The sequence below is a fragment of the Phasianus colchicus genome, chromosome 14 (assembly GCF_987193195.1).
Source record: "Phasianus colchicus chromosome 14, bPhaCol1.hap1.1, whole genome shotgun sequence".
Lineage (NCBI taxonomy): Eukaryota > Metazoa > Chordata > Aves > Galliformes > Phasianidae > Phasianus > Phasianus colchicus.
Window position 1 is genome coordinate 17,808,279 of NC_143449.1, and position 121,164 is coordinate 17,929,442.

Here is a 121,164-nt window from a genome sequence, read left to right on the forward strand (position 1 = left end):
TGCTGAAAGGTGAATGATCCCTTCTTGTGTTGGCTGCTGCCACGAAGAGCCCCAGCTGTGCTCCGGGTGGTCACTCACAGGCTTTCAGATTGGTAGGAATGGGGCAGCAGCTGAAAGCCTTCCTCTTTCCTCCTTCCTTCCCTGCGTGCGTGGTGGTGGCCTTGGGTGGGAGCTCTGACCTCCAGCACTGGGAGCAGGGGGGAAGTGAGTGCTCACCTCCTGGTTCTGCCCTCTCTCTGACATTGGGCTCTATGCCATCTCTCAGATTTACCTTCGGGAACTGCTTTGGGTGCCTCCTGCTTGTGGCTTTGGGGGGATGGAGTCGTTCACTGCAGCATCCCGTGGTGTCCCAAATCAGGCAGCTGGGAGCTGGCCTTGTGCAGAGGAATGTCCCTTCTGGAAGAAGCTTTGGCACTGGAGCAGGGCTCCATCATGGGGATGGGGCTGTGTGAAGCTGTGGGGCAGCTCAGGCTTCGGGCTGCATTTTCAGGTGCTGACAGCCAAGCTGGGAGAGCCTTCTCCTTACAGACTGCAAACAAACAGTGCTCTCAGCCAGAGGCAGGCGCCAGCAGGTAAGTCTGGGCTGTCTTCCCTCCCCTTTCTGTATGGGGGTAACTGAGTGCAGCAGTGCCAGTGCCCTTCCCTGGAGGTAATGGCTGTAGGTGCACAGGGCGCAGTGAACATGAGCTGCTGCACAGATGCTCTGCTGAGACACAGCACTCATCCTGCACCATGCAGAGCCTGCAGGGACCGAGCAGCCTGCAGGGACTGAGCAGCCTGCTGGGCCAGAAAGCAGTGCTGCAAGCAGATATTGCTGTGAATGCAGTGGAGGGGAGGAAGGATTCTGCAGCCGACAGGACCTGCCCTAAAAGAGTGAACTGCTGTGGGTCCCTGGAGCAGCACAGTGAGTGACACACAGGTCCTTACAATGCTCGTCACACAGTTCTTGTCTCAGCTGTTTTTCTAATAGCCTGTCCTCTCCTCAAGCCCCATGGAGAAAAAGCTGATGTACTCCATGGCATAGCTGACAGAAACAAATCGATCACAACGCTCGTTGGTTACTGGTGTTTCTTCCAAGGAGACGTATATTTTTAATAAACAGAGAGTTGCAAAGAACTCTGCCTTTGAGCCCTTCTTGTGGAGCCTTTCCTTGTGTGCCAGCTCTGCTTTCTGAGCTCACCTCAGCAATTACTGACAGCAAGCAGAAGAGCTGTAATGCGGTCACTGAGAGCAGCCTGCCAGAGAAAAGAAAGGAAGCAGCCTTCCTCAGGTGCAGCCCTGATGAGGTCACAGGAAAGCTCTCGTGTTGTTGCCACACCGCTTGATGTGGGTTGGATGACACCATCAATGTCTTCTGGGTCACGGGTTGAGTTGTATGGGGCTGGTTCTACAAATAGGGTTTATGTGCTGCTGTGTAATGGCTTCTGTGCTGGATGTAAAGGCAGCAAAGTGTGCATGTCTATATATATACACATGTGCGTGTGTATATATATAGTCCCCCCCTTTTTCAGCCTAAGGTGTTATTTATACATCAGATGACAAAAAGTTGTAAAGACAACTTTCCTTCTGATGGTATTTTTAAATACAGGGAGCAAGAGCGTTTGTTGGCAGACAAGTGTGATTAATGGGCATGTTGTTAGCATTCCTGGCTGAATCTGCTGTGTCACCGAGCTCAGCTATCTCAAAGGTGAGAGGGCTTTTGTTTTTTAGAATCGTGAAGGGTCTTCTTTCTGTTCAAAGTGCACACTTCTATCTCTGCAGCTGTGGTTCATTAACCCTGCAGTCCTCGCTAAGCACAGGAGTGCTTAAGTGTGATGCGATGGGAGATAATTTAATCATACCTTTCTCCAAAGGTTTTTTTCCCCCAGTGATGCCTGATGTGCAGGCAGCTGAATGGCTGCATGCCTTACAGACACCTCTTCCTGCTCCCAGTGCCTGGCAGGATCAAGGATTACTCCTCTCTGCCTTCCTCAGCAGAACTCAGGCACCTTCTGCAAAGGAGGTGAAAGTTGTCACATTGAAGCAGTCTCACTCCATGAAGCACCCTTAGGGACTCCCTGTTCTTCAATGTCTCCTTCTATCCCTTCCCTCCCAAATGAAGGGCACAGTGTTTGACTTGGATTTTTAACACTAATTAGAACCATGGAGCTGTTTGGGTCGGTCTGTGCAGCAGCTGCTAATGGTGGAAGCACGCAGAGGATGATGATGATGGAGTGACTCACAGTATGGGGTCGAGACCACACTGGGCTGACCATGGTATTTCCTCCCTATTCTTAGTTCCAGTGCTGCTACTTGACAAAAGCTTCTGCCCAATCCTCTAATGAGCTCCAGTCCTCTTCCAATTAACTTGATTTCTGTTTACTGTAATCACTTCAACTCTCCTAGGCTTGACCCGAGTGCTGGTGGCCAACCCAGCCTCTCTTCTCCCTCTCCAGAACACTGCAGCCTTTGCACTGACAAATGCTCAATCCCTATGGTGGGAGGTATCCCAGCACATCCCCTGTAGGATGTTTCAAGACTGCATTTTCCATGCTAGTCCAGACTGCTGCTGCTCTCCAAACAGTTAAGAAGTTGTCAGATAAGTAAGAAAAAAAAGGGCATAAGTACTGGCTTGAGGCAGAGGGATTTGTGAAGTGCTGCCCTGGAGGACACATCTGTGTTCTCAAAGGCTGGGAGGAACACTGCACTTGCAGAGCACACCCTGTAGCTTCCACAGTGATGTGCAAAGCAGAACCCATCGCTGCAATGCCACCTTCTGGAGCAATCTGCTCACACCTCAGGACAAGCACCCACATCCTCCAAGCAGAAACCAAGCTGTGGCACAAAGTTGATCGATAAAAGGAGAAGATGTGAGGAGCAAACAGCACTGAGTTTATTTTTCTTTCTATCCCCCAGTCATTCTAGAAGGACTAATGGGACTACAGTGCAACACTCAGCCTAGTAAAACACTCACTGCACAGACAAGCCTGCGTCTACACCAGCAAACTCAGCCTGCAAAGAAGGGTGTCTGCACACAAACTACCTATTGGGAATGGTCATGGAGAATCCAGCTCATCAAGGTCTGATTCAACCTAGAGAGGAACTCTTGCTCTATTTAAAAGCTATGCTAAATATGAAGCCTGTAATAAAATGCACAATGCAAAACACGAGCAGCAAAGAGGTAAGAAGTACTGTTACTAGCAAGTCCATTCTGCTAAAGTCTGTAGCATGAGAGAAAACAAACTGAGCTGTTAAAAAAAAAAATAATCAAACAATTCTGGCTGTAGGTATAACACATTAAATGCTTGCTATCTTCCAATGGCTGTATGTAATTACCTACCCTACTTACTGGGCAGACATGACCTCCTCACCTGTCTGTGCAAGTCAGAACTGAGGGCCATCATTAGAGGCGGGCTGGCAGGCACTGCAAAGATGCACCAGCAGCAAGGAGTACCTGAACTGTATGGCATCCATGGTGCCCACGTTAACGGGATGCAGCATACGTCTCCAACACCGTGACTCCAGCAGAATTCAGTGTGACTGTCGAGGCCTGGCTTTTTTAGGGGTTCAGAGGTCTTTCTCTGACCTCTGGTAGCACATTGTGCATTAAAGAGCTGAAAACAGCTGCTTGCAGAAATCTCAAGCAGCAAAACACTTCTAGCTCTCTAGTAAGCAAACATGAGGACCCAGAAAGACAGTAGGTGCAGTGTCCCTCAGATCTTCAATTTCCTCTTACAGAAACAGCAGAAGAATCCACGTATACCACACATGCCCAGTTACAGATCACATAAATGTATGCATAGCTTATCACATGAAAGACAGAATCTTCCATATTTACTTAGTTGGGCCTTATGGCTTCTTACTTCCCAAACTGAAAAACAATCAGTGTACATGTGCTAGCTATGACAGCTACCCACCTCACCTTCTAAATAGGCACTGATACCCTGAACCTGTGGTTTTTGTTCAAGCACCCTATCAGCTTTTTTAGTGGCTTTGTGTTTGTTTGTTTGTTTGTTAACTCCTATAATAAATACATTTAGCTGCTGCTACAACCCACAGAACTTAGCGCTCCAAAGCCTTTATTTCTCCCATCCCAGTCAGTGTTATTTTCTTCCAAAGGACTGGGCACATCAGAAGATGCACACACTCTGACCTTGTGCTCATATGCACTCACAGTGCAGCCAAGATTTATGCCCTGGAGGGGGACACCAAGATATATCATGGAGTGCACTACTGAAAATAACACTCAGACCATTTATGTTCTGATTTCTGAAGCTGCCGATTAAACAGCAGTGGTTGCACAGAACTAAGATCTCTTAACCTCACTCCATCATCCCTTATCCAGGCTGAATTTCAGATGGGATATATCACCTTCAGGTGATCCAGCTGTAGTTGGATCCATCCATTTACCAGCCTATGTTTTTATGTGGATTTGGGGGCACTTCATGTTGAGCTCTGACTGTTGCAGCTAGCAGTCTATAAAAAAAGCAGTGCATAGTAAAAGCTGTGGCTTTTTTCTGTGAGCTGGATAGCACCTGCTCTTTCCTATTCTAAACTGTGATCCTGGCAAACAGCTCTGAATTCTTGTCCCTAGTGAGATGGACTGAGAACGAAACCATCTGATAAATATTTATGCAGCATGGCAGCTATGGCATCCCAAGGAGATGCCTGGTATTGGAATACTTTTATCTTTCACAGTGCCACTTACTACTAAAATTAGGCATTTCAATTAGCCTGTGACACAACAGCAGAACCATCTCAAGAGAAACTTACGTATTTATTTCTGCTACATTGCTCCACAGAATGAAACTCTCCTAGAGGGAAACAATAACATGAATTCAATAAACACATAACTTAATAGCCAACAAGAGGGGGATTCTGGTTTCCTTTCCACTGCTCCTGTGCCCCTGCAGAGCTAACAGCCTCTTTCCTTCAGCAGGATGTTTCCAACTGCTGTCCTCCTTTTCTGCAGTTGTGGCTATCATTCTTCATTTGGAAGACACTCTTTCACTCTGTCCAATTTGTCCAGAACCTCACTGTAAAGACCGATCATCTGGAGAATATAAGCACGATGGTTTCAGTCAACAAGGATGTATAAAGGAGTATCATTCAATAGGTAATACAAAGTAGTGGCAGAGAACAGGAGTAGGGAAGTAGGTGGGAGACTAAAGCCAGCTTTTAAATGTAGAATCTTGGATTGAAGCAAATATTTTGGCACAGATTGAAACACTGGGCTTTAGCTTAAATCAGTGGCACCTCACAAAGGTCGATTTATTTATACTGACATAAAGCACAGCTTATAGCTGAGTCTTATATCAATTAATAAACCTGTTCTTATTTTATTAACTGATGTGCTTAAAATAACACAAAGGTTGCAACCAGCTCCTGATTGACTGTCTCATACATGAGAGAATAAACCATGACTACACACAGCAGCCAGGCTGTACTGTGCTGCAATCAACATAGGAGCACCAGCCAAAACACTGCAGAGAGCAGCTTACATATGACAAATCAAGAAGAAGCATTGCTGCTTTCTGCAGAGGCACTAGCTGTGAAATTTCACCCTCACAGACTAAAGAACAAGCTTGAAAATATTTATGCAACAGGTGATTTAAGTAAACTGGTACAGCATCCTTCCCTTAGTGAAATCAGGCAAAGTACAAAGAATTTTCCATGGTCACAAATAGTCTCACATCTAGCTGTGCTGTCCTGTCAGTAAAAAGACTCTGCATTACTCCTCCTAGTGTGCATCAAATCTATTCTGACCTCACTTGGAAAAAATCAATTTTGGTTCCCCCAAAATATGCAAGGCCAGATTGGATGGAGATGGTTTAGTATTAGATATGGAGGTTGGTGGCCCTGCATGCAGGAGGGGGGGTTGGAGCTTCATGATCCTTGAGGTCCCTTCCAACCAAAGCCATTCTGTGATTCTATGCAGGTGCCACGCTGCTGCTGAAAGCCTTTAAACCATGGGTAGTGGTTTCTTCATTCAGATCCATACCTTCAGAACAAAATTTCATTACTTCCCCTCCACAACTGACTTCTACCACATTCAGCCCAGACATCCACTTCCATTCCTATTTCCATTTGCTCACACTTACATGGCCCTCATAGCTTTTCTTCAGTGATCCTAAATGACTGAGGAAACGCATTCCTAATCCACACCACTGCTCTGCTTCCTGATATTTACCAACGGTATACTGAAACATTCCTGTGTTCCAGGCTCTTGTCATCAACCAAAGGATCTCCATCTCTGGATAACTATCCTGGAGTAGCAAATAGAACAGGAGAATGGTGGTGCTTTTTTTTTCCCCCTACACAAGGGACAATTCTTTCAGGGTTATCACATGCTTCACTAAAACCTGGCCTTAAATATCTCTAAAGAAACCTTACAAAAATCAAGAAAAATTCATAGTACAGTCATAAATATCCAAAAGCCATTTCTACTGAGGTAACTTCAGTGCATCTTTTACTGAAGAAGTTTAAGCTGCTTCATATATAACACTGTATAATGTTTTACCTACTAATTATTCTCAACTTGATGAAAAAATAAATGTTTTAAATGTGCTCAGAATCATTTCCCAATCTCGTTTTCCTGTTCAACTTACTGTGCTGTTGACTACACTCAGAGCATCTTCAAAGTAGCCCCACACCTCCTGCAGCACACGGGCATCCAAGTCTGTCACTCCGGTTGGCAAAGAAACATTAATCAAACTATGTAAGCAGTTGCTGGGAATCAAAACAGAATGAAAGAGGAAATATTAAATACCACAGGCACAGAGCAAACTGCTACATTTTAGCACCTGCAGCATATTAACTTGTGCCTCTGATTGCAATCCTGATACGTCCACCTCTGTGCTTACTGCATTCCTATCTGTACAGCAGGGCACACACGTTTCTAGCATCAGAGCTCACTCATACAAGCTGTGCAAAAAGAGACCCAAGAGCAGCTGTTCTGTATTTTAGCTGCTGGGCTTGTAGCATTTTCATGGGATGCTATGCATGAGAAGACCCTTTTCTCATTTCACCACCAAGAGCTAAGTGCTCAGCATCCTCAGAAAATCTGTAACAAATACACAGCTTCTGAAAACAGGTTTCTTTCTTTCTTAGTGTGAAAAGAAAAAGAGAGTAGCAATGGCTGCCCCTGCCCACTGGTTGCAGCACAGAACTTAGTAAGAAGGAAAAAAAAATCCATTATGAGATAGAGCTGAGAGAGAAGGACATGCCAGGCTGTTTTTCAGATTCCACAAGCTACACAGCTGTTACAGAGCTGGTTACCCAGCAGAATAAATTGTGCATGTGCTACAGCATCTTATTGCTAACTTACACCTCATGGCTTTCTTCTCAGCCTTTAATTTGTCTTAATTTTCTAGTTCACTACTTCACTGCTGCAGAGAAGCATTTGGAACAAACACTTCTATAACAAGAAACAGCCAGAAACACTTTCTAGATCATTTTCCTTCCTCAATAGATTCATTTATTGTAAATATGACTTTCAGAAAACATGCCTAGCAAATAGGTTGCAGTTAACACACCTGTTAGACAGTCACACTTCAATGGTAGATTGGTTGGCCAGCAATTTAGAGGAAGCTTAAACATAAGCTAAAACTCACTTTTTCCAGTTGAAGGCTTTATTCCCTACCACATTTCAAACCACAGGCTCACGGCAAACGTATGTGATAACACTAACCTAAATTTCACAGCATCAGTGATAGTTTGCTTTTTGTAAAGGTTTACTGCACTCTTCAGAGCTTTCTTACACAGTACAGGATACCGAGCTGGAGGTTCCATTGCTAATGCTACAAAATAAAATAAATGTTAAAAATTAAAGAAATGGAGAAGAAAGAAATGATTGGAACTAGACTTTTATTTCATGGTCAGCATTTGCTTATCGCCTGGGCTGGTCACAAGGCAGTGCTTCTCTACTATCTTCCTAGTTATAGACTCATCACTGAGGACTACAAGCAGAAGCACAGATTATCCACTGCTGCTTGCATTCAGTGCAGTAACCCCAAAATAGCAATGGGCTCTTCAGAAACAAGTATTATTTTGATTGTCTCTTAGGACATGAAAATCTAGATTGAAAAATTAGGCAGCAGTGGGATTTGAGTACAGTTTTTCCCTCATCTCCTTAAGACAACAGAGAAAAGCAGGTGCTTACACAACTGTATAGAATCCCTTCCAAAGTTTTGCCATGGCGGATCTACATTTTACACATCTTTTTTTGTTCTTACACTATATTCTCAAGAAAGCATGACTAGAACTTTGTGACGAAGAGGAGGTATAGCATACAGAAGGATTATTTACAAATTAACTACACTAAACTGAAAAAGCAAATCTAGCCAAAGTCCACATCCTAAAACATCTGTGTTGGAACATGGAGCACCCAGCGCTGTTCTCTTGCCTTTGCCAGTTTTGGAGCCTGTAAAAGTTTATCTGAACAGCATTTTCCAAACTCAAGACTTATACAAATGTCTCAGATTCTAGAAATTAAAGGACATCACAAATTACTGGTTCATCATCCATGTAACACAACAACATCTCAAAGTATAGATCTCCTAATACTGCTGAAATCCGAAGCATCTTTGTTTCAGGACACAATATTAAGCTCATTTTTTGCATGATGTTCCATACTCGATAATCCTGGTCACCTCAAATGTACAGGAAATTGTGGCATAAGCTGATTCTCATGACTTGAACTATGCAAGAATAAATGCAGTCCTTACATGCAATGATTTCTAGTGTCTTGATCTCTACGTGTGGTTGCTCCCATAGTGACTCAATGAAGTTATTAAGTGTTGGATCATTAAGCTTGGATCTTGCTTCAAATTCATAGAGCAGCAACAAAGTGTCTGTTGGGTCTTTAGAAAAATCTCCTATAGGAAAGATAGATTTGCCTGTATGTAATGATTCGTTTTCTTAAAGCTAAATTGTGTATAAGGTCAATATTTCACTTCCAACAGGCAGGAAAACCATTAACATCCTCAGATTTAACAGCACAGAAAGTAGAACTGAGAAGTAGTTGTGGATGGAATCCTCAGATGCCAAATGCACAACCCCACCAACCCCACGCTTCAAACCCCATCCCCAAAATCTGGGTTGTCTGTAATTGGCTAAATGCATGCAATCTGGACAAAAGTAATAGCTACCAGGAAAGCCAATGCCACAGACAGGTAAAACAGATACCACAATATCACTGCCTCAAAAGCTTATGAAAGACATTACCACCAGCTTTCAATTCTTTTAGAAGACTTGTCCCCTTTCTGGTAGGAAAACCCTCAGGAAAGAGAGTGGGAGAACAGCAGAACCACTAAGGTATAAACCCAGTATAAATGCCAAACCAGCCTTTACTATCACAAAGACCTTGACTTTTACATCTAAAAGACATTCTCAGCTTCATCCAGACCAACAGGCTTGTCCACACACTGGCAAAAGTCTAGAGAATAGAGAAGGAAGAGCCAGGCTACCATTCCACAAACCTCCACAATAAAAACTCCCATCTAGCGAAATGTCCACGTCCAGAGTTAATCAACCCAGTGGGATTTTAAGGATGGAGATAAAGAGAACTCCAAATCCAGTCTATAGTTCAGAAACAATAAAGTCTGGGGAGAAGGGGGAGCAGCAAGTAAATTTTTTGACAAAACTTAAATACTAATGCATCTTACAATGGAAACTCAGCAATTTCTGAAGCCTATCACTGAAAAGAAACCACAGGTCAGACAAGGAATGGCTAATAGAGTTTTTCTACTGATGTATTACCAAAAAGAGGAAGCATGTAGCCTCTGAGCTAACAGTCACACAGCATCACCAGTTATCACCAGCTGAAAGCCCTCCAGTCTCATGTGATCAGTCTGAGCTATACTGACATGGAATTGTCAAGTAACAAAGATGGATTCTGAATCTTGAGAACATGGCAGTAGGTCTTTCTGTATTCTCTAATGCCTTTCAAGGGAAGAGTCAGTAAAACTATTAAAGCCATATCTTAGTCCAGACTCCAGTGCAAGAGTGGAGCCAAGAAAATCATGCAAATCTCCTACCAGTCTAATCTAGAGCAAAAAGCTTCAAGTTTCCTAACAGTGAAGACAGAAAAATCAACTCAGTTCACTCTAAAAGATCATTCCCCCTTCACAGCACATGTACAACAAAAAGCCAGCAATGACATAAAAAAAGCCATAGTTGGCACTGTAAATTCTCATGCTATATTGTCACACCTCTGCAATGGCAGTAACTCCACATGCCTTGTATTTTCAATGAATACAGTGACTAAGTGTGCTGAACAGCTCACCCGTTAATTTCAGAACTTTCCATATCTCTTTGCATGCCTGAAGGTGTTGGAGAGCCTGATTCCAAAACTCCACCTAATTTACAAAATGTTAAGAAGATATTTTTGTTATAGTTTTACAGGAAAAAGGAATATACAATTCACAACTGACAAAAGGAGAGACTTCTCCATGTCTAATTATTTAATAAATGCAGAACCTGCCTAAACAGCACATCATCCCCACCAGCTCCTGGGGGTTGTGTTCTGTTTTCTCTCTCTTTTGTAATTACCTTCACTACTCAGGCAAAGCCTCTTCAAACTGAAGGTTCTGTTACTTCAAAAAGGACAATATGTGTCCCTAAGGGACATCATCTATTTTCTCTCTTGAACATGCAATAATCTTACTGAGACTAATAAACCACTGAATCCCACAAAATAAATTCCTCCATGTACCCTCAGAAAGGATGTATGGGGAAAAAAAATTAAAAAGGTGAATTTTCTCATATCCATGTAAGCATATTGGTAACTACTTTCAGCAGTGGCATAATCCTAAAGATGCAGTAACCATTAGGCAGCAGACTCCTCACATAACAAACAAGGTAGACTGGAGTTCCTTTAAGAATAGGCACCTTTGCTGATACAAACCTGTACAAATCTATTTAAGTCAAATTGAATTACTTTACAGAAATCCAGTATTTTGAATTCACTGGGTGTACTGATTCTACTTAATTATGGAAGGTTCCCATGCTTACACTTTCAATATCTCGTTCTGAGTAAAACAACTAAGGCTTCAAAATCAAAAGTAAAAAAAATAGTGAATGTTCATTTCACAGATATAGATCAAATGAGGCAGCAGAACAACACCCTACCTGCTCAGAAAGTGTTACTTCTTGTCTCCCCAGCTCCAGATCAATTGCAGCTGCCATTAACAAGCATGTCTTCTGAGCAATTAGAACAGCTTTGTCAGAGGGACAGAACTGGGACAACTGAAACAAAAATAGGAGCAGGTAATGGGAATTGTGCCTATATAAAGCAATTTCCATGCTGAACAGAGGATTGTCAAGTGTCTTCTATGACTTTTTCAGTATAAAGGGTACAGCAGTGTTGGAGTTAAAAAACAAAACTTACAAAAAAAGCACAATGTTGTTAGAAGTTCTGCACGGAGATTTGGACTCCAGTACTTCTGTGTGTAAAATGTTTCTATTCATGATCCCGTTCCCATAGCTGAGAACAAAGGTACTTCAGGAAGATCCCACTGAAGTCCACGTTTCTTACCATACTTTCAAAGATCAGATCGTAAAGGATAACAGCGGTTACATTTTATATTACATTTTTTTCTGACAGAAGTGCTCCATTCTCAGAGCACACATGGGCTCCTCCAAGGAGATAGCTGATACTTGGATATAACTTCTAACAGAACCAGACTGATGACAGTATCACTACATACCTTGAAAGATAGTACAAAAAAATCCCTCATCTTTTCAGGGCAGTCCTTGAGCTGTACAGCTAAGTTCCAAGCTAACAAAGATATAAAAACTGAAGATTAGAATAAAGACCTTAGACATGTTACAGGTTATGACCATCTAATCTCCAGTAATAGGCAGAACATATTGTGCAATTCAATTTCTTAATCAAAATATCATCAACAGGTCATTTAATGGCAAGGGACACCTATGCTAGTGATTTGTTAACATATCTTACTCCTGCTTTCAAATCTTGTTTTGTAATTTTATCACAATCAAGCATCCATTCTAACACATATTCTCCCACAAGAGTATGAATTGCAAGAAGCATTTTCTTGTTAGTAAACAAGATCAGAATCTGAATAAAAATATTGACCAGTACTCCCAAGACAAGTAATTAAATAGAACCACAATCACACCATTCACCACCGATGGCAGCACGTTCACCTGAGCTTTCTAATGCTGATTTATTCTGCATAAGAACATGCATACTCAGTATTTGTTGTTATTTTTTATTGCCATTAGCAGTAATTTTTTTCAGACACTAAAGAAAATCATTCCTATTCCTATTAGTGTGATCTTGCATTTGACTTCAGTAACATAATCTTGGTAGCAAAGGGCTAAGCAGGAGAAAAAATATGAGCCCTGCATACTGTATCATGGGCACAAAGAGCTCCTGTGGTAAAGAGCAGTGCTAAATACCCCATCAGTCACACAGACCTCACGCAAGTATTTGTCTGAGTTAAAATATGAGCCATACCAGGCAGTTTCAGAAGACAAAAAAATGAACAAACCAGTTAAAGCAGAGACTGACAAAGGTGACACCTTTCATAATACTGCATCTTCAAACACTTTCTCCTTCCTTAAGATCAGGCTAAGTGGAGGTAGAGGTGATTCATTTTTGGTCTTAAGAGTACAGCTTACCAACTTTTCTAAACCAGTGGGCTTCCGAAGTCCTTACTTCTCTTGTCAAATTCTCCTCTGTGAAAGGCTCAGCAAGTCTCTGGTGAGCTGCAGAAAATGTGTTCGTTAGGAGACAGGTTGCATTTTCTAAGCAGAATACAAACAATTCCAAGTCTAGTAACTACATTACAAATACCATTTTTTCAAAATTCCCATGTAATCCCTGATGAAGGGTTATTCTCACAGCTTAAATCTAATATGATTGACCACAAAAGCTTAGAAAACAAACATCAGAAGGGGTCTCAAACAGCATTTAGGATAAGATATAAGGCTCCCAGTAGGTACTGCCTCTTCAAAGTTATTGGCACTGAAGCCTAATGCAGAGGAGTTTAACTGAATTTGCTCAAAAAGTTGGGTGGGGATTAAATTTAATAAGTGTTGTTTAAGGGTTTTCTTCAAGGAACATTTATTTCTTTTACTTCTCTGTTCATTCCCTTCTGAAAGTCACAGTCAAGAATGGCTAGTATAGGAAAAGTTCAGTATTTCATTAACTTTCTTTTCCAAGACAGGGGGAAAGCAGTAGAAAAGATTAATGAAATTCAGAATTTATATTGATGGGAAAGTCTTCTGTAAAACTCTTGTATGCATTCCAAAGCAAACAAGACATTTCTTTTTCAATGAATGGCACAGCTTAAAAGTAGCATCCAATTTTGACAAGTCTCTCCTCATCTCTCAGCAATTTGCTAATACTGCTTGAAGTTTTCTAAGCCTTCCAAGACAAAAGAAAAACCAAATCTTAAATACCTCCCAGAACAGCTAAAACAGCAAACACCATCACTGGCATTTAATTGACACCAACAGAAAGCTGTGCTGCTAACTGATGGTACAAAGCCAAACTTCTTCCTTTCTGAAGACACCAACTTTGTTTCTGCCAGTGCAGTCAGAGCAGGGACAGACACCTGAGACCACTCAGGCTGTGTGACTTTTACCCAAATATATGTTGGTTGCATGTGTGGCCTTATGAAGAACTGATCTCTCTTTCCTTAGCACGACTGCCTAGAAGAGCCTCTGGTTTGAGAGAGGCTGCCAAGCACAGGCTTTGCCAGGAAAAGCACTCTACAAGCTTTCCATAGCAAAAACCTTTAGGATTGAGATCCAGCTGCCCAGCACTGCTGAATCACCAGTTTTAACTTGGGAAGCTGAGAATATGAAATAAGGAGTCAGTATGGACCTGATCACATCATAAAACATTCACGAATGGAGGAACTACAGAAAATGTAAACACAATAAAGACATACCCAAGGTCAAATAAGTCAGCATCGACTTGATGTCTTTATCTCTAAAATGGAGGAAAAAATCAGGTTTTAGATAACATTTGATTAATTTTCTTACAATAGAATACATTATTGATGCGGGAAGACAACAGCCCCTTAATAACAGATATGATCATTCTTCTGACAAATACATCAGGCGTTAGAAACTCCTGGCATTTGAAGGCACAAAAGGAGTGCAGAGGGCCTGCAAAAGATTTTAGTGACCTACAGTAGTGAAGGTCATTGTAGAAGTATAGATTTTCTCAGTTAGTATCATGCAGTTAGGAGCTACAGATGAATCTTCTAATCTCACTGCCAAAATCCAGCAGTACAGTTCTACTCCTTCCATGCCATCACATTATCTGTAAAGTGACCAGCCTTCAGCAAGGGAGGTCTCACTCTCAAGTTCTAACTCAGAACTTCTGTAAGATATTTCAACCTTGTGTCAGCGTTAAAAAGAATGCTTAGCTCATATTCCCATTAAACAATAAAACTGGAATGCAAAAAGCATGTATTTAAAGGAAAGGTTATACAAGCAGATGCCTCTGTGCGACATCATTAGTTCACAGTGGGAAGTCATTGGGTGGACTTTTAACTAGCAAAAAACTAATCTCTTGATTACTCCATAAGAAAAAAAGTCTATGTTACTTTTTGTTTGTATAGTTTATCTGCCATAAGAACACATTTTACAGATGTACTCACCTTTTCTCTTCTTTTTCTACATTTGACAACATAAGACGAACCAAACATCTGAATATGAGAAAAAACAAAAGTGAAGAAACAAGATAATTTTTTCCAACAGTGTACTTTGCCCTCAGGTTTCAGAAAGGATCCCACTTTCTTCTTTATGCCATCAGTCCTCATAGCTCACAAAAGAATCTGGTGTCAAGCTGAGAAGAATATTGTTATAGTTTCCATCCCATTGCCTTATTTTATACACCCTTTTGTTAAATCAGGTAATAGAAAGTAAATAAATGTACTTTCAAAAAAGTTTCAAACAAAAAATGGAAAGAATAGGTTTTTCTTGCAGTATTTGTCTTTATAAAAGTGATAGAATATTTCAACAAGACATCACTTCATCACAGGATACAGATGATCTGGTATTTTCACCATACACATTGCTGCAATCTCAGCAGAGTTGCTGTTGGTCATTTGTTCAAATCACAGTGAAGTCAAACTCAGAGCTTGAAAAGGAAAAGGCATGAAATGTATACAGACTCTAGGAGTCTGGGCCTGAGGTACATCCCCAGCACCGAAAGCACTGCTACCTTATCTTTCATCTACTCTGCTTTCCACCTTCCTCAACAAAATCATTTATGTTGGAAAGAAACCAGAGTTTTCTTTCCATGTAAATATCTCAAATCCTCACTTTAATGCTGCAAATACTTGTTGGCAGTCTTGTGAATGTTCAGACAGGTGCTCCAAAGCTCTGATAGCCACAACTTGTTGATCATTCTGAAATAAAAAACAACATTAAAGCACAATTTGTACAAAGCCTTCTTGCTCAGTTTCCACAAAACAAAACAATGGAGAAAAAGAAAAAAAAGAGCAAAAGATCCAGCACAGAGTTTCTCTCAGAGCTGAAAGAAAACCATAAGGAGAGATACAATTCCACGTGCAAAGAGCCTAAAGCAATAATAGGATCAGTACAATTTGGCAAGCACTTCATGCCTTGGAATGCTATGCAGCCCTACAAAGCATCCAAAAGCCTCCTCTGCTAATGCCACTGTCAGTCAGTCAGTTCAGGCATCATGGTCACTGATCAGTGTTTGAGGCAAACAGAGGGATAAATGATTTTTCAGTCCTTCATCATTGCCTTATGTCATTTTGTACAAAGCTGCTTCTAGCACTGCAAAGATAAAATCCCAGGGGTAGGAAGAAATGTAACATTTTGCTGAAGAGAATTTTACAGAAATACACCATGACATTTCTAGATACTAACATTTACAATTCAGAATCACTTGTTTTCCAGAAAAATAAGTATATGTTAAAATAAGTTTATTCATATATGGTGTCAATTTGCACTTTGCTTTACACAGTGCATCTCAGAACAGATAGTGAGACTTTGGTCACACACATTTATTAAATACTTCAAAATGCATGAAGTAGAAATACTAAAAGTAGGCCAGGTTACAGAGGTTACAGCTGTCCTACTTATAGAATGAGGCAAAATAAAGACAGTGTTATCTGTTCTACCTCTAAAGCAATTTGGGCAGCCAAAGTCAAGAGGTTAGTGCTCATACTTTCACCCACTATCAGCTTGTCTTCATGTTCAGATGGCTTTTCAGCTAGCTTCCCCATTTCAATAATTGCTTCCACAGCTGAAATATACATAGAGAAAAATCAGTTGTTGGGGTCTTTTTTGTTTGGTTGTTTTTCTTTTAGTGGAAGCAATGGGAAGGTATAAAGTTCCACTGTTTTAATAAGGCTTTCGATACAATTTATAAAAAAATAAAATTATAACCTTTCATAAGACAAATCAAGACAAGAAAACCTGACCATACCAACAGCTCTCCACAACTATGCATTTCTTCCTAGAGGGGCCAAAAAGGCATTCTAAGCTCCTAGTCTAAGGAAACAAGGATGCCACACAAATGAAACTGCATCTCACATATTCTAAATTTTGCTCTGCTAAGTATCTTTTTGTCACAGAAGACTTTCTTTAATCTATTGTCTGGGCATGCTTCCAAGCTCCCACATCTTGGTTCATGTTAGGGCTGCTGCTGCTTTTATGCTCCTACTGTGCTGTGTTTCCCACTCCATATTATATGAGCAAATTAGGCTGTCATTTAAAAGACATATAGAGAATAATTAATCTGCACAGAACTCATTGAAGAATAAGATCTGCTTGTTACTCTGTATTCTAATTAAGTCTATAGACTATATTTCTCAATTTTAATTATTTGAGCTAAGATTCTCATTAAAATATGAAGTGGCAGAAGAAAAAGTCTACAGACATATGTCATTCTGTAAGTCATCTCAGTCAGCTCATGTATTTTCTGGTAACTTCAGGCTCTGCTTGACCAGAGAAATCAAGAGCAGTGATAATGGTTCATCTAGCCCTGTAGCATTTTTCCAGCTGTACATACTTACAAAAGAACATTAGAAATAGCAAGTCTACAATGATTCTCACCCTGGGACGCTGCTTTAGCTTTTGCCCACAAGATTAGAGAATTCCTAGCCAAAGACTCCACCTAGACAATATTCCAGGCGTGACAACAGATTCCACACATATTACACGCTGTGTGTAAAACAACATCCCCCTCTGACAGCTCAAAATCTACAGCCTGACAGTTTCAGTGATTTTATAGACACTTCTCCTATCTTCTATCTATCTATCTATTATGTCTTTCCCAGAATTAACAGTCCATGTCTGCTGAATATTATCTACACTCAACACTTCTGATCGTTGTAGCGAACCCTTTTGCCTTTCAAGTTCTACCTTTATCGGTATTATTCTCCATCACTGCAACCTTATAGACACTGAATTGAGTAAAGATGCTGTATGGATCACACCTCTCTGCTTCTTTAACCGCCTCTTTAGCCTATACACAGAAAAGAAAGGAATTCAGTGCAGTGTTGCAATAGGAGAGAGCTAAAAATTGTAATGGTTTCATTATAGATGTTTATACAATTACTGTACAAGTTTGGTTTGGCAACAACCCCCCCCAAAAGAAAAGCGATCAGAGAAGAAGATAACACCAAGGACAGACAATGACTGTAATGAAGAAGAAAGCAATTCCTCAATTGGAGCCACAGAATTAGAAAGCAGAAGAAGCCCTGAGAATGCTGAAAGATTAAACTCCCTTCTGCCACTTTGAACTGTGAAGTTCAACATCCCCAAATGAGAACTTAGACAGGTAATTCACAAGCACTGCTCTGCAGGGCTGAGGGCTAACACTGCATGGAAGTTCTAGTGTGACAAGTCAAATGTTTTTTCTGCTAAGGCTCATCTGTCTTGAAGGGAGAATGGCCCCTAATTTGAGAAGAAACCTGATACTGTGAGGCATGCTAAGGCAACCTGTGGTTTCCCCTGTTACAATGATGGGTGATAGAAGAGGCCCCCAAAGCAGTGAAGATAACCAGTGTATCTCTCAGATCCCCTCAATGCAAAATAGGTACAGGAACAAATACGTAAATTAAGTCCAAATGATATAGCTACAAACACAAAAGCAATGTTATTAAATAAATATACCTTGTCAATTTGTTTCAGATGAAGATAGCAAGAAGCCATATTTCTCTGCAACTTAGCCAGATTCTGATCTATCTGCCCAGGTGTATAGAAGCTGCCAGAATAGTTGTACCAGTTAAGAGCTTCAGAATAGCTTTTTGCCTAGGAAATTAAAAAAATAAAAGGAGGAGGCATGATTAATTGGCCTGTTCTCCTAAATTAAACAAAACCATCATAGGAAATGAAAGATTCAGATAGTAAAGTAGTCTTTTTCCCAGAAGAGCAGTCACTGAACCCACAGCACAGGCACATAAGTTAGGAGAACAAATATTTTACCTATTCCTGCTATTCTACTACAGATGTCTTAGTGTAAGAAATATTTTAAGGTTTTTTGCACTCTTCCCAGGACACAACCAGAATGGTGGGCTGCACAGGTTCTGTGGCTGATCTATTCTGGTATTAACTGTTCCCATTTACAAACCTGGAGAGGCACCTACCTGAAGCCTGATGTTTTAATGGAAAAGAGCACCTATCAGGATGAAAGTAAAACTAGTTCCAAATGGAACAGGGATTTTACTAACAACTTACCCTCTATACAAAGCCAGACATATCAAAGAAGTCAGAAAAAGATCTTCATTTTCACAAACAACAACACTACATGGTTCCAAACCTCATAATGTTTGGCAGCTCTGTCCCACAAGATGATGTGCAGTCGGTTCAAGGTTTCAGGCAACAGTTGTTTCCCAGTGTAGTGACCTGAAAAGATACTGCAAGTCATCACTTTACAAGAACTTCAAGAACCACACTGAGAGAACTATCTATGTTTAAAGCAACTGTCCCGCTGCCTAAAACAAGAAACAAAAACACAGCAATAGCTTCATCCAGGACCCACTGCTCCATATCCTGCTTCTGGAAAGAAAAAGTAGCAAGCAAGAGAATAACTACTGTCATGCTTTAATGATGACAGCATGGCTTCTGCACCTAGCTAAATGCTACATAAAGCACAGTCTGATTTCAAGCAGATATCACACTCAAGAAACACTCCTGTGCTACAGGTGCAAAGGACCTGAAAAAGAACCTGTAATTCAGCTGTTCAAACAAGGACATGCAATCTGTTTTAATACTGACATACAAAAATACATTGAGCTGGATGGGCAAAGCATTAACATCACACGGAATTTCAAGCAAATGTTTATGTTCCCACATGCATCAATCTCACACAGCCCACACTAAGAAGGAGGAACTGTTTTAGCAAGAGAATTTAGCCTTGAGCTTTATCATAACTGTCATTCATTATGGAAGTTGAGGGTTGCCATGCAAAAGAAACAGAAGGGAAGGTAGACGCAAACAAAAAGAAATATGAGAGTATATTAAAAAAATAAAATCAGAATTCAAGGCTAGCCAACTAAATGTAGCTTTCAGCAAGTGGCAGCAAAACAGGGATACAGACCTATAATAATTTCTTCAACCTTTTGCTTAGCAAGCAGCTCCCTCTTATTCTGCAACAAGAACTCGATGTAGAGCAGGGTGACTTTTCCAAAGTCAGGTGAAGCTTCAAATCGTTCAGCAACAGATTTCAGAAAATCAAAGCCAACTGATTCCCTGTTCACATTGACAGAATTTTAAGAGGCTGCACATAAAAAGCTGTTAATTTTCCATTCTAAAGAGTAACGTTCACACCATTCAGTATGTTTCTCATTAGTATTACTGGCACACAACCACACAGACAGAGTCAATCAAGGTATGAATGCACCACAGTTCATCTATTCTGTAGTTACTTCCTATTAGCACATGCTTATTCTACAGTATTCACAAGACAACTTACATTTCACAATGACAGAGTTAGAAATTACTACAAGATAAAAGTGCACATGTAAGTAATCACAATGGAGCAGTCCACACTGTGAATTTCATGCCTTTGTCTTCCAGTCTGTTCATCTTCATACTGCTTTTCACTGGGATTCCAAAATCTTTAATTCTCAGTGTTGGTTAGTTAACAGGGAAGAAAAATACAATTCCAGACCTACGGCAAATACTAAAACCGCATGGAGATGATCCTGATTATTCCAAAGGATACAATATTGCAAATCACCACTAGACATTGTTTCTCACTCTGTTCTGCCGTTGTGCTAATATGTATCACCTTCCCACTGCATAGATAGGCTACCTCTAAAAACAGCTTCCCTGCCTCTGCCAGTTCCTACTTAAAGTGTCACTATATAATAGATGATCTTTGCTTATGGAAGAACAGCTACAAAGCCCAAATATTGTGTTCACTGCACTTAGTGGTGCTTTCATACCTTCCATGCTCCAGCAGCAGTTTGGCAGTATTCAAACAAAAGTCTAAAGACATCTCATGGTGCTGGAATTCTTCAACAGCTAAAAAGAACAAAATGCTGTTGAGATTATTCAATCAGCTTAAGACACATGACAGCTCAATGTATGGTCTTATAAATTCTTTGGGAGAAAAAAAAAAAAAGAACACAGTAGTTCTAAAACTAAGGAAGAATAAGACACGTCAATTGTGTTTTGACTTTCCTTTCTCTGTCTCACAATTAATGTAACACTACAGAAATGTGACAGACTGACAGCCCTGGTATTCTAGCCCTGGAGTTCCTCTGCTAACACTGGCTGTTATGGCCAAAATGCCAAATCAGAATTGGGACATTTAGCATATGAAAATTCCTCTAGAACACATAAGAAGGAGATGTTTTTTTTCTTTTCAATTCATTTACTCAGGCTGTCCAGTTGGACATGGAATAGCATGGCAGCTATAGAGAACTGTGCTACCTGAGCTGATGTCTTCATCTGATGCTCCACTTTTAAGAAGAATTTTTACTTTCAGAAAAAACCCTGCTGGATGCAAATTCTCCTGCATAGGGAAAAATAATCCATCACTTGGATATTCTACCGTTTGTAGAAATTTAGGGCAGAACAACAATGGGAGCAAATAGAAATAATGAAGGCTTTCTACTACAGCTTTTATTAAAACGGTGTATATATCAAACTTCAGAATAAAAATTTTCTTCTAGTTTTCCATATATTACCAAAAATATACTATCAAAACATTCTTCCATTTCAGAAAGTTTTCTGAAGGTAAATACAGAACACAAACTGCTTACATGTAGCAGTAATGTATTACAGGTGTGGTTTGAATGCACTGCCACTTACCCTGACCTCACCAGCATCCTCATCACCCGTCTGAAAGCTTTAATACTATGTTGAAAACTGGATTTGAGCTTTCACTTCCAACAGGATTTTATACTTACAATTTATTTTGTGTGAATCAAATAACAGAAGTTTAAGAATAGTCAACCAACAACAAACTGAAAGGTTTTGAATTTAAGTTTTTTCAGTAAACTGAAGACACAGAAGAATAAAGTTAATCCAGCTCCCTACATGGCAAATGAAATTTCTATAAGAGCACAAGATCTCAATGCAGTAGCTGCTTAGAGATGTATGAACTTTCTACAGCTACAGTTCTTTTTTCAGGTTCCTGAAGAAAAACAGTCAAGCTAGTAAGGCAAAATAGTTAAATTAATTGCTAAAAATAAGGCTGCTGTTTGCATGAAACTCTCTTTGCTATTTGCTCAAACATTTGTAAAGGTAATGAAACAGGGACTCAAAATGTAGTATGGGGAGATCCACTGTAAACCAAAGTCAGACAGTTTTCATGCCATTTAGTCACACCACTTTCAGAGGGTCTCACTGTTAATAGAACCACAGGGCAGCAACACTGCTCTGCATCTACATACTGAGCTGTGTTTCTCTAGAAAGGTACAAATATCAAAATATATTTAGGAGCACGAAAAGCAAAGCAAAAACACCTCAGTCCATAAGTCAGCTGATTTCAAGGAAAACACCAGTGGTCTATATCGTGTTAATAGATGTTAATAATGCTTGAGTTTCAGTTATTGCACACTATAAATATAAGAGCACATCACTACCTCGTTTGCCAAGTTGACAGCCTTCAGTGCCTTGTCAAGATACAGACTGCAATCCCACTCAAAATAGGCTGTAGCTAACAACCGCAGCACTTTTGCCTGGAAAAGAAAAGGAAAAGTTCAAATCCAATCTACACAGCAGGAAGAACACAGGAACACAGACACAAAAGGCTTAAATTTTAAGGCCATGAGAAATAAAGCTCTCTCAGTCGAAAGAATATTTGTCTGACAGCAAACATATGAAGTGACTGCTCAGCTCCAAAGCCCAAGCAGCAGTGCTCTGTGTGGAGTCCTGACAGGACACGAATCAACCAGAGAGCTCAGAGAGCAGAAGAGTAATGAGGAAATTCAGAGATGTGTTAAAAAAGAATGAAAGAAGAAATTAAATGAACAAGAGTTACAAACTTTAAAAAAAAAAAAAGAAAGACATACAAGAGAATGGCCGTCAAACACACCTCAGAAATGACAGAGATGTATGTAATGATGATTTGAAAGAATGGGGAGGAAGGAAGAAATGATGGCCTCTCAGAGCCTGAGTCTTATTTTCTACAGTTAAATCTCTGTGAAATAATAGATTCAAATGTGATTAAGGGCACTTAATAGTGATTCAGCTCTCAGACCAATGCTCATAGAAGGGGATCTGCAGCTTTGCCAAACTTCATGGCAGAGAGGACTATAAAAGAGGCCATAGAATGACTGATCAGATTTGCACAGCAGAAATAGCTGTACTGGAGTTATGTTAACAAAAGCCTCCTATTTGCAAACAGCAGTTTCTCTATTTCTTACCTGCATCTCTTTCCCAATAGAATTATTCATATCCATCTTCCCAATGTCATAACTCTGGCTACCAACAACAAGGAAAAGTTAAAATTACATGTGATGACAGGGATAAATTCAGCCAGTCTTCTGATACATGCAACATTCCTATCCTTTCCCACCTCTGAAGCACTCAGAAACCTCATAAATCACACAAACCAGTCTCAGTACTCTACCTTACGAGAGAACTGATTCTTTTTTTTCTGAATCCTCATTTTAAAAACTGTACTCAATCACTGCCTTCAACCTATTGCGCCACATTCTCTAATATCTTCCATTTTGGTGGGCTCTATCACTTCTAGCTAAAGGTGTTTGGAGGAGGTAACTGCTCTCACTCTCACCTTACAGATATTACAGTCATACACAGATGGTATTTATGACCCAGTCTCAAGGTCACAGCAAATCAGGAGCACAAAAACAAGACCTGGAGGTCACAATTTCTCACTCATTTTCTGAAAGTTGAATGAGAGCACAAAGGACCACCCAGGGAAAACACACTGGTAATTCCACGAGAGATTCGATGTTATATGGTGCAAATTAAGCACTGTTAAAAACAGAACAGACAATTGTTTCCTGATCTCATACAGCATCTTATGCCACTAGATGGAGCTAAATCTCTATATCCAGACAAATATCTGCTCTTCGTAAAGCCTTATTTCCTCCCCAGATTTTGTCATTAGACTCAGTATTTAATTTTCCACTAGAATAAAATATAAAATAATCTCCAAAGCACCAGCTGTAATCAACTCCAAGCGTTTCTAAAACTACTCTTTGATTGCATATGTGACCATAAATATCTTGATTTAGATGTGTTGGCACTTGTTTCCTTCCTGTGTATATAAAACAAAAAGAACAAGAAGAAATAAAAACAATTCTCCTGACCTTGGTATGAGGATACTTCTCCTGACAGCCTAAAGGTTTCTTCCTTAGCAATAACACAATACTTAATGGATGCTGCCCATATCATCTCTAACTACTCATCTTTCACCTTGATGTTTGTGTCTTTCATCAATCAAGGCTTTGCTGTCAGTGAAGCCATTTTCCTTTCCGAGAAATTCAAACATTCCTTAAAAATAAATCTATTTGAAACAGAAAAATTCTTTTACATTTTCCTAAAGTACACAATAGTGATGGAATTTGAAAACAAGTGGCCTCTTCAAAAAGGCAATCTATTTGGAAGGAGCTTTAAGGAGAACAACTTCCACATGGAAAGAAGGTTTTCATTTTAATTACATGAAAATCAATGTGGAAAACAGACATAAATGTTAGGCAAGAGATTACAACAGGCACTAAGCATTGGCTCAGCCAGTATGGTTCAGTGAAAATCTCGTGTTCCCTTATTTCCAATCAACCTTCTGCTTTCCCTCGCTCCCTCCTCTCCTTCACATAGATTTTTACATGACAAAAGCAACTTTGGTTGCCTTTTCACATTACCTGAGCCAAAAGGAGCTCTGCTCATACTTCTTACAGTCATAGGTTTCCACTCCGAAGTTATAACAGAGGATTGCCAGGTAACGGCTCTGCAACAAAAGGCTGCTGCTTCTACAATGTTCTCATAGAAACATCACCAGATCTATGGCACTCAAGTCTCACTTTCTTTAAAATACTTCTTACTTTACAGATACCTACTGTGATCACTTCTGACATTATTTGATAGGGTAGTACTGAACATGACTAAAATCACATTGTTCTGTGGGAAAGTGAAGTGATGTGAGCCAGTTTAGGACATGGAAATCAGAATTCTTCAATGCATGAAACTGAATGGTTCTACAAGAAGCCAAGCTGAAAGCTCTAGAACTGTGCAAAGCATACAAAATAAAACCTGAGAGGAAAAAATGGAATATTACTACTTCCTTTACAAAAATGACAAACGAGCTTTAATTTTGCATCGTTAAATGAATAGAACTCCACCTCCTGCATGATAGCCTTTTTTCCAGCATGCACCACTGCATTATAAAAGGATGATCCACACCACCAGTTAGAGAAAAATGTGTTTGAATGCTTGGCTATTCAGAGCACTATTGCTTTTTGCTTTATCAGTCAGGCCTGACAGTATCTGTTCATAACAACTTGTCTTTCAGATGAAATGATTTGCAACTGTCATGTTTGCAGCTGTCCAAAGAGGAGACAGAAAAGCATTTTCAATGCTAACAGACTGCTAATATTTGCATCCATTTCGCCTCCGTGGTAACTGTCTTTTCAAAGTACAAAACGTGCTCCTTGCGAGGGAATTCAAACCCTCAGCCAAGAACGAGAGCTGCAGAACAGCATCTTGCTTTAAACTGATTTATTTCTGATCTCATTGCAATCCAGAGACAAAAGCACAGATTCAGTGCGGGTGAACAAAAAACGATCGCTCTCATAACTGAAATACAGCGAATGACTGCATTTCAGGCACCCTGCATAACACAAAGCACTCCCATAAACCTGACAGCTCTCTGAGCAGTGAGCGTTCCCATAGCTTTGCAGCTTCATTAACATGAAGATTAGTGCTGAGGATAGACTTGCATATCAAAATCCCAGCAGCTCAGCTCCTCTCTGGGCCCACCTGTTTCCAGACAAAAGTTCACCGATAAGAGCAAAGAAGCAACACACTGTTGCTGTATCTAAGCAAGATAAAGAGGCACAGCTGTTTCTGCAGAAAAGCAGTGCCATATTCTATCCAGAAATTCTTTTGCCTGTCTTGATTATTTGTCTTCACACATTCTTTAGGAAGGGTTTATCATTTTCACCCAGAGGGTGGTGAGGCATTGGAACAGGTTGCCCAAGGAGGCTGTGGATGCCCCACCCCTGGAGGCATTCAAGGCCAGGCTGGATGTGGCTCTGGGCAGCCTGGTCTGCTGGTTGGCGACCTGCACATAGCAGGGGGCTGGAGCTAGATGATCACTGTGTTCCTTTTCAACCCAGGCCATTCGGTGATTCTATGATCATTCTATCTCAAAGGATAAACTCTGAGCAAATGGAAAAACTTCGGAGGAAAAAAAATCTGTCACTCTTATACAAAACCTGCAGTAAGAAAACCTCAAAGAAGCAAAAAAAAAAAATACAGAAGACAGTGAGAGTTCTCAAAAATATTTCTCAAATTTTAATATAGCATGTGTCATTCTTTAATACATGGGGAGAAAAACATTTGCAAACTTTGGCATGATAAAGAAGGTATGATTTCACTAACCTCTCTTGGCAACCTCACCAACATGTCCTTGCAGCGCTGCACGCATTGCGTTGCTTTCTGAAAATCCCCCTGAGCAACTGCCTAGGAAAGCAGAACGTGCCAACAATCTGTAAGTTAACTACTTGCCTCTAAAATCTGTTACAAGACTGGTTCTCTAAAAAAAGACTTGGATTGCAGGCCTTTTTTGCATTCAGGATAGCCAAGTTTGAGATTAGTTATCTGTCCTTACAATGCTACAATAATTCTCTATATCTTTATACACTGAAAGACATCCAAGAGTGCCCACAGGTAGTGTGAAAGGCTCAGATCCACGGCACTGATTCATTCACATGTCAGATAACAGCAAATCTTGGACAGCTTAACAAATCTTGAAACACCTCTCCAGTAATTTAAGGTCCTCTCATCTCAACTAGAAGTTAAATGAAAAATTTTGGACTGTTCAGGGAAACTCTTCATAATTTTGAAGACAGTAACCCCTTCTGGATTCTGAGATCAGTGCTGTTATCAGCAAATGGGAGCAGCTGATTCATCTCTCATTTATACCCATATGTCTGTAATACTCTGTAGTATTGACAAAGTACTCAGAAACTTCAGTCAGGCAGCAAAAGTCAGGACAATGCCTCTCAAAACACAGAATTTCTGAATGATGTACTTTGAATTCATTTAATCTGCCCTGCTGATCCCCTACAAAACACTCAGCATATTTTCAAACTTCTCTCACGTTCAGCCAGACTTCTTTCTTTAAATCATCAATCATAATTCCTACCTCATTGTACAACGACAGAGCTTGAGACTTTAAGGAAAATTTCAAATGTCATGGAACTCATTATTGCCAAACATTGCCATTTTATACCCATTCTCCTATTGTTGCAAAGCCTTTATATGTAAAAAGCAGCATGTATTGGGTCATGGAAGAAAGGGTATCCATGTATAGGAAGATTTCTATCCAAAGACATTGAACAGTAATATCTTTGATTACATTGCTCATACAAGTCAAGAAACTTGTAAGTTAGAGAAGTTTGTGGACATGTGGCTTGCAACATCTGCTTGTCAGACATGAACCTTGGCTACCAACAGCACCTTCATATGCTATTCAGCCAATTTAGTTGCAAACCCCAGCACTGTCTGATGACTGCTTTGAATGACCAACTGTGCTGTATACATGCTACACAAACACAGCTTTGGGGACCCAGGCTCTAAGGCAGTTCTACCCCCTTCCTTGGGCAAGCACAGGTCACCTTTGGAACTGACACATGATTCAGAAAGGCAGCTGTTGTATAAACACTCAAATTACAGAGCAACAAATCTGAATGAGAAGATATAAACAAGGCAGCAGAAATGACTGCGATAAATTAGACAAATTAAAAACCATTAAATTATTGCAACATCAAACTCAAACATCACATCTGATATCTTACATCTAAGCAAAGAAAATGCATCCTTCAGCAAGGCTCCAGTGCCAGGCATTCATACACCTAATTAACAAGTCAGAGTTTCCCTCCGTACCCCCTAGGAACTTATAAAGTAAGCTGGGAGGAACACGTACTGATTCAGCCTGATAAGAGAGCACTTTGAAGAGGTCCTTCTCCACATCAGCTTTGCACACATTAATATCTGCCTCACCATCGCCCTCCTTGTGTAATTTTGCATACAGCTTTTCTATGCTCTGGAAAACAAAGCTTAAGCATGACCCATGGGAGTCACAAATAGGTGTGTTTATAAAGAACTAGAGCCAGAAAAGGACTTACATTCATGGCAATCTCTAAGAATTCATCAGCAAGATCAGCTTTGCCAATATCTATCCAAACTTTACCAGTTTTCATTGACATCTGCAGGAGAAAATGATCAGTGCTTTGTGAAAATCTGGTCACTTCCAGGACAGGCAGTGTTAGATCCCTTCTTATTAATATATATATTATGTAGGAGAGGTATTCCAGCTCTTCAGTTTGTCACAAGTGTCTCACATACGAAGGAACTCTACTTGCAGCACAAGGCTTATGGTGCCAGACTATACAACACTGTAGATACTGAAATAAATGAATGTGCTGCTCTTATAATATTTTAACGTATGACAAAGATGTGATGCTAACTGCGCTGACTCAGCAAGGCACCCCTGTGATAACATGGGCCCACCCTCAGCATGCATCTTCTCTAGAATTACAGGCATATCTCACTCACTTTCCAAAGTAATTGTAATAGGTTTTTTAGTTTTCCCACACCGCTCACCTGCCCTGAGCCTTACCAAAATCTGCCTCCGAATGGTTACCTCCGGAGGATTGCTGCCTTCACAAAGACGCACCAGCCTACAAGCAACAAATCTCACTGCAAGAAAGTAAGGCATATATTTTTAAGTTCCTTTTTGTTGTTGTTGTTGAGAAAGTCAGGCCCTGCCATATCCCAAAGATGGTTTAAAGTTATGAGAGAGAAACTTTTGGAAGCTTCAGAATTAAAATTTTAGTCAAGCTGCTTAAAATTGCTTTTCAGGCATCAAAAAGAAAAAAAAACCACCCCAAGATACCAAGATATTCTCCTCAAAACGTCTATTAAACACTTTAGAGAGAGTTTAAGTCAAAGACACAGTATTCAAAGACTTAATTACATTGCAGGTGCTCACACTAGCATGTCTTGAGCACCTCAAACAGCCTTCAGCAAAATAGGGAAATCAAGTTTAATAATCTTTATGATTTCAAAGTAAAAAGCACAAGTATTTTCTGGCCTTTTTTATACACTGAGGGTAGAAAACATACCACTTAATGTATTTAAAATAGCCTCTCCCTGGCCCTTCAGCTGTGATAGAAGATCTGAGAACATTATGTTCTACAACAATTATCACTTATTTTGTGTAAACTTACCCTTTTCCCTTCACTTGACATCACTTACATGATGCAGATTATACTTAATTTTAACTGTTATCCCTTAAGAGAAAAATGTAGGCCAGATACTGCAGTCCTGTAGCACCACATAAAGAACTGGTTGACAGCATAGACTAAAAGCTCACTTTGCTTTTCCCTAGCTCTAAACAAACCTCCCAGCTGTACATAGATGGCTGTGTATAGAAGGCTATAGATGCTAAGGCAGGGCAGTGAAAAAAAGGATTTAGATTTTTTTCTGTACATAAATACAGGTAAGATAATCACATTAAAAACAGCCTCACGTTTTAGAAATTGACAGTCAAAGATTTATGTCAGTGTTATGTCCACACACTCACAGATCTTAAAAAATAGCATATTAAAATAGCATAAATAAAAGGCAATGCAGAGTTTCTTTTGGAAACATCACCTCTTTATTGATGCTCTGGCACAGAAAGAGGGAGTGATGTAAATACTTACACCAATTCTGTGCCACAAAGAAGATCACTGTTACACCACGGTGATTCTTCCCAAACTTGTTGTGTAAGTCTGTTCAGTTTTCTCTGTCTATACCCTATCTGCAAATATCCAAACCAACCCACAGCACTAGGTATGTACCTGTCAGCAGGGAGCTTTTCCTTTTCACACTGCAGCACAAAAACACATTTAGAAAGGAAAAGAATGCATACATACATTTAGCTCTTTGCTCATCACTGATGACAGAACCCGCATGTTTGGTTACAGCCCAGTTCCACAGGCTTATGGCACCCTCTTCAATCTGAGAAAGAGAATTCCATTCCATTCAATTTTGTCCTAGGTTTGGATTAAATTGAAATTTACTCCTGACAAAGCTACTATCTTTCATGTTAACCACAACTACAAGTTTGGACTATTCTTTTTTACAGACTGGGTACTCCAAGAGACTGGAAAGCAGTTGGCAGGAATCACACATGCTTTTCACAAGCACATTTTATAACATATTCTCAGTCTTCTAAAGACTATTTCCCATCTTCTGAAAATTTGAGAGTATCTCTGAGATGACAAAGGTAGGAAAGAACATGACCTGAAACTAAAAAGAGCTAATCAATCATAAGATCAATAGCAGCAAGCACATATCTGCCATGTCATCCATCAGTGCCTTCAGCTCCCATTTAAAGTTACACAAAACAACAAATTCTTTTTGAGAAGTGGTGGACTTCAGAAACATTCAAATATGTTCCTAAACAAATCCCATTAATCTGTTGTATTGCTGAAATAGCCTAGCATATGTTTCTGTCAAGTCCTTTTCCAAGCCTAGCAAAACATGACCTGATTTACCCTACCCATCTGGGATGAAGTTTTCTCACAAGCATTCATACATACAAAATTTGTGCAACAGCACATCACCACATCCAAAACACAAATGATTCACTGGCAGCTTTCAGAGTTCATCATGTACCTTTTAAACAGATGTTGCAGAAGGGACTGGAAAAGAGCTGTGAGAATTGTATCGGATTTGAAAACGCATCTGTAGGACTTTAACTCTTTGGCCTGTATTCATAGAATAGTTGGAGGTGGAAGGGACCCTGAAAGGCCATCTGGTCCAACTGCCTGCACTGAGCAAGGACACTCACAGCTCTATCAGTGCTCAGAGCCTCATCCAGCCTGACCTTGAGTGCTGCAGGGATGGGACACCACCACCTCTCTGGGCACCCTGTGTCACTGCCTTACCACCCCTATTGTAAAAAACATCTCCCCTATATCCAACCTAAATCTCCCTTCTTTTAGTTTGAAACCATTTCCCCTCATCCTATCACAACAGACCCTGCTATGCAGTCTGTCCCCTCCTTCCTTACAGCCCCTGTAGATACCAGGCTGCTCTCAGCCTTCCCTGCAGCCTTCCCTTCTCCATGCTGCACAGCTTGTCCTCACAGGGAGGCGTTCCATTCCCGGCATCACTTTTGTGGCTCTCCTCTGGACACGCTCCAACAAGCCAACGATATTAAGTAGCTTAATTATTTTAAGTACCCACACAGAGAAACTTCTGATCTTATCAGATAAAAGAACAAAAGCTACTGACTAGAAACTCTTGTTAAAAGATGATGCAGCCTTGCATAAAGGCAATAAGATCTGTTAAGAACGCATTCCAGAGGGCTGTGGATTTTCCATCAGTCATAGCTTATAGAAGACATGCCTACAAGCAGGCGGCTGGAAACACCCCAGAATGTGACACACAGCACCCCATCCTGGACAGATCACAGCCTCACAGAGAGGGCATGGCTCGGAATCAACGCGCTGAGTTCTCTCATTAAACACAACGCTTCGTATTGCATTCAGGCCACTGGGTTAAAAGATGAGAACACCGAACTGAGCGCCCCAGGCACAGGGAAGGAGAGGCGGCGCTCAGCGCTGTACCTCCGCCGCGCCGCCGTCCGCCTCGCTGAGGGCCCCCGCCGCCCGGAACAGCTCCTCAATGAGGGCCGCCATGCGGGGCGGGGTCTCCTCAACCAGCAGCTCGCGGAGCAGCTCTGGAAGACAAACCGGGAAGGGAGTAGTCAGAGGGTGTGTCAGGGAACGGCTACGCAGCCGCACCTCCCGGGCGGGAATGGAGAACGGACGCTACCTCCCGCCGCGCCCGCCATGGCTGACACCGCCCCTCAGCCCTGAGGAGAGCGGCGGAACCGCAAAGCGCATGCGCGTCTCCAGCCGCGCCACGCCGCGCTGCATGCCGGGAGAGGAGCAGATCGCGGTGATTGGCTGCTCGGCTCGATCGCCCCGCCTTTTCGCCCCGCCTGGCCAATCAGACGGCGCGGCGGTTGGCCTGTCCGTTAGTCCGCTGTCCTGTGGGCGCCGCGCCGGTTCTGGAAGGATCCCGGGAGCACGGCCCTGCCGGGCGCGGGAGAGATGTCGGGGCTGCTTCACACCACGCTGAGCGGGCTCAACAGCGACTCCTACTGCGAGATCAGCCGTTACCGAGACCAGCACTTCCGGGTGCGCGCGGGGCGGGGGCGGCGGGGCTTGAGGCGGCGGGGCCTGGCCGGGCCGGGGGCTGCGGACGGGGCGGGGCCGTGAGGGTGTGAGCCCGGTGGGGGTGTGAGCCCGCCCTGTGCTCGGCTTTGCCCTCAGGGGAGCAAAAAGCTGCAGGAGAAGTTCCTGAAGATCTCCTCTACGCTGTATGTGGGCAACCTGTCCTTCTACACCACCGAGGAGCAGATCCAGGAGCTCTTCTCCAAGTGCGGCGATGTGAAGAGGATCGTCATGGGGCTGGACAAGATCAAGAAAACACCCTGCGGCTTCTGCTTTGTGGAGTATCCTTTCTGATCCCTATTTGCAGTAAGCTCAGCTGTCACAAGCCCTGAAAGGTGTGAAACTCACAGGGCTTCCTTCCAGGCACATTGCTGCCTGCATTCCCACCACCACCCAAACCGTACTGTGTTGCCATGGTTGTGAAAGTCGTGCGTGGATGCTGAGCCTTTGCATGGCCCAAGCTAAGGGCACGTGTTCACGTTCTCACCTTGGCTTCACACCTGCAGAACCAGCAGAGCGATCCATGGCACTGCTCCCATGCACAGGGAATGCGTTTGTGCACGTTGTGCTGTGAGCTGTCCCCGCAGAGCTCTCCTGTGAGGCCAGTGCCTCCTGCTCAAATTCAGTTGAGTTTAATATCACATAAAAAAGCATCAGATTTCTTGCCTTTAGCAAGGTTTTAACAATTTGTTTTATCTGCTTGTGAAATAAGTGATCCAAAGCTATTTCTTGTCTGTGCAGGTACTAACATTACAGTCAGAACCTGAGGAAGGAGTGGGAGCTATTTTCAGCTTGGATTTATACGAGTGCAGCTTTTTGATCCCATAGAAAAGAGCAGGAAAATTAGCAAAGGCTGGAAGGCGGGGAAGGCTCTTCTTCTTAAGTACAATGGTTTATTATTGTTTTTTTTTTTTCCCTGCAGCCAACAAAATAGCACGTTTAGTTCTCCTTATAGTGTGTTTCAGATATTACACGAGAGCAGATGCTGAACACGCAATGCGATTTATCAATGGCACGCGGCTCGACGACCGCATCGTTCGGACAGACTGGGATGCAGGATTCAAGGAGGGACGGCAGTATGGAAGAGGAAAGACTGGTGGGCAGGTAAAGGCAATACTAGTTCAGACCTTGAATGCAATCCCCCTAGAGCAGTGCTGTTTTGCTTGTTTTGTTTCATGCAGAACAAAGTGCAGATGGTAAGGACCCAGCAATGAATTTTAGGTGATTTTGGTAGCCAGTGCTACCTTGGTATTAAGAGCTGGAAGTGTAACTATGGTTACAGCTGGACAGAATTTCACAATTCCTGACGCTACAAGCAGAATTTTCCTTGTTCCAGGCTAGCACTCTTTAAATGATGCAGAATTTGAATGGAGAGGGAGCGCAACTTCTAGATCAATCTAATGATCCATCAGTTTGCCCTGTGAGAAGCTAGATTTCCCTTGCAGATTTCTGGTGGGATGGGGAAGGGAGAAATGCTTTGGAAGCCAAGCCTAGCAATTCAGAAAGTTGGAAGCTGGATGACAAAGCTGAATCAGAATATTTTGGGATCTTTGCTTCCCCTCTAAAAAATCATCATCCAGCAGATAGATCTTCATTTGTCACTTGCACCATCTGTCTGGTGGATTGTTCGAAGGGATTTCAAATTGAGTCAAACTACTTCTCACCTGAACTTCATTTCTCAACCTACTGAGCAAGGAAATGGTGACAACTGTGAAGCCTAGCATGATGCTAATGCCTGTGTTACTGCCTTGCTCCAGGTGCGAGACGAATACCGGACAGACTACGATGTGGGAAGAGGTGGTTTTGGCAAGATTATACAGATGCAGAAGGCAAATCAACAGCCTGCAGTCTATTAATTGCCTCATGGGTTTTAGCTCATAGAGGGCTCTGTTCTTGAGCTAGCCATGTTCTCGCGTTTTGGATTGGGGTAGGGAGTGAGATCCAAGTTCCAGCAAAAGGTGACCCTCCTTAGACTGTGGATATACATGTGTTCATTCCCCCTTTCTTCTGGGTTAGAGAGGATGTTCTGTGCTGATACAGGGCAACAAGGGAAACAAATGGACAACTCTGCAGGATTCTGGTTAGAAGAAATGCAGCATGTCACACGCACCTCATGCTAGGATGTACTCTTTGCATTACAGCTAAGTGGTTGGCTTCTTCCAAGCCATGATTGCAGCTGTGGTTGCTCTCAGATAAAACTTTGTGAACTGTGCCACTGTTGGAGCCCTCTGGGTGCCCGGGCACCTTGTTGGGATGCACAGAAGTTTCAGAGTTCTAACTTACAAGCTCATCTGCTTACAAAGCAGTTTCACTATTTGGATGAGAGAAGCTGAGCAAGGTCTCGCTGTCCACTTGGAGGTGCTTGCCTGTACATCTCGCCCTTGGGTTGGTCATGGCCTGCAGAGCCTTTCTCTTATGATGCCCCAGTGCTGCCTGCTTTTTCAGATCCTCACTGTTCGGCATGATTTTGTTAAAAGTTTCTTTCAATTTTTTAAATAAACAGTGAGTCCTGTGCCTGTTGCAATCTGTTCATCAAAATCTCTGGCTCTATGACAAGAGCTGAAGGGAACATTTCCTGATGGTATTTTAAAGTTGCTGTCACTTGCAAACAAAATGGAGGGCATACTAAAGGAGGGCACAAATCTTGCTGTATTTCTGTTGGCTTCCCTCTTACTACTGGCTTTTCCTCTTCTGCTTTGCAATAGCTGATGGCTGATATCAGAGGGAAACTGCTTATAAAGTGTACAACTGCTCTGAATAAGAAATCCTTACCAACAGATTCCGGGAAAACTTTTGATCTTGTTAATTGTTCCACAGTGTGAGACATATATGAAGCAACACAAAAGTGTAATGTGCATTTCAGAGAAGAAGGAACAAGAAACTCCCTCCCCTGTGTTCATGATAGACTTTCTTCCCCATTTAAGAGAAGCATGGCTGATACTCTTAAATTTTTCCTACATCCATACAAGGGACCCGAGAAGATTAAAACCCCCACTGATCTGTCCCCCCATATCCCCCAGCCAGGGTTAGTGATTTCATTGGACAAATTAAATTCTGACTAATTTGGTTTAGTATGATGTAAATAATAGTAGCTGCTCCTTGTCCAGTAGTATGTAATCATGATTTTTCATGCGCTGTCTCATCCAAGATAATACATACTGTTCTGTTGCACACCCATGTGTAGACCAGGCATTATAATTTAAATTATTTTAACTCTCACAGCTGAGGAAGATGGGATGGTAGCATTAATGTCTTGAAATGTTTCCTACTTGCTTGTTTTGCAAGTCAGGTTGCTACATTCTGACAGCTGTCACAAGTCTTGAAGGAGCTGCATGTTTAGGCCTCACCTGACTGAAGAAATGACAGAGTTGACAAGCCTGTGATACGAGCTGCCCCCTGAGATGCAGTGAAAAGGAGCTGGATGTTGAATTTAAAGGGAAAAATCTAAGCAGTTGTCTGCCCAGCCTGGCAAAGCAGCATCACATGAGGTCCTTTGGGGAGGTATGGATTACACAGAAAAATTACTTGGGCAAACAGCTAGCAGAAGGGGAGATGTGAGGAAAAACAGGGAAATCTGCTGTGAAACTCTACTAGTAGCAACAGAATCTCATTTATATGAGGTAGGGAAACAAGGCAAGCTCTCAGTTTGCCCCTGATATGGCCTGTTGGTCATGTAATTCCTATGTGTGTGATAGAACATGTAGAAATCTGTTTAGTCGAGCACCTGCGTGGGCTGTTTCATGACTGTGGCAGGCATGTCTGTCCCTGCTTCTCAAGATACTGCAATTTCTTCTCTGCACAGGTCTGCATGTCCTGCTCATCTCTGCCTGGAGGGAGAGTACCTCCCTCCTTCAGCAGGTCCCAGACCAGTGTTGGCAAGCTGTGCACCATTCCCTTTTCAGCATAACATTTGCAAAGAGATTTGTGCTGACATTTATTCAAATACATGTATTTGTTTAAAAGAATCCATCTCAAATACTACAGCTGCAGTAAATGCCTTTCTTCTAAAGCCACCCATCCCACAGAGAATTAAAGAGAGATGAGAAGGTTTACAAGTAAGTAGGCAATCCTAGCTCTTAGCCTGTGCTGCAGCATGTAGGTACCTACATGGCACCACACTGCATCAGTCAGAAGAACATCCCTTGCCAGGGGTGTGATCAAAGACCAGCGCTGCCAGCATGCTGGAGGAGCCCCCCCTGCCCTGGCTGCGCTCCTTGCTGGAGCACTGTGCCCAAAAACCTCAGGCTCCAGGGTTGCTTTTCAGGCATCTTTCATCAGTCACACAAAGGCGCCGTTAGAAGAAAAAGTCCTTTGTCCTCACAGAACTGGGGCAGTGCCGAGCAGGGCAGCACAGCCAGCAAACCGAGACACCTGAAGTGACCCGAGGGAAACAGTGCAGCTGGGAAACAGGCATGCAGTGACTGACTCTAAGAGCTGCTAGCAGTTAACCTGCTGCTGGTAGCAGCCCAGACCTGACTCTCTAGCAAAGAAGTCCGATGCTGAGTTCACCAAAAGAGCTTACACACTCTTCAGGCTTAGCTGGGTCTCTCCACTGGATCCTATGTGTGTAGCAGAGACCCTGTCACTCCAGGATAGAATTAAGTTTAGCAGCGGAGCAGTTCTGGCAGGCAATGCTCCTCCTCACACTCATTCTCACTCATAAACACCACACTCAGAGCTGTCTGCACTGGGGAGAAGAGGAGGAAGGCTCCAGTTCTCATTCATTTTGGCAGCTTTTATAGTCCCCTCTGATCCAATAACAAATCTGAGCAAACTTGGGAGCAGTCAGGCGAACAGCAACGTTATAGTCGTGCTGCTCCCCCCCCACTTCCAGCCACTGATGCCCAGAGAAGATGCCGATCACCTTCCTCTCCCACTTGTGCCGCACGGGATCCCACACCTTGCCATATACCCCAGAGCCGGATGCGCCAGGCCTGGCATCACAGTGCTGGTAGATGAGGTGTGCCGTCTCATCCTCCACCCCACAGAAGCGGTACACCAGCTCTCCTGGCCGGTCACTGTCAAACCCTGAGAAATGAATCCTCTTCCCAGCCATTTCCTCCGCTGCCGGAGCCACCGTCAGCTCCATGTGCGGGCGCCGGTGTGGTTTGCGCAGCTCCAAAAGGGCGTAATCATAGTCCATGCTGAGCGAGTTGAGGCTCTGGATCCAACCCTTGGGCACCTGCGTGCGCCGCACACGAGCCCAGCGCATCACCGGCCTCCCCGTGCCATTGGCTGGCGTCAGGAAGCCCACCTTGATCTTCTTGGCACCCTTCACATAGTCTCGGCCATCGTGGACGCAGTGGGCAGCCGTGAGGACGTGCTGCTCGGACACCAGCACCCCCGTGCACCCCGTGGAGATCTTAACCGTGGTGGAGAAGGGATAGTCCATCAGGAAGTGGTTCCCACTGATGGAAAACCGCCCATCCGTGCCGTAAATCTGTCGCTTGCGCCGCGTGCGCCTCCTCGGCCACCTCCTCTCTGTGCTGCCCTCACTGGGGCTCAGCTCCACCGTGGTGAGAGTGCGGGTGCCGTTGGCGTACAGTGTCTCATAAAAGAGGTACTCCTGGAAGTCCTGGGGGAGCAGGACGGCCTCCCTCCGGACACACGCCTGGTCACAGCGTGTAGCCAACTCCAGCATGGGCCGTGCCGAGAACCGCGCTCTGCCCAGCTGCACCGTGGACCGAGGAACGAGGGTGGGAAGCGAACTCCCAGCTGCGGTCCTGGGAAGGAAGGAAAGCAGGAGGATGGCAACCACCTGGCAGCGAGTCATCTTTCCAGACCTGCAAAGGCAAAGCAAGGAGACCATTAAGCCTGCCCGATTAGAGCCAGCCACCTGCTGCGGCTCACGGCTCCAGGATTATCACATGCACGTGGCCCCTCACCAGCTGCTGGGTCGTGCATGCTTAAGCTGCTGCCTGGAGCTGTGTGACTAACTAGAGATGATAGAAATCTACCCCAGCCTTTGATCTCCTGCAGCTCTTTTGGATGGCAATGCCCGGCGGTGCTGCAGGAGTACTGCAGGAATACCACGAGTGGATGAGTTTCCTCCGTCACACCACAAGTCCTGCTGTTCTGACGTGGATCCCCTGGATTCCAGGGCTCAGCCCCACCAACACCGCACGTCCCACCCAGCAGCTGCAGCACCCGGTGACCCGCGAGGAGGATGAGGAGGTGTGACAGTACCTGCTGCCTGCAGAGGGAGACGACAGCTCTGTCCCACTGTTCCTACATAGGAGAGGAAGGTGCATGAGCTCGAGGGCTACACCTCAGTTGAAGTATTTGGTGTCACAGTGCAGCGAGGACAAGGCAGCCTGTGTTAACTCCAAGGTGGATTGCTGCACCCCATCTAAAACTCAATCTGCCATCGCTTTTCCATGTGCCAGGGCCACCCCTTGTCCATGGGGCAGGTTCTACAGCTCCCTGCACTGCTTAGCCCTCTTTTCCCATCCTGCCCTCAGCGTACTGACTTGGACATATCAGCTGGAGCACAGGATGAGCCCCGTGTCCCCCAAGGCAGCCGGGGTCTGTGCAGACACGTGGCAGCACGCTGGGTTATGAAAGTCGCAGGAGAGTGGGGGTGGAGCCTTGCAGGGAGGCTGAGAGCCACGAGTTCTGCTCTCCACACCCTGACCCCTCGTGCTGCAGCTGGGCCTCATCCCTGATTTCCCCATCCACTGCCCCTGCAGGGCTCATCCAGCAGTGCCGTGCTCCAGGGAAGCCCCACGGCTGTCCCTAGCATTAATGAGCCAAGGTTCATCCCTTCACCCAAAAAGGAGCATCTCCGCAGCTCCCCTCCATGTGATGGAGCACCACGTCCCTATAGAAGGATCTCAGTCCCTATAGAAGGATCTCATCCGGCGAGGCAGCAGTTAAAGCAGTGGGAGCAGCACAGGCATTTCCCTGGGGCCTTCAGCTTGCACAGGCTCCCGGGCCTCACCGCCGCCTCCCCAGCGATCTGCTGGCTGGATAAGGAGGTGGAAGTCTGTTTCATGATGCCCTGGGGCTGGAACAGCATTGCCCATGTGAGCGAGCGTGGGCACTGCCGTGCTCATGGACACGCATGTGGATGTGGGGTGCAGTGGGGTGACAGCCCCTCTCCTCCCCGCAGAGCCCTGGGGCTGAGCCATGGGGCCCTCCCTGCTGGCCGAGCGCTGACCCTGCTCTGCTGCCAGGAAACGCCAAACCCACGTAAGATCCATCTGCCCTAAATTAGTTTATTTATTTCACAAAATAATCTGTCAGGGCTGATTGAGACCAGACCGGAATCTGGGAAATCGTCTTCGGCCCAGTTCCTGGCTGTGCCTCCCCCACAGGCTCAGTGGGAGCCCCAGGGGCTATTTCTGAGGTCTTTACAGCAGCACTGGGACATGATGACACACTGCCATGTGGCACAGGGCCCAGCCCACTGCTATCCCACACCCCAGTACCAGGAGCAGGGGACTGGGTGCCCCACTGCACTGCTTCCCATCAGCATGTGACCATAGACACACAAGGACAGGCCCAGCCCCCAGCCCAGGCTGCAGGACACAGGCACTGAAGTGAGATGCAGCTGGACCAACAGAGCCAAGCAGTTAAAAAAAAAAAAAAACACAAACCATTTAGACTTCAATAAGTATAAAAATCGACACCAAAATCCCAATTGTACGAAGGCATACAAGGTTGGACACTCATGTCTACACTGCAGACATCATCACAAGGAGCTGAGTGTGATGTTCACACCAAGCGAATGGGTCCAGCAGCACAGGGCTCAGCACGGGCATGGGATTGTATTGGGGCTGAGGGTGCTGAGCCCTGTGCTGCTGCAGGGCACTGGGCAGTACCAGGACCGGTCAACTTCAGTAACACTTGCATTGACACAAATACAACAGTACCACCACATGGAGTGTCCCGTGGGCAGGAGAAGCAGGATGTGACAGCAGCTTTCACACTGGGAGGGCCGTATCGGTGTCATTGCCCCTCGGCGGGGTGGAGCAGCCCCCAGGCCACCAGCATCCCCCCAGCCCGGGGTCTCCTCTCCACGACCCCTGCTCAGCGAGGGGAAAAGGCAGCGCACGGCAGTCTCTGGGCTCAGGCCCCACAGGATGGCTGTGCTGAGCAGTCTGTGGTCTCATTCCAGCACTGCAGTACTGACAGCTCTCCGAGTAGTGATGTTGATCACAACCACCGCCTCTCTCAGATTGCAGCAGCTCCAGGGCTGAGCTCCATCCCGGGGTGGTGTAGAGGGTTTTCTGTTGTTGAACCTCGAAGCTCTTTTGCATTTTTCCCTTCCACGCTGTTCCGAATGCCATAGCCAAAGTATATCATAAAACCTGCAAAAGTTCATGCGATGAGACACGTGGCAGGGAACGACCTCCACGGGCCACCAACAGACAGAAGCTGGAGAAGTGAGATAGCCACAAGGCTCAGGGCACCACGCTGCCCTCTGGAATGCTTACCCACAGCCATCCAGATGGCAAAGCGCACCCAGGTGCCGGTACTCAGCTGCACCATCAGCAGGATGTTAACAAAGATGCTGCAGAGCGGAAGGAGTGGGAGGAAAGGTACCTGCGAGAGACGAGACGTGCCATCTTAGCCATGCCCAAGGGACCTGGCTAGGCTAAGGAATGCTCTGCCACCTGGGTGTTTCCATTCCAGGGGCAGTGCCTTAGAGCCATGTCTCTGGGCTCTGGACATTACTGGAAGCTCAGCAGCCAGCCCAGCAGATCCTGCACCAGCCTTGGGTGCAGAGAGGTGCAGAGCTCTTGGAGGCTGCACTCACCTTAAAGTTCAGCCGCGCATTGCTCTGTGGCTGCCTCCAAATGATGATGGTGGGGATGAGCAGAGCCACGAGGAGCAGCACCAGGACCAAGATCCAGGCAACGTTGGCCTCCTTCAACGCCTTCACCTTGAGGGTCAGCACCACGCAGATGACCGTTACCAGCACAGCTGCAAGAAGTTACCATCACCATGCTGCACAGCATGTGGCTGTATCGACCTCCCTGCCACCCTGTGGGCTGCTGGGCTGAGCCACCCCCTCCTCCTGGTCACGTACAGGTCCTCCAACGCCCACCTCAAGGCCTTGGAGAAGCACTTCGCCAGGAGGAACTTGTCAGCCTAGCAAGCAGAGTGAAGCCTGTGCTCAAATAGGCTCAAACCCAGTTCTGATGCTTCCCCAGACCTCACTGGGCTGCCCTGCTCTGCCCGCACAATGAAACCATTGATCAAAGCTGCCCAGGTCTGCAGGGACCAACACGCCCCAGCCCCTGGCACAGCAACGAGCCAGCGATGTGGCAGGACATGCAGGAGCCGCTGCCTCCCACTCACTCACCCATGATTGAGACGCAGACGTAGACGATGCGCCCTGAGAGCGCTGTGGGAGTGTCTGCAGATGGATTGAAGAGTGCTGTAAGGGACAGCGTCTCCTTCTGTTTGGTGCCCGTGGCAGCGATGTTTGGGTTCATGACAACTCTCTCCTCCTCATTCCCGTTCAGCTCCAGCATCTCCATGGCCTTTGGGGAGTTCAGTTGCCCAGACTGGTACCTGCACACAGCAGACCTGCTCAGTGCTGCACAAACTACAGCAAAGTATGAGGAAGTTCCAACCCCAGGGATACAATTAGCACCCATCGTTCCCCTCCTGCTCCCTCAGCCCCCTGCTGGGAAGCAGCAGTCCCATGGATGGCACAGCTGCACAGGGAGTGGTGGGGTCACCATCCCTGGAGGTGTTCCAGAACCATGGAAATGTGGCACTGAGGGACACGGTGATGGGCATGGCGGGGTGGGTTGGGATTGGACTTGGGAATCTTAGCTTTCTTTTTCAACCTCAATGATTTTGTGCCTGGATGCCCCAAGCAGCCTTTATTTCATGGCTTGAGCTGTGGCCACAAGCCCCACGCTGTCTACAAGGTGCATCCACCCAAGGGACTGTGGTGAAGGGACATCTGGCATAAGGGGTGGCACCCACCTGAGGATGAGCACACACACAGCGACCAGGGAGTAAGCCAGCAGTGTGCCGATCGACATGAGGTCCACCAGGTCTTTCAGGTCAAGCAGGAAGGCCAACACCGCTGCAATGAGGATGGTAAGTATGAGCACAGCGTAGGGCTGCAGGGAGACTGAGAGCAAGATGGCCACAAGGAGTGTTACCTGCGAGCAGCCCTGAGGTGATGGTGGCCGAGAGAGGAGTCTTGGTGCGGCTGTTGATTTTGGAGAGGAACTTGAAGAGCAGCCCATCCTCCGCCATGGCGTAGATCACACGTGGCATGGGAAACATGGAGCCCAGCAAGCTGCCGTGGGGAGAAGTGGCTGAGGGCTGGCCAGAGGGCCAGCAGTCACGGGGGGAAGGAACTGGCTTGTGCCGGGGGAAGGACGGCAGTCACACAGGGCAAAGCCTGGGACAGGTATCCCCAGCCCTGTGTCAGGCCGGGTGATACCACAAAGACAAGTTGGAACCTACCTGGTGGAGAGAGCGCAGAGCGAGCCAATGGCAACGGCATAGCGGGCGGGCTCCCAGCCCACCGCCTTGAAAGCCTCGGGCAGCGGGCTCTTCTTGTTCAGCAGGAAGTAGGGAACCATCAGCGTGAGGGCCGCGGAGACCCCGAAATAGGCCACGAAGCAGATGAGGAGGGACACAATGATGCCAATGGGGATGGAGCGCTGCGGGTTCCTGGCTTCCTCCCCTGTGTGGAGGAAAGAGGCAGAGTCCGTCCCCATCCATACTTGCGGCCGTGCCCAGCCCCACACCCCAGCCTGCAGCTCCTGGTAAATCCAGCTCTCTGCATAAGCACTGGTGTAGCGATGCAGCAATGCACCCACGGTGCCCTCTGCCCTGAGCTTTTGCTCCTTGCAGCACTGCACTCCCTACCAGAGGCTTTGCAGCCAGCGGAGGAAGCTGCAGGGAGGCACAGAGGCCGTGCAGAACAGCCTGTACCAGCAACCTGCTGAGCAGAGTCCTGGGGGAAGGAGAGGAAATGAAGAAGGCTCCCCGCACACCAGAACAACTAAGTTCACGCAGAACCGACATTTTAAGAAAAAATCTAATATTGCTCGAGGCCAGGAAATAAGCAGAAGCAGCAGCAATTCCCAGCACTCGGCTCTGCAGCTGGAAGGCTCCCTGCAGCCCTGTTCTCACCACACCTCGCAGGGAGCCTTTGATATGGGCAGCAGAGGGGCTTTGTGCAGTGCAGCTGGGGACGGGCCGTTCCCACAGCAGCAGGAGCACCGTGCTCCTCCCAGAGCAGCTCCAGCAGCTGCCCCGCTCCAGGCATTCTCTACCTGTGGTGGCGATGCAGTCAAAACCCACGAAGGCGTAGAAACACGTGGCAGCACCCATCAGGACCCCTTCCAGCTTAAAGGGGACAAACCCACCGGAACCGAAGGTGTTTATTCTGGAAGAAGAGAGGACAGGAGTTGGGGCATCGACACACAACACGGTACCAGCCCTGTGCCACACTGTGCTGGCCAGACTCCATCGTGGCACACTCATCATCCTCACCTGACCTCTTCTGGCTCATCTGAGTGCGTGAGGTTGATGTAATCCTCCACCGTGAGCTGCCAGTTCTTGATGTCTCCCTTGATGCAGCCGGCGATGAAGACGAAGGCCAACACCAGCAGGTTCACCGCCGTGAAGATTTTGTTCACCAGGGCGGATTCGCTGACGCCGAAGGTCAGCAGTGCTGGGGATCGAGGGGTGAACAGGCTGCACCCGCACTGCATCACCGCGGTGCCGCCGAGCCGCTCCGACACTCACCAGTGAGCAACGCGATCAGGATCAACGCGAAGAAGTCCGGGCGCTCGGCCAGCACCCCTGGCAGGTGCAGCGTGGTCTTGTTCATGAAGAAGGTGGAGATTTGGTTGCCGATGATGTTGTCGAATGCCGCGCTCCAGGCTCGGGCCACGCTGGCTGTGCCTGGCCAACAGCAAAGCTGCTTATCGGTCCGAGCCCTGCACACAAGTGCCAAGGCAGAGCAGCACCAACCCCATCACGCAGCCATGCGGATCCCCAAAGCACCCAGCTTGCACCCCGCTCCCATGCCCCGCTATGGTGCTGCTCACCGGGGCGCGTGCCAGCCCCGCACTTCCCAGCCCCATCCAGCAGAGCCATGTACCTATCACGTAGGACAGGATGAGGTTCCAGCCGGTGGTGAAAGCCCAGATCTCACCAACCGTGACGTAGCTGTAGAGGTAGGCAGAGCCGGTCTTGGGGACGCGGGCTCCAAACTCTGCATAGCAGAGCCCGGCCAGTATCGATGACAGCGCGGCCACCAGGAAGCAGAGGACGATGGACGGACCAGCTGTATCCTTGGCCACTTCCCCCGTCAGCACGTACACACCAGCACCCAGCGTGCTGCCCACCCCCAGGGCGATGAGGTCCAGCGTGGAGAGGCAGCGAGCAAAGCGCGTCTCCTCGGAGCTCAGATCCACCACGCGCCGGCGGATCAGCTTCTTCCCCAGGCTGCTCATTTTTCCCCCGAACATTTTGTCCTTTCACTGCTCAGAAGCCCTGCAAGAGAAGTTGTTGTAGCAGCGTGAAACTCAGCGTCCCTCATGGAGCTGAATCCACGCAGCAATGCCACTGCCACCCCATGGGAGCAGCAGTCCCTTGGCTGACCCGTCGGCATAGAGCCCCAGGCACATCACTGGGATGGAGACCAGCAGTGCAGGGCTGCACACCCACCTGCACAACCCCTGCACCAGGAAAACGAGCCGGAGACAAACCCAGCACAAGTCCACAGCACAAAATGGGCTCCTTAAACAAACACTGTGTGGTCCCAGCCCCGAGGGCCTGGCACATCCCAGAGCTTGCCCCGCTGTCTTTGAGCAACTCTCCACGTTTGGCACACAGAGATCCCTCGGCCCAAACTTGACTGCTTGGCACAACCCTCCCAATGAGGTGCGTGTGGGTGTGCGCAGAAGCAAAGGTAGGGAGACCAAACGTGCTGGGCTGAGTCACACAAACGCATTCGTTCCTCCCAACATCAGCACTGCACCCTCGCTGGGGATGCATGGCCAGACACGCAGTGAGCACAGTGCAAGGCTCCCAGCACGCATCCCCTGCATGCACACAGCCCCAGGGCCGTGCATGGTGTCAGTGTGCCACCCCCAGCCCCACACTCAGCTATCCCCAAAAACACTCTGGATCCTGAGCATCCCGTGGAGCTGCCCGTGGGGAATGGGCACAGAGTGAGAGATACGGCTCTGAGCAAACTGATCTGATGTTGGCAACCCTGCACGTAGCAGGGGGGGGTTAAAACCAGACGATCATCGTGGTCCTTTTCAACCCAGGCCGTTCTGTAGTTCTATAATTCTATTCTATGCCCACGTCGACAGAATCACGGGGTTTGGGGAGGACGTGTGGGGGTCACGGAGTCCCGGCCCTAACGCAGGTTCCTACAGCACGCTGTACAGGCGGGTCCCGAACATCCCCAGCTCAGGAGCTGCCCGCACGCTACCGGAGCTCCTCGCCTGTCGGTACGGAACTTCCTCGTCCCATCTCCCCGCGCGGAGCGGCACAGAAAGCGCGGGAAGGCGCGGGGCAGGAAGCGCGGAGCGCGCCTCAACCGCGCCGTTCGGACGGGCGCGCAGCAACCCGCACCGGCACCGACGGCAGCTCGTCCTCCTCCGCACCGCGTGGCTGATGGAAGCGGCACCGGCTGTGCTCGGAAAACGCCCGGCCCGCAGCGACTCACCGGCACGGTTCGGTTCGGGTCTCGCCGCGTTCCGCCCCGGCTCCGCCGTCTGCACGGTCGGGGAGCAGAGCGGTTCCTCCCGCTGTGAGCGCCGAGCCGAGCCGAGCCGAGATCCGAGCCGAGGTCCAGCCCGAGATCCAGCCCTCCTCCCCTCCTGAGCCGGCTTCCCGCCGCGCCCCGCCCCGGCACCGCCCTCGGGCTGGGAGGTGAAGCCCGCCCCGTCCATTCATCTCGGCCCGCACGGAGCCGGCCGGCGCCAACATCACGGCCAGTCCGTCCTGCCTGCAGCGATCCCTCCAAAATCGCAGGTTTGGAGAAGGAAGAAAAAAAAAAAAAAAAGACGGGACCGGTATCCCAGCGATGCTCCGGAGCGCCCCGAACCCGAAGCAAAGGGGAAACGCAGAGCGGCAGCAGTGCGGTGCTACCCCACGAACGGCCACGTCGGGGGTGGCTGAGGTCTCTCAGAGCCCCACGTGCCCTGGGGCCGCTCGGGGCCGTGGGGCACAGTTCGGCCCGGCGGCCACGTGCTGTGCGGGCAATGGGTGCCGGGCTGCGCGCACCGCTCCTCTGCCGGCACACAGCGGAGAAACGGCCAGCAACAGGCGGTGCGGGGACGGGGAAGAACCACCGCCGGAGAACTGCTGGGAGCTACGCCGCTTTTTCCTTACGGCAGCAGCGAGGCACCCAGCAGCCCTCCCTCCCCCCCTCCCCGCACCCCGGAAAGCTCTCCTGATGCAATAGGGCACTGCTGTGTCGTTCGCTCAGCAGCACAGCTAGAAGGCGGCCAGCCCCCCCATGCAGGGCGCTGAGCTCCCGGGGGGGCTCACAGCAGGGCAGGGTGCTGCGGGTCCCGGCAGGTGCCCATCAGCCCCGTCTCGTCCCGAAGGTTGGGGAAACAAAAGGCTGCGTTCGGAAAAAAAAAAAAACCGTGAGCTCAACGCAATGGAACGGCGAGGCGGCATTTTGGATGTGACGCAGGCGCTGATCTCGCTCTTCCCGCTCAGATGAATGAATGAACTGTGCCCTCCACCCCCCCCCCCCCCCCCGCGCCGCTCCCGTAAGAAAGGAAACGGACTCACTTGTCGGTACGGTCGCCCCGTGCTCGTCCCCTCACTACCGGCACCCGCCGTGCTTCCTGCCCCCCCCTCCGCTCCCCCGGGCTGCCACCGCCACGTGGCACGGCCGCGCTTAAGCCGCGCTCCCTGCGGTGCGTGGGATGGCAGGGGCGGCGGCGGGGCAGCCCCGGCACGGCGCTATGGGGAAATGCCCGGCCCCTGAAATACCCAGACAGTCAGAACCGGGCTGACGCCACTGGGACTCGCCTGTTCCAAGAAATCACTCTACGACAGCAGCTTTCCGGATGATGCTTTCGGGCACGGAGCAGGAGGGGCCCGCCCGCTTGTTTCCGCACCTCCCGTACGGCTCCCGTTCATCCTCACGGTGCCTCATCTTCATCTCGTCCAACACAAGGCCCTGTTCCAGCCCCGGGGGTGCAGAGCGAGCCAAGCACACGTCCCAACAGGAGCTGCAGGAAGGCAGGCAGCAGCAGCGCTTGCTTAGCCAGCATGATGTGGGAGCGCAGGCAGCTCCAGTCCAGAAAGGGAAACAAAAGCCCTACAGAAACAGCCCTAAATCAGCCCTTGGAGCCCCATCACCTCCCATGAGCAGAGCAGAGGTGGGAGGCAGAGGACAGCATCCCCAGCAGCTGTCCCGTGAGCAAAGGGACACACAGCCACCCCAGGAAGGGACAGGGGCTGCCTGTGACACTCAGGGGTGGCCAAAAACAGCAGCCAGAGACAAGAGGGAAGCAGGAGCACACCAACCTGCCCGGCCCAGTCCCGGGGTGCTGCCAGCACAATGCTGCAGGGCTCTGCAGGGCCTCACCCAGATGCCATGCAGTCAGATGAGGCACCCACGCCAACCTACCACAGGCAGAAAGCAGCATGGCAGGGCTTGCAGGCAGTGCTTCCCGCACCCACAGGCAGGAACAGGGAAGAGCTGAGCCCCATGGTCTACTTCCATGCCCTACACACAAACCACCAGCTAAACTGGTAAGAAGCAGCTAAGAAGCAGCTAACAGCCACAGAAGCCAAATGTGCCATCGGAAAGAACTGACTCTTCTCGCTTCCAGAAAGAACAAGGTTAAGGCAGAAACCTCCCCACACAGCTGCCTCTCACTGCCATGGTGTCACAGCACGTGTCCAAGCATCCTTCTCAGACGTACCTGGACTTGTCCAGAAAGGCCTGCATGCAGCCAGGCTGTGTTTCAGTCCACCATCACCAACCACCTCCTCCTTACATCAGCAGACCCAGATCTGGCCTGGCAGAAGCCTGAGAAAGAGCTGTTCTTTCTGCCCAGCCCCTTGAAGAAGAGCAGGTAGCACAGAGCACTGGCCCTCCAAGAGCAGACAGCAAGCACACTGCAAGAAAACACATTTATTTTGAATACAAGGAGTTAAGAACCAAAGATCCATTTGTGCAAGTGCTCTGTAAATATCACTGGCCCAGCAGCTCAGGTGCCTGGACAAGTCTCTGCCATCTGTCCCATGTGTTGGGGGAAGCTGTCAGTTTCTCTCCGAGATGCTTGGCTTATCCTCTGCAGCATCTTCTGGACAGATTCCTGGGGAACAAGAGCAGCATTCCCAGCACTCAGGCCACAAGCTTTGTCCCTTCCACGCAGCAGCCCTTGGTGACTTGGATACCCAGCAAGGGATCACCAGAGCATCTCTGCAACCTGCGCAGAAGCAAGGGCTCACCCCAGCAAGGGGACATACCTGCTGCTCTGAGCTGAGCCTGCAAGGAGGAGATTGTCTGACAATAGGCTTCACACTTGGCAGCCTTATCAGCTGAGTGAAGGAGGCAAGTCAGTGCATTAAGCCCGAACACATTGCCCTCAGACCTCTTGGGGCAGTAGCAGAGCTCCTGCTCCACCCCCAAACCAACCAGCCCCACATACCTAGCTCCCCTTTCACTCGTTCCAGCTCTTTCTTCACATGCTCCTGGGACAGCTGGCAAGGGCAGGGTGTCAGGGGATGCAGTGACCCATGCAGCAGTCCAGCACAGGTTCTCCAGACCGCACACTGGGACACATCCAAAATGTCAGGATGTATAAAAGTGACCGTGATACAAACCATATGGGAGTGAATGTCTCAAAAGTCCCTTAGAAATTAACTGAGCAGAAGCCTGCAGTGCCCTGAGCACCAACGAGGATGTAAAGCATGCAGCAAAATGCCCTGTGTAAACAGCAGGGAAAGGCTCAGGTGCCAGCTCAGAAACTGGCAGCCCCAGGCACTCCACTGCCTGCCACTTCTGCAGCCCAAGCCCCAGGGTGCAGTGAGTTCATGGGGCAGCACACAGCTGGCTCTTACCTGCGCAGCACAGGCTGCATTCCCACAGCCTGGAGCAGGGCAAGGGTGCAGTGCACTGACATAAGGGGACCCCACACACACCCGCATCTGGTCAGCTTTATCTGTAAAAAGAATTTTCACTAGAAATGTAACTGTCACAGCCACCAGCCTCTCTTCAGTCAGGACATAGAGCTGCTTCAGACAAGCTGCACAGGAGAACAAAAGGCCTTTGAGCCCCTCCAGCTCCACAGCTACTGCTGGCCTGGCCTGGCCTGTTCAGGTGCTGCCCACAGTGGGGAGAAGTGGCTCCCACAAGGGTGCAAGGGGTCAGCCAGCACAGGGGGACACAGAGCTACAGCAAGAGTGACACTCCCCAACAGGAGGGCTGCCAGCTGCCCTGAATGGCTGCCCCTCTCTGTATGCCCCAGGCAAAAGGCATAAAATCCAACAGAACCCAATACATAAATGCAGATTCTTCCCATTATAGTATGATCACAGACAGCTGGTTTTCAGCTGGCCTTTAGCAGCTAGGAAAAATAGTCACAGAACAGCTTGGGTTGGAAGGGACCTTAGACATCACCCAGTTCCACCCTCCTTCATGGACAGGTTTGTCACCCACCAGATCAGGCTGCCCAGGACCCCATCAAACCTGGCCAGGAAAGCTTCAGAGACAGAGACAGGCTGAGCCCAGCAGGCTGCAGGCAAAGGGCTGCATTCCTGCGTGGAACCAAGCCTCTGTTCTGCTCATCCACTCCATGGCAATCCATGCTGAAAACAGCCATTCTTTGTTCCCACCATTTTCCATCAGCTCTCGGGTCCTATTGCACACCGGTTCCTGAGAAGTCGATTCTGAAGTACAACCTGGGAAACAAAAATGAAGAGCATCAGGCACTGCTCAGAGAACGCCCAGACAGCAGGCAGAAACCCTGTCCTGAGAGTGACCTAGAGCAGCAGATTTATTCAGGCTCTTTCTTGGTGCCTCTCCAGGGAAAGGAACTCCATGCAGCCTCGCTGCTCTGTGTTTCAGTGCCCTTCATCCGAGCCCACGCACACACTGCCCCCTCCTGTCCTCAGTCAGGATCAGCCTTAGACTCTGAAGCCGAGACCTGAATAACGTCCCCAAAAGGAGCTCCTCTCCTCCCTGCCACAACGCTGGAACCTCGAAGGCTTCTGCCCAGCCCACTCCCCCTTACCTAGGTAAGTGTGCTTGGAGGAAGGTGCCACTTTTCCCGCTGGCTGCAATCGGGAGCGAGAAACCACGGTAGGAATCCCGGTGCGAAGCCTCTGAGGGGGCTGTCTGCGGCCCCCAGCCTTGCCAGCAGCTACAGAAGAACGACATCAGGTCCAGGGACTGCAAGGACTGCAAGGACAGCCGTAAGCCAGCCACACCGCGCCCCTCCTCGGGCAGCTCAGGGCTCTGCCAGGCCCAGCAGCACCAGCATCCGTGGACCCATAAGAGATACTGAGCCAACAGACCCCCGGTCCGTGCTGGCAGGAGGCCGAGCGGTGCCAGCACAGCGCTCACAGCGCAGCCACGTCCCCTGGGCTCCTACTCGCACTGCTGCCACGGACTCCCCACTCCCCACGCTGCAGCCCAGGCCTTCCCCCTTCTCCCTTCTCGATGCAGCACCGACCCTCCGAGATCCCCATCACTGCACAATTACTTTCCATCGCTTTGTCCCGGTGCGGAGGAGCCCTGGTCCCGGCGGACGGCAGAGCCAGCTGCGAGGCTCTGCTGGTGGGATGCTGCAGCCTGGACTTGGCAGCCGGCATCGTCTTCAGCTTGGCACCTGCGGGGGAAGGGAGGAGAGAGGCTGTGCTGCTGCAACCTGACGGCAAAGCGGGCACCGACCTCAGGGCACGGCTCACCTAGGGGCACGGGCAGCTTGGAAGCGGGGACACCGGGCCCCGTGCCAGCCCCTCTGCCAGCCCCCACGGATGCCCGCCGGGCCAGGGACGGCCTTCCAGCAGCGCGGCCCGGGGAGCGGGCAGGGAGGAACTGCCCGACCCTGCGGGGCTGCGGGCGGAAGCGTCCCAAGGCACGGGGCAAAACGAGGCGCCGCGAAGCCCCGCGGGAGCGACCGAGGAAAGCGGATCCGGACGGGCTGCCCGCGGCGGGGGGCGGCGAGGATTTGAGGGGCGTGGAGGTGACTGGACCGGAGCCCGTGAGCAGGCGGGCGGCGATGGTGCGGCACTCATCCTCGAAGAAGCTGCGGTAGAGCGGGGAGAGCGGCGAGCCGCCTCCGTCCCGCTGCGGGTCGGGGCGCTTCGGGGAGCCGCGCCTCAACTCCTGCCGCGACATCGCGCTCTTTCCGCCGCGCGAGCGCCTGGCGGCGGGGAGGCCGCCCGTGCTTCTCCGCGCTGCTCAGCGCCCCCTGCCGCGCGGGAGGCCCTCCCGCTGCCCCACCCCGCACCCCCCCACCCGCCCCGCTGCCCGCAGGACGAGGCGGAGACTTGGCTTCACAGTGGTTTAATGCGAACGGAACCGGGAGGATACACTGGACAGAGTGGGACAGCCGGCTGGGGGCTGCCCCGCAGCGGGACGCGCAGGACGAGGGGACCCTCCCTCCAAGCGGGGGCTGATGGGGACAAAGGACTTCCCGCAGCCACGCGGTCCCCGAGCAGCTCCATCCTGGCTTCGGCCCCTTCTCATCTCTCAGCCCCACCCCTCACCCTCAGCACCAGGCCGTCAGAACACCCAGGGGACACTACGGAGGCCGTAGGGGTGAGCGTGGCAGGGAGCCTGGCAGGGACGGGGGGGAGCAGCCACCACGGGTCTGGGCTCTGAGAGAGGCTCTACACCCGCCACAACCTGAAGGAGTGCCCACAAAGCTGCCAGCATTGACCTGTGGAGTCCCTGAGCCTCACGAGATACAGCCATGACAGCCAGAGGGGTCTCCAAAGGACAGTTCTGGTGCAGCAAGTTGCTCACAAGCCCTGGACGGTTCCCTGATCAGCCTTGTACCTTCCACACTGTCACTGTCTAGTTCATTGCAAAACGGAGAAAAGACAAAAAATCCATCTGTCCTTATCCTGTTCCGTGCCAACTGATTAACCCAGAACTGACCCAGCAGCTCCTGCTGTCCCTTATTGGAGAGGTGGTGCCACCCTCACGCTGGGCTCCTCTTGCAGCAGCCAGCTGCTGTCACCTGTCACCACCACTGCACCACAACAGCCACGGCTGCCTCCTGCTCCTCAGCCAGACCCATCTCCCCCTTCTGCAGCTGGGGCACAGGAGGAGGTCACCACAGCCCAGCTGAACTAAAAACGTCAATGCATTTTTAAAGCTCGAGCCCACACTGCGATAGGCCAGGCTCGCCCAGCTTCCACACAGCAACCTGCTCACACACAGCATCAGGAGAGCACACGTCGTGGGAACCCCCCGGAGCTGCCTGCAGCAAGCGAGAAAGGAGAGGGGCTGACACTAACACACCACACGGGTCTGTAATGCAGGAGGCTGAGCGCAGGGTTAGAATAAGTCTTGGGCCTCTGCACTTCCAGACAGTGAAGAATGGGGGTTTCATGCAGGGTGAATGGGGTGGACGAGGGACCAAAACACCCAGGCACCTACTCACTGTTTTGGATAAGCCTTACTAAAACGCTAATACCTGATGCAATCACTGACCAACGTGACAACTGCTATTCTTCAGAGTCTCCTGCAGAGAAGCTTGGGGCTGCATGGACAGGGGAGTGAAGGTCATCTCATACCTTTCTGTACAGGGAGAGAGGCAGCTCCTACACCATAATGCCACAAGCAAGTTCCTGCTCCACACCTATTCACACCTGCCGCTAGGTGTGGGACAACACATTCACTTGCATAAATCTTCATACCTTTAGGCCAAGACCACAGCCCAGAAGAACAAGCTGCTGCCAGTTACAAAAGAGGAAAATACTGAACAAACTGGGAGGTTCAAGAGAGGAAAAGCTGGTTCAGAGAAGACAGATTTAGTGTAAAAATAAATGTCATTTTTGCAGGAGGGAGGGTGGAATGGAGGAAGACAGTGCCAGGTGCTCCTACTGGCGCACTTTCCCTGGGACGTAATTCCTATCGATAGTCTCCTCTTGCAGAAACATGTGTAAGCAGCGCTCGTTCTGTGCCAGCGGGTGCCCAGCAATTCTAGAAGAAAACCAGAGGTAGAGGTTAGCAGAGGCACCATCAGACCCCCGTGCACACATTTTCTGTAGGCGATGAGTGAGGCAGAACTCTCCTCTCATGGGCAGCCAGCAGCTCCCAGCACACCCACACTGGCCTCAGTCCAAGGCCACTGAGTCAGTGTGCAACAGGGTTAGAAAGATGCTCGAGCAGAAAGTTCCCCATCACAGCAGGAGGTCAGGAGCATCCTGAGCCAACACTGCCCAGGCAGTAGATCTCTGTAACAGAACTGTTCTGCTAAGATTTGCTTCGCTCTCAAAACACAACCTACTCGGGGGCTTACGTTTGCTTCAGACCTATGGTTTCATTACCTGGAAGCAGACAACATCCTTTAGCATAACATTAGCATATCTAGATTCCTTTCTGGTCAACTCACAACCCTCTCTCTTCTACCAGCAGCAGCTGGGAGAACAAGCAGGCAGCAAGCCCAGGGCATCAAGCTTACTTGTTAATAAACTGTTCTAATCCCTGTCTTCGCTCCTCAATGAAGGACTCCTCAAAGATGCCCTCGTCTCCTCGGAACGGAAGCTGTCGTTTCAAAGCTTTTCCAGGCAGCGGTGGCACTACAATCTGAAAGCAAAGAATCACTCCTGTCAGCAGAACTGCCATCTGAGAGAGGGCATCCTTCATCATTTGACACTCATCACACGGCCAGAAATTGAGTCCCGGTGGCTGCCCACCACAGCCTCTCCTCTGGACAAAATTATTGCTACAGCTGTTCTCATACAGCTCACTTGCAGGAATAGGCATGTCTGAGCAAGACCTCACCTTACTGTCTCGTTCCAGCTCATTCTTCAGCCATTCAAAGTCACTGTATCGTCTCCTCACACATGACTCCTTCAATTTGAAGATTGGGAGATTTGTCTGTAATAAAGAGAAACAGTTTGCAGGGCGCTTCAGAAGCTGGAGGGTATTTCAACATGCAGTTGAAACCCAAAGCTGCATTCAGAAAACCAGGCCCCTCCAAGAGGGACGAGTCACAAGAACACCCAGCTTCGTTATTCAGGACAGCACCAAAGCCCTTCAGAATCAAGCAAGCACTTGCTAGGCTACTTGGAGCCAGCCATTCCCTCCCCCTCAAGTTACTATTTCAGGAACACCCTCCACACCCAGGGGCACACAGTGCTTACAGTACAGACAGGCTAATTGTTTTTTTCCTCCCGAGTTCACTCCATTTTGAGGTGATATACAAAACAGCTTTGCAGCCTCCTGCAGAGCAAAAGATGCTACCAACAGCAGTGTTTCCATGGAAGAAAAAAGGGAGGAAATCTTGTCCCTGCAACTGCCCAAGGCCAAACCTTGTGCTACCATCTCCTCTGAAAAGACTGCCAGTCCCAGCAGATGAGCAGCTTTCTCCTATCTGCCCTGTGCTACTGGAAGAACCAGCAGCAGCTTCCCTTCCTTCTCCCTGAATCCAAGAGCCTTAAGACTGACGGCTCCTCAAACTTCACCTTTGCACTATCAATACATTCTGAATCATCGTGGGAGCTGAGGCAGCACAACCTCCTGACACGCAGCACCCAGACACACACAGGTACTGCTGCAAACACAGCTAACTACATACAGACCAGGCCCTGAGCAACCTCATCAAGCTGTAGATTTTCCTGCCCACTGCAGAGGAGTTGGACCAGATGACCCTTAAGGGTCCCTTCCAACTCAAACGATTCTATGATATCCCGATCAGTTCTGCAGAATAAAACTGCTTTCAAAGCACCTCCGCAGGAACTGCTTTCAGCCAGACAAGGATCCGCTCGCTGCCATCCCTCTAGCAGGAAAATCCGGAATTAAGGCGAAATAAACAAACACCCAATCCTTCTGAAAGGCGCTCAGCAGTTAAACCACGCTGTGACAGAAGGCAACGCCGGCACCACGGCAGCCCAGAGGGAGCACGCTTCGGGGCGAGCTCAATCCTACGAGCTCCAGCTCCCAGCGCGCGGCTGTGAGGCGACAGGCCTCCGTAGGGCCGCAACCCCCGGCCCAGGCCGCGCTCACGCCCTGCCAGGCCGCCCCCCGCCCGCCCGGCCCCGCGAGGGCCGCACCCTCATGCGGAGCTCGTAGCTGGTGTATCTGGCGCGGCCCATGCCCACGGTCTGCGGGTTGAAGATGTCGATCTCCAGGAAGTTGCTAGGCGGCCCGTACGCGTCCGTCAGGTCCTGCGGCTTGGCGTTCAGACGCCGGGTGTCCGCCACCGCCGCCTCCGACATGGTGGTGGTGCCGCCGCCGCCGCCCCGCCCGGCTCGGCCCGGCCGCTGCCGCAGCCCGCGTTGCCCCGCCCGCGCATAACGCCTCGCCGCCCGCCCGCTGCCTGCATAACGCAGGGTTTATCCAGAGTTCCGGGCGGCCGAGGCCACCCCACTCGTGCATCCTGCGCCGCCACTCGCACGGCGCTTGCATAACGAGAGTAAGTATTCATATCGCAGGGCTCAGACGGTCACAACCCCAGAATCTGGATGCTCGCCGGGGCCCCGGAATCTGATTAATACAACGAACGGGTTCGGGCCCATCGCGCTTTGCGCGCTGCTCCCGTCCGGACGCCGCGCTCCCATCCCCGGCGGGGCGGCGTCCGAACGAACCGACTTCCTCACGAGACACACAAGGCCCACAAAAGGGGCACAAGATGTGTGAGGACTCGGTTATGTAAGCGCAGCCGCCGCGGCGCCCGCTGGGAGCTGTAGGCACGCGGCCGCACCGCCTGCCACGCTCTCCCGTCGGAGTCACGCCTCCATCTCTCCGCCCCTCCGGCGCGGTGCTCGCCGGGAGCTGTAGTCCGCCGCCCGCCCTCGGCCACGCGCCGCGGCCCCGCCAGGACTACATTTCCCAGCGTGCCCCTCGCGCGCACGCGCACCGCGCGGTGCTGCTCCCTGGTAAACACAGCGGCGCGGCGGTGGCGGCGACGACGGAGGGTTCGGGGTTGACAAAGGGGCCGCGGGCCGAGCCCATGCGCCGCCGCGGAGCGCGTCAGGCCCGGCGGGGCGCGGTGCGGCGGCGCTGAGCGGGGCTCATGGCGGAGGCGGGCGGAGCGGCGGCGGCACCGCCGGACATCGACCCGGACTTCGAGCCGCAGAGCCGGCCGCGCTCCTGCACCTGGCCCTTACCGCGGCCCGAGCTGCCCGCGGGCGCGGCCGAAGCGGGCGGAGCGGGCGCGGCGGCGGAGGAGGGCGCGGGCGGAGCGGCGGCGGCGGCGGCGGGGCCCGGGCGGACCGAGGGGGCGCGGGCCGGAGGCGGCGGCGGCGGAGCGGCGGCGGCGGCGCGGAAGGGCGGCTCCCGGCGGAACGCGTGGGGCAACCAGTCGTACGCCGAGCTGATCAGCCAGGCCATCGAGAGCGCGCCCGAGAAGCGGCTGACGCTGGCGCAGATCTACGAGTGGATGGTCCGATCCGTGCCCTACTTCAAGGACAAGGGGGACAGCAACAGCTCCGCAGGATGGAAGGTGCGCGGGGCTGCGGGTCGGTTCGAGGCGCTCCTTCTTTCCGCTCCTCCTTTCCGCTCTCCCCGCGGGGCCGTTCGCGGCCGCGCTCACCTGTTGCTCCTCGTCCCGCTCCGTGCCGGGATCGCTGCTCGGCGCTGTGCCTCGTTGTGCTCGCTCCTCGTGTCCTCTGGGCTGTGCTGGAAGGAGCGAAGCTGCCGCGGAGGCCGTCGAGGAGCTGCTGAGGGGTTTTTTAACTCGAGGCCGCAGTTCTCTGTCGCCCCGGTGCGCGGGGCTCCGTGTGAATAACAGTTTCATAGCAGGCATTCTTGGCGTTAAGGGCCTCCTTTAAAAGCGTGCTCTGCCCGAGAGCCGCTTTGCAGGGACTGAGGACCTCTGCTGGAGTTTGGCAAAGGGAGAACGCACATCAGAGCTGCAAACCTCTTCCCGTCTGCCCTCTCCTGCTGCTCTGTGTATGGGCAGGTGCTGCGCTCAGTTAAAGACCCGGCTGTGCTTCCATCCTCTGCAGGTGGCGGCTGCAGTGCGTGTGCTGTTCGGTCAGGTGGGCTCCAGCAAAGAGAAGGGGTGATGTGAGAGCTGGGCTGTGAAACAGCCCCATGGGCTGCATGCGTACGTACCTCACAGCAGATGCCCCAGGAGTGGGGGCTGAAGGGCAGCACCGCAGTGATGCTGTGCTCCTGTTTGCAGCCTGTGCTGCAGTGTGAGCTGGTGGGTTTGGGGCTTCCGCAGCTCCGGCTCTGCATTCCTCTCCTGCATGACTGAGCAGCCAGTCAGCACTGAGAGTTAGCTTTGCTTCTAGCGGTGTGTTGGTGGGGCTGCCTGCAGCTGGTCCAGCTCTGAAGGGGCTCACTGGGCAGCTGTGGGAGTCCTGTTGGCTGGAGAGAGGGCAGGAGTGGTGGGAGAGGTGCAGCTGTCTCAGCCCAGGTTGGCATGGGTTGACACAGAACTTTTTCCCACTGTATTTCTCACACTTTCTGACAGCTAAGCATAGCTTAAATTTGAGAATCCGTGTATATTTCTTTGTGTTAAATCTCTTCTTTGTGCGGGTTGAACCATCATTAAGCTTCAGTTTGAGGCAGGACACGGTTATTCTTTTCAGTAGGTTTGGGGGGCTCGTGGCAGAGGGCTCTCCCACCTCGGGCTGCACACGCTGTGCTGCTCCTACTGTTGAACAGACTCATGTTCTTCTGACAAACAGTTCCTGGAACAGTGTCTGTTCTCTTCAGGAATGTGTCTGCATCTGTTTGGCAACAGAGCCTGAAGTTGTGTCTTATTAAATGTATCCCAGGATGTTGTGGGGAAGCTGAAGCATCGTGCCCAGCTGGAAGCTGCAGTAGGTGGGTATGGAGCTTCGTAAAGCATGGCTGTCCTCTTGTATGAATGTGCAGAGGGACTGTTGGCCTTGGTTGTACTCTGAGTTTTCATTGTGTATCATGTTTAGGAAATGTAGTCAGATTTAACATTCAGAAAGATGGAAATGGGAATCTGTGCACAGGGGGAAGCAATCTGTGCTCTGCTGTTCTGCAGTGACTTTTTCCTCGCGATGAAGTTCCTTTGTAGCCCTGCAGCCTGAGGGCTGCTTCATCCCATCCAAACTGACACAGCCACAGAGATGTGGGGGGGCTCCGGTTCCTTTTGCTCAAGTTAAGGACTCTTCTGGGTGCAGCTTTTTCAATGTTGAACTGAATGAGTTTGGATAGGGGAACCAAAGGTGGAGCTGCTGCCCAGTGCTGGTGGGATGCTCAGGTGCCTTCAGCCCCTGAGCTGTGATGTTCCTGTTGTTTTGGCAGACACACTGGTAATGTGTCACATTGTGCAGTTCTAATAGAGAATTTGAGATGGGAAGTTAAAGAAGTGAACATGTTTAGAACATTATACACATCTGCTCTAGTTAATATAAAGCCTGTGAACTCGTTGTTGCTTCAGAATGGCTTTGCAGCTGCTTTACCCCAGCACACAATGGAGGGAAATACAGCTGTTACGGTCTGTGAGGGTGTGACCTCTGAGTTCAGGAAAGCTCAGTTCTCGAGGAAGGTGCCGTTTGCTGTTCCTGAACTGTGCCAGGGGACAGAGCTGCTGGGTGTGCAGTCTGGCTGCTCCCTAATGTAATTCAGCTGGGGTTAAGAATTAACCAGGCTGGGGGGAGAAGTGTCGGCGCAGGGGTGTGCCTGCAGCCGCTGTAATCCCCTCGTGGGCTCTGCAAGCTGCTCCAGGATAAGAGGATCATTCCTTCCGGCTCTCTGCCTGCAGGATGGGGGGCGTGGGGGCTTTGGGCAGAGCTGTGCCTTGCTCAGCAGGAGGACACAAACCCGTCTGCAGCAGTCCCTGTGTGCTCCTGCTGCACTTTGTGTGTCTGTGAGTATAAGCAGGTTCAGCACGGTGATGGGCACACAAAAAACGTGATCCCATCCAGAGCAGGGCCACGTTCCAAAGCCAGGCTTGTGATGTTCTCCCAAACCCACTGTCTTCTCTTCTGTAGGAGCAGAAGGAACTTGAAGCTGGCCTCTTCCACATCAATTCAGCATAGGGAAGATCAGCCTTTTCCTATGCGTGCAGTGGAAAGGAAAGGACAAATGGTTCTGCAGCATAGCACTGGTTGCAGGAGGCTGAAGTGCCACGCTGTGTTCTGGCACTTTGTGTTTGCTTCCATTCAGATGTGTGTGTGTGCACGGTGCAACAATTCCAGTGGCTGCACTGCAGATTACAATGAGAAGGGACTTCTTTGGCTGCTGCAGTGACAGCAGCTCTTATGGTCCTCTGTAGAAGAGCAGCAGCCAGAAAGCAAAAGCAGCCCTGGCTGGGAGGTTCTGCAGGTTATCCTCACACCTTGCAAATGAGTTCCAATTCAGTTCCAATTAAGCGTGTGCTTGTTTTGCTGGAGGTGAGCTGTTCATCATTCATTGGCTCACCGACTGCTGCCCGGCCAGTTTCACTTTTTCTGTAGGCAGATGTACAGAAAGCAGTCGTAGAATCATTGACAGGTCGTGAAGCCCTTTGTAGTATTCTCCTGTTGTTGCCTGCTGAGGCATTATTGGCTGCGTGCCCAAAAGCCGTAAAGCAGAAGGAGATGTAAAACTTGAGCTCAGCGTTTCAGCTCTGAGCAAGGTGCTGTTCTGCATGAGCTTCAGTCCGGTGCACATCTGTAGGTGGGGAGGACTCAGCCTGGAGCTGCTGGCTGTGCAGGGAGGGAGGCTGAGGTGGTGTTAATCTCCCTCAGACGTTCTGGCAGTGAAAATGAAGAGGTATGTATTCTACATAGCTTTGATTGCTGACGTTGTTGCTGTCATTGTTGGCACCTAACTAAATTTAACAGAAACCAGAACAGCAGTAATCAACAGAGGTACAACAGAGCCATGCTGCGTTAGGTTTGTTGGGGTTCTTTTTAAGTTCTGTGGGTGATTCTTGTTTTTCCTTCCCAGGGTGCAGTCGTTTTGGTCCAAGGAGGGAGAGCTCTCCTTTTGGCAGCATCCCCTCTGCCCCATGCGGTGTGCTCCAACCCCCGGGAGCTTTTGCTACTCCCTGTCCATTTGTTTGGCAAAGCTGCATTACTGGAAGATGAGTTTTGCAGCACGGCTTCATCTATCAGGCAGCCCTGAAAGGCAGCAGCTCCTGGGATGCTGGCATGGCTTGTTCCAACAAGTTCCTCCTGCTCTGTCTAATCCCAAATAGCTTTTGCTCTGTCTGCCTGCCTGTCATGTTCAACATCTTAAATTGTCACGGTTTCCCTCTTTTAGAGAGCTAGGATTTCCTTCTTTTGAGCTCAGACCGAAAGATTGCAGAGAGGGGAAAACGTCCCTCCTAAGAAGCAGCTTTCTGTCTGCGAGGCTGAGGTCTGCACCCATGCTGGAGGGCGGCAGCAGGAACACGGCTCAGCTCTGGAGCAGTTGTTTACTTGCTGGAGCACAGCTTTGCAAAATCTCTGCCATGAAGCCTTTTCCCAAAGCCTTGGGAGCCAAGTGCCGGGGTGAGTGCTGAGACAGGCACTGACAAATGTGGGAGGCGGGGCGTCCTCCCTCGTGCAGCCTCTGAAGAATGCCGTGGCAAATTATAATTCAGTGCAATTACAGGCCTGGCTTTGGAACATGGCCCTGTGCTGGATGTGACCGTGTTCTTTGTGTGCCCGCGAGGCAGTGAGAACGCAGTGCAGGGAGCTGCAGGGATTGCATGTCTTGTTTTTCTTTTTCTTCCTGTCCCCGATTCTTCAGAGAGACTTTTTTTTTTTTTTTTTTTTTTTTGCTAAGGCTTCCTCTGGGATTTGTGGTAGCAACTTTTTTGAGACTTTGTCAGAGAATGGCTGCAGTGCTGATGGAGCATCCCTGAAAACCAAAGCAAACGTGGGCAGTGGGATGGGCAACAACCCCAGCCTACCCTGGAAGCCATGCAGTGACATGGAAGGGCCATCACTGGTTTCTGTAGGAATCAGCTGTGTGCTGTGGGTGGGATGTGATGTGCTGTCTGGAAGGCTGCTGGGGCAGCCTTATGCACCACCTGGTGGGTGATGCCTTGCCTGCAGACCAAACGGGGCTCTGCACTGTGCTGCTGGGGGGCTGTGTGGCAGCATGGATTGCTCCTTTCCTTTCTATAGAGCCAGGAGATGTTATCAACTGAGAAGATTCAGTGTAGTGATAACTGCTGGGGAACGAGGAGATGGTTTGTGTGGTGTTAGGCACGCAGCTGTGGCTGTGGGTGTTTCCTGCCCCAGACACGGAGTGGTTGGGGCCAGGGGGATCACTGATTGTTTAAGTAAATGTTTCTAGCCAGGCTTTAATCCGTGTAATAGCTGTCATTAATTTCCTACTAGTCTTGTCCGAATGTGGTTTAAAGGCATCAACTCTGATCCAAAAGGGATGAGAGACACCAATGGGGGCTTTTCTCACTGCAACACACAGCTGTAGTCCATAAGATCCTCTAAGATATGCAGTCACCCATTCCCCAGCTCACTGCCATAGAGGTTCCCATGGCTTTGGCACCAGCCTGTCCCCATCCCCACACTCAGGCTGCACTCAGCCTGGAGGCATTGCAGACCCACAGCCCATGTTGGCACCCAGTATCAGCATTTCAGAGCAGCCAGACTGCTCTGCAGCATCTCTGAAGTTAATTGCAGCTCTGCTTTTGGTTCAAGTTGCTTAACGTCGAGAAAGGAAATACGTCAGGGTTGCCTAGGGGACTGAATTCTGTCATTTCCTCTCCTGCCAGGTTTCGCTTGGAGTTCTGCGGTTATTTATGGTGAATTTTCCGCTCGCTTTCTCAGCAAGATTTGAGGGTGCCCTCCGTGTGTCAGACCTGCGTCAGTCTGACAGCTGCATCCTCGCGCTGGGGAGCACGCAGCATGGAAGCTGCCAGGGCAGGGGCTCCTCTCCTCATCCCCATGGCTAAGTTTGCTGCCTGCGTGACACACAGCCAGCCCAGTGCACCCCTGACCACACATCTGTTCTCTTCTGTGTTTTGTTAGCGTGGTGGTAGCCCAAAATCAAAGCAGAGCTGAAAGAGGAGCCTGAGAGCTGTGTGCTGTGCAATGGGAGATGGAGCAGTGCAGCCACCATCTGTGTCTGTGGCCACTGACCATCGTGGCTGCTTAGCAGGGATGTTTGTGAGCCCTTTGCTACCTTTTGTGCAAGGGTTTCAGGCTTCCCAAAATAGCTATTTCAAGATGTCTTGTTTCAAGCTGCTGTTCAGTCAGAAAATTTGGTACTAAAACTTAGGATGTGGAAAGTGATGTTATTAGGATGTGGAAGTGGTGTTATTGTTTTCTTCAGGTTTCATTGTTCACGGATCTCTTGAAGCAATGCAGGAGCACTTACACCAATGCAGCCTGCAGGACTGGGCGTCTTCAGCAGCTCACAAGTTAAATGTGAGGGGAATGAGTGAAGATCTGGGAGGTTCTTGCTGTAGGAGCATGCATAGCAAGCGTGGTCACTTGGGGAGTGGGGCAGTGCTTTGGAAATGAGGGCAACAGCTTCCTAGGAGATGGTACCACTCTCATTGCTGTTCTGGACTTGGAGAAGAATAGAAGTGAGCTTGTGTGTCCTTTGGGAATGTTTTTCTCCAAATCCTCAACAGCCAATGGTTGAAATGGAAGCTGACACAGAACCATTTGCGCATCTCCTTCCATCTGCACAAAACTTTCCGCTGTGCCCATGGTGTTTGTTTATCTGCAGCTGCTCTGCTTTAGGACAGTTTGTTTGAGGTGGACAAAATGAGCGTGGTAAGGACTCATCTGAGAGGAAAGGGTGTGGAGAGGGAAAGCAGCAGGCAGGAAGAGCTGTGCTTAGAAGCAGTGGAAAAGGATGATAAAAGCACAGTTGGTTCAGAGCAGTGATGTTGTGCGAGAAAACTGAAGGCTGCTCTGAGCCTTTTAGCTTGTATGACACAGGTGTTGCCCTGGACCACTGTTGTGCTACTGATAAAGCACCTTTTAATTATGTGCAATTTGCCCATCTGAACTAATTAAGTGCACAGCACAGGCTTCAGGGAGGCTCGTGGAGGGTCTGCCCAAACAGCTTCTGATCCTAAAGGGAGGTTTATCAGCACAGTTGCAGGATGAAAATTTGCTTTGACATTGGTGTGCAGCCATTTTAGCTGGCAGTTTCTTGCAAAGCTCAACCACGTGAAGGGTGTTGGGAGGGACAAGGAATGCATGCTTTGCCAAATGGGAAGATGGGAGAGGCTAAAACTGGCATGTACCGTGTGGGAGTGCATTATCAGCTTGAACATCTTACCCCATTAGAAGCACACACAGTGTACTGCATCCTTGCAGAGTGAGGCTGGCAGCCTCCAGGCTTAGCAGGGTTCTTGCTCCACAGATTCTCTCTTGTTTGTATTGGAGATGAAAAAGGTGACAGGTATATGGAATTGGGAGTGTTGTGTCAGTATCGTGGTGGTTTCACCCCTGGTGCTGCAGTGAGGCACTGCACTTCTTGCAGGTGCTGTCAAGCATGTTCAAGCAGAAATAACAGGCTTCAGACAGGTAGCACTTTGCTGTACCTTCCTTCTCTGGATGCTGTCTGAATGCACTGTGAGATTTCTAATTGAGAGGTGTGGTGTAAGCAGTCCTCATATCTTGTATTGTTTTTGTTTTCTTTTCAGAACTCTATTAGGCATAACCTGTCCCTGCACAGCAAGTTCATTAAAGTTCATAATGAAGCCACGGGGAAGAGTTCCTGGTGGATGCTCAATCCTGAAGGTGGTAAAAGTGGAAAAGCACCAAGAAGAAGAGCTGCATCTATGGACAACAGCAGCAAACTCGCTAAAGTCAGAAGTAAAGCATCCAAAAAGAAACCCCCTCTCCAGTCTGCACCAGAAGCCACTGCTGACAGCCCTGGCTCCCAGTTCCCAAAGTGGCCTGGGAGCCCATCCTCGAGAAGCAATGAGGACTCTGATGTGTGGAACACCTTCAGGCCTCGAACCAGTTCCAATGCAAGCACCATCAGTGCCAGGCTTTCTCCAATCCTGACCGAGCAGGATGACCTCCACGACGAAGAGCTTCTCCCATCTATGGTGTACTCCAGTGCATCCAGCAATGTTCCACCAACCGTGACTGAGGAGCTTGAGCTCATCGACGGGTTGAATTTGATGTCTCCCAGCTCATCCGTGCTGTCTACCCAGCAATCCGCCTCCAGTGGTCAGATCCAGAGAGATTCCAGCTTTTCCTTGCGGAGCCCAAATGCAGCTGGTCAGACCACTACGTTTGGCAATTCCCTGTTTAACCCTGTTGAAATGTCTCTGCAGAGTTCTGTCAGCCATTTCTCTGGCCCGCAGACCTTGGAAGCTCTTCTGACACCCGGCTCTCCGCCTCCAAGGGATGTGCTGATGACTCAGGTGGATCCAGTTCTCCCGCAGACTGGTGGCAGGATGAGCAGCCGAACTCTCCTGCTTCTAGGTGGACAATCCACCCAGAGTAAGATGAGCTCAGGCAATGCACGAGGAAAGCCTGCGGAGCAGCAGGCAGAACCAGTTGGTGCCAGTGTTTTGCCATCAACGCTTCCCATAGTAGCATCTCCTCAAAACACTGCCAGCATTAACAGTTTGAAGGCTCCAGTTTCTGCAACAACTGCCCAGTCGGTCCAGCTGGGCAGTCCTCCACTGCTTTCTTCTGCTGGCCCTGCTCCTCTGGGGCTGAACCAGGACAGGCTGCCCATTGACCTGGACATTGACATGTACATGGAGAACCTTGAATGTGATATGGATTACATAATCAACAGTGAACTCATGGATGGAGAAGGACTGGACTTTAATTTTGAACCTGTTCCGTCTACTCCCAGCTACCCCAGCAGCTCACAGGCTTCCAGCCACACCTGGGTACCAAGTTAACTTCAGGAGCACAAAAAGGTAAGTGGTGCCATGTAGAGTACCACGGCTCTGTTGTAACAGCATCAGCCCTGTCTAGGAAGCTTCCTGTGCCCCACTGTCAGTAGTGGAAGAGAAGTCTTTGGAAGAGAGAGTTCTCTTTCAGGACAAAGCTCTGGGAGAGCTGCATTCCCTATTAGAAGGGGAAAGACTGTGTGAAGGAGAGTGGATTTAACTTGACTAGGTAGTAAGCTTCTTAATGAAGCAGAGCAGCAAAGTGAATGAAATTCTTGCTGTCTCTCATTAACAAAGATGACTGTTCTACAGGAGGTTGGTCTTTTCCATTTGATGCTTTTAGCTCTGAATTTGACATGAGAACATATTCTGCTTACATGAAAATGGTACATTCAGAGCTGTTGAACTGAGCAGGCTCTGTTTCTATCCAGGTTGTAATTGTGCTTGCAATGTTTTTTAGTATGTGTAGTTGCAAAGCCTATCTGTTTCATGATTGTCTGCTTTGCCTGCATGTAGCAGGACACAGATGCTCTCGGTTATCAGCCCTTCTGCCTTTCCCTTATCTGGGTATAGTGTCTGTAAGGTCTGGTTTGCCTGTTTGTCAGCCTATGCAGCCATTAGAATGGAAGGGGAAGAGAAAATGGGAGTGTGTGGTGTGAATGGGGATGGAAGGAGGAAGGATGTGTCAGTGCTGTCACACTGGAGATGGAAGCATGTTTCACACTTGGAGCTCACCTAACTAATGGAAAAGGGGCAGTGTCTTTATGGGCTGAGGCACAGGCTGGGCACTGGCTGGGAGATCGAAGTGTTGCCAGGAGTGTCTCCTGAGGAGACAGATGTGGGATTTGTTGGTGTTGCAAGCTCAATTAATAATGCTGGGCAGATGGAAGGGCAAACTGCAGATACTGCTTGAGTCGTGGGAAGCTCTTGAGCTTCAAAATGATGGAGGATGAGCAGAATTATCACGTGCTTGGCTTTAATACTCATTCCAAGGCAAGTGAGTAACCTGAAGACAGTCTTGCTTTGAGAAAGGAGTTTCAACTGGGTGACCTCTGGAGGTTCCCTCAGCCTAAGTTCTCTGCTGATTGCTGCTGCTGTTCACGCTGCAGGTCAGACATCAGGCTGTACACTTGTCTGTTCTGCACCAGTACAGCCTTCCAGGCAAGTACTGCGGACTAGATGCAGTGAAATGCTGTCCTTTGGGCCTGTGATGCTTAAACATTGATACACCATTATATATTGACTTTTTAAGCACAGTTGAATGCCTTTCCCTTGTTTCCTTACTGGGCTTTTTATAGCCTTGTGCACTCATTAAGTGTGCTCAGCTGAATTACAGAGTGTTTGCCTTAAATTGGGCATCTTCACTTCAGGTGAAATACGGAAACTCGGTTTTGATTTCAAAGCTCTTCAGCTGTGTGAAGACAGTTTGCAAGCTGGTGGCAGAGGCTGGTGCATCCTCAGCACTGTTTCCATGGGACCTTGTCCTGAGCTCTTGTGGTTCTGTATGCCATGCATCACATCTGGAGAGGGCATCCACTTTATGGAGGGAGATGTTCACAGGGATGTTTATGAGACGTGGATGCTGCAGATATCCTGCAGTCCTGGCTGCATTCGTTAGCTGGGCTGGATAGTCAACAGAAGACAGCATATCACACACAGCTTTATTTTTTGTAGGGATATAAAATAGGGGAAGCTGACCAAATGTTTATCAAAGGGTAGGGACTAGTGCTGGTGAAGGTATGGCTGCAGTGAAAGGCAGAGGGAGGAGATGAGGCTCATAGCAGCAGCTGTGCTCTTGTTCAGTACAGATTTTCAGTACCTGCGTTGCTTAATCAAAGCAGAGTAACCTTGTTCTGGTGTGCCAGGCTTTCATATTGCTGTGTGATGTTCACACTGGTGAAAACTCCCACGGATGACTGCTGACCTTAGAGCCATCCTAAGCAGTGTCTGCAGGCTGGTTTGTGCCCCCCTGGGTCGGGTATGGCTGTAATGCTGAGCAAAAGCTGCTTGTCGGTGAGTGCTGGTGGTCATGCACTGTGATTTGGAACAATCACTGTTCCTCACGGTGTCGAGCAGACATGACTTTATCCCCTTCTGCTGCGTTAAGCACTGATGATGTGTCCACAGCTCCCCAGTGTTCTGCTTAGGCCCCTTTACATGGAGATGAGAGATCCAACGCCAAACCCTTGCAATGATGCAAAGTACCTCTTGGCTTGCAAGGAAGAGTGGCAGTGTGCCAGCGCTTTCCTTGACTGGGAAATGCAAAAATCCTGCCATTTCTGCTGCTGACTGCGTGGATAACGTGTGGTGAAGGTGCTCGATGTGGGCTGAAGGCTGTGCAGGAAGCGTGGCCGCATCTGGAAGTAGTGGTTGGTCTGCAGGTGCTCCTCCAGTGCTTCATGCTGGTGTCCCCTGTTGGTGGCCTCTGCCTTTCTGTACCATTTTGGCATGAGGTCCATCTGCTCTTCTGGTGGAGCTTAGTTAACGATCTTCCCGCGTTCAGTTGGGATTAGCTCTGTAGCCTGCAGAGCCCTTTATCCCTCGCCCAGCTTGGGCCAGACTCTGTGTTTCCATGCTGTTCTTTAATTCCTTTGAATCCCAACACTGCGTTTTGTTCTCCTAGAAATTTAATAACTGACTGACTCCCCTGCGTTGTCTCACAGTTTCCTGGAGCCTGTTGCTCCGGTTGCTTTTCTTCTTGTTGGGGCTGATCCCCTCCTGCTGCTTCTTCACCTTCCCACAAGTTTCATTTTGTGCTCACCAGTGCTATTGCTGAGTGTGATAGACTTGGTGCCCTGCGTTTACCTTCTCGTTCTGCCTCAGATTGTCTTAAATCTGCTGAGATCTCTCCCAATCCTTGTTTGCTGCGCTGAGTCCAGCCAGAATGGGGCAGAGGGTCTCTTTGTCTTTTCCCTCCCAGCTCACATTCGTGGCTGCTCTTCCTTGCCACTTTCCCACGGTGCTTCTGGTGGCAGCCCAGTCCTTAACATCTGCTTATCTCACAGAGCTTCGGTGCTATCAGCTCGCAGGAGGAGTGCTTGCTTCTGACCTTTGTGCTTTTGTTTCGTCTTCCTGTCTCAATGGTTCTCTGAGTTTGGGGCTGAGCAGTTGTGTCCTCTACTTGACTCCTCCATCAAGGTCTCTGTGTTTGTTCCCTAGCGTAAACGGGCATCTTTGAGCAGCACAGAGCTGACTGATAGTTACTATCTCCTTATCTGTGCATCCAGGATTGCCACCGAAGCTGAGATCTAACTGTTCGCTCTTTTTTTTCTTCTCCCTAGTGTCCTTCAGGTTTTGAACATTGGGTTCTGACTTCGCTTCCCACCCCTGGCAGAGAAAAGAACGGAGCATGTTGGATTTGCTTTCCCTGCACGCCACACCTTGGGCAGAAGGGGCTGCCCATCTAGGAAGAAGGGGCAAACTGCATCTGGCTGCAGCAGGAAGAGGTTAAAAATAAGAATCCTGTTACGTGCCACCTCTCTTCCTACAAACCTGACCCTGCCATGGACCTTCTGGGGAAACCCTGGGCTGAGTGTGTCTGGAGAGGAGCCCTGGTAGAAACCTCGGCCAGAAGCCTCTGTGGCGGGCAGTAGTGTTTTCCCATGTGAAGAGTTGGGTTTGCTGGAGGAATGTCTCCATGGCTGTCCTCTCTCTGCTACGGCAGAAAGTCTCCCAGTGCCTCGGGCTGGCGGAGGGCTGCTCGCTTCCCTCTTGCCTTGAAATAGTTGGACGTTTTCATTAAAGCCACCAGTTGTGCACTTGGAATCCCACGGACCGGCTGAGGAATGGGAAGCAGCGTGCTGATGGAAGCCTGGTGGGAAGAGGGGTGCTGTTATGGGGCTGGGGTCAGTGGTTCCACCGTGCCCTTCTCACCGGATCAGCCGTCATCTTTGTGCAGTGGAGGGCTGTGGTTGTGGCATTCGGGGCTTCCTTCATTCATCTGAGAGGAGCAGTGTTGAGTTTTTTCACTGTGCCAACTGTGCCCTGTTGAATCCTAAGCATGTTTAGAGAAGTCCCTATGCTGTTCTCAGCACGTTCCCAATACACCAGGCTGATGTAAAATAGGCACGGGTGCCAATAGCTGCTTCTGGGACGCGAAAACATCATCTGGGGGTTTGTTTCTCATCTCTCATGCTACAGCAGAGAAGGGGAAAGCCTGGGTGTGGCCTTAACAGAGCCCTGGTTGCTTTTCAGAAGGGCATTTTCTATAGATGAAATATTTTTTTACTAATCTGGGAACTTTCTACAGTGAATATGAAGCCAATGTTAAGTGTGTCCCCGTTAGGCGTATCAGGAGCCTCTGAGGAGGTGCCAGTGACAGACTTCTTTTTCAGAGCTGCATTAGGAACAAACGTATTTGATGTTGGATAATGTATATGATTGAGGGGAGAGTTGGCAGATCCCCACAGTTTCCAACCGCCGTGGGGAAGGGTTGTACATTAATGTAATCTATATGTAAAAGTAGCTGCAAATTACATAGAAGCTTTTCTAAACCTTTTTAAATATATATTATATATTTTAATTGAAAATGAGATTATTGGATAAAAAAAAAAAAAAACAACAATACTTGCTGCATCTGTCCCCTTGATAGCAGATAACACTACAGAGTGGGAGGGGACAGGCCTAAGGCAATTTGGGCCAAGAAGCTGAAGATGTCATTAGTAAAAGTGGGAAGAGCACTGCAGTGTAACTGGGGAATAACTGCCTTCCCTAAAGCAAGTGGAAGGCACCAGCATGGCATTCAGCCACAGCTCCTCGTGTGCTCCCCTGGATCCAGCATTCCCACTGTGCTTGGGAATGCCAGTCATTAACTGCACTCCTCATCCCTTCGGTAGCTGGGCTGCGTTGCAGGGATTCCCATTTGTGGGATGGTGTGGGCTTGGCCATGCTCCGTCTGCTGGCATTCCGGGCAGGGCGATGGAGAGCACTAGCTGGTGTGTTTGTAGCTGTCATCTTGGGTTCTGTGATCTTTATTTGTTGCTGGAGTTTCTTCTGCTGCTGGGGAGCACCACCCTGGGGCTGTGTCAGAGCTTGTCCCATCTTTTGCTTCCTGCAGGACAGAAGCTAGGAAAGAGGAGACCAGTTCACTTGGCACATTTCTGCTACCATTTGGTGCTGGCAGTGGCAGGACCTGGTGAGACGTGGTGGTGCTTTTAGGGTATTCCAGTAGGCTGGGTCTGGCAGAACCCCTCTGGGCTCCTTGCTGAAGGAGGAGGTGGTTTCTGCTCCAGTTTCCATCATGCAGTGCCATGAGCCATGTTGTCTCGCCACCTTGTCTGCTCTGTTGTCATGGACCTCATTTCATTTTCATTTGAGTGGAGATTGGAACACTGGGAGTGGTTTGTCTGCCTGCCTGCACCATTGAGTCTTCAACAGCCTTATCCTCAGCATGCTTGGCCATCAGAGCCCTTGTGTAGTCTGATAACCTCTGCTTTGAAGGCAGTCTCTGTGGCAGACCTCATGGCAATGCACTTAAAAATAATCCACCATCTGCACGTCTGGCCACACCTCGCTGCAGCAAAACCAAAAACATTGAGGAGGCAGATCATAAGCTGGGATACCAGGTCTTGAAGTAGGGATGCATATTCTCACTGCAATTAGTTCATTACTCGAATCGACAGGTAGCCTTTCCACAAACACCTCATGCTACATACGGCATATATTGCACATAATGACTGGCCATTATGCTCATTCACTTAATAGATCCGGTGGGATTTGGGTTTTCTGGTGGATAATAGACCACTTTGTTTGCTTGGACCCCCAGGGCAAACAAGTCCCATAATGTGCAGAGTGAGCTGATGACTGCCATGCTTAGGAGTGGTTCTGCTGCTTCACAGCTGTGTATCAAGGACAGGATAGCAGCACGCCCAGTGCTGCTCAGGGTGACTCTCTGATGCCTTTATCAGGAAAACAGAGCCCAAAGCAATAGGAAGGGCGTTGTTAGCAACAGGTGCTCTCCATCCCCTCAACACAAGAGCAGCTGGCAGGGGCTGAAGGAGCTGGAGAGCGTGTGCTGGTGCTGAGGATGGTGCTCAGGAATGCTCAGTGAGCAATGAATGCAGTGTTATGGGCTCGGGTGGATTCTCTGCTTGTTGGTATGTGTGGCAGGGCGGTTTGGATCCCGGTCACAGAGGGCAGGGATGCAGAGAATTTGGGAGTTCTCCAACCCCTTCTCAAATAACTTCCCCTTCATAAAGCTTTTCTAGCCTGGGATGTTTCCTCATAGGATATAAAGGACTTTAAAGTTCTTAAACCACCGCTTGCTGAAGGCTGGGAGGAGAGGTCTCACTCAGCACTTCCCTGGGATTTGTGTTCTTTCCCAAAGTGTTTGCTTCCGACAGATGCTGAGTGCAGCACAGCATCTCGGTGGGTTGTTGTTCTGAGTCAGCAGCAGTGAGCAGCAGGGATTTACGGGGGCTGTTCCTGTAAGGAGGGGTCAGGCTGGGGTTAGGGGAGCAGCTCTGAGCCTGGTGGGGAAGGAGGGCAGGGGACGTTGCTGTGGGGATGCTGCTCCCTGACAAGTGCCTGGGGGGCTCCTGGCATGAAGCCGTCCGCCGTGCTGTGCACACCTTCCTTGTCCTCACCGTACTGAGTTCCATTCACATCCAAGGATCAAATGCTGTCTTCCACAGCGTGAGGCCACCACGCTCTGGGCCCTGAAGGGTTCTGCCCATGGAGCCTGCTGGGAGGCACGCTTACTGCTTTCATTTACACCTGAGTTTAGCTAATTGCTTGAGACTTCTTCATAACTTGAGTGTATTTCACTACTACCGGCTCCCTGTCAAAGTTTGGGCTATTGAAAGCTGCTTAGAGCCCTTAATTTCCATAGCTGGTGTGTCTAAAACCATGACATCCACCTGCCTGGGCTGCTTCACAAACAGCAGTGCCATCATTCTGCTAAGTGAGAGGAACAAATGCAGTGGGAGCATTCCGGAGCCTGGCTGTGCTCATAACTGAGGCTCATGCTAGAAGCAAGTAGCACTAATCAGCTTTTCCAAAGGAAATGCCTAGAAAGCTTTTCTATAGATCATGATTTGTTCATTTTCTTACTTAGGTGCTTATTTATAGTCACACTCAACTGCTCCAGGGCTAGCCTTGCTCCAGGAGGGAGAAACCTGTGTCTGGTGCTGTGGGTGGGGGTGTCTGGGGAGAGCGGGGTCACCAAAATAATGTGCGAGTTTGGACCATTATCCAAAAAAAACCAACACGTGTATATCAATTTTGGGATGTGAACCTGAACAGGGATGGCGTAGGGTTTGCCTCGGCTGCATGCCTGGTGAAAAGTTTGTTCTGATTCACATGGGGAAAAGCAAGCAGGAGGTGACTCCGGGTGCCTGAAAGCTCAGTAGCCTGTGTAACTCATCACTACAGCTCATCACCCCTCAAGAAAGGGACCCTTGTGGTGCCAAGCAGGAGGGCACGGCCACAGCTGGTGCTCCCAAAGTGTCTGGAGAGGTCTGGCACTTCTGCTGGAAGCAGCCTTCTTCAGAGAGCTGGGGCTGGTTTGGGGAAGAGGTGTTTCCAGCACAGCTTTCTGCACTGCCAGCACAGGCACTGCACACAGGATGGGCACCACGAGCGGATGCCTTTCCCACCCCATCCCCCTCTGCACACTTCCACCTATTTCTCATGAGAATTATTATTATTTTTTTTTAACATAATAAATCTCTGCTTTTGTTTGCTCTCTGTAGCAGTGTAACTTCTGAACCATTACAGGCTCTTTGTTACCATCTGTGCTAGCAAGACTGTAGAATGTGCTAGACTAGGGGGGAATGTTTGACAAATAAAAAACCTGTAATCCTCTACTCTGTCTCATGCGGTTTGTTCTGGTGTGCTGATGGGGGCCCATTTTTATTGTGTTTATTTTTTATTTATCGATTTCCTGGCCTTCAGCTTCTTTCCTTTGCTTCCCCATGTTGTTAGGGCAGCTGTGTGCCTGCCCTATGAAAGCTGCAGCGTGCTCCCAAGCGTGCGGATCTCTTTGGTGCCAGTGGTGCTGCCAAGCCCTAAAGCTGACCCTGGGCAGCTGGAACTTCTGCAGGACTGTTCAGGAGTTGTGCTGACCTGCTCAGGGTTTGCCCTCCTGGACCTGAGTGCAGATGGTTCTGTTCACTTTGCATAGAGATGTTCAGTGTTGACTTGTATTCCACTGTGAGTGTCAGCAGCTGTGCTGGCTGTCTCTAGGAGCACAGAGGTGGGGTTGCTGCTCCATCCAGCAGATGCTGTCCATTAGGATGTCAGTGAGCTTCTTATCCTTGTGTACTCCAATGTCACTGTCACAAGATGCTCATGGTCAGATACTTGTATCAAAAAGGTGGGGGTAGCTTGGTATTCAGTAAGGTCTGAGGAAAGAATATCATTGAAAAAGTGTGAAATCGGTGCTTGCTTGTAACTTTTTAAAAGGATCTTAAGCTTCCTGCTTCAAGTCTTAAGCTGATCTCCAAATATTGGGTTTTAGGAGGAGATCCTCAGGGGAACTGACTCCCACACCTGCTCCTGGGATGCTTCTTGGGGCTTCCTGCAAGCACGCAGTGTTTGGTGCAGTTGGGGAAAGAAAATGCACAGGATGGATTTTGCAGTTGTTGATTCGTTCAGGGAGGATTCATCCCAAATTTGACATAGAACAGGGGAACGTTTGTTCCCTCCCAGTGGTTAATAGGTTTTATGCTGATCTGAGCATTGCCAAGGATAGCAGAGCTAGTTGCCCAGCTCTGCTATATTCCATCCTAATGGATGCTTGAGTTCTGCATGCCTTTCTGATAGATGATGTCACCATTTCTCCAGTGGTGCAGTCCCTGGTGCTGGAATTCCCCACTGCAAAGCTTAGCTGGGATGTTACAGCATCTTTGGGCAGCACACCCAGCCCTGCCCAGCACAGCCATCCAGGTATCAGCACCATCCCAGTACAACCTGCCCCAGACAGAAAGAAAACACGCCTCCATGTCAAACATAATATATTTATAGCAAAAATAGGCTTTTTCTTTAGCTTCCATACACAAGGTTTTCTCCCCGTACATTTACGCAGTAAACAGGTCGACTGAAGCAGCGTGCACTGGGCTGACCTCACAGCTGCCCTCACTTCAGACTCCTGCTGATGATGGGGGGCCCTGAACGCCTCCTGCAGTTGCTTTCCTGTGCCCAGGGGGAACCAGGTTCCCTCACCCCCAGCTCTGGGCTGTGCACATGCATGGAGCAGCCCTGGTCCAGGAAGCTCCTGGCAGGCTGGGCTGCTGCTGCTCACCCGGGGCAGCCCCAGGAGCCCCCAGCCTATGGCTAGGGCTGCCCTTAGCTCAGCTGGGCTGTTAAGAGCAAACAGCTGGGCGAAGGACCCCAGCCCTTGTTGCTGTGAGAGGAAGATGCCAGCTCTGTGTTAACTCAAGAAGCCTCCCTCATTTCTCTTGAACCTCCACCAATGGGAAACAGCGTGGGGTTCAGGACTAACAACCCTGCAGACAGCCACAAATCCTCTGTGCAACCTTCCAGAGCCTGAAGGCTGTCAGAGGCCCTCTCACCCTGCTCAAGGAGTGCCAAAGGCACCCACCTACAAGAGCTTCATGGTTTGGAGTTGGCTCCAAACTGACCCAGTCTGACCCACAGGATTTTGTTTGGCACGTGGACATGGATGGCAGGACATGGGCACAGGAGCAAGTGCATCCCCTCCCTGTGCTGGGCTGGGACCCAGCGCAGCCCCTTCCTGGCACACTGCAGTGCACCCACTTGGCTCCTAAGGAAGATGTTGCCTCCATGGAGGCTGTCAACAGGAGGGGAAGCAAAGCTCCTGCAGGGCTGCGGTGAGGAACTGCTGCTAAACCTAACCCTCCAACACAGCCTCCTCCTGACCCCCCACCCGTGTCTTTGGCGGTCCTCCATGGACAGGTTCAAGTCTTCAGCATCACACCAACATCTCAGCAGCACGGACTTGCCTCACAGTTTGGTAATTGCACGTAACAGGGCCACTTAGCGTGCCCCACAAGGGAAAAAAAAAAGAAAAAAAAAAAAAAAGGAACAAGACAGTCAAGTAAACTAAATGGAGTCATCCCTCGCCGTCTGTCCCAGCACAACGGGTCACACACAAGTCCAGGGAGAGAGGATGCTGCCCGGCCCTGCCGCAGCGTAGCTCCCACCGCCTACGAGACCATGTACTGGGTGATGGCCTGCAGTGCATACAGCAGCTCTGCCTGCATCCTGGCCTCCAGAATGAGCAGGTTCACGTGGACCTGGGAGAGAAGCAGGAGAGGCTCATGCAGCAAGCACCACCCAGATTAAGGAGTCATTAAGGACAGAACGCTACCAGGTTTTCCAGCACGGGCAGATGCCCTTTCCCCCTCCTGTCCTGCAGCCTGTGGCTGTTGCCAGAGCTGTGACCTGTGCAGCTCCCAGCACACTGGGCATCAGCACATCACTGCTATGGGTTACAGCCCGACCAAGGGCTTGCCCACCAAGGGATGACTACCTCTCAGTTCCCCATGCTGCTGGTAGCCCTGTGCCACACCACATTACACCCAACTCCTTACAGACAGCCTGTTTCCATTTTTCCCTTGCTCTCATTTGGTGGCTTAAAGGTTTCTTCTCCTCGAGCATCCCAACCCTCAGCTCTTGCTCAACCCCTCTCAGAGGCACAGTGGCTGCCCTACCTTTTCGCTGTGCTTGAACTGCTTCCAGAACCTGTCAAACATTTCTGGGTTTGTCTTCTCTGGGTAGCAGGTTACCGTTTTAATGTAAACTTTCAGCATTCGCTCCAGTAGATGATTCACTTCTGCATAGTCGTAGTCATCGTACCTGCAGGGAGCACGGGGCAGTCACAGCCAGCACCTGGCCCCAACCACACACCTGTCCTGTGGTCCACCTGGGACACGTCACAGCCATGGGGCAGGGACATAACGCTGGCCACTGAGCACTGAAGCCCCATCTGTGCAGCACCTTGCAGCAGCCATGCATAGTCACAGAGCAGTTGGGTTGGAAGGGACCTTAAAGTCCACCTAGTCCCACCCGTGCCAGGGGCTGGGTGCCTCCCACCAATTCAGGCTGCCCAGGGCCTCATTCTGCCCAGCTGTAGGCACCACCAGGGATGGTGCACCACAGCTCCTTGGGCAGCCTGTGCATCTGCATCATTATGTCTTTTCCAAGCCCGTGTACAAGAACACCTCCACACATCTGGGCACACAGCAGGAGCAGCCCACTCTCTTCCCACCTGGATTGACTTGGCTTTTTCCCCTGGACCACAAGGTTGCTGTCGTTACCTGATGCCAAACATGCAGTGGATGTAGTTCCAGATGCCCCGCTTGAAGACTGAAGGTTCGCAGCCCTGCCGCTTGGCCATGGCACTGCTCTGCAGACCATCCACCATGCGGAACTTCTCATCCAGGAGATGCCCGATGTCAGAGTAGAGCCGGTTCACCAGTGAAAAGCCATGGTCTTCCCAGGAGTAATCCTGTTGAGCACAGCAAGAGGCTTTTGCTGCTGCAGAAAAGAGTTCGAGGCATGTACCTGGGAAGAAGGGCTGCCAAAGACCTCGGGATGTGGCAGAATTCACAGGGTTTGCTCTACCACTAGTCACGGTATCCCTCACCAAGCAGCTTGGGAATGATTCTGACCTCAGTGCCAACCCACACCCAGCCCAGAGGGGGCATGTGGTGGTCCTCGAGGGCACAGGTAAGCAGTCACCATCCCCCCCAGCCCTCTGATGTGTCCCGTGGTGGGCAGAGCCCTTCTTCATTTTGGAGCCATGTAGGCACCCCATGAGCACCCACCCGTTCCCTGGACAGGAGGAGAGTGCAGGAGCCTCACCTGGACTCTGAATACCTGCGTCTGCTCCTCGTCGCGCCGCGCAAAGTCCTGGTACCCAAAGTCAGGGTCCTGCAGATAGCACGCGAGGTTGGCGGCACCGGTGACCTCCCCGTCAGTATCTGAGTGGGGAGAGCCCACAGACAGTTGGTGCTGCCCCATTGCCAGGCACTGCTGGCAGCGATGCTCCCATCCCAATGCTCCCATCCCGCACCCCCTCACCTTCCTCACGGTCCGGCAGCAGCGGCCTCGTCTCCTCCCTGCCCTCAGTCTCCACGTGGATCTTCTGAACGCGCTCCCGCAGCGAGTCCAGCTCCATGCAGGAGTCCAGGGACTGCACAGGAGCACGGCACACCGTGAGGATGGGACACTTCCCGTGCCATCCCCATCCTCGCTGTCCCACCCTAGGGGCTCACCCTTTTGCGGTTGATGCGCAGCAACTCCTGCCCGCAGCCATTCCCCATGGCGGCCTCACAGAAGCACTGGTTCCCAGGTGGAGAGGGCTTCAGCGAGCCCCTGCCCCCCGGCCCCTCCTCCTGCTCACAACCGCAGCCGAAAACGAAGCTGGCAAGCGCATGGCAGTGCGCCAGCAGGACGACAGCGTGCACCAGCTCTGCCAGCGACCAGCTCCACTCACTGATCTTCAGCAGCTTCTGCAGGACAGACGGGACAGCGATGCACGGAGGGCAGGCAGAGTGTGGGCACCCCATCCGCACCCAACCCGCGCATCCCCGCTACCTCGATGTGCTCCTTGGTGATGAGCCAGGGCCTGTGCGCCAGGATCTTGTTGATCTCATTGAGGTTGCGCAGTTTGGGGGGGATGAAATCGAGACCGCGCAGCCACTGGGGATCCCCCCCCGCCCGCAGGAACTGCAGCACGTGGAGGTTCACCAGGTACCGGCAGTGGTGTCGCGCAGCCGCCTGCAAGAACCAAACGTCAGCCCTATGGGGAGCAGCCGCCTCGCCCCCACCAGTTGGCTTCTGCAGAGCAATCCCAAAGCCGCCGGGATGGGCTCACCATGATGGCGATGTAGTGGCGGCAGTCGAAGGGCAGCGGGCCGTCCATGTGCAGCAGGTAGTGCTGCATCTTCAGGAAGCTGTCGAGGTAGCGCGGGTGGTAGCCCATCTGCTGGGTCACTGCCTCCAGCCGGCCCCGGCTCGCCAGAGCCTTCACAAAGAGGAACTGAGGGCGCTCAGGCTCACCGCCGGACATCTTCACCACCTGTGGGAGCACAGGAGGGGATCAGGGGGTCCCTGTGCAGCCAGAGAGGGGATGCCCTCGGAGCCCAGCCCGGGTGCCCATCACTGCCGCATCAGGCCTGGTTAGCTGCAGTCCATCACACCCGTGGAGGAGCAGCGCGGGATGCGGCCGTAGCTATTTTCTACCATTGCTGGTGACAAATGCAGTCGCTCAGGTGTCAGTGCTTTGCTCAGGTGCCACTTTGGTTTGGAGCTTTGGTTTTGATTTGAGGGCAAAGGAGGGCAAAAAAAAGGAAAAACAAAAGGGGATGAGGAACTCCAGCTTCTGTGTCCCAAGGGCAAAGCTGGAAGCGAGCTGCCCTGGCTGTGCATGGAGCTCCCCAGCTTGGTGCCAGGGCCACCAGGCGTGATGGCTTCTTCTCTCCGGGTGCAGAAGGACCAAGAGCAGCCCCACACCCACGCGTGGGCCATGGGGACAGAGCTGCCGTCCAGCCCCACCACCCTGACAGTCTCTCCCACCCACATCCCCCCAGCACTGGGGCTGTCCCAGCATCCCCAGGGCCTCACTGCTCACATCCAAGTGCCGCCACACCTCACCGTCCCCAGCCCTTCCCGACCCCCCTCCGGGCATCCCAGAGCCCAGTTCCAGCCGCTGCCCCTCGACGGCAGCCGTCGGGGCCGGGACCCGCCTCCTCCCCCACTCCTGATGCACAGGACCCCGCCGCGGGGCTCCCCCCGACCCCTCCCCGAGGCTGCTCCCGGCTCCCTGCGGCCCCGCCGGTGACGCCGGCCCTCCCGCAGCCCCCGTCCCGCTGTCTCGGGCTCGAGGGCAATGCCGGTGCCCGGTGCGGGCTGCCGGTAACCGGGGCCCCATTGTGCGAGCAGCGGCGGCGGCAGCGCCCCCGGTGCGCAGCGCGGGCAGTGCAGGCGGAGAGAGAAAAACAACTTTGATTGGCAGTGATGGAGGCACGGCGCCTCCCGCATCCCGCACAAAGGGGACGGCGCCGCCGCACCGATACCGGCACCGGCACCGGGCCCCGCTGCGGGACAGAGCCGGCCCCGAGCCCCGGCGGCGGGCGGCGAGCATGGCCCGGCCCGGGAAGGGGCGGCGGCCGAGCTACGGGCAGGGCCGGTGCTGCGGGCAGGACCGGGGCACAGTCGAGCGCGGGGTCCGGTGGGGGCTCCGGTAGCGGCGGGGCGGATCCTACCTGCCCCGGCAGCCGCTGGCACCGGCTTCCTCGGGGGTGCTCCACGCTCTGGGGACACACGATCATGGTGAGCCCGCGCCGAGCGCCGCCGTGCCGATGCTCTCTGCCCGCTGCCGGCACTGCCCCGCCCGCTCCGCTCCGCTCCGACCCGTCCCGTCCAGTCCAGCCCCGCCCGCCCCGTCCAGTCCCGGCCGCCGGCACTGCCGAGCCGGGCACCGCTGCAGCCCGGACCGGGAGGAGGCGTGGCCTCTGCTCCGCCTCCTCCAATCGCCTTCCCCGGGGGGCGGGCCATGATGGAGCCACGCCCCCAAGCTCCATCTCGGGGCGGAGCCAGAGGGGGCGGAAGCGCGGTAGCGCCATGTGGGCAGGGGTGGAAAGTTACCCGTCCGTCCTGCGCCGAGGCCACGCCCACAGGGCAGCGGTTCGGCTTGGGATGCCCCACCGCTGGGGGGCGCCGCGGGGTGGGGGTGGGTCGGACCCGAAGCCACGTGGCACGACCTCGGCTTGAGTGCGGAGCGCGGCTTTATTGGGCCTCAGCGCGGCCGCGGTTGCTGCCGCCCCCCCGAGGCCGTTGTGGTCTTGCGGGGGGAACCGTGCTGCTCCTCCCGGGGTCGGGATGCGCCTCTCCCTGCTGCCTTGCCCTGCGTAAGGGACGGTGTGGGGTGAGGGGCATGAGGATGGGGACGGTGGGACGCTGGGGTGTGAGCAGTAGAGGGAAGGAGGCACGGGGATGTGGCTCTGGGAATGGGGACAATGGGACAGGAGGGTGTGGACATGGAGGTGGCAGAGAATGGGGTGTGAGTGTGGAAGGGGATGGGGGCGGTGGGGCACAAGGATGTGGGCATGGGATGGCAAGGGAATGGGGACAAGGGGCATGAGGACTTGGCCATGGGAATGGGGGCAGCAGGTCACAAGGATATGGGCACAGGATGGCAGGGAATGGGGACTGTGGGAATGGGGCTGTCAGAGGATGAGGGCCACAGGCAGGAGAGGGGGAAAGTGGGACATAAGGATGTGGCCACGAAGTTGGCCAGGGATGGTGCTCCAAACACACGGAGTGGGATGGGGACGGTGGCATGGAGAGAAGCACTGGTGGAGAACCAAGGTGGGGCTTGGGGTTGATGTGGCATGGGGACAGCAGGTGTGAGGTGGGAGGGGCAGCTCCCTCAGTCCATGGTGCTGGAAGTGGGAAGGGCCCCCGGTCACATTGGACCCATGGCTGGTGGTGTCCCTGTACCCAGGCGTGGTCCCCAGTGCCATGCGATCCCACCGACCGCCCCGTACCGCTCCCTGAGTGCGGGCAGCAGTGGACAGCATCTCAGTGCTTGGTCCCTTCTTGCCCTCCAGTGTCTTCGGGGAACGGAGCGGCTTCCGATGCGGGTGCTGCCCATGCAGACGCAACGCCTCTGCACCAGAAATGGGACTGGGGGTTTCTGCAGAAGCCCCAGACTGGGAACACCACCCCATGCATTCCCATCCCTGCACCCACCGGTCAACGCCACGCTGGGGTTCTTCAGGATGGGCACAAAGGTCTGTGCTGTCTGCTCCTGCGCAGTGCCTGCAGGGATGCACCATTATGCCTCCTGTCCCCACTGTGGTGCCCATGGGGACCATGAGACCCTGCACATACCAGGAGCACCAAACTCAACCCTACAGACATAGTAGGTTCTGCGTGCCGGGAGGAAGTCACTGGCCCTGTCCTCCATGGTCTTCACCTGGAAGAGCATCTTGGGGCTGCCCTGCTTGTCACACAGGTCGATGGCCTCTGCAAAAGCCACGGTGTGTGGGCACAACATCCCACCCCAGTGGGCCCACCCGCTGCCCCCTGTGCTCACCGTTGGGGGGAACCCCCACTTTGCTGCGCAGGTGAGACAGCAGCAGCAGCACGGGGCAGTCGGTGTTGGCCAGGAAGCTCTGGTTGTCTGCAGGGAAACAATGGTGGCCAAGGGGACCCTGAGCACCAATGGGGTGGCATGGACTGAGCCTGTGGCTGTGGGGGACTTACCATTGTGGGTGATGCAGATGAACATGCTGCCGCTGTGGGGATGGGAATGTGGGGCCTTGTGTTGCCCCACAGCGTTTGTGAAGCAGGAGGGGGGTTCTGGGGATTGGCGTTCTGGAGTTTCCCCATTCTTCCCAAAATCATAGAATCACAGAATCATTCAGGCTGGAAAAGACCTCTAGGAATCCTTCAGCTCACTCCCAACATGCCCACCAACCATGTCCTTCAGTACCACCTCTTGATAACTCTGGAACACCCCCAGGGACACAACCATGACTACATCTTTTTGTCCCCCTGTCCCCAGCCCGTTCCACTGCCTGACTGCTCTTTCAGAGAACAATGTTTTCCTAACATCCAACCCAAAATGAGACTAGCCAAGACCAAAGCGCAGCAAAGCTTTATTGCAGTTGGAAGCTGCGAGTTGGAAACCCACAGCTCAAACAAGCAAGTGGCCAGGCTTGTGCATGCCCAGGCTTATGCATGCCCAGGTTTGTGCATTCCCAGTGTACAATTGCAGCTGGGATGATACTGTGGCTTGTTCCTTCAGGGTGGCTCTCAGTATTTTGCATGTCTCTTGGTGCTCTTTACCTCTGGCTGATGGCTCTTGCCTGCTTCACCGACGCCTGCTGCCCTTCCCATTCATTGCTACCAGACTGTCAGCACGGCCATGGTGAGGAGAAGGGCTGGAGTTCCCTGGGCACTTGGCATGGTAGGAGCAGGGAGCAGCATGTTTTGGGGGAAGAGTGCCAGCATCATGCTCCCACGTAGCTGTTCTTGTAGGGGCCGTGCTCCTGGGGGCCAGGCACCCCTGGCGGGTGGATGCTGTCTTGGAGGGGCTCGTAGGGCAGCTCGCTCACATGACAGATGCTCTCACTGTAGTTGGGCTTGAAACTCTCCACCACATCTTTAGGGACTCCGACCCATTCCTTGAGGGACAGAGCGGGGTGAGAGGGATCAGGAGCTGCCACCAGCTGGGTGGTGTGGTGAGCCAGGGCAGCCACCTTACCTGGAAGTCACCATTGTGGGTGATGAAGAGATCGTCGAAGTTCTTGTTGGGGTTGGGGATTCGGGGCATGATGATCACCCACACCCTGCATGGGAGCAGAGAGGTGTCAGAGGGGCTGCCTCACACTGCCCTGCACCGCACAGCCATGCACCCACCTTTCCATGCGCACCAGCAGCACCACCAGGACCAGCAGCAGCAGGCAGGAGGCGATGGGGATCAGCACCGTGTGGATCCAGAACCACTGCAGCTGCTCCTCTGCCATACCTGCAAAAAGCCAGGGGGACACTGTGAGGACAGTGTGGGGATGCCGTGGGGACCCTGGGGGCTCAGGACTGCTCCTACCCTTGCTGGTGGTGTTGCTGCCCCAGAAGACAGGCACACTCCACTCACTCCACAGCTGGGTGCTGCCACAATAGTTGTTGATCTTGCTGCGCACGTAGAAGGTGTAGAATTTCTCATAGTCCACGCTGGGGAAGGAGAAGATGTCTCCTTTCACCTCCTGCTTCTGCAGAGAGAGGAGTGGTGGGCAGTGAGTGCCAGCGCCGCGTGGCCAGGGGCAGGCGCGGTGTGGGGGCTGTCACCATCCAGCTGGTGTCCTTGTTGCTCTTGTACTTGACGACGTGCTCCAGGCAGTGCGCCTTGGGGTAGGGCGAGCTCCAGGTGAGCTGCAGCTGGTTGCTGCTCATGTTGCGGATGGTCAGGTTCACAGGCGCCTCTGGTTTCACTGCAAAGCACAGGAGGTGCCCGGTGAGCGCTGTCCTCACAGCCTGGTGGCCCCGCTGTCCTGAGGACCATGGCTGTCCCCACGCCACCACGTACCGAGGTTCTGCAGCTCCATGCGATTGCTGGGGATCTCCAGGATGCGGCCATCCTGGCTGGCATTGACGCGGACGTGGAAGGGCTGGAACTGGATGATCTCACTCTGCTCGAAGCGGCAGCCAGTGCGCACACCGCGCTCCCACAGGTACTGCTTGCACTCTGCCACGGGCGACCTGTTCTCATACCTGCACACGGCAGTCACAGGGCTGCTTGGACCTTGCACACTCCTCCCAGAGCCATCCCGATGCTTCCCATCCCCATGAGGCTGCAGGTGGAACCTCCAGCCCCAGGCACTCACCAGTAATAGAGGGAGTAGTTGGCTGTCAGTGTCTGCCCGCTGCCCCATGTGCAGGTCATGTACTCTTCATTGAACAGGATGCACTCCACTCCTGGAATCATTCAGGTTGGAAAAGACTTCTCAGATCCCCAAGTTTCAACCCCACCCCACCCCACCATGCCCATCGCCACATCTCTCAGTGCCACATCTCCACAGTTCTGGAGCACCTCGGTGACCCCTGGACAGCCCAGCTCAACTTCCAGAGCCCACCCTGAGGAGCCCACAGCTCAGGGCTGTGGTTATGGCAGGATGCTGCGCTCAGCTGCTTTGCCAAAGGAAATGAGTGTTTACCATTTTCTAACGCAAAGCAAATGGTGGAGCTGAGCAAATGAGCGCCGCTTTGGGATGGAAACTGGGTACGTGATCAACAGACAAGAAGTGAGTTTCCAGCAGATAACAGCGGGCACAGAGGAGCCATCCACCCCCGTCCCCTGAATACGTGCGCATTGCTGACACCGCAGCAATGCAAATGGAGGCCACGCAGATCTGCTGACCGCAGCTCAGCCTGGATGACGCACGGGGCTGATCCAAACCTTCACCCGGGCCTCCTGCAGCCCCCCGGCATCCAAAGGGCTTTCATCACAGCCGGATGCTCAGCCACGAGGCTGCCCAACGGCCAGTACCACAGCTGCAGGGCTGAGAGCCCCAAGCCTGAACTCACAGGGCCCATCCATACCCACATGGAGGGTGGGCACTCTCAGAGCCAGCAACAGCAGCAGTGCAGCAGCACTGAGCCAGGAGCACGGCTACGCACCACTGGAGTCACACAGGCCCACACGGCCCCACATCCCATCCTCAGCCACCATCACCGCGCAGCAATTTCCCCCATCCCCACCACCCATAGGGCACCGCAGCCATTCCCCCTTACCTGCGGGGCTGTGGGCAGCGGCCAGGCGGATGCCTAGCCCCAAAAGAAGGATGGGCACGAGCGAAGCCCCGGGCACTGCCATGGTGCGATGCTTAGTGTGCAGCCCACCTTGCATGGCTCACAGCTTCCGCACCACCACCACTTCCTGAACCACAGCAACACCCACCCTGACGGGGCCGCACCGCCCTTCCTGCTGAGCTCCACGGCTCCAGGCCCCACGCTTTGCCCCACGAGGGCCCTGCGGTTCTTCCTACCCCTCGCCCCAATGGTGCTGCTTCACAGGAGCAGGTCCCCTGCCCACAGCCCGACCCTGGGGGCTGTCCCGGGGGGCGGAGGTGGGGACGCAGCCATGGAGGGGCTGCTTGGGCTGCTCCGTGGCCATATGGGCAGCGATGGGGCTGAGGAGGTTTAGCCGTTGTGCTGAGGGACGTGGTTTAGTGAGAACTATTGGTGGTAGGTGAGCTGGATGATCATGTAGGTCTTCTGCATCCTTGGTGACGCCATCATTCGATGGCTGGAGGGCAGCTGAGGGCACTGAAGGGAGGGAACGCTGCCGGGAGAGCCGCCGTGCGTTCGGGGCCATTCGGAGCACGGGGAGCCTCGGGGAGAGGAACGGGGGGTGGTGGGGGTCGCAACGCGGTCACGTGATCCCTGCGTTTCCGCCAGGGGGCGCCGGCGCATCTCGGCCATCTTCGTCCCTTTCCGCCCTCCGTTCGGCGCAGGCTCGCGTTCTTCCTTTCGGCATTCTTCGCCTTTCCTCGGCTCGGCTTCGGGACTCTTCGGCGGCGCTCGCCTCTTTCCGCCTGCCGTCGGGGCGGCGCAGGCGCATCGTCGGGCGGCCCGGCGTTCCTTGTCGCGGCCCGGCCGGCCCTGCCCGCCCGGTATGGCGGCCTTCGGCGTCCTCAGCTACGAGCACCGCCCGCTCAAACGGCCGCGCCTCGGCCCGCCCGACGTGTACCCGCAGGACCCCAAGCAGAAGGAGGTGCGGGGGGGGGGAGGCCGCGGGGCGGGGCAGCCCCTCGGGGCCGGGCCGGGGGTCGGGGCCGGGCGCTGTCAGCCCTGCGGCCGGGCGCTGAGCGCCCTTCGTTCCTTCCCCCGCAGGATGAGCTGACGGCCCTGAACGTGAAGCAGGGCTTCAACAACCAGCCCGCCGTCTCCGGGGACGAGCACGGCAGCGCCAAGAACGTCAATTTCAACCCGGCCAAGGTGAGAGCGAGCCCCCGGGGCTGTGCTGGGACGGGGCTCCGACCGGCCCGCGTTGTGTCGGCGTCTGGGAGCGCTGCCCTGCAACGCGGCGCTGCGGGAGCGGCGGCAAGAAACTTCTTCGGCCTGGGTTTGGTGGCGTCATTGCCGTGGGAGAGGAGATGCGAAGGTTCCTGAGGCATCTGGGGATGGAAATGTGGGGTTGCATAACGGCCTTCTGCTCCGTGCTCCCGAAATCCAGGCGTTAACTGTCCCGCCCGCCTTACAGGGGGTACCGGGGAGCTGATCTGCTGAGCTGCTGCCGTGACCTCTTGGTTTGGGGCAGCAGCTGTGACGGTGGGAAGTGTCACACGCCTGTCTTGGTCCTGACAGCCTTGGCATCCGGCATTTCTTACAGTAATTGACAGGGACAAAAAAGGCAAAAAACCAAAAAAGACAGGGAGCTGTTGGAGAGGGTCCAGAGGAGGGCCACAAAGATGATCAGGGGACTGGAGCACCCCCCCCTGTGATGACAGGCTGAGGGAGCTGGGCTTGTTCAGCCTGGAGAAAAGAAGGCTGCGGGGTGACCTCACTGCAGCCTTTCAGTACCTAAAGGGAGCCTGCAAACAGGAGGGGAATCAACTCTTTGAAAGGGTTGATAACTGCAGGATGAGGGGAAATGGTTGGAAGTTGAGGGAGGGGAGATTTATGTTAGACGTCAGGAGGAAATTCTTTACAGAGAGAGTGGTGAGGTGCTGGAACAGCTGCCCAGAGAGGTTGTAGATGCCCCGTCCATCCCTGGAGGTATTCAAGGCCAGATTGGATGGGGCCCTAGGCAGCCTGGTCTGGTATTAAATGAGAAGATTGGTGGCCCTGCATGTGGCAAGGGGGTTGGAGATTTGTGATCCTTGAGGTCCCTTCCAACCCTGGCCATTTTGTGATTCTGTGAACTGTCTGCTAACAAGTGGGGAAAAAAGGCTTTGTAGCTCTCATCTGCCTTTCTCTGACCTGGGTGCTGTTTCTCTGTCAGCTAGCAAGGACAGATATTAGGGAAAGTTCCTTCTGCAAAAGAGAGCAGTGATCACAGCGCAGCTGCCCAGGGCATGGTGGGGTCAGCATCCCTGGAAGTGCTCCATTATGGTGCGCGTGTGGCACTGAGGGACGTGGGGATGGGCATGATGGGGTAGGTTGGGGTTGGGTTTGGGGATCTGAGAGATCTTTTCCAGCCTTGATGATTGTATGAAGCATTCTTCTTGTTATAACAAAGGAAATTATTAACGGCTTTTTTGTGTTTCAGAAGTTTGTAACCAATGAGGCTTCTGGTTGGAAGAACGGGTGGAATCATAAGCACGTTGAGAAGATCATTGAGCTACAAAATACAATTTATCCTTTTTTTTTTTTCTTTCCTTTCTTGCTCCAGATCAGTTCAAATTTCAGCAGTATTATTGCAGAAAAGCTGCGGTGCAATACACTGCCTGACACAGGAAGAAGAAAACCCCAGGTGAATCAGAAGGACAACTTCTGGCTGGTGACAGCACGTTCACAGAGTGCCATAAACAACTGGTTCACAGATCTGGCTGGAACAAAGCCCCTCACTCACCTCGCCAAGAAGGTACATTACAGGAGAGGCTGCTTGTGAGGGTAGAGCACTGGCTCTATGCTTGCTGTTGAAGTATTTGATTGTTATTTGGAAGAGTTTTTCTAAATCTCTTGAAGTGTTCTGCTTAAAGAGCATCCCCAGGGTATATAGCACTGCTTGTGGTCTCCTCACTCAAAGAACTGGTCCTTTGTTATTTGGAGGTTGGGTTCAGCTGTCTCTTGGCTCGTGTGGTGTGACTGATTCACCTTAAAGCTGTGATCTTTTTCAGAAGAGCTGCTGCTGTTGCCTTTGGTCTGTTGTTTAGATGAGGAGGGGTTTCCAAGTTCTCAAAAATCATAGTGAGAATTACTGCAAATAGTCAGCTGAGTGATTTCCCAGATTTGTATTGCAGTGATGTTTGTTTCTGTTTTTAAGCTGAGGGGGGAGTATGTGTGTTAGCCTGGCTGAGAGCAGACCATGAAGTGTTCCTGGTCTGTGGAACCTAAGGCTAGGTATTGCCTTGGCTGCCCTGAATTCTGTAAAATGGAGAGGAAGGGTCCTGCTCTGCCATTTCCTAAGGCCTGACAACAAAGAGAGCTGACTGTCTTTCAGGGTGAGCCTATAAACAAGAGCCTAGGAGTCTACTTTGTGTTGTGGAAAAACATAATTTGCAGTTGCAAAATAGTGGCAGAGCACACAGTGTAGCAGCTGGAGCCTGCCTGAATTCTGAGTCAGTCTTGGGAAAATAAAATCACTGGATTTCCCCACAGTCTGTTTCTTAATAAACTTAAATCTTTTTTTTTGTGTTGGCTGTTGATGTCCTGAGGTCATTGTGAAAATGTAAGACTTTGGAGGTCTCTCCCAGTTTCCTGCATTGCACTCCTTTGGTTTTTATGGATGTAGGCACAAAAACAGCTGCAGCTGTAGCCAAGCAGTCTGTGTCTTTGAGGCAGTGGAGAATAATTGGGAAGAATGTAAGAAACACGGAGTTAGCAATTCAACAGTTGGTAGTTTAGGGAACTTGAAATACCTACCCAGTGTGTCTGTGCTCTTTGATTGTGTCTCAGAACTCTGAACACATGCATGCTTCTGCTCTCCATAGCATCCCACGAAAGTGAGCTCCACTGCTGGACTTCTTTCTATGATGTGTTATCAATTCCTGCTTTATAAATCCACAGTTTGGTGATTTCATTGACATTCTCCAAAATCTTGAATTTTCAATCTTGGGTTATTGAATTCCTTCCTACTGTGCTATTCGATTCCCTGTTTCTCACTGTCTTCTTGTGAGAATTGACCACTTGTGATATTACAAGCCTTTCGTAACCATTTCATTTTGCTTACAAAACGAAGAGTCCTCCCTTCAGTCTGTCCTTATACAGCAAATGCTTGTGCTTCTGACTCAGTCCCTACCCTGTATCTTTTGTAGTTGTTTACATCATTTCTGCAGGAGATCCTTAAAGCTTTTTGCAGGATTCACAGCAAGGATTTACAGTGATGTAGTTATGTTTTCTGTCTTCTTGCGTTTTGGTTTGTCTTTGTTTATACTGAAATGCAGCCCTAGTGCTGTTGCTTTCTGACCAAAGGTGAATTCCCTCAAGATGCAGAGCAGCACAGTGTGTTTTTCCCCTGCACAGATGGCAATCCCTGCAGTGTGCAGGGTTGAACTGGAGTGGTTCCTGTCTACATCCGTGGTTGTGATTTCCCCCCCTCTGTTCTGTTACAGGTACCCATCTTTAGCAAGAAGGAGGAGGTCTTCGGCTATTTGGCAAAATACACTGTTCCAGTAATGAGAGCAGCCTGGCTCATCAAAATGACTTGTGCCTATTATGCTGCCATCACAGAAACCAAGGTGAAGAAGCGGCACGTCATCGATCCCTTCATCGGTAAGCACTTCGTGTGGAGCTCTGGGTTTTCCATTCCAGGTGTTTCCTGCACAGCCTGCTCTTGAATGGTAGGAGGTAGCCTGGAAATTGACATCAATTCATTTCCTGCTGATAAATCCTGGTGTTTTATTGTGCAAAACTGTCTAAAACAGAGCTCACCTGGGAAAGTACTCTTGAAAAATAAGTTTTAGCAGCAAGAAATGCCTCCTTAAAGCCTACTTCATCTTTCTCCTCCTTCTTCCTCTAAACTCCCTCATAAGTTCTGCTGTGCTCCTTTGCTGCATAACCTCTTTTCTTACCCTACAAAGACTGCAAATGTTATCACTTAATTACAATTGATTATCTTTTCAGGTGGGTGAGTACATTTCCCAACAGATGACAGTATATTATTCCCCGTTTGCGTTTCCAGTTTCATTAAGCCTTGCTGGATCCCACACCTAACATCTTTGCATTCTGGCCTGCTCCAGATTGCTGCAGTGTAGGAGGGCTCCCCTGTTTTCTGGTTCTTACAGCTGTCACTACTGGACCTACCCAAACTCCCCTGAAAAGCAGTAATACTAGCAACTGGTTTATCATTTTCTTTCTTGCTTATCTTTGGTATAGAAATTACATGGGCTGCTTGAATGCTCATTGCTTTGTTGGATATATTGATTCCATTCATTGTCCTATTCATTTGTCCAGCTGCTGACCCTTTAAGTCTTCTTTTTTCAAGTTGTTGTATATTTTGTTTTGTTTGTTTATTTTTATCATCTGCATTGTCATGGAAGATTCTAATCACACTGTCATTTTGTGCACCAAGTTTCTCTCTTCTATATTTAGGTTTTGGTAAAAATACTTAATATTAAAAAAAAAAAAAAGGTGATTGTAGGTTTGCACTTGTATCTGAAATAGATTAAAAATGAGTCAGAGCTGAAGTGTTTCTGCTGTCTGGCAGGTGAGGATGCTCAGACAGTCTGGCCTAATGCTGCTCTGTACTGGAAAGCATCTTTTGTCTGCTTGCTGATTCTCAATAACAGATGTTGAGAAATGGGTCTTCACATCTTTTCTTGTACAAAGTGAATTCCTACCCCACCTCCCAAACTCAGATCTTTTTTCTTGCATTCTTATTCTGTGGTTGCCCCTTTCTCACTGTTGCCCCCTGTCCAGAAGCAAGGATAGTATGTGACGCTTTTCTTTCTTTGTCTTTCACTGTTTTCATATGAGAGGAACCCCTCTGGATTCCCACCTGGACTCCGGCCTGTTCCTTGGTTCTTTTCCTTCTGTTTACTACTGCACTCATTGCTAACCTGTTTCATTTCTCCAGAGTGGACACAGATCATCACCAAATACCTGTCGGAGCAGCTGCAGAAAATCGCAGAGTTCTACAGGCAGCTCCCAGGGCAAAGCTGTGGGTCACCAGCTGGACCAATGCCCCAGGAGGTGGAACAAGCTTTGAAGCAGTGGGACTACAATGAGAAACTAGCAATGTTCATGTTCCAGGTGAGGGGCTGTGGAGGAGGCTGCATGTGTGAGCAGAAAGGACTAGAGAGCATATGCAGAGTGATTTATTTTGTCAGAAAGTTCTCTTTCTATGAATAGACCTTTATGGGTTAATGTAGTTTAGAGTTCAGTAATAGAAAAAAGCAATACCGAATTGTGCAAATCTCTACAGTTACTTCTCGTATCAGTAGGCAAGCAGCTGCTGCCACTCTGTGATACCTTGGTGAGTGTAGCTTCATCTTTTGTCCATTTGCTCTGCCTCTGTCTTTGTGCAGGATGGCATGCTGGACCGGCATGAATTCCTGACGTGGGTGCTTGAGTGCTTTGAGAAGATACGATCAGGAGAGGATGAATTTCTGAAAATGCTCCTACCCCTGCTGCTGCGGGTGAGAAACATACACCGCTTCAGGAGAGCACGGATCTGTCTGTTGTCAGTACCCTCCTGACTAAGGGTTGATAAGCTGTTTTTTACTGTAAATACTAGGGAGTGTCCTTCTTAGCTAATGCAAGGACTTCTTTTTAATCCTGCTTTTTTTTCTGTTTTTTTTTCTCCTGCACTGTTTCCCTTCATTAAGTCTGGTAATCCCTGCCCGTGTCATACCTGTGATAGTTGGACTCTTGGCACCACTACAGAGCAATACTGTTCCGTATACAATTTTGGGAGGGTTAGATTCATGATCCTTGAGGTCCCTTCCAACCCTGGCCATTCTGTGATTCTGTAGCAGGACAAGAGGAAACGGTTTTAAGTTGAGGGAGAGAAGATTTAGGTTGGATGTCAGGGGGAAGTTCTTTACTATGAGAGTGATGAGGTGCTGGGACAGTTGCCTAGAGAGATTGTGGATGCCCCATCCCTAGAGGTGTTCAAGGCCAGATTGGATGGGGCCTAGGGCCACCTGGTCTAGTATTAAATGAGGAGGTTGGTGGCCCTGCATGTGGCAGGGGGGTTGGAGATTCGTGATCCTTGAGGTCCCTTCCAACCCTGGCCATTCTGTGATTCTGGGAGAGTCAAGGATTTCTCCTGTTTTGCTTGTAATGAGGACTTTCTTACCTTGCTCTTTCCTACAGTACTCTGGAGAGTTTGTGCAGTCTGCCTACCTGTCCAGACGTCTGGCCTACTTCTGCACTCGCAGGCTTGCTATGCAGCTGGATGGTGCTGGTGGGCACCCACCCCACATCCTGTCTACGCAGACAGGGAATACTCTTCCTTCAACTCCCACCCCTCAGCCTGCTGCAGGGAATCCTCCTCCCAGCCCTTTTAGTGACTTACTGCTGTGTCCCCAACACCGACCAGTGGTGTATGGGCTCAGCTGCATCCTCCAGGTAGGTCTGAGTAGTAGCTGATGACAGCAAGGTCAGCAGGAACAGTTCATACTGTATGCCATCACAGGAGGAAATCATTACAGCCAGAGCAAGTAAATTCCTGAGGGTAGAAGCTTCAAACCGTGAGTTGTCAAAGGGCAGGTATTTGCTGATGTGTTACAGAGCGTTAGTACCAGACTTTAGTGCAGCAGCGATGCCCTTGACTGACTTGTGTAAGAAGAACAGAGCCTTTTCCTCTGTTTACGTGTGCCTCAAATGGCTGAGAATGCTTTGCAGAAAAGAGAGTAAGAGAAAAAAGGATGTTTTTCCTACTGTTGTGTGTGCCATTAACAAGTTGTCAGCTAGGAAATGAAGTTGTGCCAGAAATGAAGAGCAGCACTTGGCAATTTTATTTTAAACCACCAAAACAAAAAATGTCAACCAAAACAAACAAACAAACAAAACAACACAGAAGACCAACTCTCCCACCTTGTTATAGGGAAAAACTTTAACTGTTGAGCCAGACCACACTCTCAGAAGTGTGACAGCTGACTACAAAAAGGCATGGCTCTGAACTCCTGGTCTTTATACTTGGAATTAAGCCTCGCCTCATGGTAAAAGGGCAAGGTTGCTGAATCTCAATGGTAGTTATGTTTGAAGGGCAAATACTGTTGTGTAATGGTGTACTTTGTGTCAGAGGGAGATAGGTGAGTTCTGTTCAGTGTAGTTGTTCATGTTTGTGTTTTTCTCCTTCGAGGGGAATTGCATGGTCAGGTGGATCCCTATGCAAGCACTGGAGATTGTCCCCTTCCAAGGGAGCAAAGGAGCATGTTAAAGCAGAGAAGCTTCCAGAGAGTGCAGGATGGAGCAGGAGGTGGAATGGAAGAGAGCGCAGAGCTTGGGAACCTGCAGCTCAACAGAAAAACTGAGCTCAGGGAGCCCTGACAGGATCAAGAAGCAGCCAGCCAGCTCACAAAGAGGATAGAAAGAAAATTCCTAGCTGACTAGAAGTAAGATTCCTTCTGTAAGAGTCTAGAGAGCAAGGCGTGGGTTATAAATAACCCCTTTGTATTTCTGCTAAGCCTTTCTTAGTCGCTTTCAATTTAAAACGTTACTGTTCTAGTTTCTGTATGGTAAAACGTTGCTTTTCAAATATAAAAGTCCTGTGTTTGGAAGCTCACTGTAGGGAAAACATGTGAGTATGTATACACCTCAGAGATTTGGCTGATTTAAAGTCTGTACAGAACCTGCTTAAAAAGTTCAATTTCCAAATCCTTAATTGTGGTTGGATTATATTTACTAGGTATCGTGAGCTTATCTGAGGAATGATCTGCAGATAGTAAATGAGGCTAAGGCAGAGTAAAATCTAATAGTTAGAAGCTGGAGCTGGGTAAAGTCAAGCTGGAAACATGCATTTCTAACAGTGTATGATATTACCTTCTGCTCACATGTCTCAGGAAGTTAATGGATTCTTTGCTTTGAGTGTTTGTAGCAGCCTTCATTGTTCATCTGAATGCCTGGCTTCTCATGAGCCAGAAGCTTTAGGACTGTATCCTAAAAGTCATTCAGTGAAGTTTCATTTGTGTGGGTGTCTGTACAAGATGATAAAAGAATGAAAACAGTACAAGAGTATTGTTACTATAGTCAGAATCATAATTACTAAATAATACAGTGTAATGAATTTAGGTTTATTGACTCAATTTTCTTCTCACTCTTGGTGCTTGATGAGGATTGTAAATCAGCAATGTAAATGCTGCTCTTGGGCCAGGAGAGTTGGCCTGTGTGTTGACAGCGTGAATTGTAAGAAAATAATCTGTTCAGGAGCAGCAGAGAGATCTGCAGTAAAGAGTTGATGCTTTTGAATAACCTGGAACTCCACTCTGGCTTTTTAAGCGTGCCTAGTTCAAGACATTAAATACAGCAAAAATATTAGTCTTTTCCTTTCTATTCTCAGTCTTTAACTTGAAGAGTTTTTCATTCAAAGCTGCAAATAACCACCACCAAAAAAAACCCCATCGAAAACTGAAAAATAGTAAATGAAACGTGGTGCATACCTGGGAAATAGGATAAGGATGTGATTCTGCAGAGAGTAATTTAACTTTGAGTATTTTACCCTTGATTTGCTCAATGATACTAAGTTGTCTATTTGTTGCAGAGTATAATTTTGTGTTGCCCAAGTGCCCTTGTGTGGCATTACTCGTTGACTGATAGCAGGATAAAGACTGGCTCTCCATTGGACCACCTGCCTATTGCCCCATCCAACTTGCCCATGCCAGGAGGGAATTCAGCCTTTACACAGCAGGTGAGTAGTTATCAGAAAAGGGAGATCTGGTGGTCCAGGATAATAGCTGTATTGTAGCTCTTTCGGGGTTTTGTTTTCCTGTTGTGTGATGAGCACAACCAGAGGTGCTGTCTCACTCCTAGGGGAACTAACTGCTCCCATTCTGCTGTAAGCAAGATGCTGTCCTTGGAAACTGGACAAAATCTAATCTCAAGTAGAGCTACTGTTACCTTCTTTGTTTTATGATAACCTTCTACACAGGACTTCTAAGATGCCCTCTTGAATGTTTACACAAGTCTGGTGCTTCTAGGTTCGTGCAAAGCTCCGTGAAATTGAGCAGCAGATAAAAGAACGTGGCCAAGCTGTGGAGGTTCGTTGGTCCTTTGACAAGTGCCAGGAAACTACAGCAGGTAACTTGCTGTAGGTTAAAGTTTTTCTCCCCTGTTCTATGGGTTATTCTTATAAGCTTCATGTCTGATTATTTTCTTTATTTTTCCCATGTGCTGGCATTGGTATTCAATGTCAGCCGTGAAAAGAACCAAATAGATCTTTTTCAATGCAGAATCTTGCATGGGTCAGTTTCCCTGAGCATAGCAGGAGTATCTGTTACTGGAAGCTGGGAATTTGTACCAGAGGATTGTAGTTTGTTATGTATGCCACGTTCTGATGCTTTCCCCTAACATCTGCTGTTGGCCTCTGAGAGACATGATACTAAGCTAGATAGATCCTTTCTTGACTGGTACAGCTTTTTTTAGGCAATCTCCTGAGCAGCGAGCTCTCAAACTGTTCTACTGAAGAGACTCTTGTAGCAGTTGGGAAACGTGATTTTTTTTTTTTTCTCTTTTCCCTTCCAGGTTTCACTATTGGCCGTGTCTTGCACACTTTAGAAGTTCTGGACAGTCACAGCTTTGAAAGATCTGACTTCAGCAACTCTTTGGATTCCTTATATAACAGAATATTTGGGTTGGGTCCAACCAAGGACAGTCATGAGGTACCTTGGGACTTTGGTGCTGGGCCCTGTCTTGGAATTGGCTGTGTTCTTGTTATTATATTTCATAGTTACTGTCCTGCATCTGTTGAGAGCTGACTAGGTGATGGCCTATGGCCAAGAGGTGCAGTCCCTGTTGAAAACAATTTTGTGCAGCCTTAAATTGGGGAGGTCCTGAAGTGACAGTGTGGGACTGTGTGCTAGTCTAATTGTATGCTAACAAATGCGCATGAGTCTGAGACAGTCCATAAAGCTAATTGAAGAGAGTGACCTATTTATGTTGTTCACTGCATTGGTTCCTGGAAGTGAGCTGCAGGGCTGGTAGTTTGCATATTCAATATAATGCTCTTGAAAAACTGCATTTCACTGTGTGCCTAAGATTCACACTTTGTAGATATGCTGCTGAAAGAGCTGATTTTCTGAAGCAAAGCCAGTCTGCAGTATTGCTAAAGAGTGTGGCTTACCCTATGCTGCAAAGTGGAGTCAAACAGAGACAAAGCAAGAAGGCTCTACCTTGATATCTGTGCCCCTGCTAGGAAGGCAGGAATATAGCAAACTTCGAGCTATGCTCTACCAAAAGCTGGGTTCTCTGTGCCATCCTGCCTAAGGCCTTTGGGCTACCCACCTTTTCTTTCTGACTCGCGTTCTCATAGTAGTTCTTCCATCTCACCAGATCTCCCCAGATGATGATGCAGTGGTGGCCTTGCTGTGTGAATGGGCTGTCAGCTATAAACGCTCTGGACGCCACAGGGCAATGGTTGTGGCCAAACTCCTGGAGAAGCGTCAAGCAGAGATAGAGGCTGAGGTAAATCCTTATTCTTAGAAGGCTAACTGCAGTAAAGCAGAGCAGATGTTACCTCCCTTCAGTGTGTTGCAGTGATGAAAAGCAAAGGCTGATCAATCTCTTCATGCTTGCACTGTTAATTGTGGCATTTGCTCCATGTAACCCAAAGCAGGTCATAAGTTTTGTTTTCTGTGTTCCAGTTTTTTGGATGCTTCTGAAGACAGTTAGGTGCTTGTGGTGCAAAAGTAGCTGCCTGCTTGGAGACTGTAAAGTAGCTTACAGAAACTTGTGTGATAGCTTTCCCATAAGTGCAAGCTAGGAATGATTTCTTGCAGGCTTCTTTTTTTGAGTTTATGGGCATCGAGTTTCTCTTCAGGGTCAGTGATTGGTACTTCTGTCTGTTTCTACAGAGATGTGGGGACTCTGAAGTTGTGGATGAGAAAGGCTCCATCTCATCAGGTTCTCTCTCAGCAGCCAGTGCCCCTGTCTTCCAGGATGTTCTTATGCAGTTCCTTGACACTCAAGCTCCTATGCTAAGTATGTCATAAGAATTTTTAATCTCATCGTTTCTAGCTTTCCCTCTTCTGCAAATTCTGAACTAATATGCTATTTTTCTGTATGTAAGTTCTGGATGTACCCATATTATCTCTCTGGCTTCCTTGCAATCCAGAGCATGCTTTGGAGAGGAAGATAGTGCAGAAGCCCCTCTGTCGACAGAATGTTGACCAAGAATGAATGAGCATAGGCTCATTTAGGTTAATTTGGGCTGAGAACTAGATGGAAGTTTCTGACTTGTAAGTGACAAAGCTCTGAAGTAACCTCTGAGTGTAATTATTACAAACGGATTAATTAAGGGGGGCAGGATGCAATTCAGAATGATGTGGGGGACTGTGTGTTTGTATACCCAAGAATGACACTTTCAGTCTAAAGTCCTATATCTCTAAATGAAGAGGTTTTCACTTATTTATTTGCCACCTGTTGAAGGTGGGCTTTCTGGTTCTGACGTCTGCTGCAGTTTCAGAACTGTGTATCAGTCACTTAGCATGTTGAGATCTCTCGAAACACCTTCTCTGTGGACATAGGTGTGGTGGCTGCTGCTGCTCTTGGTGTTACAGAAGAACTCTGATAGCACTGTCTGTCTTTGCTCTCCTTTCAGCTGATCCCGGGAAGGAGAATGAGAAGGTGGAGTTTTTTAACCTGGTGCTTCTATTCTGTGAGCTAATCCGACACGATGTCTTCTCTCACAATATCTACATGTGCACACTCATCTCCCGGGGTGATCTTGCCATGGATTCTCACGGACCTCGTCCTCCCTCACCCTTTGATGACCCTGCTGAGGAGCACGACAGGAAGGAAACAGAAGGAAACAGTGGGATCAAGCTAGAGGTGAGAAGACAAGATCCACAGCTCTCCTGTGTGCTTCCTCTTATTCTGCTTCTCCACTCTTACCAGATTTGCAGACTCCTTGCTATTACTTTCTGGAAGATGTACCAGTGACTCATGTTTCTCATTTCCCCAAGCTATTTCCTTAGCACTTCAGTTGCAAAAGTAGAGGCTTATGTTCTAAGTGGGTGGAAAGGGCTTGCAGAATGTAACGGGGTAGATAGGGAAATCTTACTCTGAGCAGCATATCAAGTGCTATGCAAGGCCTGTCTCTGTTGTCAGGTGTTTGTAGCATATGTGATTTTGACTGAGTTTCTTTTGCCAGGCACCATCCCTGTTGGTAAACTGTTGTCACTGTCCAACATGGAAGTAGGGTTGTTGCAATAAATGAATCCTGTTTTGTTTCCTGGTATATTATTGAGATGTAAAGCTGCTCTGTCTGTTCTCAGGACACAGGTCTTTCTGAGCCCATGGACATTGACCACAATTCCAGCACAATCTTTGATGACATGGAGAAGACAGATTTTTCGGTATGTGCTTGCTTTTTCTGCCTGCTACTCAGAAGTAGATCAGTATGTTGTGCTGGCACCAGGGACAGCGTGTGCCTCACTTCAGTGTGGGTGCTCCCTCTCTACTGTAGAGACAGTATGCTGGAAGTGCCTAACTTGTAAGGTAGCTGACACTGTGAAAAGGTTTCTTGGCTTCTTTCACCTGTCTTAATTATGGCATGACCGTGTTCCCTAGCTGCTTTGTTGTTCTTCCACCTTCCTAGATGTTTTCTCCTCCAATGCATTGTGAATCTAAAGCCAGCCCTTCCCCTGAGAAACCAGATCCTGAAAAGGAAGCAAAGCCTCTGCTGAAGGACAAGTCTGCAGAAGGAATGCTAGCATCTTTGTATGACCAGCCTCGACACATCCAGTATGCAACACACTTTCCCATTCCTCAGGTATGAGACCTGCTCATAACCCTTTTCCTGCTGCTGCCTTATGCTCTGATAACCAGGCTGCTGTGTTTCCCTGCAGCACTACTGTAAGCATGAACCTAACAGAGCAGAGTTGAACCTGATATCTTTCTGTTCCATTACTGAGTGGGTGAGGAGTGCAGTCGTGCTTTTCTGCATTGCTGCAGGAGAGCGATCTACTTAAGACATCTCTTTGCTAACTCCCAGAGCAACTTCTGAGATGAAGCTTTCTCTTTGCTTTTATGAGATCCAGATGTGAAACAAGATTAAAGCATTCAGCTTGATAGTTGCTAATGCAGTTCTTTCTTTTGGTTCCCCAGGAGGAATCATGCAGTCATGAATGTAACCAACGGTTGGTAGTTCTTTTTGGGGTTGGAAAACAACGGGATGATGCTCGGCATACAATCAAGAAAATAACCAAAGACATCCTGAAAGTTTTAAACAGAAAGAGTACTGCAGAGACAGGTTAGTATTGCTCGAGCCACTCCTTCCTGAAAAATGAGTGTCTTTCCAGTTGACTGCCTCCTTTGTCTGGTGTCTCACAATGAAAGGATTTCATATGATCTGCAGTGCCTGGTTGGCTGTATCAGTCACTGACTGTCTGGGATGGTGCTCTGTTCTCAAATAATAATGAGCAGCGAATAAGATTTGTTTCCTCGTGCTTAGATGTGTTTAATTGAATTCACCTTCTTCAGTAGGTGCTTAAGACATGTCAGTTTCAAAGTGAGACTCTGGCCAAAACCATGGCATTTTCAAACTTTATTTTCTTAAGCTCTACCATTTAAATCTTTGCTGATTCTCAGAAGCAATAAGAACTTTGCCTGTGAATGTTAGGCAAATACCCCAATTAAGTTAGTGTGCTGTTATGCTAAACATGCTGTTTAGGGTGGCAGATTTGCATAGCTGTGTCATTGCCAACAGGAAACCTCTAATTTCTATTGGTTCAGAATCTGGCTTCATTTTTTTTTTTCTCTTTTTGTTAGTCTAATTCTTGAAAGACAACTTGAAATATGGTGTGATTCTTCAAAGGTGGGCATGCTCTACCAAGCTTTCGTGCTGAGCCATCTCCAGTCCAGAAAAACTGTTCTCACCAGGGAGTCAGTGTGTTTCTTCTAAATTGGAGGGGAATGTATTTTCCCCCTTCACTTGGGGTAAACTAGATGTTAATCCTGCTGTTGTTCTCAGCCTAGAAATTCCTTTTTGACAGTTTATTGTTGTGAATTAAGAATGGTCCTTATCAGCTTAGGGATGGAGGATCAGGTTCTTTGGCTGCGCTGCTTGACAACGGCTGGTCTTGCTGAAGGACTGGCATGTGCTGATGGCTGATGCCTATTCCTTTTCTGATGAGGAAGGTAGCCCAGTACTGTTTTCTGGTCCTTTCAACTTCTGTAGGTGGAGAGGAAGGCCAGAAGAGGAAAAAGAGCAAGCCAGAAGCATTCCCAACAGCTGAAGATATCTTTGCAAAGTTCCAGCACCTTTCTCACTTTGATCAGCACCAAGTCACATCTCAGGTATGAAACCTTCAAGGCTGCTGTCTTCTTTGGGGCCTGACTGTCTCCCTTTGTGTTACTGAGGACAGCTTCCTGCAGGGAAAGGGTGATGGGGCTGCTGAGAGGCTTCTTCAAGGGGAGGTAGTACAGTGTGTCACCTTACGCTTGCAGGTATCCCGCAATGTCTTGGAACAGATCACCAGCTTTGCCTTGGGCATGTCCTACCACCTGCCTCTGGTACAGCATGTGCAGTTCATCTTTGACTTGATGGAGTATTCACTCAATATCAGTGGTCTTATCGACTTTGCCATCCAGGTAAGCACAGTGCTGAAGTGTTCCCTGGGGGATCAGTTTATCAGCCTGAAAGGCAGCAGATATGTGCTGTGATAGCTGGGCTTCCGTTGGGGTTGTCTGACCTGTGTCATGGAGGTGGTCAGAACTGATGGTCATTGCAGTTCTAGTGGGCTGCAGCTGTTAGGGATAGGTTGTTTGCAGCAGGTAGTCTTACACGTCCTGTTGCAAGGGTTATTTTTCCAAAGGTTTCAGGGTTGTTCTCAAAAGATTTACATTGCATCTCTTCAGCAACACCTTGTTGTGAGTGAGGAGGGGAATGTCTCTGGCTAGTTTCCTGCCTTGCTCTCCTGGAGGGATTCTTGGCGCGTGACAGCACAGGCTTCCTTCCAGTTCCTGCTAAAATTCTGTTGCTGTTTTATAAGCCTTTGACACTCGTCTTCTGAAGCCTTGCTGTGACTGCCAATGGAATTGAGATTATAAGCCTTAAAAAGGTGGGATCTCCATCTACAGTGAGGCTTGTGCAGGACAGAAGTACCAGAAAAGCTGTCTGCTACCATCTGTGGCCATATCTCTGACACCCAGGCACTGGCCTGCTCTTGTACCACCTGAGACATTGTGCCCGAATGTTGAGCACCAACTGTTCTTGGGTCACATCTCTAGGCAGAAAGTGCATGCCAGTCACTTTTCCTGGCAGGCCCTATAGAATATGGGTGTGGTGTGCCTGCTCCATCTCTGACTGTTCCTTACCCCTGTGGCTGTTGAAGGGTTTTTCTGTCATTGGGTGCAGTTGCTGAATGAACTGAGCGTGGTGGAGGCAGAACTGCTGTTGAAATCCTCCGACCTTGTTGGCAGCTACACCACCAGCTTGTGCCTGTGCATCGTGGCTGTGCTGCGGCACTACCATTCCTGCCTTATTCTGAACCAAGACCAGATGGCTCAGGTCTTTGAAGGGTAAGGGAACCTTCCTCTCATCACATGGAAGGGATTTACGAAGGGCAGGGATGTATCTTTGTTCTAAAAGGTAGCAACTTTATGCTCGAAGGTTCAGCTCACAGAATTTGAGGGGAAAGGGATTTGTTGTCCAGTTAGCACTGCTGTTGTGAACTCGGTGTAATGAGTCTGTATTCCTTCAAATTTTCTTTTTGTGTCGCTGCAGCTTTTTTTGTGTCTCTATACAGTCTGTGTGGGGTGGTGAAACATGGCATGAACCGCTCGGATGGCTCCTCAGCAGAGCGATGTATCCTGGCGTATCTCTACGACCTGTATACCTCCTGCAGTCACCTCAAAAGTAAATTTGGGGAGCTTTTTAGGTGAGTCTGAGGCAGGTGGAGTGCTGTGGGTGCCTGCCAGCGTAGTACCTGGGTGTTAAGCTTTGTGTGAGATCTTGTTTGGTAGAACTGTCTGAGAAATGCTCTCAGTAGGGACCCGAAGTTTTGGGATGAGTGCCTATTTTGTCTTCTCTAGCAGCTCTTGCTCTCTATTAGTGTTTCAGTGCAGGTGTTTGGCAGGGATATCTAAGCTCAGGTGTTACACCTGTTGAGGGACTGTGAGAGTTGCTTGTGCCTTGGTGTGGATTCTGAGCTGATTGGGTTCCTGGCTGCTGAGTGCCTTTAAAGTCTTTTTTGACAGAACTGAAAGCAGGAGGAAGTGCATTGGAGTTCTGTGCAGGAGCCATCACACAGATGGAAATGAGAAACATGATATCAGTGTAACTGAATTCCCAAAAGCTATTCAGTAAGCCTTTAATGTAAACAGATACAGATAAAAGGGAATGTCCTCTTGCAGGCAAACAATAGATTGGAGGTTGAGACAAGGAGCAGGAAGATGTTTCATTTTTGAGGGTGATCCCTCTCTGAAGAAGCCCCACAGGACTCTGCTAGTGCTTGTGTTCTTCAGCATATCAAAGGTTGTATAAATGCTGATATCAAAGTTTTTGATGTAACCGTTATCAATCATATAAAATTCAAAGTGCCTGCAAGTCAGTAGAACCCAATGGTGATGACTGGATGATAAACTGGCAGATGAAATTTAGTGTCATTAGACGAAATAATGCACGTAGAATCATCCTCATTGCTTCCCTAACTCTCCAGAGCAATGGATATATATTACCACTCAGATAAATGAACTCGTGATTGTAGTAAATACATCAGTGCAAATGTCTTTTCAGTGTTCAGGAGCAGTCAAAAAACAAATGAAATGTTAGGTATTGTTTGAAAAGAAATGGAGAACAGAATGGAGGGTGTGGTTAGGCCACCATATATATCATGGTGCAATTGTACCTTTGGTTTTTGGGGAACCTGATTCCAAAAAACACACAGTAAGGTTAGGTATGAAGAATGGTGTGTGGATGGATGAGAGGTGGTTTGAAATGTGATTTGGCCATGCCTGTCTTGCTCTTAAACTCCTCTGGGCATCAGCTGTGTGGACACCAAAGGCTGAACTAGATGCTTCCCCAGTCTGACCTGGAATGACCCATTCTCATGCTGTGCACGCTGTGCTCTCCCAGTAACTTCCAAGTACTCTCACAATAAAGAAGCACCTCATCTGAGCGAGTCTTTGTGGTGCAAACTGATCTCCACATAGTCTTGCCCAAGGCTGTGTTTATCTTACATGGGATTTGCTTATCAGAGTTCAGTGGAAACAGGGTTGGATTTTTTTCTGTGCTCCTAATCTTCTTTCTTGTCCTGTTTAGTGACTTCTGCTCCAAGGTGAAGAACACAATCTACTGCAATGTTGAGCCATCTGATTCCAACATGCTATGGGAACCAGAGTTCATGATTGACACTATTGAAAATCCATCTGCACATAACTTCACGTACACCAACCTGGGCAAGAGCCTAAATGAAAACCCAGCAAACCGCTACAGTTTTGTCTGTAATGCACTTATGCATGTGTGTGTGGGGCACCATGATCCAGACAGGTAAGAAGCAGAGTTTTCGTGGTCATCTTGAGACAGACAAATCTTTAGGTGGGGATAAGAAAGACAGTAGCCTTTGTTTGGTTGTCTTGGGGAGAAAGGAAGAAAGAGCCAAAGCTGAGGTGCCTTAGGGAATCACTCCCCAGCTGTGTGCATGAGGAGCAGTGCTGACCTTCTGCTTTTTTGTTATTTATTTACTTAACAGGGTGAATGACATCGCCATCCTGTGTGCTGAACTGACTGGTTACTGCAAGTCTCTAAGCGCCGAGTGGCTGGGTGTGCTTAAAGCTTTGTGCTGTTCCTCCAATAATGGGACCTGTGGTTTCAATGATCTCCTCTGCAATGTTGATGCAAGTGCAAACATTTGAAAGGGGGAAAGGAAGTGAATCAGGAGTGAAGGGAGGGAGGGAGGTGGAAATAAACGAGGGATGGAAGCTTTGCTTTCTGAGGACAGGGAAAAGGCTTTGAATGCCAGAGCTACCATTTGGTGCTTTATTGCAGCCTTTGCTGATTCTGGGGTTATGGGTGCTTCCCCTGCTAGCTCCTAGTTAGACTCAGGAATTGTTGACAGAGGGAATGAGGCAGCGTCTGTTGTGATCACTGGCTGATCTCTCTTCCAGGTCAGTGACTTATCTTTCCATGACTCCTTGGCCACTTTTGTTGCCATTCTCATTGCCCGGCAGTGCTTGCTGCTGGAGGACCTCATTCGCTGTGCTGCTATCCCTTCACTCCTCAATGCTGGTAAGTGCATCCCTACAGAAAGCTGGTGTTGCTCCCAGTGCTGGCTTGTTTGGTGTTGCTCCCAAAGACTGTGCTTAGTGAACGCTTAGTGAACCCCATAGTTGTGAAACTTGCTTCCATTTGATATAGTATAGTACTTGAGAATTGAATATTTTGCTTTAGGAAGTTTTTGGCCTTTTGTTTCCCTTCAAAAACTGGTAATGCTAAGGTTTTTCAGGATCTCACTATCTGGAGTTTGTGCAAAAGCTGAACTCGGCATGGGCTGGTGTGTTCAGCCATACTGCCTGACCGGTGCACTCAGCCCTGAATTCCAGCAGAGCAGTTCCTGGTGTGCTGTGGTGAGGTTCAAGTTAGCATTTTGGCTACAGCAGCCAGCTGATCACTTGAGCCCCATAGTGCCAGAGCCACTCTGCCTCGTTCTGACACCAGCCTTCCCAGTTTGCTCTGGGAGTTGCAGCATCCAAGCTCAGAGAGGGTGAAGTAGAAAAGATGGAGCAAGCAGAATGCAGCGCGTGTCACTGGGGATAATACTGATGTATTTGCTCACTTGCATGTTAATTGCTGCACATGCTCCCTATCTGCAAATACAATAAAGCTGCTGCAGCTTCTCAACTGGCTGCTCCAGGGCAGTGCACTATGAATAGCTTTTGGATTGAGAGTCAGCTGTCCCAGCACTTACAAAATCTCAGTTGACTGTTTTCTTTACACAGCCTGCAGTGAACAGGACTCTGAACCAGGAGCACGTTTGACCTGCCGGATTTTACTCCATCTGTTTAAGACTCCACAGCTGAACCCATGCCAGCAAGATGGCAGTAAGTGAATGAAAGTAAAGTCTTTCTTTATTGTGAAAGTACTGAGGCTCTTGCACCCCAAGAAAAGAGATGCTGGACCCTATGATTAGAGATCATGACCTGCCTGCTTAGAATGAAGTAGGCAAAGCCTCATACACTGCTTTCTGTGGAGGACAAAGAACAATATCCTTCCATTTATGTCACTCCATGGTAGCCTGGCATGTTGGGGGTGGAGGCTCTGGAGGCCAGTAACCCACCAGTAGAGGTGGCTTTGCTGTCACTGAGCCGTTAGAGTAATGATCACTTCTTTCTTTTTCTCTTGTCTAGAGCTTTGTAGACCCTCTTAGCTTGATGCCAGAAGCTGTTATTTTACATCACTCCCTTTTTGTCTGATGATGGAACCAGTCCAGGAAGCTGTTTTTGGCTCCTCATCAGTATCCTTATAGCTCAGATCTCTAAATCCAACCCATATTCTAGGTTAGGGTACTGTTGGAGTTCATGTCACAGGCACTGCTCCCCATTTGGATTTCATGGTTCAGTTGTCACGGCATGATTGGCACTGTGCTGCGTGAAACTTAATTAAATTGACCCCATGTTACAGCTGAAAAAAAAGACTAGCCTCAGGATTCTCTGAGCTTGATTCTGTGGTACTGGCCGGTGCATAATACAGGCAGCTCTGGATTCTGTGCCTTTCTTTCTTCCTGAGTATTGCCCTTCCCCATTGTCCTCTTTGCAGACAAACCCACGGTGGGAATCCGTTCTTCTTGTGACCGTCACTTACTGGCAGCTTCCCAGAATCGTATTGTGGATGGAGCAGTCTTTGCAGTTCTGAAGGCTGTCTTTGTTCTGGGTGTGTACCTGAATGTTTTGGGGAGGCTGTGGAAGGCAGTTTTTTTTTACAGAGGGTAAATGTGCTGGCTGTAAAGAAGACCAGAGGAGATCTGCTCTATGCAGAGAGATCACTGGTTGCAGGAAGTTTTCAAAAGCTCAGGGTGTTTTGGGGGTCAGGCTTTGGGTTTGGCATTGATGGTTAAGTAATGCTTGCCCTTTCCTTGTAGGAGATGCAGAACTGAAAGGCTCTGGCTTTTCCCACCCTGGAGGTGTTGATGATCTGATGGATGATGAGCTGGGTACCAGGAAGGCTGGTGGTCGGGTAGTAACTGTAGAAACAGCTAGCCTGGATATTTATGCCAAGTATGTACTGAGGAGCATCTGCCAACAGGTAAGTCTGTCCCATCTCTGGGCTTGTCCTTATCCTTACTGCAGGCAGATGCATCCTATCTGGCTTTCTGCATTTTAGCTTTCACAGGTATTTCTGTGAAACATCAGTAAAGAACTAGATATGGTTCTGCCAGGTGATGGCGCTAAGGATTGCTCACCAGTACAAAAGAGAGTGGGGGGGAGGAAAAAAAAACAAAGGGAAACAGCTCTGAAGAATTAGGTGCTGCAGTATGCAGGGACTGCATATCCTTTTTTACTCTGGCAGCAGCATAAGGCTCTTGTCCAAGGAGGGGAGTGCTGGGAGCAGTTTGCTGAGATGTGTGCTGGAGGCAAAGAAGATAAGCGTAAGAAAGACAGCTTGTTCAAGTGATAAATTGTGCCTCTCAGAATGCAGCTTAAGTGTTGCTTGCAGCTAGGCTGTTAACATATCCCTGGGCTTTGCAGTGCCCTGTTCAGTTAATTAAAGAAACAAAACCAAAAATCTTTTGCTCATCCCTATTCTGACATCAGTGATTCTGTTCCTTTGAGGAAAATTGATATTTGAAGAACTGAAACTTGTCTGATGGGATACTTGGTTGCAGACTGGAAAGTCTGTTAGTTCTACCTAATGAAAATAGGTGCTGAAGGGTATCTTTGGCTATGGTTACAGATTTATTATATCAGCAGGAAAGATGCAGTGCTGCAATTTGAAATGCACATCCACTTAGTGTGGTGCTATGCTCGTGCTCTGTATGCAGTTGTTTATTAAGTGGCTCGTTATACTGTAGTGTTACCAGCTTCGAAGAAAGAATTGGGACTGCGTGTTTAAGAGCATAAATACAACATAGTTGGTGCTGCTGAAATCTGACTATAACATTAACAGAAATAGATCTTCTCTTGTTGGTTCCAGCCTATGTATGAAGGACTCACAGCAGATAGAACGTGTGTATGGGAGGGAATAGCAGTGTGCCAGTTACCTATCAATTGCTGACAGAACTGGATGTGTAAGAATAAATATTTGAGCAGACACCAGTGAGTACCACCAGACTGTGCCAGAGTTCCTGCTATGGAACTGTGAATGATAAGTGTAATGATATGTTTATCACTAGCACCTCCAGTGCTAGCAGAAATCATAGTATCAATTCTGGAATGGCTGGAATGCCTTAAGCCATAGATGGTGATGTCTCAGCTCAGAAACTGTTGCATCTCATATTCGGTCATATATTTTATTAGTCATGAGGGTGGGGTAGAGAAGTAGATTATTAAACCTTTAACTTATTTCTGTAGGTACTAGTGATTTACTGTGACCTAACTGCTGGTCTGCCCTTTAGCCTGTTCTGATTAGTAAGTAGTAATAGTGATGGAGCCTTTGAAAAGATTAATTCTTAGAACTGTGATAAGCCACACTGTTGAGAGTATGAACCAAGAGGGAGGTTGAGTCAAAGCTGCTAAGTTGATTCTGATGGTTGGGGTAGTAGAGTTGTCCATAATGCTCAAAAAAGGTGTTCACAGTGCTCTCCTGTGAAGAGAGGTGAAAGGCTCTGATGCAGTAATACAGAGCCTGTGGAGGTGACTGTCTTATAAAGAAATGTTGGAGAGAAAGAGACTCGTAGTCTGTTGAGGACAGAGGTGGTAGTTGACTTCATACTGGCTTGTGAGATTATCCCAAGAAAATGGATTAGAGATGAGCCCCACTGAATTCCTGTAGAAAGCTAGGCAAGGGGCAGAATGGGTCTTCCCAATGATGTGTGCATTATATGTACAAAGAAGAGAGGTTTCAAGAAGAATGGCATAGTGACAGTGAAGGGAAGAAATATAACAGGCATTGGAGGGGTCAACAAATCTGTATGTATTGGCAAAGCAGAAACTTTGTCTGTGATGAGGTCATTGGAGTCTTAAACTGTGCTTTCACAAGGTTTTCGAGTCAGAGATTTTCCCAGTCTTCATGCTTTACTTAGTGCTTAGTGCTTCTCCTTTCCTCTTTACTTCTCATTGGAAGAATTCTGTGATTTAGCTTACTGTGCTGCTACAGAAGTGTTCTGTGTAGTAGTTCTCTCATTAATGAGACTAATTGATTTTCAATATGAAAAAAATCATATAGCAATGAACACTTCAGGCTGTGAATTATGTAAAGAAGTATCTTCCTCATTTGTTTTGGAAACTGCTACCTGATAATGCATTTAGAGGCAACCAGCTGAAATTGGGAGGCTGACAATAATAGTTTTCTGTCCACCTCCTCATAATTTGTGACTTTATAAACACCTTGCATTCAGTTAGTTATTTCCCAGGCAGCAAGAAGCAAGGTGAATGTCCTTCACTAATGACAGCAATGTGTTTTCCATTACCATTTGAGAGTTAAGAGGCTTGCTTTTCCCTAAGACACCTTCTGGTTTCACCCTAGCTGCAGCACTGCTGCTGAATTACTTCATTTAGTACAGTTCCAGGATTTGGCTATGCAAGAAATGCATAGCCAAATAAATTTAAGTGATCAAATAAATGATGAAATAAATTTAAGTGATTTCTTCTGACCTTTGAGACCAAGTGGCAGTGTTGATGCAGTCTGGGCATGGCAGTGAGTGTGCAGTGTCAAATCACGCTCATGCTTTATCAAAAGAAACAGCAGCTACTGTGTTCCTCCACTGCTGACTTGTCAGAGTTGATGTTTCTTTGTTATGATTGCTGTGCCATGTCTGATGCGTGCTGAGTCAGGATAGTACAGTTCATGAAGAGAGATAATTACCAGACATTATTGCGTACTGATAAGGGTCTTTTGAATTTGATGTTTTCCCTGCATCTATCTGATATTGAAAGCAGAAGCGCCAGTTTGATGTGAGAAGTGAGTTTGGCTCTTCTAATGCTGCCTTCATCCTGCAGGAGTGGGTAGGTGAGCGATGTCTGAAGTCTCTCTGTGAAGACAGTAATGACTTGCAGGATCCTGTCTTGAGCAGCACACAGGCCCAGAGGCTGATGCAGCTCATCTGTTACCCACACCGACTGCTGGACAATGAGGAAGGAGAAAATCCTCAGCGGCAGAGGATTAAGCGCATCCTACAGGTATGGCCACCTGGCAGAGTCCAGGATGTCCTTGTAATTGCCTAATCTAGCATTGGAGTAGTGAAGTCCACCACTCTGAGGGGTGCAGCCCTCTCTGAGGAGTTCTGACAGTTTTTACCAGGGAGCTGAGGGCATGGGTTGGGGATGTAGCTTGAACTGTGGTAAATACTCACGTGAAGCATGTGTATGTTGCAGAATCTGGATCAGTGGACCATGAGGCAGTCCTCGCTGGAGCTGCAGCTCATGATTAAGCAGACTGCAAATAATGTGAGTTTTTGCACAGTGGGATTGTGTAGGGCTGTGTGTGTTGCCAGTGTTGAAGTAGTTGCTTGTGAGGTGGTGGGTTAGTGACTCGATAGAAGCAAGAATAGGAAGAAAATGAAGAGTGAGTCTGGCTTCCTGCTTACATGAGTCTGGCTTGTGAAAGCCAAACCTGAGAAGGATGTGAGCAGTCTGAGACCCAGAGGAAAGCATTCATGGGCAAGCTGGATTTGTACCGGTGACTTAGCAGGACTTAGCTCTCTTTTCTTCCCTATCTCCAGGAAATGAACTCCTTGTTAGAAAATATAGCCAAGGCCACTATTGAGGTATTCCAGCAGTCAGCAGAGACCAGCTCTGCTAGTTCTGCTGGCAATGGAGTCAACAATATCAGTAGCTCAGCAAGTGCTACCCCAGCCAGCAACAAATCCAAACCCATCCTCAGGTAGGTGTAGTCCCATTGTGAAACTGCCTTGTAGACAGTTTTGAATAGAGGTTGAATCTCAAACTGGTTTTCTCGTTTTTGTTATCACAGTTCTCTGGAGAGATCAGGAGTGTGGCTGGTGGCCCCTCTGATTGCCAAGCTCCCAACATCAGTGCAGGGCCATGTGCTGAAAGCTGCTGGAGAAGAACTGGAGAAAGGACAACATTTGGGGTCGTCATCCCGCAAAGAGCGGGACCGCCAGAAGCAGAAGAGGTGAGTCCTGGGGCAAGGGCAGCAGTGCTTGCTGTGCTGATCCCACAGCCTGGCAGCATAGCTACATTGCTGTTCTCTCTGCAGCATGTCCCTGCTGAGCCAGCAGCCATTTCTGTCGCTGGTGCTGACTTGCTTGAAGGGGCAGGATGAACAGCGGGAGGGTCTCCTCACCTCTCTGTACAGTCAGGTGCAGCAGGTAAGTGTCTTACTTCTCCTCTCACTTTCCTTTCCTCCTTATCTGACAGGCTGCTGTCCTTGGGACCATTGTCTGTCTTTCTTTGTGCCCCAAAAGGCAAAGCTCTTACCCTGGTTGGTAGAGGGTGCTTGAGCTGACCATCTTCTCTGAGTCACTGGTCATCAGAAAGCACAAACTGCCTTCTATAAACATACACAGCTCATGAGGTCTATCCTCTCTTCTAAATCTCCTAGATTGTTACGAATTGGCGAGAAGATCAGTACCAAGATGACTGCAAAGCCAAGCAGCTGATGCATGAGGCCCTGAAGTTACGACTGAATTTGGTGAGAAGTGGTGGAGAAGTTGCATATGGAGTAAAGAATTTTGTCCTTTTTCTTTTTCTTTTTTTTTTTTTTTTTTTGAGCACACAAACACTGGAGGGGCTATAATAGTCTTGAAGCAGGAAAAAAAATCACCCTACTGACACAGGGTCTTGAGCCTGGAGTGGTATAGGAGTTGTGGAAAAACTTCCTTGTTCCATTGGGTCACAGTGAAATCCACAACCTTGGTCTCCATTTCAGAGATGATCCATGCAGACTACTCACAGTATTGCTTTCTCGCTGTAATGCTTTGGTGCTCCTCCACAGCATGACAACTTGTGTCTGAGGTTTGTCCTGCTGATTGCAGTCTCCTTGAGCTCTCAGAAGGAGTCCTGTAGCACCTGAGTTGCTCTGATTTAGGCTTCTTTCTCATTATTTTAGTCTTAGTGCTTCTTCTTGGTATGTGTTTTTTTTTTTTTTAATAAACTACTCTTCTCTACCAGGTGGGAGGGATGTTTGACACAGTTCAACGCAGTACACAGCAGACAACTGAATGGGCTGTGCTTCTCCTGGACATCATCAGCAGTGGCACCGTGGACATGCAGTCAAACAAGTAACTTTCTGGCTGACTTCTGCTCCATGTGGTTCCTAAGGGGAGGCAGTAATTAGCATGACCCCTTTTCTTGTGTAAGCAAGCTGTCTCTGTAGGCACTGTTGGGAAGCACTGTGACTGCTGAAAGAGACTTTGGAGTAATAACAGGCTGTGACTTAGGTCCAGGAGTCCAGCTATACTCTTGTGACATATTCAGAGCAAACTCTGCTTTCCAGATGCAGAGAGATAAGCAGGGGAGAGCTGAGTCTGGACTTGCTCTTTGGATAAGCTGACTGGGTGGACAGGAGGCCAGTCTTAATCTGCAGTATCTCCCTTGACTGAAGTATGAACACCCTGTGATGTGTAACCAAAGGGAGGATTAGCGTGGGAGACTAAATCTGAAGAGCACTCAGTACTTCTGGCTTTATGCAGTGCTCTTAGCAGCCTAATAGTGTCTGGTGTTACTGTGATGGCAGTGACTTTGATTCTTCTGTGACTTTGACCTTTCTGCTCTCACCAACAGTGAGCTCTTCACCACTGTGTTGGACATGCTGAGTGTTCTCATCAATGGCACCCTGGCTGCTGATATGTCCAGCATTTCTCAGGGCAGCATGGAGGAGAACAAGCGGGCATACATGAATCTTGTCAAGAAACTCAGGGTGAGGGGCACCACATCCTGTACAGGGAGCTGCATGCTGTGCTGCAGGCATCCCACTCTGCAGATATCTGTCTCTCAAATAGTACTGGTCCTCTTGCTGTTTAGAAAAGCAGTGGGGGTTGCCCCAGTGGCTCTGTGGGTGTCGGGCTGAAGTGTGGAAAGATGACAGGTAATGCAGAGGTGGAGGCTGACACCAACAGAAGCACGGGTGGGATTTGGATGTTGTTTTGGGGTTTTTTTTTATTATTTTTCTGAGGAATTGTTGAAGACTTTCCTACTCCATTTGTGCAGAAGGAGCTGGGGGACCGGCAGTCTGACAGCCTGGAGAAGGTGCGACAGCTGCTGCCGCTGCCCAAGCAGACCCGGGATGTCATCACCTGCGAACCTCAGGGATCCCTCATTGACACCAAAGGCAATAAAATAGCTGGTTTTGACTCCATCTTCAAGAAGGAGGTACGTGGAGATTTGCTGCCTGCATCATGGCTTCTTAGGGCAGGTGCTGCCTTATCCTCTGATGCCTTGAGTCTTCACTGCTTGGGAGGCATCAGTATGCAGCTCGTTGTTACCTGCCAAGCCTGAAATGGCTGGCTGCATGCAGGCAAGCTGCCGCAAAACTATGTCTGAAAAGGGCAAAGCTGGGTGTTAATGCTCAGCAATGCAGGCTACTATGGTCTGAGAAGTTATTTAAACTTTTCTTTTGCAATCATGGCTGTATGAAGAAAAAAAGCCATAATCCCTGACACGCGACTTAATGGGCAGTGCCAGTGTGCAGCAGGAGATTGACAGAGGTGGGATGAAGGAGAATGCCAGTTGTTGATAAAGAGCTTTAGAAATAATATTGCCACATGGAAGAGCAGCTCTGGCTGTCTTGGTGGTTGTTTTGTTGGTTTTTGGTTCTTTTTTTTCCTGGGATATGTGGAGTAGAGTCTGATGGAAGTGTCGTTTCCTGTAGTAGGAGAAAGATCAGGGTCTTGGAGGTTCTTATTTCTTTTGTTTTAAAGGGTTTGCAAGTCTCTACGAAGCAGAAGATTTCCCCTTGGGATCTGTTTGAGGGCTTAAAGCACTCAGCCCCCCTCTCCTGGGGATGGTTTGGGACAGTCCGGGTGGACCGCAGGGTATCTAGATTTGAGGAGCAGCAGAGGCTTCTTCTGTACCACACACACTTAAAACCCAAGCCCCGCAGTTACTACCTGGAGCCATTGCCTCTGCCCCCTGAAGAGGAGGAGCCTCCTACACCTGTGGCTTTAGAGCCAGAGAAGAAGGCTGTGGAACCAAGCAAGGCTGATAAAACAAGCTCCAATCCTGCCACTTCTACTGAGGAACGCAAGAAGAAACAGAGCAAAACCAAGAAACGCAACCAGTCTGCCAGCAAAAGTGAGGTAACTGATTGTCCAACACACATGGATTTCCTGTGTCTAACCCTGATATTTTTGCCCTGAGCACTCCTTTCTGAGAGAGCTGGAGAGTAGTAGTGGTGAAGATGAAACGTGATTTCTCTCTGGGAGTTCTGGAGCTTTATACTGTTTCTGCTAGCCTGGGATAGTGCAAACATTTTCTTAATTTTTGATGGGTGGGAAGGAGGCTTCCAGCTCAGGTAACAATCCAGGCTTCCTCTTGTGAAATGTTCCTACTCTTGATCCATTCATGAGTTCTCAGTGCACGATGATGTTTCTTACTGCTTTCTTTTCCTTGCAGGATTTTGTGTTGGGTCCCAGCCGAGGGGTTTCATATGGAGTTGGCATGCCTACGGATCTCTTGCATCACCAAGCAGGAAGCACTATGTCTAGGCTGGCATATGGACAGTCACCAGTGGGTCTCTATGCCCAGAATCAGCCTCTTCCAGCAGGTAGGTGTGCAGGGAAGGGGTGTGTGTTGCACCTCTGCAGGAATCTCTTGCAAGAACCCCTTTGTCTGAGATGGTCCTACACACCTTTGCCCCTCCTGCCTGCTCTGTTTCCAGATGTATTGATGAGCAGTCGTTCTGAAGCTCCGAGGCTCATCAGCAGCACATGACTATTCAGTCTGTTCCTATTCCTCTTACAGGTGGCCCTCGCCTGGATACGTCCTACAGACCTGTGCGCATGCCGTTGGGGAAACTTGTTCAGAGTCGCCCTCCCTACAGTGGGGTTCTGCCTTCAGGGATGGGGAGTATGATGGGCATTGACCCCTCCTACAAGCCAGCAGTGTACAGACAACAGCCTCCAGTGTCCCAGGGACAGATATTGAGGCAGCAACTTCAAGCAAAGTTGGTACGTCAGAGCTGTGCTCTTGGCAGGCCCCACAGCACAGCAAGCCCTAGCTGTTTGCTAAAGTGTCCACTTTAGCCAGACTCTCCAATCCTGTCTCCCTTTTTGCCCTGGAGAAGGGTCCCTCATATCTGTTCCTCTGGGCAACTCTGTGTTTGCCACTGGTTTTGTTGGATCTGTGTCACCAACAGTCTGTGAGTGAGGTACACTGGGAACATCTGCAGCTGTTGGGCAGTGAGAGGAGCATATCCTGGTGATGGAGTGGCAGGATGATAGTGGCTTATTTACACCAAGTTGAAGTGAAGCAAGAGTTATTGACATTTGTGTGCCATGGAGCAACCTCATGGGTTAATCAGTGGAGCTACTTGTCTGATTTAGTGGGAGCTTCTGAGAAGGGAGAAGTAGTGTCCCTGGCCTTTGGAGATGTTGAAAAAGTGTTCTTCTGTTGCCTTCCAGCAGGGCCAAGGCATAATGGGACAGCAGCCAGTACGCCAGATGGCTCCAACCCCATCCTATGGGGCACTACAGCCCTCCCAGGTGAGTTTCAGTGGTCACAGGTCTGGAATCTGGCTTCAACACAGGGCAGTGTCTTCATTCTTGCTGTTAAATCTTGAAATTTCTTAATGCTTTTCACTCGTTTTCTAGCCAGCAGAATCTGAATTCTAGAGATGAACAGTCTTTGTGATAGCATTTACAGGAGGATGATCTCCATTGCTCCAAATTACTGTACCCTACTCCGTGACTAACAAAGGGTTTGTTTTTGTTTTACTCCAGGGTTACACACCTTATGTCTCCCACATAGGGCTTCAGCAACACCCTTCCCAGTCGGGCACAATGGTGCCTCCTACATATTCTGGCCAGCCCTATCAGAATTCCCACCCCAGCTCTAATCCTGCCCTGGTGGATCCTGTCAGACAGATGCAGCAGAGACCAAGTGGCTACGTGCACCAGCAGGCCCCAGGCTATGGGCACACCTTGGGCAACACACAGAGGTACTTCCCACACTACTGGATGTTAATAAGCTGTATTTCATCAAGGGTTTCCCTGCTCTGTTCAGACAGCCCTAGCAGCAATCTGTGAAAAGCCTGTTCTCCATGCTGTGTTACACAGCATCTGAGTCCTTTACACCCTCAGGGAGCATGTTTATTCAGCTTCCAGTCCTGAGAAGAAACAGAGCCAGGATGAAATTTGGAGATGCTAGCTGCCAGCAGGAGACGATGTTACTAGCCAGAGAAAGATGAATTTGGGAAGTATGAAACAAATGACCTGAGAAAGTCATAGTTGTGAATTTAAATCTAGCCAGTAGATTAACATCTGAAAGTGCAATCTGGTGCTTCTGTTGCTCATGGGCAGACATAAATCCATCAGGGAGAATCTGCAGACCAGTGGACTGACTCCATTACTTAAGTTTTCTGGAAAAGCAGATTGTTTGAAGCCCTTGAAGGTGCCTGGTGTCCCTCACATTTCTGCAGAGAAGCAGCACGGGTTGCGGGCAGCAATTTAAGCTATGTGTCTCACTGATGGCAGCAGATGGGTTTGGAATAGAGAAGCTAGCAATTTGTGATTTTTTTTTTTTTTTCCTCCATGGGCTCATCCTTTTCCCTTGCAGATTTCCTCACCAGTCAATACAGCAGGCTCCCATGATGACTGGGATGAACCATTTGGGTCCCCAAGGAGTCCCCTCAGGAATTCGACCCAGCCAGATACTGCCTGACCAGCAGCAGCAGCAGTACCTGCGGCAGCAGCAGCAACAGCAGCAGCAGATGCTGAGGGTGAGTGGTTGCTGACAGGAGAAAGGCTGCTGGAGTGGCTTACCAAACACTGCTTACCTGTCAACAGTGCTGTGCTCTGCCCCTCCGTGCCCAGAAGGATGTCAGCTCAGTTGGGGACTGTCTGTAATAATTTGCTAGGCCATTCTTTCTTCCTTAGAGGTGGCCACTCCTGATAGAGAGACCTGCTGTGCTGTCTTTTGCTGGTCACCCAGCATGAGCTTAAAGGAAAGTTAAGAGCAGGAAAGATCTGTTTAATCTTCTGTGGCCTGCATCCTACTTCTTCCTGCTCTAGCTGAGCCCCTAAGATCATGCAGAAAGCTTGCTTTCATAGAAGTTAAGTTCTGCAGGAGCTAGACACAAAATGAAAATCCCCATGTCCACACCAGGGTAGGTAGAATTGTTTTCTATAAGATCATTTTCAGGGGCATGTTTACATTTTCACAAGATCAAAGTTTGAATCACGATTTCCAGGGGCAGGAAGTCTGGTATGAATCATGAATCAATCCGTGCACTCCACATCTCACAGTAGATAATAAAAAAAACTGATTCAGTGAGCTCTTAGGTCTAGGACTAGGTTTGGATAAGTTCACATGCATGTGCCAACAGATGGAAGTATTTCATAGATTTGCATTATGGCCTTATGAATAACAAATACCCATATGGTATACACTTTAGAGTTACAGAAATGCATGGAATTGAAAGAGAAACACAAAAATAGGAAATTGGAGGGTACTTGGTGGATTACGTACCTTACAACAAGGCCTAGCAAGCCTGTAGAACATGGCAACCTTTAAATGGCACAGAGCAATGACACTTACTTTTCAGAGTACTTACAGAGTCAGTGTCTCTGTCAGCAGTATCTGAGAATTGCTGCCTTGCACTGGACAGGAGATTCCTGTAGTGTGGTCAGCAGCTTTGAGTTCTTTTGATGAGTAGCACCTCCTGACTATTCAGTGGGTTTCTTTTGGCATTCCTCGTTATATTTAGAAAAAGAACATGCCTCAGACAAGCTGCTAGCACTTCTCCTAGCTCAGTAACTTTATGTATACCTTCAGTTTTTAGCTGACATCGCTTGGTTGCTCAAAAAAAATGTGAAGTGTCCAAGATGTCTGCAGTTACAGTGACTCTTCCCGCGTTATCAGGGGCATACCAGATGCACAACAGACTCCTGGTGCTTTAGTTGACTGTCATTGTGCAGCATCTTGTAGAAAAGGTGTATGGCTTTTTGGTCCGCTTCCCATGGGTGGTAGTCAGCTGGAGGTAGGACACTAAATCAGGAGGGATCTCCTGGCTCGTTTTGTCACTTATCTGCTTTCTTGTTATCTGCTTATCCAGGTCAGAGCATGCATTTCATGAACCTAAGTGACCAAACTGGTTTAAGATGGAAGCTGGGAGGCTGGTCTAGAAATACACTCCCTTTGATGGGTAGAATCCTTGATCCAAGCTTCAGTGTGTTTCTGGTATCCAGTTATTACTGTCTGCCATGTCCTGTTGTTTATGGCTCCTCTTTCTTTCTGCTGCTTGCCCAGTGTATTCCTAGGGAGCACTTGCATCTTTCACAGGTCAGGTTTTTCTAACATCTCTCTTAAGATATTGTCCTTTCTCCTGATCGTGTTTCTGTCTGTTTTCTGAGTCTGTTTGAGGTTTGAACTGTTTGTGCCAGAATTGTACCTACCATCACCATATTTTTTTATGACAGCTGTAGTAGTTTTCTATTTTTGCTAAAGCTCTTCTGTTCATCTAGAGAGTTTAAAACTACCTCAACAGGTGGGAGAAATATCTGAAGATTAAGAAGCTGTTTGGGGAGAAATGAAGATCTTTGAGATGTGTGAATATTTCTGCCTTTGTGTATTCTTCTGGTAACCAGTTCTGCCAGCATTTAGGTTGGAGCACTGCACTCAGTTTTATCTACATCCTTTTACCGAAGCACAGCACCATTATGAGTGGCAGAGAAGGGCAGTGAGGTGGGTCAGAGAGCTGGGGAATGTGTGAGAGGAGACAAGGCTGAAATAGCTGAGTTTTCAGTTAGAGAAGGGAAAACGAGCAGAATTTCTCAACTTCTGACTTTTTGAAAACAAACACACAAAAACAACCTTTAGCTACCTTGGCTGTAGGACAAGAGATGACCTTAAACCACGACCTGAAAACAGGTTGCGTACAGAGGCTGTAGGATCTCTGTTGATGTGTTTGGAAATATTTTTAGAACAGGTCAGGCAAAGACTCAGTGAAGCAGGTATTGCTGATCTTACCAGGAGGCAGGAGCTGAACTAGCCAACCTCAGGAGACTGCTCTTAGTGGATTTCTATTTTTGTATTTGTGTTTGCTCCTAGTTATTCCCCAGCTGACCAGTAGACTTGTAGTTCTCTTCCTGCCTTCTGCAGAACCCTCATCTTGCAGAAGAGTTTTGTTACCTCTCCTTTGTTTCATGCAGTTTCTCGGCCTGGGGTGGGAAGGTCCTGGTGAAATTTGTGTAATTTAGGTACTTGTAAGAAAAGCAGTATAAGAGTACAACATAAGAGTATGTTACTGTGATGGAGTGTTCTTCCCCCTTTTCAGCCCTTGTGCAGTGCTCTGATAACCCTTCTTTTCTGTCTACACAGCAGCAACAGCAGCAGCAGCAGCAACAGCAGCAGCAGCAGCAGCAACAACAGCAACAGCAGCAGCAACAGCAACCACCACCACCACAGCCACAGCCCCAGCAGCAGCCCCAGGTCTCCACAGTGCCTCAGCCACAGGCGCAGGGCCAGCCCCCAGGGCTGGGGATGCAGGCTCTTCCCCCCCAGCAGCCCATTGTGAGTGTTCTCTTGGAGACAGAGGAACGTGATAGTCCAGCACGAACCCAACTGCACTCCACCTGCATCCTCCCCCTTCTCCTCCCCTGCTTTTCCCAGGGCTTGTGTGAGTGCTGAGGCTGCCAGCCAGGTGTTGTGGCTGTAACTCGCTTTCTGTCTTTGCAGTTCCAGCGCCAGGGCCTTCAGCAGACGCAGCAGCAGCAGCAAACAGCTGCTCTGGTTCGACAGCTTCAACAGCAGCTTTCCAGTAAGCCTTGGTGTTCTTGATCTTTTCTGCAGTCTGTCTCTTTCCTTGTCATTCTCCATTGCAGCTACTCTGGTGCAGGAAAGCAAGGCCAAACCACGCTGTCTGAGGCCTTAAGCAATACTGGCAGGACAGTGGCATCAGGATGTGGAGCCCCTGGCCCTAGGGGGCACAGCAGCAAGGCAGGCAGTGCTGCCAGCACAGGAATGACTTTCCAGACGTGCTGTGTGCAGAGTGGTGAGAGAGCTGAGCCTTTGTAGAGGCTGTCGTGCAACGTTAAAGCATTCAGAGGTGCTTCCTCTGCTGTGAATAACGTCTGAGAAGGTCAGGGAGGCTGTAGTCCTGGGGTGTTCATTTGTGAGTGATCCGGAGATGCTGCGGTCAGGTCAGGCTTCTTGGAGGCAGGGAATGCAGTCTGAAGCACCACTTTGTGCTCTTTGCGTCCTCTGGGCTTCTGTGGGTGCTGTCACAGGCAGAGTAATGGTATGGGTAGTGTTTGTGGTCTGCCACTGTATAAGTGCTTTTATAATCAGTATTGAAGTGCTGGCTTGGGGGATAGAAGCAAAACCCAGTGGCTGTACTGCTCCCTCTGCACCACCTGCTGCTTTACTGTAACCTTCCTGGCTTTTGTGCCATAAAAAATGGCAGCAATGCTATGAAAATGCCCACGGATAAACTGCACTGCTTTTGTGCAAGTTTTACTGTGTGAGCTGGAACCATGTGGTGGGGGCTGGGAAAGGGCTTGGAGCTGACAGCACTCCTTTTTTCTTGCTGGGCCACCATTTCTATGGCAGCCAAGGCTGTGAATGCTTATAGCTCAATGTCAACTGGAAATACATTTGGCAGATTTTGATCTATCTGCGTGGTTAATTCAGTTGCTTAAATTGGTTATGTCTCAGAGCAGGCTTGTGTTTGAGAAGTGGTTGTTACAATCGGGGAGGAAGTGTTTCTTTCCCATAGGGTTCACACATGACAAATGTCTGCAACAGATAATGGCCAAGTGTTGGTACTTACACTTAACTCCCTGACAGAAAGTTCTCAGTCCTTGTGACAAAAAAGAGAAAACAGAAGTTTTAATGTGCTAAGTTTGCTACTAGCCTGATTCACAAACCACGAGTCTGTGCAAGGATCCCAGCCAGGACACTCAAGTCTAAGAAGATCTCATTTAAGCATCTGAATGTAACGGAATAGCCCATATTTCTGCATCCTGTCTGCATAGAGAGCAGAGCAGGGTTTTATATGGAACGGATGCGTGGGTCCAATGCAGCCATGTGTCAGCATGCAGCTTCCATGCTACCTCAGTGGGTTTGCATTGATTCCACCAAGAGCCATCTGGAGCTCTTATTTGTAGTGTCTGGGGTGTAGTGGAAAGCAGGACATCACCAAGAACATCTCGTAAGAGAGCAACAAGAGCACAGGGCTCAGAGTTTGCTGGGTTAGAAGGCTCTGTCTGTGATCCTGTCTTTGCTTTTGTCCAGCAGGGTTGGGAGGAGAGTGAGTTGGTCTGGTTGCACTGATCTTTACTCAGTCTGCAGTGTCAGACATGCTGATTGGGATTGAAAAAAAACTTCACAGGATTTTATTAATCACACAACACTCAGCTACTCTGTTTTGTGATATACACTGCTCACATCAGCTTTGGAAGTTGATGAGGTTCTTAGGATAACCTTGCTGTGTTTCCTGCCCCTTTTGTGCCACCTGTTAGTCCTGTGGGCACGTCTTTCATTTGCACCTGGACACTGTTATGGGGTCAGAATGTAAAACCTTCACCTCGTCTGTTTTCTTGGTGTATCCCAGGCAACACAAGCTGTCTGAACAGTTTGTTTGGCTGCAGGTGCTCTGCAGGTCTCTCTTCCTCAAAGAAAATGGGGTCCTGACTGCGCTCAGAGCTAAAGCCTCAGGCACACGAGCAGCACAGGGATGTCCTGTGTTTGAGCCACACTGCTGGCGTGGGGAGGGAAATCCTCTTGCTGGAACAAAACCTTGTGACTGTGTAACTCTTGCTCTCCACAGATACACAACCACAGCAGAACAACAACCCCTTTGGGCGCTACTGACCTGCAGTGCTTCAGCCTGGACCAGGATGCAGACATCACCGTGGGCTGGATGCAGCTCTTCAGCCAGACCTGGGATCTGGGGCCTCTGCCAGCCCTGCTCTCATGCTGTGCCCTGTGCTGTGCTGCCCATCTCGCAGGGAGATGCCAGGAGGATGGTTTTATTGTACAGAGGAAATGTTTTTACTATCCGATTTCTACAAACGTTTCTGGAGATCCCTTGTGGCTGATAGTCTCCCTTCCCACTTTGGTTTCAGTTTTTACTCAGTTTTTAGTATTTTTGTTAAAATAATGATTAAGACATTGTAAAATTTTGTACTTTATTTATACCAGATGAACCCTGTACTACAGACATTCTCGGATGAATACAGAGAGCTTACTTTGCAAAAGGAGTGTGTATTCAGAGCCTGCTTTTCCTCCCAGCTTCCCAGCGCATCCCAGCACCATCTCTGCACATGTTTTTTTATCTCCTCCTCAGTAGAACTGATGTCTGCATTTTCTGCTTTTGTGAATGGGTGTGTTGCTGAAGCAGAGCAATTTGGGCTTTGAAAGCAAGCCTTTCTTCCCTATTTGTTTCATAAGCTGAAGTTCCCATGCTTGCTAGTGTTTGTGCAAACTCCACAGGGTTCATATGCTGATGGAAAGCTTTACTTGCAATCTATGGCATGTGCCACTGGACAGAGGTTTAAGAGCAAAGAGGGAGGTAAACCAGAGTGCTGCTGAGTGCTACCAAGCCCAGCTTCCCAGGCATAGCAGTAACCAGAGCTGGTGTTGTGCAAGACTGAGAGGAGCTGCAGCTCAGAACATCTCTCAGCACAGTTTCACTTATAAGCCCCAGGGCTCCAGTGTTAGCTCCTTCCCAAGTGCTTTTTCTGGATGGCTGAAGTGCTGGATTCTCGACTTCTGACCCAGCTAATGCAGCCTGCTGGTGTGGAGTCTCATCTGTCAGTGTGTGGCAAGCTGCTTGGGCTTTGCTTAGTTAGAGCTCTAGTGCCCTGCCCTACTGCTGTCTTCTGAACCTGAAAACCACCCCCACCAGCACCCTCCTCTCC

General features: G+C 49.2%; 11 protein-coding genes across 27 annotated transcripts; 3 read left to right on the forward strand and 8 right to left on the reverse strand.

The window, feature by feature from the left end:
* Positions 1 to 4,736: 4,736 nt before the first annotated feature.
* Positions 4,737 to 31,587, reverse strand: TEX11 (testis expressed 11). Of its 6 annotated transcripts, XM_031594160.2 has the most exons (29): positions 31,474 to 31,587; positions 31,266 to 31,378; positions 29,565 to 29,649; positions 28,265 to 28,344; positions 27,771 to 27,851; positions 27,569 to 27,688; positions 26,023 to 26,103; positions 24,285 to 24,370; positions 22,821 to 22,878; positions 22,038 to 22,133; positions 20,881 to 20,962; positions 20,391 to 20,469; positions 19,541 to 19,692; positions 18,761 to 18,846; positions 18,115 to 18,252; positions 17,362 to 17,464; positions 16,116 to 16,240; positions 15,289 to 15,374; positions 14,622 to 14,669; positions 13,905 to 13,945; positions 12,628 to 12,714; positions 11,688 to 11,758; positions 11,110 to 11,226; positions 10,265 to 10,337; positions 8,706 to 8,855; positions 7,670 to 7,778; positions 6,588 to 6,708; positions 6,081 to 6,245; positions 4,737 to 5,032 (listed from the first exon to the last, which is right to left on the reverse strand). In XM_031594160.2, exons 1-29 carry the CDS (start codon positions 31,490 to 31,492, stop codon positions 4,961 to 4,963), a joined length of 2,724 nt encoding a protein of 907 aa, XP_031450020.2. In that variant the 5' UTR covers positions 31,493 to 31,587; the 3' UTR covers positions 4,737 to 4,960. The 6 variants fall into 6 exon arrangements, with proteins under 6 accessions (XP_031450020.2, XP_031450021.2, XP_090006527.1 ...); XM_031594161.2 differs by lacking the exon at positions 27,569 to 27,688; XM_090150401.1 differs by lacking the exon at positions 8,706 to 8,855.
* A 60-nt stretch (positions 31,588 to 31,647) lies between these two features.
* On the forward strand, positions 31,648 to 34,401 carry LOC116229604 (nuclear cap-binding protein subunit 2). Its single transcript, XM_031594174.2, has 4 exons — positions 31,648 to 31,841; positions 31,977 to 32,158; positions 32,843 to 32,981; positions 33,635 to 34,401. The coding sequence occupies exons 1-4, from the start codon at positions 31,755 to 31,757 to the stop codon at positions 33,731 to 33,733; spliced, it is 507 nt and encodes a 168-aa protein (XP_031450034.1). The 5' UTR covers positions 31,648 to 31,754; the 3' UTR covers positions 33,734 to 34,401.
* A 1,277-nt stretch (positions 34,402 to 35,678) lies between these two features.
* Positions 35,679 to 39,269, reverse strand: LOC116229606 (serine protease 23-like). Of its 2 annotated transcripts, none has more exons than XM_031594176.2 (2): positions 38,064 to 39,269; positions 35,679 to 37,660 (listed from the first exon to the last, which is right to left on the reverse strand). In XM_031594176.2, the coding sequence occupies exons 1-2, from the start codon at positions 38,126 to 38,128 to the stop codon at positions 36,595 to 36,597; spliced, it is 1,131 nt and encodes a 376-aa protein (XP_031450036.2). In that variant the 5' UTR covers positions 38,129 to 39,269; the 3' UTR covers positions 35,679 to 36,594. The 2 variants fall into 2 exon arrangements, with proteins under 2 accessions (XP_031450036.2, XP_090006542.1); XM_090150416.1 differs by having other exon boundaries at positions 37,763 to 39,269.
* Positions 39,270 to 39,471: 202 nt separating this feature from the next.
* On the reverse strand, positions 39,472 to 47,907 carry SLC7A3 (solute carrier family 7 member 3). Of its 5 annotated transcripts, none has more exons than XM_090150411.1 (13): positions 47,771 to 47,907; positions 46,869 to 47,071; positions 43,966 to 44,360; positions 43,608 to 43,766; positions 43,353 to 43,533; positions 43,133 to 43,245; positions 42,315 to 42,537; positions 42,005 to 42,144; positions 41,823 to 41,925; positions 41,188 to 41,399; positions 40,639 to 40,805; positions 40,316 to 40,424; positions 39,473 to 40,189 (listed from the first exon to the last, which is right to left on the reverse strand). In XM_090150411.1, exons 3-13 carry the CDS (start codon positions 44,333 to 44,335, stop codon positions 40,053 to 40,055), a joined length of 1,914 nt encoding a protein of 637 aa, XP_090006537.1. In that variant the 5' UTR covers positions 44,336 to 44,360; positions 46,869 to 47,071; positions 47,771 to 47,907; the 3' UTR covers positions 39,473 to 40,052. The 5 variants fall into 5 exon arrangements, with proteins under 5 accessions (XP_090006540.1, XP_090006537.1, XP_090006538.1 ...); XM_090150412.1 differs by having other exon boundaries at positions 46,869 to 47,160; positions 47,771 to 47,897; XM_090150414.1 differs by lacking the exon at positions 46,869 to 47,071 and having other exon boundaries at positions 39,472 to 40,189; positions 47,771 to 47,905.
* A 59-nt stretch (positions 47,908 to 47,966) lies between these two features.
* Positions 47,967 to 51,273, reverse strand: LOC116229603 (uncharacterized). Of its 2 annotated transcripts, XM_031594170.2 has the most exons (8): positions 50,763 to 51,260; positions 50,558 to 50,683; positions 50,087 to 50,215; positions 49,689 to 49,754; positions 48,915 to 49,015; positions 48,503 to 48,626; positions 48,321 to 48,392; positions 47,967 to 48,166 (listed from the first exon to the last, which is right to left on the reverse strand). In XM_031594170.2, the coding sequence occupies exons 1-8, from the start codon at positions 51,193 to 51,195 to the stop codon at positions 48,111 to 48,113; spliced, it is 1,107 nt and encodes a 368-aa protein (XP_031450030.2). In that variant the 5' UTR covers positions 51,196 to 51,260; the 3' UTR covers positions 47,967 to 48,110. The 2 variants fall into 2 exon arrangements, with proteins under 2 accessions (XP_031450030.2, XP_090006543.1); XM_090150417.1 differs by lacking the exons at positions 47,967 to 48,166; positions 48,321 to 48,392; positions 48,503 to 48,626 and adding an exon at positions 48,635 to 48,779 and having other exon boundaries at positions 50,763 to 51,273.
* Positions 51,274 to 51,347: 74 nt separating this feature from the next.
* SNX12 (sorting nexin 12) lies at positions 51,348 to 55,310 on the reverse strand. Its single transcript, XM_031594175.2, has 4 exons — positions 55,086 to 55,310; positions 53,815 to 53,910; positions 53,492 to 53,616; positions 51,348 to 53,010 (listed from the first exon to the last, which is right to left on the reverse strand). The coding sequence occupies exons 1-4, from the start codon at positions 55,248 to 55,250 to the stop codon at positions 52,908 to 52,910; spliced, it is 489 nt and encodes a 162-aa protein (XP_031450035.1). The 5' UTR covers positions 55,251 to 55,310; the 3' UTR covers positions 51,348 to 52,907.
* A 594-nt stretch (positions 55,311 to 55,904) lies between these two features.
* FOXO4 (forkhead box O4) lies at positions 55,905 to 69,585 on the forward strand. Its single transcript, XM_031594153.2, has 3 exons — positions 55,905 to 56,476; positions 63,560 to 64,801; positions 68,056 to 69,585. Exons 1-2 carry the CDS (start codon positions 56,048 to 56,050, stop codon positions 64,781 to 64,783), a joined length of 1,653 nt encoding a protein of 550 aa, XP_031450013.1. The 5' UTR covers positions 55,905 to 56,047; the 3' UTR covers positions 64,784 to 64,801; positions 68,056 to 69,585.
* Positions 69,586 to 72,649: 3,064 nt separating this feature from the next.
* On the reverse strand, positions 72,650 to 79,237 carry LOC116229597 (sestrin-3-like). Its single transcript, XM_031594154.2, has 9 exons — positions 78,967 to 79,237; positions 77,577 to 77,780; positions 77,297 to 77,479; positions 76,975 to 77,211; positions 76,781 to 76,892; positions 76,562 to 76,680; positions 76,015 to 76,205; positions 75,409 to 75,553; positions 72,650 to 74,991 (listed from the first exon to the last, which is right to left on the reverse strand). The coding sequence occupies exons 1-9, from the start codon at positions 79,030 to 79,032 to the stop codon at positions 74,902 to 74,904; spliced, it is 1,347 nt and encodes a 448-aa protein (XP_031450014.2). The 5' UTR covers positions 79,033 to 79,237; the 3' UTR covers positions 72,650 to 74,901.
* Positions 79,238 to 79,406: 169 nt separating this feature from the next.
* Positions 79,407 to 81,255, reverse strand: C14HXorf65 (chromosome 14 CXorf65 homolog). 2 transcript variants are annotated; one of them, XM_031594158.2, is made up of 6 exons: positions 80,972 to 81,255; positions 80,802 to 80,888; positions 80,597 to 80,731; positions 80,456 to 80,524; positions 80,251 to 80,372; positions 79,420 to 79,607 (listed from the first exon to the last, which is right to left on the reverse strand). In XM_031594158.2, the coding sequence occupies exons 1-6, from the start codon at positions 80,994 to 80,996 to the stop codon at positions 79,500 to 79,502; spliced, it is 546 nt and encodes a 181-aa protein (XP_031450018.2). In that variant the 5' UTR covers positions 80,997 to 81,255; the 3' UTR covers positions 79,420 to 79,499. The 2 variants fall into 2 exon arrangements, with proteins under 2 accessions (XP_031450019.2, XP_031450018.2); XM_031594159.2 differs by lacking the exon at positions 80,802 to 80,888 and having other exon boundaries at positions 79,407 to 79,607.
* A 92-nt stretch (positions 81,256 to 81,347) lies between these two features.
* Positions 81,348 to 84,207, reverse strand: IL2RG (interleukin 2 receptor subunit gamma). Of its 2 annotated transcripts, XM_031594157.2 has the most exons (8): positions 83,999 to 84,180; positions 83,092 to 83,182; positions 82,794 to 82,978; positions 82,556 to 82,698; positions 82,317 to 82,479; positions 82,130 to 82,238; positions 81,975 to 82,059; positions 81,348 to 81,894 (listed from the first exon to the last, which is right to left on the reverse strand). In XM_031594157.2, exons 1-8 carry the CDS (start codon positions 84,111 to 84,113, stop codon positions 81,721 to 81,723), a joined length of 1,065 nt encoding a protein of 354 aa, XP_031450017.1. In that variant the 5' UTR covers positions 84,114 to 84,180; the 3' UTR covers positions 81,348 to 81,720. The 2 variants fall into 2 exon arrangements, with proteins under 2 accessions (XP_031450017.1, XP_031450015.1); XM_031594155.2 differs by having other exon boundaries at positions 82,130 to 82,479; positions 83,999 to 84,207.
* A 585-nt stretch (positions 84,208 to 84,792) lies between these two features.
* MED12 (mediator complex subunit 12) lies at positions 84,793 to 120,501 on the forward strand. 4 transcript variants are annotated; one of them, XM_090150399.1, is made up of 44 exons: positions 84,793 to 84,980; positions 85,100 to 85,204; positions 86,601 to 86,792; positions 88,483 to 88,642; positions 89,946 to 90,121; positions 90,397 to 90,507; positions 91,187 to 91,441; positions 93,576 to 93,722; positions 94,012 to 94,111; positions 94,556 to 94,692; positions 95,363 to 95,494; positions 95,884 to 96,010; positions 96,630 to 96,859; positions 97,306 to 97,386; positions 97,629 to 97,802; positions 98,138 to 98,282; positions 99,210 to 99,328; positions 99,479 to 99,622; positions 100,389 to 100,552; positions 100,780 to 100,911; positions 102,294 to 102,521; positions 102,724 to 102,868; positions 103,139 to 103,259; positions 103,970 to 104,071; positions 104,787 to 104,900; positions 105,109 to 105,272; positions 108,125 to 108,304; positions 108,500 to 108,571; positions 108,847 to 109,007; positions 109,098 to 109,259; positions 109,344 to 109,455; positions 109,689 to 109,778; positions 110,258 to 110,367; positions 110,870 to 111,005; positions 111,296 to 111,457; positions 112,006 to 112,383; positions 112,700 to 112,850; positions 113,048 to 113,253; positions 113,707 to 113,787; positions 114,025 to 114,242; positions 114,860 to 115,022; positions 117,626 to 117,814; positions 117,980 to 118,061; positions 120,072 to 120,501. In XM_090150399.1, the coding sequence occupies exons 1-44, from the start codon at positions 84,882 to 84,884 to the stop codon at positions 120,113 to 120,115; spliced, it is 6,501 nt and encodes a 2,166-aa protein (XP_090006525.1). In that variant the 5' UTR covers positions 84,793 to 84,881; the 3' UTR covers positions 120,116 to 120,501. The 4 variants fall into 4 exon arrangements, with proteins under 4 accessions (XP_090006525.1, XP_031450012.2, XP_031450011.2 ...); XM_031594152.2 differs by having other exon boundaries at positions 113,710 to 113,787; positions 117,623 to 117,814; XM_031594151.2 differs by having other exon boundaries at positions 84,794 to 84,980; positions 117,623 to 117,814.
* Positions 120,502 to 121,164: the final 663 nt, after the last annotated feature.

Coding starts and splice junctions, on each gene's coding strand:
- MED12 (XM_031594151.2), top strand. CDS start 84,882: ATGGCGGCCTTCGGCGTCCTCAGCTACGAGCACCGCCCGCTCAAACGG. Junction 99,329..99,478: donor AGCACCAAGTCACATCTCAG/GTATGAAACCTT, acceptor TTACGCTTGCAG/GTATCCCGCAATGTCTTGGA. Junction 105,273..108,124: donor TGAGGAGCATCTGCCAACAG/GTAAGTCTGTCC, acceptor TTCATCCTGCAG/GAGTGGGTAGGTGAGCGATG.
- LOC116229606 (XM_031594176.2), bottom strand. CDS start 38,128: ATGCACCTTCCTCTCCTATGTAGGAACAGTGGGACAGAGCTGTCGTCT. Junction 37,661..38,063: donor TCTCCCTCTGCAGGCAGCAG/GTACTGTCACAC, acceptor TTGCCTTTGCAG/GTCTGGAAAGATGACTCGCT.
- LOC116229603 (XM_031594170.2), bottom strand. CDS start 51,195: ATGTCGCGGCAGGAGTTGAGGCGCGGCTCCCCGAAGCGCCCCGACCCG. Junction 50,684..50,762: donor CAAGCTGCCCGTGCCCCTAG/GTGAGCCGTGCC, acceptor CTTCCCCCGCAG/GTGCCAAGCTGAAGACGATG. Junction 48,167..48,320: donor GGCTCAGCTCAGAGCAGCAG/GTATGTCCCCTT, acceptor CTTGTTCCCCAG/GAATCTGTCCAGAAGATGCT.
- IL2RG (XM_031594155.2), bottom strand. CDS start 84,113: ATGCAAGGTGGGCTGCACACTAAGCATCGCACCATGGCAGTGCCCGGG. Junction 82,979..83,091: donor AACTACTCCCTCTATTACTG/GTGAGTGCCTGG, acceptor TGCCGTGTGCAG/GTATGAGAACAGGTCGCCCG. Junction 82,480..82,555: donor ACAAGGACACCAGCTGGATG/GTGACAGCCCCC, acceptor CTCTCTCTGCAG/AAGCAGGAGGTGAAAGGAGA.
- C14HXorf65 (XM_031594158.2), bottom strand. CDS start 80,996: ATGTTCATCTGCATCACCCACAATG. Junction 80,732..80,801: donor AGTGGGGGTTCCCCCCAACG/GTGAGCACAGGG, acceptor TGGCTTTTGCAG/AGGCCATCGACCTGTGTGAC. Junction 80,525..80,596: donor GGTTGAGTTTGGTGCTCCTG/GTATGTGCAGGG, acceptor GCATCCCTGCAG/GCACTGCGCAGGAGCAGACA.
- FOXO4 (XM_031594153.2), top strand. CDS start 56,048: ATGGCGGAGGCGGGCGGAGCGGCGGCGGCACCGCCGGACATCGACCCG. Junction 56,477..63,559: donor ACAGCTCCGCAGGATGGAAG/GTGCGCGGGGCT, acceptor TTTTCTTTTCAG/AACTCTATTAGGCATAACCT.
- SLC7A3 (XM_090150414.1), bottom strand. CDS start 44,335: ATGTTCGGGGGAAAAATGAGCAGCCTGGGGAAGAAGCTGATCCGCCGG. Junction 43,534..43,607: donor CCTGATCGCGTTGCTCACTG/GTGAGTGTCGGA, acceptor CTCGATCCCCAG/CACTGCTGACCTTCGGCGTC. Junction 43,246..43,352: donor GATGAGCCAGAAGAGGTCAG/GTGAGGATGATG, acceptor CTCTTCTTCCAG/AATAAACACCTTCGGTTCCG.
- LOC116229604 (XM_031594174.2), top strand. CDS start 31,755: ATGTCGGGGCTGCTTCACACCACGCTGAGCGGGCTCAACAGCGACTCC. Junction 31,842..31,976: donor ACCGAGACCAGCACTTCCGG/GTGCGCGCGGGG, acceptor CTTTGCCCTCAG/GGGAGCAAAAAGCTGCAGGA. Junction 32,159..32,842: donor TGCGGCTTCTGCTTTGTGGA/GTATCCTTTCTG, acceptor AGTGTGTTTCAG/ATATTACACGAGAGCAGATG.
- TEX11 (XM_031594160.2), bottom strand. Junction 18,847..19,540: donor GGTTGAAGAAATTATTATAG/GTCTGTATCCCT, acceptor GTATCTTTTCAG/GTCACTACACTGGGAAACAA. Junction 12,715..13,904: donor GCTGACTTATTTGACCTTGG/GTATGTCTTTAT, acceptor CATTTTCTGCAG/CTCACCAGAGACTTGCTGAG.
- LOC116229597 (XM_031594154.2), bottom strand. CDS start 79,032: ATGATCGTGTGTCCCCAGAGCGTGGAGCACCCCCGAGGAAGCCGGTGC. Junction 77,212..77,296: donor TCACCAAGGAGCACATCGAG/GTAGCGGGGATG, acceptor TCTGTCCTGCAG/AAGCTGCTGAAGATCAGTGA. Junction 76,681..76,780: donor GCTGCCGGACCGTGAGGAAG/GTGAGGGGGTGC, acceptor CTCCCCACTCAG/ATACTGACGGGGAGGTCACC.
- SNX12 (XM_031594175.2), bottom strand. CDS start 55,250: ATGTCGGAGGCGGCGGTGGCGGACACCCGGCGTCTGAACGCCAAGCCG. Junction 53,911..55,085: donor GCTACGAGCTCCGCATGAGG/GTGCGGCCCTCG, acceptor TCTTTATTACAG/ACAAATCTCCCAATCTTCAA. Junction 53,617..53,814: donor AGCTGGAACGAGACAGTAAG/GTGAGGTCTTGC, acceptor CTTTGCTTTCAG/ATTGTAGTGCCACCGCTGCC.